This window comes from Semicossyphus pulcher, unplaced genomic scaffold (assembly GCF_022749685.1).
Source record: "Semicossyphus pulcher isolate SPU_LCO1_2020_fin unplaced genomic scaffold, fSemPul1.0.p SCAF_16, whole genome shotgun sequence".
Taxonomy (NCBI): Eukaryota; Metazoa; Chordata; class Actinopteri; order Labriformes; family Labridae; genus Semicossyphus; species Semicossyphus pulcher.
In genome coordinates, this window is record NW_027211670.1 from 24829448 (window position 1) to 24969956 (window position 140509).

General features: G+C 43.2%; 11 protein-coding genes across 18 annotated transcripts; 6 read left to right on the top strand and 5 right to left on the bottom strand.

Annotated features, from left to right (window-relative positions):
- Positions 1-325: 325 nt before the first annotated feature.
- On the bottom strand, positions 326-1478 carry LOC138593726 (DELTA-sagatoxin-Srs1a-like). The gene is made up of 3 exons (XM_069664816.1): positions 1377-1478; positions 1103-1223; positions 326-905 (listed from the first exon to the last, which is right to left on the bottom strand). The coding sequence occupies exons 2-3, from the start codon at positions 1204-1206 to the stop codon at positions 458-460; spliced, it is 552 nt and encodes a 183-aa protein (XP_069520917.1). The 5' UTR covers positions 1207-1223; positions 1377-1478; the 3' UTR covers positions 326-457.
- Positions 1479-1995: 517 nt separating this feature from the next.
- On the bottom strand, positions 1996-3758 carry LOC138593603 (DELTA-thalatoxin-Avl1a-like). The gene is made up of 3 exons (XM_069664675.1): positions 3660-3758; positions 3193-3307; positions 1996-2545 (listed from the first exon to the last, which is right to left on the bottom strand). Exons 2-3 carry the CDS (start codon positions 3294-3296, stop codon positions 2116-2118), a joined length of 534 nt encoding a protein of 177 aa, XP_069520776.1. The 5' UTR covers positions 3297-3307; positions 3660-3758; the 3' UTR covers positions 1996-2115.
- A 4002-nt stretch (positions 3759-7760) lies between these two features.
- On the bottom strand, positions 7761-12804 carry plaub (plasminogen activator, urokinase b). Its single transcript, XM_069664483.1, has 11 exons — positions 12728-12804; positions 12525-12648; positions 12337-12441; positions 12103-12259; positions 11222-11319; positions 11094-11135; positions 10807-11005; positions 10579-10727; positions 10355-10495; positions 9723-9871; positions 7761-9632 (listed from the first exon to the last, which is right to left on the bottom strand). Exons 1-11 carry the CDS (start codon positions 12782-12784, stop codon positions 9438-9440), a joined length of 1416 nt encoding a protein of 471 aa, XP_069520584.1. The 5' UTR covers positions 12785-12804; the 3' UTR covers positions 7761-9437.
- A 3390-nt stretch (positions 12805-16194) lies between these two features.
- hid1b (HID1 domain containing b) lies at positions 16195-32200 on the top strand. The gene is made up of 20 exons (XM_069664196.1): positions 16195-16293; positions 17411-17560; positions 18872-19036; positions 22804-22819; positions 22943-23052; positions 25757-25863; positions 26200-26316; positions 26883-27114; positions 27196-27252; positions 27329-27469; positions 27721-27811; positions 27944-28095; positions 29127-29205; positions 29282-29446; positions 29524-29745; positions 29971-30084; positions 30216-30286; positions 30364-30455; positions 30970-31128; positions 31327-32200. The coding sequence occupies exons 1-20, from the start codon at positions 16228-16230 to the stop codon at positions 31388-31390; spliced, it is 2370 nt and encodes a 789-aa protein (XP_069520297.1). The 5' UTR covers positions 16195-16227; the 3' UTR covers positions 31391-32200.
- On the bottom strand, positions 32133-37635 carry LOC138593266 (proton channel OTOP3-like). Of its 2 annotated transcripts, none has more exons than XM_069664197.1 (8): positions 37602-37635; positions 35692-36148; positions 35468-35604; positions 34664-34722; positions 34343-34482; positions 33068-33750; positions 32680-32844; positions 32133-32592 (listed from the first exon to the last, which is right to left on the bottom strand). In XM_069664197.1, the coding sequence occupies exons 2-8, from the start codon at positions 36041-36043 to the stop codon at positions 32422-32424; spliced, it is 1707 nt and encodes a 568-aa protein (XP_069520298.1). In that variant the 5' UTR covers positions 36044-36148; positions 37602-37635; the 3' UTR covers positions 32133-32421. The 2 variants fall into 2 exon arrangements, with proteins under 2 accessions (XP_069520298.1, XP_069520299.1); XM_069664198.1 differs by having other exon boundaries at positions 35692-36176.
- Positions 37636-38175: 540 nt separating this feature from the next.
- Positions 38176-44050, top strand: LOC138593268 (pre-mRNA splicing regulator USH1G-like). The gene is made up of 3 exons (XM_069664199.1): positions 38176-38375; positions 42291-42738; positions 42949-44050. The coding sequence occupies exons 1-3, from the start codon at positions 38212-38214 to the stop codon at positions 43762-43764; spliced, it is 1428 nt and encodes a 475-aa protein (XP_069520300.1). The 5' UTR covers positions 38176-38211; the 3' UTR covers positions 43765-44050.
- Positions 44051-46396: 2346 nt separating this feature from the next.
- On the top strand, positions 46397-58670 carry fads6 (fatty acid desaturase 6). The gene is made up of 6 exons (XM_069664676.1): positions 46397-47003; positions 51418-51584; positions 53034-53214; positions 53400-53587; positions 56624-56803; positions 56959-58670. Exons 1-6 carry the CDS (start codon positions 46766-46768, stop codon positions 57106-57108), a joined length of 1104 nt encoding a protein of 367 aa, XP_069520777.1. The 5' UTR covers positions 46397-46765; the 3' UTR covers positions 57109-58670.
- Positions 58671-60348: 1678 nt separating this feature from the next.
- On the top strand, positions 60349-68693 carry trim16 (tripartite motif containing 16). The gene is made up of 6 exons (XM_069664506.1): positions 60349-61178; positions 65128-65223; positions 65585-65818; positions 65924-66095; positions 66421-66516; positions 67819-68693. The coding sequence occupies exons 1-6, from the start codon at positions 60456-60458 to the stop codon at positions 68427-68429; spliced, it is 1932 nt and encodes a 643-aa protein (XP_069520607.1). The 5' UTR covers positions 60349-60455; the 3' UTR covers positions 68430-68693.
- Positions 68694-69527: 834 nt separating this feature from the next.
- On the top strand, positions 69528-72660 carry tvp23b (trans-golgi network vesicle protein 23 homolog B (S. cerevisiae)). The gene is made up of 7 exons (XM_069664580.1): positions 69528-69597; positions 70368-70444; positions 70757-70901; positions 70990-71079; positions 71277-71402; positions 71848-71976; positions 72066-72660. Exons 1-7 carry the CDS (start codon positions 69586-69588, stop codon positions 72090-72092), a joined length of 606 nt encoding a protein of 201 aa, XP_069520681.1. The 5' UTR covers positions 69528-69585; the 3' UTR covers positions 72093-72660.
- Positions 72661-73588: 928 nt separating this feature from the next.
- On the top strand, positions 73589-89919 carry exoc7 (exocyst complex component 7). 7 transcript variants are annotated; one of them, XM_069664296.1, is made up of 21 exons: positions 73589-73776; positions 73948-74013; positions 74686-74870; positions 74954-75059; positions 75580-75802; positions 76070-76237; positions 79523-79615; positions 80365-80433; positions 80666-80811; positions 82606-82758; positions 82911-83009; positions 83091-83153; positions 83355-83421; positions 85306-85344; positions 85870-85935; positions 86015-86135; positions 87632-87727; positions 87809-87872; positions 88240-88281; positions 88400-88533; positions 89575-89919. In XM_069664296.1, the coding sequence occupies exons 1-21, from the start codon at positions 73699-73701 to the stop codon at positions 89675-89677; spliced, it is 2181 nt and encodes a 726-aa protein (XP_069520397.1). In that variant the 5' UTR covers positions 73589-73698; the 3' UTR covers positions 89678-89919. The 7 variants fall into 7 exon arrangements, with proteins under 7 accessions (XP_069520397.1, XP_069520391.1, XP_069520393.1 ...); XM_069664290.1 differs by lacking the exon at positions 80365-80433 and having other exon boundaries at positions 89575-89918; XM_069664292.1 differs by lacking the exons at positions 79523-79615; positions 85306-85344 and adding an exon at positions 76613-76624 and having other exon boundaries at positions 89575-89917.
- A 4459-nt stretch (positions 89920-94378) lies between these two features.
- On the bottom strand, positions 94379-97427 carry LOC138593919 (galanin receptor 2a). Its single transcript, XM_069665003.1, has 2 exons — positions 97066-97427; positions 94379-95018 (listed from the first exon to the last, which is right to left on the bottom strand). Exons 1-2 carry the CDS (start codon positions 97425-97427, stop codon positions 94379-94381), a joined length of 1002 nt encoding a protein of 333 aa, XP_069521104.1.
- Between the last annotated feature and the right edge of the window lie 43082 nt (positions 97428-140509).

Here is a 140509-nt window from a genome sequence, read left to right on the forward strand (position 1 = left end):
GCACACCAGGTGGAGACCTAGTGCCATAAATGTAGATGGTGAAGAGCTGTTCAGGTGCGCGCTTCTATCGCCTACACATGCATCTAAAAGGGATTAACAATGACGTATCATCATTAAAAGAATTCAGCAAACCTTGTATTTTGAATTAATATGTTTTTTAGCTTATTATCTAAACAATGTGAATGAGCTTGTATTTGTACAGAAATCACACAATGTTGTGGTTTAAATGAGGAACAACTACAGGTTCATAACTGATGACTCATTAAGACAAACATGAACTTGCTCCACAAGTTGAACTCTTCTTTGTAATCATCATTGAGACAAGTTTTCCTTAATATCAGAGTGGATTTATTTCATGAACAGGTGGTACAGTAGCACAGGTGTACAAAGTGATATACATGTCTTAAACTAAACACTGTGTCAAATTTGATTAATCTGACAGAGATCAATCTCTGGCTTAGTAAGGGTGTTGCCCCCCGGAATTGAACAGCTTGTCCCATATCTCCACCTTCATAATGGCCCTGCCCATAGGGCACATGGTAGCCATGATGTCCACGCACTTGCCCTGAAACGTGATACCAGTGCCCGTGGCCTCTGCCCTCACGAAGCCCACCTGTTCTTTGTTGTAATACATCTCTTTGTACAGTTTCTCGTCGCACGCTTTATCTTTACTGTAAATCGCCAACCCAAACCAGTTCTGGTACAGATTGTTGTCGTAGGGAATAGAGAACATTATAGCTATTTTCTCTGAAGCCCCCCTTTGCCTCTCATACAGGTTGTAGGTCAGGACGCCCACTGCTCCAGAGGTTTTGGCACTGGTCTTGGTGAAGTTGCACAGCTCTGTTTTCATTGGGATCACAGTAGGCTGGGGCGGGGAGTGGCAGCCGCCACTTTCCAGGTAAACCCTGTTTTTGGAAAAAAGGGAAAAAAAGAAAAGTAATAAAGTAAAGCTAAAAACTAGACAGTGAATGAGCACACTGGGCCCAGTTTTAGTCAAGTGGTACTTTTTTCCACATCAATTTATCAGTGAAAAGAAAATTAACAAGCACTCTTCTTCAACACTACTCTGCTTTACTTTTAGTCTTACAGGTCTTGCACTTACTGGGGGTCAATGAGGCAGTAGTTTTTGGTGATGTTGGTGATCTCAATGGTGACATTCCTTCGACTTTTAAGGTTAGCCGCCACAGCTTCTGCTGATTCACCCATGTTGCTGCTGGAAGAAGCTGCAAAACAGCACAAGTGATTTTGATTGAAAATGACATGATGATGAGGTGTTTAGCAATGCATTGAAGCAGTTTCATGTTCACACTGCTGTTAACAGCGCCTTTAATAAAAACTGGTAAATCACAGCACAGCAGAGGAAGAAACTGACTTACCTGTCCGTGTCACAGGTGCGCTGCTCGCTCCGGCAAAACCAGATTTGAAACACTGGGTTCACTGCTTTGGATCGTTCGTCTTTGGGAATGTTTGACAACTAAATCCCACCCACACCTGTCTCCACCCACAGAGCACACCTTCTCCCCATCGCTCACCCTCTTTAACTTTTTGTCCCGTCTTGGTTGGAGGTATGTGGAACAGAGGTGGTTGGACAGGGTGTGACCATCAATAACAACATTACTGTGGGCTTTTGTTTTTCATATTTCATTTGTTTTTGTTTTTTTGCCAAGTTAGAAGCCGGTTTGTTCAGTTTCCATGACTCCATCTTAGAGCACAATGTCTCTTTATGCACCACACCTTATGTCTCTGAGTCTGAGATGTTGTTTTTACTGTCTGCACAGGGAGACGAACACGCAATACATAAATCTGCATATCACTCTGTGCAGCCTGGCACACGTTGTATTGTTATTATTACTTTGTAGTGACGTATGGTTCATTTTATGTCTACTGAAAGGTTGTAAAACTTTTCATTTACTTTTTAATGTGTACCTGCAAATGTCTGTGATCATGTGAGATGATACAATTTAAGGACGATACAAAAAACGTAGGGCACAAAAATGTCCTGATATTGTTTTTATTCACTTAAAGCTTCCATACATTACATGAATGACAAGTTATTCCACAACAATGCATTCATTTGATGCTAAACATTTTATTCTCATGGCATTTCAAACAGACTCATTCGAGCATCTTGTCAAACAACTCCAGTTTAATTATGGCCCTGCCCTCATCGGACATGGTGGCCCTCACATCCAACAAGTTCCCCCTGAACACCACCCCCGAGCCGTCGGCCTCATGGCGCACAAAGTTGGTGAAATCCTTGTCGTTGTACATGAATTTGAACAGCTTTTCATCGCAGGCACGTGATTTCTCGAAGATGCCCACCCCCAGCCAGTTCTTGTAGAAGTTGTAGTCGAACGGCACAGAGAACATGACGGCCATCATCTCAGTGCAAAGGTGGTCACGCATATTGTACATGTCGTAGGTCAGGACGCCCACGGCACCTGATGCCGTGTTGTCATCCTTGGTGAAGGAGCACACCTCGGTCAGGTTGGTACGCAAGGTCGGCGTCGGAGGACTGAAGGCAAATCCACTTTCCATGTGCACCCTGAAAGGTAGAAGAGGGTGCATTCTGTTATAACTGCAGAAAGATCTTCAAGTAAAATACTCCATGACAAGTAAATGTGACACTTCAGTAAATGATTAGCTTAATGTTCCTGAGGTATCAAGTTCTGGTTCTGCAGAGAAAAAAACCCTGTGACAGATTTCTTATCATATATGACATTTTAAGATTCTGATTCATTTATATATGTTGAGTACTTCAGTCAACCTAGAAGTCCCGCCTCCTCCAAAGGGTCGCTGGATGAATTTGAAGGGTCCTTGCATGAAAGACAAAGTTCTGCTGACTATTTATGTTTTTATTTATTCATATAGCTTTTTTCATATCATATGATTTGATGATGATGAGATAATAAAAAAAAATCTTCAAACTTAATCAAAATAAAATGAGTGCAGTTAAAGTATGAATCAGTACTAATGGAAATATTCAAGTAAAGCAAGCCAAAATGTGTATTTACTGGCTTACCGACTTATCTTTGATTACTGTCACAGCTGGTAGTCATGCATCGATAAATTCAAGTACATTTCAGGTCCTTGATCACTGTCTTCATTGGTCCATATACAAAAGGGGAAATTATGAAGCAAAGCAGCTTTGCAGTTATGTGACAGGACACACTGTCAAACAGCAGATCTTACTTTGGGTTGTAGAGGCAGAAGCTGGTGGTGTAATTTTTGATCTCTATGACACAGTTGCGGTTGGTGGTGAGGGCGACCATGTGCGCCTCTGCATTCTCACTCATGTTGGCGGCAGCTGGAGATGTTACAGAGGGAAAAAAACTGATGAGGACGACTGTCGTCAATAAAGAGATTTGTAGTTCACTTAATCAATTAGCATCAGGCACTCTCACTAAAATCAGACACTGACTTTGGTCTGATTTGTTGCTAAGAGGAACACAAACAATCACTCTGAAAACACTCTGACACAAAGTGAATAAGGACGCATCACCGCAGCAAAGGATTTCATCTTGACTGATTTAAACTACTAAAAGCATCTTTACTGACTATTATTACACATTTTTGTCTACTTAACATACCTACAAAATTTGCTTTTGAAGACTAGCTGTTCTGAATGATGTAAGATGAAATCAAAGTAAAGCACTTACTGTCCTTTCTGTCACACACACAGGATGGCAGAGAGTCCTCTGAAAACAGGTCTGACTTTGGTTTGGAGGCGAGAACAAAGTCACACCCTCGCAGGCACAGTCACACCTCACCTAAAGTAGGTGTGTCTGCTGTTTTCAAAATGTATCTGCACCAATTTTATGACAGTTTGAACCTTTTAAGTCCAAGTAAGAAAAAGACACATTGCGTGAACAACACGTTACAGTTTTTTGGCCTTTTATGCCTTTGTTAAGTGAGAGGACAGTAGATAGTGTTGGAAACGGGAAGAGAGTCAAGATGAAATGCGGCACAGGGTCGAGGGTGGGAGTTGAACCTGGGGCTGCTGCATCAAGGACTATAGCCTCTGTACATTGGCCACGTGAAGTTGTGAGCAAAACCAGCACCTGGTGATCACTTTTGCACAAGTTGCACAGGTGTAATGCACATCAGCCGAGTTCTTGACTGTTGCTTGGTGATATACCTGAATATGTGAGAAAAAGAGCAGCAGCAACACCCATCAGTCTGCCAGTACATCGGATGATGATCATGACTCATTTTGCATGAAGCCCTCCTGAACCGGTTCATCTGAAAGAACACATTGTGGCAGTTGGTGATTATAGCCATGAATTAGTCTCCTTCATGCATGTCAGTGTCTTGAGTACAGACTGAAGACAAACATTTCATTAAATTTCATGAGTCAAAAGTTGATAAACAAGTTAAAGTTAATGAAGCAGAACGTCTCTTCGTTCTCAACAGCGTTCTGGGTGTGACCCTGTTTCAGTATGAACTGAATGGTAGTGTTGGGAAACACAAGTCAGTTCATCAAACAGAACAGCAGAGAATCACTGAAAGACATGCAAGACGACCACAAAGAGACACCAAACATCCACAAAGGGATGCAAAAGGTCAACAAAGGGATGCAAAATGTCCACAAAGGGATGCAAAATGTCCACAAAGACACAAATATCCACAAGGGATGCAAAAGTTCAACAAAGGGATGCAAAATGTCCACAAAGACACAAATATCCACAAGGGATGCAAAAAGTCAACAAAGGGATGCAAAATGTCCACACAGACACAATTATCCACAAGGGATGCAAAAACTCAACAAAGGGATGCAAAATGTCCACAAAGGGACTCAAGACATCGTCAAAGAGACACAAAATGTTCACACAAAATGACTACAGAGATGCAAAAGGACAAAAGAGCCATGTTCGTAAGGGGATGCAAATACACCACAAGAGATAAGATTTATTTCACTTCTAAACTTCTCACATTGTTTAATTTGAAGAACTTTTAAACAGCCAGACAGTCGGAATATTTTTGATATTTCACAGAAATTTAAATAACGTTAATGTGAATTGATTATTTTTGCTTTCTCTAACATGACACCTCAGCTATGTAATGACCTCAGGGGCCAGACCCCCATGTTTGAAAGTTGAGAGAGTGAGAGTGGACTAAACAACCTGATTATAAAAAGTACTAACTGGCTCCGACCCGAGAACCTACAACAGTTAATGCTACATACTTATTGGTAACTTCAAAATTAACAACCTTATTATGTCGTGTATAATAATGTAACACTCATACACTGCAGTATGAGTATTTTTCTGTGATTGTTTAAATACATTTGTTAAACCACTTTTTACTGACTACTTTAAAGCTCCAGAGGAGTTTTTTTCTGCTGATTGTGAAACATATTTGAGCTACAAAAGCCAACGTTGCTTCTGCATCACCGTGCCATCCAACATGCATCATTGTATAGAACATAATCTGGGTGGGACTGGGAGAGGTTTCAGATGCGGATGATGCACAACAGTGTATCTGGTTTGAGACCAGGTTGAGGCACGTTAACTGTATTCTGTGCTCTGTGTGATAGAAACATTAATGATCCATATCAGCAGCAAATTGCGTCATCCCTCCCTTCTCTTATAGTCATCCAGCCGGTTAAACAACACTGTGTCATACATTTAAATGTTGCACAAATGTTTGGTTTCTATTATGTCTGCAATGGGAAAAAAACCAGCACTACCTTCTCACGCTTTTTTCCTCTTGGCGAACTGTCAGAACTATTCAGCACTATCAAATCAACCCCAAAGCTCAACCCTGTCTTCTAGAATAGATGTGCAAATACTACAATGGTAACTTGCAACAAAAAACATGTTAATATTCTGTTTGGATTTACAGTCAACAAAATGAAAATGTTTTTAACTAATGAATCTGTTCTCAAAGTTCAGCAGTGGGACCAGGGAGCTGTGATATGGGAGGTATGAGGGGGTTGGATTGTTTATAGCAGGTACATAGGTAACAATCATTTAGAAATACTACTACTATAGTTAAATTATTTTCAATTATCCCGGGTATGGAATTAAAAAGCACATTACTTAAGCAATATCGTAGGCTATGACCAAATCACATCAAGACCTCAAGTGTGATATTGCTTTTATACCACAGTTAAACAAGCGGCAAACAGTAGTAAACAGTAACAATCAACATCAGATGACTTTTTGCTCCACCAACTGAACTAGTTCCACAATTTAACAGAAACTGGAACGTTTCCCAAACATTCTCCTGCAGTCTATGTCTACAGGTGACCACAGATCAGCTGTGATTTTATCATGTACGTTAATCTGTTGATTTTAATTTATCATCAACCAGTGAAATAAGAGTCTGCTGTGTGATTCAGAGGTACCAGCTTGACGGCCTGCTGTAATGTTAACAGAAATCAGGACACTGGGCTGGGGTGGAGTGATACACAGAGTGACGAGTCCCAGTGATGTTGTTCTCTGTATCGCCACTAATGGAATGCTTCTTATCCACTCAGATTACTTTGTCGGAACTAACTGTTGTATAATAAATGTTAAACTCAAGCACAATTAATTCTGTAATTTAAGAATGGACATGCCAAATGCATATAAAAAGTACTCAACAACCACAATCACAACTCAAATCATAGTCACCACACATTAGTATGATATTAAAAGTATGTCAGCTGAGAGCAAACACGACCGTAACGCCGTCTCAGAGTGGAATATTGTGTAAAACAGATTTTACCGGTATGTTACTATGGCAACAGCAACACTGAACCCCTTGTCAACTAGCAGCTACCTGCTATCTGTAGCTAACATAAGCCGGAGGCTCACAGCTCGAGGTAGCTTAATTACAGCTCACAAAGCTAACGTACAGCATTAATGCAGCTCATTCATACATTCCTCTTCTTCACCGTCCGAGTCATCCTCCATGTTTGGCATCACAATGTTCTCAATGAAGTTAGCATCATCATTGCTGGAGTTAGCAGCAACTTCCTCAACTCTCCCTCGTTTTTTGCGAAAAAAAATAAAGCGGTCCATAATCAGCACATAAGCTTTAACACACTAGAACCACAAACTTTACCAAATTAATTAGATACTCGTAGAAACTTCTAGATAAGAGACTGTAGGACTAACTTCCATAAGTTAATGTTCTCCCACAATGCTATCAGACTCGCAATGATAAGAACCAACCAATCAAATCGCAGAACAAGCAGCAATCGCGGTCATTATCAGTCACGTGACCGGAACTTTATTTAAACAAAAAAAATATTATCATTAAGTTTTGTTTTGTATTTCCTTCTAAATAGAACATATAGAAGAAATAGATGTCAATTCGATGTCTATTTATGTTTATATTACACTTCTAATTTCGTAAAACAATACACAAAATTACAGGGGGAGGGGCTTAGTGGGGCTCAACTTTTTTCAGGGGGGCTCAAGACCCTAACTCCGATTACTATCGTTTATTTTATTTATTTTTTTGCATATATTTGTAAACACACATGTATATATGTGTACATAAACGTCACTTCGATGTCTCTATTTGATTATAATACTCTTTACATTTCATAAATATTTTCTGAAATTAAAAGTGTAATATCTGGAGAGAAACAGATTAATGAACTTTAGCTCATGACGTGTCAGAGTGGAGACAGCCACTTTATCGTGTTTTTCTGGGGTTTCTTCTGCCTTTATTCTGTGCAGGAAAATAATGAAAATCAACAAGGATTCATTCATGAATAGATTTATTTTATCAAACAGTAATCAATTAGAAAACATTCAAACCTTTTTCATTTCTGTTGATGGCCGATAAAGACCACCCACATGACATTTTTTAAACTCGTGTTGAAAACAACTTCATGTATTTGTTAAATTTACACAAATGTCCTGTGAAATAATCCAGTGATCATGCCATCATCTGTGTTGTAACTTTTTTAAAAACTTTTTTATGGCACTTTAGCGCCATCGTGTGGTTCATTTAAATACCAGCCGGGGGAAATTACACATAAATTACCAGGAATTTACATAAAAAACAATTAGTCTCCTCCATTGCGTCATATTATTTGCTTTTTAACAGGTTGCAGTTAACAGTTTACTGGGACATCAAAGTTGTTTGGCCAGCGCTGGCACCAGTTGATTGAATTAAAGCACATTTGCTCAAAGACTGTAATTCAGTACAGATTTTGAGGTGCTTGTAATTAACTGAAAGCATTTCACAAAATATTCTGAATTATTAGAAATAAAAGAAAAAAGTGATTAATTGAGAAAGTCAGCAGACAATTGTCCAATAGTCATCACATGCAGTGGGAGAGACGGCTGTAAACTATAATATCAAAAGCAAAATGTAATCTTGATTTATATTTACAATTTCTTTATTAACACATGAACATATTTCAAATGTTGTTTAAACAACATAAATACAAAAGATGGACAAAAGAAAACAATATATATATTTATGTGAATCAAAATATGTGGAAACAGATTCTTAATGATCAAAAAGCTTATTGTTTGTTGAACATTTTTTTGCTCTTAGAAAAAACTCAAATCTAAGAACACGACAGAGATTTAGGAACAGGAAAATAATCTACAAAAATATGCAAAAAAATACAAAAATAAATCTTATAATTAGCTAAACGCAGCTAACCTTTGAGCGCAGTAGTTACTAAATGCCACAGAGGAACTGTACAAGTATAAAATACTCTGAATAAGCAGTTTATAAAACAAAGTTTAAAAAGAGGTCTGTAAAAGTGCAAATTTAAAAGACAATATTCTATATTTTAGTTGTTTTCAAAAAAATCCCATGAGAAGGCCAAAACAAGCAAAGGGTCCTTCCGTCCGTCAAACACTAACCAACTAGTTCTGATTTTTGAATGTTGTTGATGTTTTTTTTAGAAATGGCAGTATAACCCTAAAACAGCTAATACAGCAGTGTTAATCAAACAGGAGTAAAAAGCACATTTGTTGGGGACCCTTTTCAGACGTGGATTAATCTGGTTCCTTGCTGAGGAATTTGGGTTAAGAAAAATATCATGATTTGAATAAAAAGAAGTACAGCAATGTAATGTACATAATGTATGAACACCAAGTCTATTAAGTAAATAACATTACCCTTTTGTTTACAGATGGGACATCAGTATCCAGGGTGAAAGCCTTCTTTGACCCTCCATCCCTACGCAGACTTTCCTGCTCTTTATCCTACATCATCTGAATTCCTCCTTCGCTCTCATCATAACAATTAAGGCCACTAGAGGTCGCCACTCACCACCTAACTATACGTGTCTAAATCCGTTTCAGTAAGCTGCAAACGTAAAGTCTTGTTATTAGTTTTTGTATAACAGTGGAGCTCTCTGGTCCACAGGTAAGGTATTAAGGTATTCTGGTTTTAGAAGTGAATGTAAACTAATTCAGCTTTTCTCTTCAAAGCCACACAGAGATAAGCAGTAACAGTTACAGTCATCATCTTGATTCTCACTTCTGAGGGAACATGGAGCCGTCAGCGATGGACGGCATTCCCGTCTTCTCTTCTATCCATGCGTTGTAGTTGGTCAGTCTGGTGTAAACGCCGGGTCGAAACTCCTTTGCGCAGCCATCGCCCCAGCTGATCACCCCAAACTGGAAGAGCCTGTCGCCGACCTCGCACACCAGAGGCCCTCCAGAGTCTCCCTGTGATAAAGAGACGAGCAGAATTACATAACATCAACAAACTGATGTGAGGAGGTGAAGCCTGATCGAGTTTGGACTTGCTGTGAATACCTTGCAGGCATCTTGGCTCCAGTCGGGTCGACCGGCACAAAACATGTTATCAGTGATCCTGTCTGCATAATAGTCCTCCCGTCGACACACTTTGTCGGCTAACAGGTTCACCTGAGCCTCTTTGAGGAACTGAGACCAGTACCACAGACCTGGGGAGAAGACAAGGTGTTAAAATTAGACAAATGATTATTATGGGTTGTAAAGTAGATATAATTAAAAGCATGAACTCATTACATTTACATTACATTACATTAGGCCTTAGTTTAGTACGCCTTCTTTAGGCTGCTGGTTGTTTTCTACTGTCACATTAATCTGTTGAGTTTAACTCATTCAAGTCAGGCTGTGGTGCAGGCAGTGCATGCACACACTCGCGCCGAGTTACTGTCGTAACATTACATCAAGCCTTTTAGAGAATCCTTGAGCATTCAGTCTTAATTAAAGCGTTGTTTTATTGGTGGAAAATATCGATGCCGGCCGATGCTGATATGTCATTTTCAAGCCATTATATGCAGATACCGATAACGTGCTGATAATCTTATGCGTCCCTTCTACACTCTTTGGTTTTTGCCCCATGACACTTGTGGCTTAGGATCATATTGGTGTAATGATTGGTGGTCAACATACTAACACACCATAATTCTCTTTCCCGTATCCAGCGATCTCACAGGTGATACCGGCCGAGAGTCTCAGAAGAGGTGGCGGCAGGCAGATGGTCTTCACTGAGTCGCTTTCCTCCGCACACCTCCCATGTTTGGCCTTCAGCTTCATCAAGGCTGCAGAACAAGGAACAATACGTTACTGTTATGAATATACAACATGATCAATACTGAATCATCTGAACAAGGCGTGTTCATACCGATGTCATTGTTGTAGTTCTCATCGCTGTTGTCAAAGTCTGCATGGATGATGATTTCCTCCACCCTGAATGTTTGCTCATTCAGGTCAGTCTCATTCAGAGCGTTTTTCCCCAGGCTGACAGTGAAGCGTCGCACATTGGTGTGGGAGCTGAAACACACAGTCAGAGTAATGAACCTGCTGTTTCTCTGCACCTGCTGTGGTTACTGTCACTGACATCACTTCCTACCCGCCAGAAAAGCAGTGAGCAGCTGTGAGGACCCAGCAGGATGAGATCAGACTCCCCCCGCAGCGGAAAAGCTTCTCCTTGGATTTGCTGCGCCAAAATATGGCTGCCACCCACGGGTGGGATTCCACAGTGGAGATTTTCCCACCCACGATCCTCATCTGCTTTCTTCTGGTGCGCTGGCCACATGTCGACCCTGCAGCTGGAGGTGAAACCAAGGTCAGACGAACAGTCGGGGGACGAAACATGGAAATGAGATACGATAAGTTTCCATATTGTAGTGAGCTCACCTGGCTCTGGTTCAGCTGTTGCTAGCGAAGGCAGGACCGGAACTACAAAATCAGAGAGGTGTTAACACGAATGAAGCAGCTATCACATTTTGATTTTCTTTGTGGACTTTGAAGTGAGAAGCACTTACGAGACTCGAAGCCACAACGAGGAATATCACAGTACTCCCACACCAGCTGCTGGTTGTTCCGCACGTAACACCATGGACGCCGCTTGTAGAGAAGATTTCTGAGGAACAAACGAGTCAAATCCATCAAACTACAAAACATGTCACTCTGAGGATATTAACTATATGAATATCTTTTCACTGGCTCTGTCCTAGGCCCTGAAAACAGTATCTCAATCAGTTCTTATGATGAGCATTAGGTTCCTGTGTTAACAAACATCTTTGGGTGAAACAAACATTTTGCGAACTGGAAGGAAAATTCTCATCCTGAGCCAACAACATCGAAGCAACTTCTGGGTTCTGCAAGCTAAATGCTTTCAAAAATTGTGTGTCTGTAACAACTCCAAGCGTTTGGAACCTGCAGATAAAGTAAGCAAATACTGTGGTGGTGTTCTGACCGGACCTAAACTTATATCTTAATACATTTTGGGTTTTTTTCTGTTTTCACTGTTTATATTTTATCTTCACTTTGCGTTTTAATGTCGTTTTATAGTGTTTCTTTGCTTTTGTTGTCTGTGTAAAGCACCTTGAATTGTCTTGTTGCTGAAATGTGCCATAGAAATAAACTTGCCTTGCCTAAATGACTGAGTTTCTTAACAGAGTCATTTAGGCAGTTTCTGTTTTCAGAAAAGCATCTTCCCCTTTAACAAAAAGGTCGATCTGTACAGGGCACAAGTCAATTTCAAGATTCAGCTCCTCCTCAGATGTTTGACTGAATTTTCAACTGCAGATAAACTGATCCTTCTAATTTGCGTATTGCTGGTCCAAAATGACTTACTTTTACAAAAAGGAAGTAAAGAACCCAGACAGGCTCTATTTATGGATTTGTAGGTGTTGCATCCTACCTGCAGTAGTTGTGCCTCCCAGCTTTGACGTCTGAAGTCATGAACCACTCCCTGGTGTCAGAATCCCACTCCTCACATGTTCGTCCACTCTGTGATGTAGACACTTTGCCTTTGTAGTACAGTCCGATTCCCTCGTAGCAGTCGGCAGCAGTCCTTACTGAAGGGACAGAAGGGTATGTTGATTAAAAACATGAAAAAGATGAACGTAGATTGGTTTGCAGATTATCTTCACACCTGTTTCACAGCGTCTCCCCTCGAAGCCATCAGCACACAAACAAAATAGGTGTTCACCAGAAATAAGGGATGGGACTGATGTGCCTCCATTTAGACAGATCCCACCTGGAGAACAAAGACACACCTTTAAGCTAAATGTTACATAATTTACAATGCCAGAGAGCCCAGACAAATGAAGAGCTTCTCACCTGAACCTCCAAGCGAGGATAAAAAGGAAGACGAAGAGGACAAGACGGAGGATGAGGAAGACAGAGAGGACAATGAAGAGGAAAAGAAAGGCGATTCCTGCCGTTTTCTGTCTTTCAAAAGACCCTAAAAGTACAAAAAGTCTTCATAAATTTTGATGAAAATAAATGCAACATTTCAACAAATACATTAAAAACATCCTTACTGCTTCAGATGTCCACAGGGCTGCCAGGGTGCACATTAAAACTCCAAAGCTCTTCATAGTTGTGGCGTCTTCTCCAAAAAGCATGAGCGTGCTTGCAGAACGCTGTATATGAGACCTCCTCAGGGTTTCCTCTGTTTTGTATTCTGCGTGCAGGGAGGAGGGAGAGTCCTGATTGGCTGAAGAAAAAGAAAGCTTGAAGTGCGCAGGAATGAGTAAGAATTGTTAAGACACATCTCTAATTCTCCGGAAGTAAGACATGCAACTGGCATGTCGGAAGCCGAGACGTGAGATTGGACATGCAGCTGTTTACGATATATATTTAACTGAATCAGGATTAAATGAGAGTGGATGAATAATGACGTGTTACCGTAAAACATGATTATGTCAGTATTCCATAAACTCACCGCTTTACTTTTTTGTACTTACACTGACAACATTTTGAAGAAATTTCGGTCCTGAATGCGCTTGTCTTTCTGTAAAGTCACAAGGTCTGTGTAACACTGAAATATTAATATGTCAGTGAATTGTTATTGTGAGGAAAAGAAGACCAAGTGCAGTGAGAAGAGTGTTTTTTCTCTAATTAGAAGAAATTACATTTAATGTACTGATCATACCGGGATAATTTATGTAAACAGTGCCTGGAGTCTTTATATGTTTCCTTTTAATATGAGACAATAACATATTTGCAACGTGGGTGTGCTGCAAAACCAGAGCCAGCTGAGGGAAGAGCATATTTGGGCATTCCTTCTTCCGGAAGCTTAGTTTTCCCATGAATAATATTACTCAACTCACAGCTGGAGCTTGGCATGAAAGTCTCCTGGTTAAATCATCAGTTCAAAGATTAAAACTGCATCAGAAAATATGTATTTCTTTCATAAAGTGTCAAAGGTATAAATATGTATACATAAAAACTTTGTGAGAGCAGTAAACTAGATGTCTTAAATGCTTTAATGCAAGAACAAGCCTTATTATTTCCCAACTATTTATAAAATCTGTCAGTTTTGAAGGACAATTAGGCTGGGTAGTATACAAATCATTTACATGTGCTGTCTGAAATACTGTTTGATGTTTAAAGAACAGAAATTATTAAGTCCCTAAAAAATATTCAGGGAAAAAGCAGCATTTGGGGTGGTAGGGTGCTAAATAGTTAGAATATATAAAGTACTATCTTATCTTATCTTATAAAGTTAGCTGTCCTTAGTTAGCATGTAACTGAGATTTCTCGGTCTATAGGTACCCTCTATATAAATGGTATAGATATAACAAGAATCAAATGCCCCAACAAACATATTAGACAATGTCTCTATAATAACAGGAAAATATCACCACGAGGTAAAGCATTTTGGAATTTATTAACATTACCTGGCAAAAAGCTTGGCTTGTTCCCTTTAAGTATTAGTATTACGAACGAAATTAAAGAACTACATCTAAAATTATTACATAACACTTATCAAACAAAAGTGTATATCTCAAGATTTGTTAATGTTGACAAACTATGTACTTTCTGTAAAGTTGAATCTGAAACTATAGTGCACTTGTTCTTTAGTTGCCCCTATTGTATTACATACTGGAAAGTTTCATGTCAAACAGCAAATGTGATCAAAATTGAGGATAAAAATGTTTTTACTTACTTTACATGTAATGTTGACAAATTGTGCACCATTGTTAACCTTATTATTTTATTCGCTAAATTTAATATCCATAAGGTTAAAATTGTTGATGTACACCCCTCATTTAAAATGTTCTTAATTGAGTTCTTAAACTTGTCACCAACAAGAAAGTTAGCTGTGTCAATTATTTCAATTCACGAATAACTTTTCCCTGAATGAGTCTGTCTCAGAGACCATTGGTGTTGTCACCTTTGGATTTCCTTTTATGTACCTCGCCTCATAAACCGAACTGTATGTCTGACTGTTAGTAAATGTGTATATATAAATAATGTTATTTTAAAAAGTTAGCTTGTCATTAGCTAAGTGAGAAGTTCTATCTTACCTTATTTTAATTTATCTTAATGGGGTTAAACAAAGGTGTATGCTTTTTTTTGAATGTTAAATTAAGAGAAACGAAAGAGGATTGTTTTGGTTGCTCAGGCAGAACGCTAGTTAGCTTAACGGCTGTTAGCATTCTAGTTAGCTTAACGTGGTATTTGGTAGCTCACGCAGTACGCTACTTTGCTTATATAACGTGCTGCTAGCATTGCTAGTTAGCTAAGCATACCGGAATGTTGCTTCGCGGTCGATCAAGGCAGATGGTCCTGTAGCCGGTTCGAGAGGCAGCAGTGCTTGTTTATAGTGGTGTTTTTGGATCTGTGTAAATCATATTATAAAAAGTCCTGTCGAGGAATATACTAGTTAGCTAAACCAAGTGGCATATTAGGCTAAAGAAAACAAAGGAAAACATTATAGTCAATTATGGTCATATTTAATTTACTTCCACAAGTTAAAAGTCACATTTTCTTCAGTATATAGTTCGTTTTAATTTAATTTTGGACATGATAGAACTATTTGTAGGAAGAAAGTTGTTTAAGCTTAGAAGTCTTATATACATTATAATTTAAAAAAAAAAAAAAGCTTAGAAGTCTTATATTCTTAACAATATATATATATATTTTTAAAGTGAAGGTCTGCTGTTGTATCTCTGTTTATTTGATGATTAATATGAATTCACTGGATGTCACTGTTGCTTTACGAACACTACAACACATTTATCCTCATTGCACCTGAAGCGTCATGATAGGTCCATCTGAAAAAATATGAATCAATGACTACATCAGAATGATGACATAAGGTAATAGGATGATATATATATATATATATTTATATATATATATTTATATATATAGGATAAAGTGTTGTTCAGGCTTCTAACCTGTATCTGAGACATTATTTCAGTTAAAAGGGATGTTAATTAAAGCAGCTTTGTTCAATGAATAATGTGAATGAAAGCAAATATGTACATTAGGATCCCGGAAGTCGTCTAGTTTGGATCCTGCTTAGTTTTTTGAGACCTTTAAGGACCATCGGAATTGTTCAACCTTTAAGGAAGACATACCAAATAGGCTATAGCAAAGACTGCCAATAGTCAATAATGTAATTTTATTTCCTTTTTATAATATATTTTATTTTATTTTAATGTATTTATTTTTATTCATATTTTAATCTGTTCTATATATATAGTTTGACTCTTATTATTTCATACTATTTTTGGAAGGCAAATTTATTCATTTCTGTTCTTTAGTTTATCTAACTGTGCTTGATTTAGCGTTAGATTGTTTTAATTCAGTTTTTCCCAACTATCACAAAGTAAGAATAACCTCAGTTCAAAGCTTAAAAAAACCCAGCAGCGGTGACATTCGCATTAATTCTGTAGTTTCCGAGTAGGTCTTGAACGCAGCAGAGCGTAGAGCGGCTGTCAGCGGTGGATGAGGGAGATTATCCTCCTTTAGTGCGACTCAGTGTTAACACGGATCCAAACGGGCAGGAGGTGGTTCGTTACACAAAATGGGAAACGCCGACACCAAACTTCACTTCAGGAAAGCGGTGATACAGCTTACAACCAAAACACAGGTCGGTTTTTCACAATAAAACACTGAAAAATAACAGACACGTTGATGGAGCGCGTCGGTTTGCGGTTTAAATTCAGCCTGTGAGATAAAGTTGGAGTGCCAGATGGTAGCCTGAATTGCAGCCCAGATGACACAAAGTGTGCAGTAAAAACAGAAAAAGCACTGCAATCAGTTTATAAGTGAGGATTTCCAAATAATTACGCATATCTCCTGAAATATGGACATTTTGTTAATATGTTTACAAAGTAAGACGCTTGAGACACTCATTTTTGGCCTTTGGATCATTCCAGTCTTCTCATTTGTTGTTTATTTTTGTGAAATGAGCCTTAAAACCTTGATTATGTAACATGTGACTTGGAAAATGTTGAATGAATGAATTTAATTAGATTTCCAGCAGGCAGCAGACCTGTCTCCATGACAGGTGCATTTAAGGTGGAACCAACAAGATACAGTTGTTGTCTGTTATCCAGCCTGCTCCATTGTTTAAATTTGGGATTCAGCTGCAACAATAGTACATTATTAGATTAATTTATTGACAGGTAATTTGCTGGAAACTATTTTGGCAATCAATTATTCATTTAAGTAATTTAAAAAATAAATTATGTGGTGCTAAACCCTGGTTATGGAAAAAACAAGACAAGTAAAGTTGTCTTTTAACAATAGGACACCGTAACTGTGTTACAGTGTTTTTTCTGACATTTTAAGACAAATTGAACTGCCTGATTAATCGATAAAAAGTGTGTAAGTTGCTGTCTTAATGTGTTTTTTAGTATCTCACATGTACTCCTCATTTTTAAGTAAGAATCATTTAAATGCAGCTAAAAATATAAAGGTGCGAACAAATTTATAAGGTACTAAAAATACAGTAAAAGGTCAGGAGCACAATAATATACACAAGTGCTCTCCTGATTTCCAAAGTAATAGTACTTCCTGTTTTCATCTGACTATATTTAGCTGCTGTGTTATGAATAATATATGCAGTAGTCTGTGCAGAATCACAGCTGGTGCTCATGTGGAGGTCAGAGCTTAGTGATATGGCTGCTGTGGTGTGAGGGGCTGTATTAAAACACACACTCAGACACACAGAGTGACGTGTTTGTGTGTCTGTTCTCCTGCAGCCTGTAGAAGCCACGGATGATGTCTTCTGGGACCAGTTCTGGGCCGACACCTCCACAAACGTCCAGGATGTTTTCGCTCTGGTGCCGGCCGCAGAGATCCGAGCTGTGAGGGAGGAATCTCCGTCAAACCTGGCAACCCTCTGCTACAAGGTAACCTGTGTTTATGAGGAGGAGGAGAGGTTATCCTGCAGGATACTCCGTCTCAGATGTTAGATGTTTTTGGTCAGTGATACAAGAAGTACTCTTTTACTGACAGAAAAGTAGCAGTAGCATAGTGTAGAAATACTTGTGACAAGTAAAAGTCCTGTTCTAAATTGTACTAGTGTAAGCATTCAAATGTACTTAAAGTAACAACAGTAAAATTATAAAAGTATAAATTATAAGTTAAATTATATCTAGCATGAATCATCGAGTCTGCAAAGTAACTAAAGCTGGCAGCTGGCTGTAGTGGAGAAAAAAAGAACTAAATTGGCTTCAAGTATAAATTAACATTAAATGTAAAGACCTGAGTTAATGACAAGTACCTTAATAGTTGCATTTAGATATAGTAATTGAGTGTATGTACATACTGTAGTTACAATCATCCGCTGGTCTATCCTGGAAACGGTCAGAGTCAGAGGAATGCTGCTGTTTGTTGTTCCCACCCTTTAAGTGTTACACACGTCATTGTTTGTAAAGGTCAAAGGTTATTTGAGCGAAGCAGACGAACCTGGTTAAAAAACAGACGAGACAAAGAGACACTGAGATTTATAGCTGAGGTAAAGCAAGAGGATGAAGTCTTAATCATCTTCACTTAATCTTTGGTATGAGAGATGGATGGAAGGAAATTGGTTACACTGTCATGTCTGTAGGTTTATTATGAGGCTACAGCCAGGAGACGGTTAGCTTAGCTTAGCATAAAGACAGAGGGATACCCAGCCAGCTCTCTTCTTCCTAGTCTCTTCTTATCAAGTTGCCACAACATGTTTTACATGTAGGTTAATTTCAAAGTGTTATAAGGTGGGACAAAACAAGTGATGTTAACCTTCTCATTAAAGGCCCTGTTTACACCTGGTTTCAAAATGATTGGACAGAGCTGAGGATGTGTAAACAACATAGATATATTGTGATCTGATCCCTAGTTTGGGACCACATATGGTTTGCCGTGTATACACTAACGTGTCCTGACGCATCAAAGACAAGGATGTAACAAAAATGCACCATTAATGCACACAGCAACGATTGAAAACATGTCCTGGAGCATTGATATGCGGGGTTGGAGTGCAAGTTCTTGATAAAAAGTTCGGGTGGAGTTAAGTTTAAATTTGGAGCTACAGAACACAATCGTTTGAAGAGCTCATAAGTGTTGTATGTACAGGATAGAAAAGATATCTTATCATGCAGAATCGTTCTAAAAAATAAAATAAATCTTAGAAATTTAAATAAATCGATCAATAAAGTCTTCATGTCTTTCTTCCTCAGGCGGTGGAGAGGTTGGTCCAGGGTGCAGACTCCGGCTGCCCGTCAGAGAAGGAGCGTCAGATCGTCCTGAACTGCACCCGCCTCCTCACACGCATCCTGCCCTACATCTTCGAGGACGCAGACTGGAGAGGCTTCTTTTGGTCCACTGTGCCCGGAGCCGGCAGAGCGAGGGTACGACTCTGATACTGAATCTGTTACAGGAAGTATGACGGAGCCAGAGGCCAGGTCGAGCTCTGCAAACACTCTGCTGAGGTCTTTACTCTCTCTGGTGTGTCACTTCCTGTTTGATACTCTGGTCTGGTCAGTGATTTCACTGCCAGGCGACTTCCCGCTGCTAGAAGAAGCTGAAAGTTTCTTCAGGCTGTCAGCCTCAGTAGTGGGTGTTGTGTTTATTAATTACATAAGATTGAAGCTGGTGAAATAATATCTGATGCTGTTATCAACTTCAGTCCTCTGACTCGACCGTAATATGAAAGGAATGCATCGAGGAAGCAATTAGGCCCCGTTTCTACAAGTTAAGTTACGAAAGTGTTGTGTTTACTGTAAGGCCTCAGGCGCTGTTTCTCTTTAATCTCTCTTTAATGATTTACTGACAGTAACTATGTGGTTTGATATGAAAACTCCAATTACATGAACCTGTAGAGACAGGCTTTTGGCCAAAAACAAAAAAAGAGAAAATCCATGGTTTCACATTATAAAAGGCCAGTTTCCTTAGGCGCTGCTGTCTTGCGATGGTGACGTCATTTGGAGCCAGAGATGCGCAGTAGAGATCGGTGGGTGGAGCGACCGTAGCCACTTCCGCTAACCAAAACACACACTTAGCTTAACGAAAAAACAACAAGGATCCCGCACGCCGGCGTGTTTGACAGCAGAACAGCTTCTTCTGAGGTGGGCTTTATGAGCTATACTGCAGCCAGTCAGCAGGGGGCGATAGAGAGGGTTTGGCTCCATCTTTTTATACAGTCTATGTAACACATGCTACAGCTGAGGCTGTTGGGATTGTAAGTCGTTATGAAGTCATTTGGTCATAAACCAAAGTATTGGACATTATTACAAACTATAGCTAATAGTGGCACTAAAGGAAACGTCTGAATCAAAAGTCCATTTACTGGCTTTTTGTGGAATTTTCTGACCACTAGTTGTGCTACTCCTGGTTCTGTTTATGTTTACACAATCGTTCTATATAAAGGTGGACTAAGCCCATTGGTTTGTAGAAGTTTGGAAGACTCACAGTTTGCGTTATTGCTCTCGCTATAGTGGGTTTTTTTCCGGTGCCAGAAGTGACAGTGTTTGGACTAGAGGTCTGATATCCAAGATGTCGAGTTTGATGGCGTGATTAGCTGAGTCAACGCCTAGCAGGAAACCAGCAACACCCACCTGTCACTTAAAGCAGCCACGCTCTTAATTCTGCCTAACTTTAAGCCGTGATGTTACTTAAGTTATGGAGTTAAATAAAAATTAACCCGCCTTATATTTGTCATGAAGAGAGTGAGAGCTATAAAGACCAAACCCTTCTTTGGTACCAGGCTGTAAACATGTTTAATTATGCTGTGAAGTTGTCTTTAATATGGGGCCTGATGGAGATTGACTCACCTTTGGAGCCAGCCTCTAGTGGCCACTGGAATAACTGCAGTTTTATGTAATAATGAGCATTGGAAAAGAAGGTTTCTTTTGCATATTTATTTGTATTTATTGGTTGATTCTTATAAAAAATAAGAATTTATCGTGTTTCCAAAAAAAAGAGAATCCTAGTTTTCCTCCTCTGCTGCCTGAGAACGCCTCCTGCTGTGTTGGAAGCAGTTTGTCGAGTTGAAGCTGTCAGCAGCCTCTCAGCTCTCCAGACTTCAGAGGATTTTTAGCCCTTTGAGATGCACAGTTCTGATAATCTACACCGGTTAGAAATGATGCTGCTGTCTGACTCAGGGTCTGGACTGTAAGACGAGACTGCTGTCGATGCTGTCGAGGTCAGTGTTCGAAATTCCCCCCCTCTCCCCCCTCCTGTGGGCAGCTGGTTCTCTGGTTACCTGGTCGGCTGGGGACCCACGGTGCAAACACTGCCCATATTGTATCTCCCCATTTCTCCTGGCCAGTGGTTGAATTAAGGAGGGATTGAATGTCCCTTAATTAAAGTGTGGGACTGAGGCAGAATGCTGAGCTGCAGCAGTAGGAACAGGCTGATGGGTTGTTTGTATGAATTCAGTTTGTGGCGTAGGGGAAGCACTGACTTTATCTGTAGAAAAGAAACCAATGAAACGGTCTTCAGTGTGAGATAAACGACTCTTCATGGCCAATGGATGCAGGGTGTGGACACTGTAACTTAAAAATCAGCTGTATGGGGTGAAATGCTGGTGTTGATTTCCAAGAGAGGAGTAAATTGGATTAACTCTTGTTTAAAGAAAGAGAATGACAGTTTGAGATATCCATTTATTCATTTTCCTGCAGAGAGTCAGATGAGCAGATTGATCCCACTCTCATGTCTGTGTGTTAAATAAGCAAATGAAACCAAAAGCCAGTTAGCCTAGCTTAGCACAAAGACTGAAAGCTAAGGGAAACAGCTAGCCTGGCTTTGTCCAATGCTTACAGAATTCACCAACCAGTACCTATAAAGCTTGCCAGATAATATATTAAATCTATTTGTTTGTGGTCTAAAAAGATTGTGGGTTAAATGTTGCGTATGTTTAGGACTATTTCTTGGCCAGGTGCAGTGAGTGACTTCCTGGAGTCTCTACTGGTTACTTAACAGGAAGCATCAAGGGTGCTTTCACACCTGACAGCTTTGGTTCAGACTTTACTCTGAAAGTCCGGTTCGTTCGGACAGGTGAGAACACGCATCCAAATTCTGGTGCCGTGGTCCGCCTGAAAAGACGGGACTCGGTCTGTTTCCAAACGAACCACGGTCCGGTTCGATTCAGGCGAGAACGTAATCGGACTTAAAGAAGGACCTAATATAGGAAGCAAACCAAAACACAGTGCATTGTGGGTTGTTAACGGGTGCTGATCGAGCTGTGGAACGGTGTCGGTTAAAAGTAAAAAAAAAAAACATTAAAGTCTGCGATCGTGTTGAGTGTGATTGATCAGAGTGCTCTCTCTCTTTGTTTGCTTCAGGGAGTTTACCCATGTGGGAATTCTGACCAATCAGAGAGCAGTTTCCTCACGCATCTAAACTTTTGGTGCGCTGGTAAAAGCTGCCGTGTGAACAAAAACCAAACTGGATGCAACTTTGAAATAATTTGGTCATTGATTCGAAACACACAGATTTTAGGTGTGAAAGCAGCCGAAGACTCCAGGCTAGTTTTTGTTGTTGTCTAATAACTATAGCTTCATACTTAGCGGACAGATAAGGTAAGATAGACTTTATTGATCCCCCACTGGGGGAAATTCACTTGTTACAACAGCTCAAAGTAAAGGACAGGGTAAAACAAGTGATGGATAAAAAAGACAATAATCTTGATCTTCTCATTTTACTCTCTGCAAGAAGTTGATGAACGTACTTCCCCAAAATGTTGAGCTTTCTTAATCTCAGATGTTTCTTCTTTTACCAGGTGTTATTTCATCCAACAGGTAACTTAGCAACAGAAACGCTGCTAATCAATGGCTCAAAATGACCGTAGAGCTTAAATAATACCTCCCTCACACATTGGAAAATTAGCAGTTTGTTCTTGCTGCATTTTGCAATTATTTTGTTGATGTTTTTCCATCCATGTATTTCCTCTATTACACAAACCTTACAGCTGAACGTAAAGAATACTTTGTCTTTCATCTTCAGCTAATTCTAAAGGATCAAAATGAACATGATCATACATTTAGGAGTTGTTCCAGAGCTTTCAGTCATAGCACATGATCGTCATTAGGAGGAAAATAATGATAAGAAGGACAGTTGATCATCTTCAAATCTTAAAGTGAATCCTCAAACGAGCAGGGAGCCAGTGGAGGGAGGCCAGGACGGGGGTAATGTGTTCTCACTCACGAGACGAGCAGCAGCGTGCGAGGGAGGCCTTCTTAACGGCAACATAAAGAGCATTACAAACCACCTCCTAACTCGTGTCTTTATCCTGCAGCGTTTGGACGAAGACGGTGACGATGACGAAGCTCGGCCTCTCGCCGAGTCTCTGCTGCTGGCCATCGCTGACCTGCTCTTCTGTCCAGATTTCACCGCTCAGAGCCACAAGAAGAGCAGCTCGGTGAGTCCAACGTGAAATTAATTTCTTCTCATCAAACACCAATAAATAAGCCATGAAGTATCCCCCTGCTTGTCCTTTAAGAGTCATTCCACATAAGAAGTCAAAAGATGTTCTTGGTGTTTACTTTGTTTTCGCCCTGAAGCTACAACAGTCTCCACCCTGTGCTGCTCATATTAAAGAGGTTAGTCTGTTATTTAGCCCTGTGGCGCTACCAGTTAGCGCTGTTATCTCCTTCACACAGTCTTCTCAGGCGGTAGCTCGAGTAAATGAGTTACTCCGCACGAGACAGAGAGAGGAGCGGCCATGTTTGTTAACTGGGCTGAGGAGAACAGGGTGGACACTTCTTAGCTGTGTTGAGCAAACATCGTCTGTGCTGCTGCAGAGAGAACGGGGAGGTGAAAATGTCCGTCCGGCAGGTGCTAAGAACTTCAGCTCACACCTCTCAGTCAGCAGCCCGAGGTCTGACTCAGTGACATGTGAAATCATGTGACAGCAGGTGGAAAACGACCGGCGGCAGTCGTTTGTTCCCACCTGCCTCTGTGACCCGTGAAGCATGAATGTACAGTCACTTCCTTGTAGTGTGTTGGAGGTCAAAATGTTTATTAAAGGCTCAGTTCACCCAAAAACAGAGAAACATATTCTCTGGTTTTCAGTATAAGTAGAAGAAAATGATGGTTTTATTTGTGTGCGGAGATGAAAGTTTCTTTCTATACACACGCACCAATGAAAAACATTTCTCAGTCTGATATTTCCATTAAATCAGAGAGGCCAGTGCATTATACAAAATAAAGAGTACATGATTTAAGTAATGACATATTATACCTCCAGTTCTTGGGAAATACTGAAATCAAGCCTCTGTTTGACCTATTTTTTAACTGGAAAATTTAGTATTTTAAAAGATTCAAAAGATTTTTCTTTAGACAAGGTTACATACTAGTTTTGTGTTAAAGCCTCTGAATTTAATTTAAAGAATAAGTATTTCTGTTATTGATTAGCATTATCAAACGTTCGTCCTCCACTCTGCTAACCTGGAACAGACCTGTCAATCATCATTTTGAAAGCATCACATAACTAAATAAATGTAAACTTTTCATAAAAATGAACACTTGGACATAAATCAGCATGATAACAACTAACTATAATGACAGAAACCATGTTTGAGAAAAATGTATTTGACTTGTATTTTGATTTTATAGTTTGACTCATGTCCCATCTGTTAACATGGAGGAGTCGGGCTTTATGAGCTATACTGCAGCCAGTCAGCAGGGGGCGACAGAGAGGGTTTGGCTGCAGTTTTAGGGAGCTGTCATGTCGGCCATCTTTTTATACAGTCATTGGTTTTTACACAGCGTTCTGGTGAAGCAAAATGTGCGTGAGCTGTAAAACAAAAAGCATGAGCTTCTCATACACACACACGGCTGTTCCATTCTGCCAGATCCGCTGTTTACACAGACGCTGGTACTTCCTCCGATGCCGGCTCAGAGGTGGAACTCCTTCGCCCCACCATTCCGCCTCTGTGAGTTCTACACAGAAGATGAAACATAACAAAGGAGTTATATTCCTGCTTTGAACTTGCAGTGTTAAACTGGCTTTTGATCCACGTCTATCAACTCATTTACATTTAACTTAGAATGGTTAAATGACACTGCCTCTTTCTAACGAAGCCCAGCCAACTTTAATCAAGTAAAAAAAATCACATCGCTCATACAGTACAAAGTAAAGGTTTGATAGAGATCAATAGGTTTTCAGGGGATTTTACCACATTTGACAAGTGATGCAGTGTGTGCCTTGTTTTACCTCAGACTACTACTACTTTTAGAAATGTAAACATTTTTCTCTGTGTTTGCCTGGATCCTTTTTTTCCCTTCAAAGTTTCAAACAATTTGAGACCTCTGACAAAGACGATTTCAGGAAGCACAATCCTAAATCGTGAAATCAAAACCTCCTCGGTTCACCAGTGAACTTTATTCCTGCGTGGCCTGGTGCCCTTCACTGTCAGCTTGCTTCCTTGAACAGCGGCAGCACCTTGTCACATCTATTCATAAAGCTGCTGTTATCTGTGCCGAGGTGTCACACACAGACATTGTCAGCAGAGGACTCACTTGTTGAATCACATGGTCGAAGTAGGTGTGAACACAGTCAGACTGCTCGCTACCTTTAACTGTGAGTGTAGGAGGAATATTAATGTGTCTCTGAAAGTTTTAGTACAATAATCAGTGTTTAGATTTTTATTGGCTGATAACATTTTGTGATTTGTCTTCATTGAAATGTAGAACTGCTTTCAGTCCATTTTAACTCCTTTGGCTTCAAACAGAAAGAACCTTAAAGGCCTTTAAATGGCTGTTAGACATGCTAACACTGAGACTCATCAAGTTTTCCATTTAACGTTTTGTCTATAAAATAGCAGAAAATACAGGAAGATTTAAATAAAAGAACTTCCTCTTAAATATTTATTAGCTCATAACTTCAGTTTATCAGACAAACATTTAAAAGGTTTTAACCTGAGAAAGTTTGATTTTTGTGCGTTTTATGCTTTAAAAGTCTGCACCTCCTGGTTGAGTGAGGCGCAGACCTCCACAAGTAACTTGTTTATTATCAGAGTTTCACGTCAATCCAAGTGATGAACAAGAAAGAGTCAGTATGGATTTTGATGCATCTTCCAGCTCAGCCTATAATATTTACTGATTGACCGTCTGTGCTTCAGGACACGGCCGAGGACATCCGGTCCATCGACAGCTGTGAGTACATCTGGGAGGCCGGGGTCGGCTTCGCTCAGTCGCCTCCTCTGAACTACGTCCACGACCTGAACAGGTGAGACTGAAGGATCACTGAAAGCCTTCATGACGTTAACGTGCCCGGCCCTGTTTGTGTGTTAGATGTCTTGTTAATGTGATTTTTCTTCATGGTGTAAAGGTAGTTTAAAGAATAGATGATGTGGTGCCCGTACTTCCCTCTCACACCTGCTATATCACTTCTTCTATCCTCCTAAACCAATGTTCAATAGATTATTTATTTTTTATATATTTAGAAAATGTTTGCAAACGTTGTTATAACCTTTGTTTGACTTAAACTACGAAGACACAAGCTCATTGATTATTCTGCGAAGTTTGATGGAAGTTCCTGCATCCTGTGTACTTGTTCGTTCAGGACGGAGCTGCTGAAGCTGCTGCTCACCTGTTTCTCTGAGGCCATGTACCTCCCTCCGTCCTCTGACAAGAAAAACCTCAACCCATGGGTCTCCTTCTTCTGCTCCACTGAGAACAGGTAACACACACACACACACATTTGCACAGGGCATGGCTTCCTGTGTTTTAAAAGTGTCTATGACGGCAGCTTGTCAACAAAGATAGAGGTGTAGCGACGCTTCTGGCTGCAAAGAAACAAGCTTTAAGAAGGTAGTCCAAAAAACAACGATGGCTATGTCCTTATGATATACATTCTATGAAATATATAAATATTACTGAACCCTGAGTTTTGTCTGCAGATATTTTATTTGGCTGCATAAAGCTCAAAAATCCTTCAGGAGCAGGATCAGGCAGCCTGCATGAAGAAGCCTCAAGAAAGCTCCTTTAATTGAGGTTAATCGAGGCGACATTTTTTATTTTTATTAGAAATCAGCTTAAACACTTTAAAGAGGGGGGGTGGTGTGTCTCTCCCTCTGCTATGCGGTAACCTACACTGTGTGACATAAACCCCCCTCCCTAAGAGCCCTCCACTCGTCCCCCTCTGAACATGGAAACTCTGACAGCCCTCCGTGCGTGACCACAGACACACTGCAGCCTCACAGCAGCCCCACCGCTCTGACTGACCTCCACCTGTCTTTCACACAGACACGCTCTGCCTCTGTTCACCTCCCTGCTCAACGTGGTGTGTGCGTACGACCCGGTGGGCTACGGCATCCCCTACAACCACCTGCTGTTCTCCGACCACCGGGAGCAGCTGGTGGAGCAGGCCGTCCAGATCCTTATCGTCTCGCTGGAGCACGACGCCGGGTCGGCCGCCGGCTCCGCCCTCAAGGCCCTGGAGGCGTCTGATTCCCCTTCAGGTGTGGAGGAACCCGAGGTCAGAGGAAGTTAATATGTTGGTGCTTTTTAAATTAAAATAAATGCTGAAGCAGAATTTAAAATCTTGTCTTTCTTTCAGCCAGCGGGACCTGACAACCTCTTTGTGAATTACCTCTCCAGGATTCACAGAGAAGAGGTACTCCGATACAAAGGTTAAACATCAGAACAGGTGATTTTACAGGATGTTAAAGTGTTTTCTGTTTGTGTTTCAGGACTTGAGCTTTATTCTGAAAGGTCTGGCTCGTCTGCTCAACAACCCTCTGGTCCAGACGTACCTGCCTCGCTCCACCAAGAAGATCCAGTTCCACCAGGAGCTGCTGATCCTCTTCTGGAAGTTCTGTGACTTCAACAAGGTGTGAATCCGACATGTGTCATGACTCCCTCACTCAGATTGGCGTGGTTTTGCAGGACGTAGCAGTGCACACATCGTCATGCTTTGTGGCTGTCGCAGTGAGGATGTTTGTCTTCCAGGAGAAGGCTTTCGGCTTCAATTATAAACCTAAACCGTCACTGTACTGTGCTTAGACTCAGTCAGAGTTCAGACACTTGAGTGGGTAAAATGTTCACAGTTAAAGCGCTGACTTCTTGTGTCTGTGTGTTTTAGAAATTCCTGTTCTTCGTGCTGAAGAGCAGCGATGTGCTGGACATGCTGGTTCCCATCCTGTTCAACCTGAACGATGCCAGAGCGGATCAGTGTGAGTCATTGTCTCTGCCTTGTGTTTGTGCAGAAGATTAAATTAAATAGTCTGTGAAAGATGAGTGTTAACTTGCATGGAGTACTGTGAAAACCATGCCCTAAAAACATATCTCTGTTGTATCGCCTGCAGCTCGTGTGGGCCTCATGCACATCGGCGTGTTCATCCTGCTGCTGCTGAGCGGAGAGAGAAACTTTGGTGTGCGTCTGAACAAACCGTACACTCTCAGAGTCCCGATGGATATTCCTGTTTTCACAGGGACCCACGCAGACCTGCTCATCGTGGTAAGAGGTTAGCTGGGGAAGTTAGAGAGACCATCATTTCACATGTTTGTTAGGGATGGAGAAATATTTGATACTGATGGTGTTCTGCAGTTCACATCATCAACACTGTAACACATCAACTGTTAACTTGTTTGTTGGCATGCTAACAAGCTAAACAATCATTAGCCTAAATGTTACAATGTACCATCGACATTTTAGCATCTTATGGTTGTACCCAGTGGTTGTAGGCATGCCATGACCTGATCATTACTGTGTTAGCATGCTAACAATATTTTCTAGGCTACTGAACATTAGCATGGTAGATTATGGCTTTATGTTGCACTTTAACTTAAGCACAGTTATATGCTAAATGTAAGCTAAACATAAACACACTAACATCCAACATTGTTAACATGCCAATGGTAGATGTTTAAATATGCTAACCTTGAAGGGGACATATTTTAGCAATGCAATTTTCTATTAATCTGTGTTTTTGAATCACGTTGGTAAAGTTTGTTTTGTTTTGTTTTTTCGGAGCCTCTCCTTCCTCCTGAAATGAACAAGCCGTTTGCCATTCAAAGGTCAGACCTTAGCCACGATTGGCTGACAGTATTTGGAGTGACCATGTAGCCCCTCCCCCACATGGGGGAGCGGCCGCACTGCACTGTCACTCCAAAGTTGTAGAAAACATGGCTGCTCTAGGATCGGTTAGTCAGCCTTATATGTACGAACCAGAATCGCCAGGAGCAGTAAGCTGATTTCTCGACAACGACTTGACTACAAGCTCGTGCAAGAAGGCAGCCTGAGGTGAACGACGGTGAAAGACGATTGGTCGATTTCAGCGAAAGCAAGGTTCTACATAGAAACCTTCAGCTGTTCTGAACGGCGACCTTTGTAAACATGTAATCCTGGAAAATGATGCAGTTTTCACTTCTGCGCTGTGAACAATAAACCCTAAAAAACATGAAACCCATGAAAATATGAGAATATCCATTCAAAAGATACGGAAGAAAAAAACACTTTAAATCGCCCCTTTATTTTTTCATGTGCAGATCTTTCACAAAATCATCACTGGAGGACACCAGCGCCTCCAGCCTCTGTTCGACTGCCTGCTCACCATCATAGTGAACAGTGAGTATCACAGGTAAATGCTGCTGCCTGGTGGCTAAACAGAAGAACTGCACTTTAACCTTAATGCCCTCCACAGTCTCACCGTATCTGAAGAGCCTGTCGATGGTGGCAGCAAACAAGCTGCTCCACCTGCTGGAGGCCTTCTCCACGCCCTGGTTCCTCTTCTCCGTCCCTCAGAACCACCACCTGGTCTTCTTCCTGCTGGAGGTCTTCAACAACATCATCCAGTATCAGTTTGATGGTGAGAAAAAAGATGTGAACTCACGAGTCAACAGATTATATTACCAGCCTCCACCAACCTCTACACCTCCCTCACAGGCAACTACAACCTCGTCTACGCCATCATCCGTAAGCGAAACGTCTTCCACCAGCTGGCCAACCTGCCGGCCGACACCGCGTCGATCCAGAAGGCTCTGCAAAGGAAGAAGAAGTCCGGCATTTCCAGGACGAACTCGACAGAGGCAGACTCCATGGAGGGCTCCAGACCTGCCATTCCTGCTGAGCCCGGCACGCTCAAAGCCAGCTTAGAGGCCACGCCAGGTATGAAGGGAAATACTATAAACACAGGAAGTTTCCTGATGAGTGTGTACGAAATCTTACGGTTGTTTATTGATCTGTTTTGTCATCATAAAGTCTATGAATCAGACATTTTGAGTGCTAAATACTCATTCTGAGACCTAAAAGTAGAGCAAAAAGTGAGCTGCAAAAACCCTTGAAAGTGAGATATAATACTTTAAGACTTCTTCCTCTGAATCTTTCCCTCAGGTATTGATAAGATAACAGAGAAGTCCCAGGTGAGTGAGGACGGTACGATGGTCGCTGTCCCACACTCAGACGCTCCACAGACGTCAGCTGATGGCAGAGCTGCAGCCGGAGCCAGCGACACCGAGTCCAACTCGGGCCACGAGGTAACCGACGCTTCACGTCAGGGATGCTCTCACTCTGTTTCAGGTGTTTTGATCTTTCTGCTGTTAAAGTGCTTTTATTTTGTTAACAGGTGTACCACACAGAGTCGGAAGCAGCGCGGAGTCGATTGTCAAGTGTGTCGTCATCTGCAACGTGGAGCGCTAACACAGACTGGGTTAGAAGAAGTCTGTTTCTATTCCTCCATCGATGTGTATTTTCTCTCCTCCATCACTCTCTCTGTGCTTTTCTCAGGTGTTGTCATGGAAGTCAAAGCTTCCTCTTCAGACCATCATGAGGCTGTTACAGGTTCTGGTCCCTCAGGTGGAGAAGATTTGCATCGACAAGTAAGAAACTAAGTTTAAACTCAGAACCAGATGGATTTTATCACTTCTTTCTTTTTTGTTTGAGGATGTATTTTCCAAAGAATAATGTCTTTTTTTTTTCTTCACCTCTGTCCGAAATTAATCATTGTCATTCATGCTGTTCTGTTCGGGGGGTCTTTGCCGCTGCGCTCCCGGCTATAGCCGTTCATGATGGCTCATGAAGGGCAGGAAGGTGTGCTTCGCAAGCGCGTGGAAGAGCAGGAGGTCCCAGAACAGAACCATATCGCCCAAAATAACTTGTAAAAAGTAAATAAAGAATATTTTGACAAAATGGTCTTGACTGAACCGGGGTTTTGGGCCGCTGGTTTAGCTCAGTCACTAGAGTCCTTGACGCAGAGGCCGCAGGCTCGACTCCCGCCCTCGGCCCTTTGCTGCACGTCATCCCCTTCTCTCTCTCTCTCCTCCGTATATTTCTTGTCTCTCTTTGTCCTGTCTAATAACAGAAAAATGATGAAGTGTTGTTTTTTGTCCTCAGGGGTTTGACAGACGAGTCAGAGATCCTGAAGTTCCTTCAGCACGGCACGCTGGTCGGCCTCCTGCCCGTCCCTCATCCCATCCTCATCAGGAAGTACCAGGCCAACGCCGGCACGGCCATGTGGTTCCGCACATACATGTGGGGAGTCATCTACCTGCGGTAAACTCAACACAGGATATATATTTGGATAACAAGATGAAAATTACTACAAAGCTGGTTTTATGTTTCTTTTATGTCTCTCTTCAGCTGTCCTATCTAATGAAGGCAAATGCCAAAAGCAGCAGCAAAGCAGTGAAGTGATGAGTTTACTGTCTGTCACAGTTCTAACAACAAACTGTTTTCCTCTCTGACTCTCAGGAACGTGGATCCTCCGATCTGGTACGACACGGACATCCGGCTCTTTGAGATCCAGAGGATTTAGAGCAGCTGGAGAAGACGTCCGTACGACTCCTGGCTTCTGTTTGTCGTCTTCACAAACACCATCTGACTGTTTACCTTCCTCACAGCCGAACTGAGATCCGACCAGAGGAACATTTAGTATCATTCTTTGTTTAAAGAAAACAAGCGGCGAAAATCTTCCACTTCACTTTTCCTGCCAACTTTCAGAGTTCAGACCAAAAGGAGAAAGTTTCAGTGTGTCAGAACATGAGCTCCACATCACACCTGGCCAGGATTATGAGCGGATGTAGAAGAAGCCAGTGGGCATTAAATCTCACATCTTATGTTTTATGTAATTAATTTAATTTGCCAAAAAATATAGTAAGTGGTTTCAGTGTCAAAGGGAAGTTCTTGCACAAAGATTTCTGCTCGTCTGTTACACATTATGCCTTAAATGAAGAACTGAACTGTAGACCGAAAGATTCTGTTGAACTGAATCCGTTCACTTTGTGCAGAGAGGGAACTAAACTCTGATCAGGGACTGTAAAGGAAATGTGTTTTCTGTCATTTCTGGACAGAAAATGTTTTCTGTTGTTGAAACAGAAAAAGAAACGCGTCGAGATGTGAATATAATTTGTTATATTCTGCCAGAATTAAAAACTGATGATCGGTTTGAGCTCAGACGAGTTATTTCATGTTAAACACATTTTATCTTATAAATTAGTTTGATTAATTTTTGCTTTAAGACAAAACACAGGAGACAAACCCTTTAACTTTTCCTTTTTAATGCAGCTCATCTGTCTGCTTCAGTGGTCATGATGTTGGCTGATCGGTGTAGGTCGGGTTCACCTGTTATGGGATGATTAAAGCATTTTGCATAATTCTAAGGAATGTTGGTTTGCTAGCGATCAGGTTTGAAATCATTTCCATTTCAAGCACAGATTTGACTTTCTCGTTGAAGAGCTGCAGCCATGCCGTCTAAACGTACCGTCTTTGTGCACAGGACAACCAAAACCATTTTTATCTCGTCTTTCCGACCACATTTATAACTCTACAGTCGGTCAGTATTTCTCGTCATGCATCGAGGAGCAGCTCCATCAGAGCTCCCACCGAGTGCATCCTGTAGAAAACGCTGAGCGGCTGACCCAAGTTCACCAGAACGAACCAGGCGGAGAAGCCGAAGAACTGTTTCCCGATGCCGTTCTCAAACTGAGGGTGGACTCCGAACGCGGGGATGATCCACAGCTGCAAGGAGAGGAGCGTGGATGTGTCACTAAAATGCACAAACAACAAAGGAACGTAGATTTCTTTACATAACCAACCATGACATACCATGACATTACAGAGGATGAGGAAGGCACAGATTTCTTGTATCGCTGTTTTAGTCCAGGGTTTTTTCCCATCATGCTCGGGAGCAGCAGTTGGTGCGTTTCCCTCCAGCAGTGAAGAATCCGTCCTCCTCTCCTCTTCTATCGGCACTGTGACGTTTTTCTTTGGCTGTGGGATAGTGAATCATAAAACAGTGTCTATCATCAGGAACTTATGGACGAGGAGATTAGTTCCTTTCACTGAGTCAATTATTCCTGAAAATGGACACCTGGAAGTGCATTATCCCACTTATACCATGGTACCAGGGACGGTGTTCATTACAAGGAAGTAATTGACACTTCACCCATGACAATGGTATAAAACCTTTTAAAGACTCTTGGACTGCAGGTACCTTGAATATGCCGCTCCACTTCTTCTCTTTCTTCTTGGCGAGGCGACTCGGGTGTCTGTGAAGGCCCTTGATGATGAAGATGTTCTGCAGGACGAGCTCCAGCAGGCTGATGAGCGAGTAGGACAGGTCCAGGTCCCCCAGAGGCCCCTGGGTCCCCACAGCGAAGGCCGCCACCAGGGAGAAGTATGAGAGGGCGAGCTGGCCCAGAGCTGCTGCCAGCAGGAGCATCACATCCAGGCTGCGTGTCGGGTTGTGTCCCCCCTCGCTCGCCCTCCTCTCCAGCCTGTGGACCAGAATCCCGGCCAGACAGCACAGAGACATGACGGGCATGACGGCTAAGTGGTAGCCGTAGAATATGAGGAAGGCGGTGCGGCGGAGGTGCAGCCGGCTCACATAGACCTGGTAGAGGATGAAGACGGTGACTCCTGCGACGAGGACCAGGCCGCCGAACACGAGGCCGTATAACATCCCGGCATGGCAGACCACACTTAGGGTCAGCTTATGAGCGACGTGGTGGTCGCCTGGACTCATCCTGCGGCCCACGTTCTTCCACATCACGTAGATCATGCAGCCGGCCATCAGGTAGAACTCCATGTGGAAGGGGTAGAGGATTTCAATGGCTTTCCTGAAGACGGGGCAGGCTGTACTCGCACTGCAGCGGCAGAAGGTTGAATTGAGGACTCCTGGAAGCACAGAGGACGATACTTTAAGGGGGTGCTAGTTTAACATATTTAGGGGTTTAAATTACTAAAAGGAACAATGAATTTGCACCTATAGATTGCTTCATCCTGCAGCCACGAACAGGCCCTGAAGGCTGCAACCTAATCCTTGGAGGAAAATGCACCTGATCAAAGTGCGTCCACTAAAAGTTCTTGTTTTTTCCACTGGCAGGCTCAGGCTGTTACTCTGAGTGTCTGACATTATGAAACAAATCCCTACAAAAGTCAAGCTCAAGGAAAAGCTCTGACACCTGGTGGTGAGAGGTAAGTAGATGCATGAAGACGCTGGTTAAAGGTGAGTCGACGTTTGAGAGAGGAGTAAAAGCAGACTCTAGGTGGATTACGCTGCAGCCATGACAGCCTGTTTCGTGGCTGTAAAGTAGTTTCTGAATCATTTATTATTATTATCAGGTGGACTTTCCTGATAGGCTTCCTGCTCATGTTCATCCCTCAATGACAATGAAAGTGAGACTTATCGTGCAGTCTTTGGCCCAGCTTTAAAAACACCAGAAGGACCCTTTAGGTAAAAATATGCAGCTCAAGCTTCATCATCTACCTGCTGAATGAGACGAGTTTGTGTTGTGTAGATGTCGGCCGCCCACTCTCTCTAACTCGATCTCCTCGTGGATGGTGTCCTCTGTCACTCCTTTCAGCCACAGCAGCAGGTCGGCCGAGAGGATCACCATCAGCCCGGACCTGCGACAAATACAGCATGCAGATATAAACTTACACAAACAAACTATTCAAATGTTAAAGAAATAACTATACAAAATCATCAGCTGACACCTGAAGCTAGAAAAAGCAATCATCCTTTACAAACAGAAGATTTCTCTTTAGATAAAATTGAAAAGAGTAATGTTTAATGAATCTGCTGCACCTGGTGATGATCTTGTGTTTATGAATGCAGTCTTTGGAGTGAGCCCACAGTAAATATGTCTACAAGAGAAAAATAAGCAGTAATTCAGTCAGGAAACGTTTGCCCGAAGAGACAGAACAGATTTAAATTCCTCTTTTGCTGCAGAAAAAAATACTGAAGGTGTGAAGGAGACGTGGAGATAAAGAGCCAAAGGTCATTCAGTGAGAAGAGAAGTGCTGATTTTATTTTGCCTCCCTGTTCTTCTGCAGAAAGATAAAATATGTAGAAATTTCCCCTTTTTTACTCATTATCATTTTAGTACAGTCCCTTACTCTGTCTGGTGACGGTGCCTTACATAGGAAATGTAGATAAATAATGAAACTGGTGTGTAACTGACATTTATAAGAAAGTTATTAGAACCAGTTGCTTGTTGATTGAGTGATTATTTGTGCCTCTGTTAGCTAATCTTAAAGCAATTCGCTTTCTGCTGTTGAGCAAAAGTAAAATAAGCTTGCTTTGGACAAGATTTAACACACATTCGCTTTTTACTTTAATACTGAGATATCCTCCATTTCGACCCTTCTTGACTCTACTTTTAACTCACCTATTTTATGTTTTAACTACTAAATTTTACATGCTTATACAACTTTAAAAATAAGCATGTTAAAGTTGTTACTTTACAAGATTCAAGCACGTTTTTTTTTTTCTGTAAAATGTTGCTGAACATCTTTTTTATAATGTCTGTTTGTGCCTTATGTTCAGCCTCTTTTAGAGAGTGAAGCAGCTGCTGAAATGTTCCCTCTAACATGATGTGGATGTAAATACCTGCAGAACGAGAAACGGAGCCTCGATGAAGGGAGACAGCACTTTAGCAGCAGGTTTACACTCCCTCAGGTGGATGAAATAACCGATCCTGCAGACGTACAGCAGCAGACTGAACGCAGCAAAGAGCATGATGACGACTGCAACCGGACAGGAGAGAAAAAAAGAAGATATTTAGTTTTATAATCAAAAACAAAGGTTATGTTCAGATTATACAAAGAGCTTACAGATGACAGGGATTCCCCCGGCGTGGTGGTCTTTATGTGGGCTGAAGCCGGGCTGTCTCCGGGCCCACAGCAGGTACCACAGCATCCACACCAGACTGACCCCCATCAGCAGCAGCAGGAACACCTGGGGCTCCTGGTTCTTCAGGCCGGCCGGGTTTAAGGCATGACCGACCACCAGAGCCGCCCCCAGCAGCACCACGTTCAGACCCAGCAGACCAGACATCAAACGCCTTCCGGTGGGAACCAAAAGCAGCGCCGGATCTGAGTCATGCTCCTGGATCTGATGCTCTGGTTCATCAGCAGGTGTCCCAAAGGTGGAATCCAGCTCTGTGACTCCAGGATCTGACTCCATGTTTACCTTTTTTTGTCCTTCTTCTCCAGTTCCCTTCACCCCGCGTCTTCTGCTTTATTCTCCATTCAGTCTCCAGGTTTCCTCTCGTGCACCGTCACTGAGATCCTGTAGCTCAACATGTGTAGGCATGTGTCTGAAAGGTGCAACAAATCTACCCTCCAACACTGGTTTAGGTGTGGCCACAGTCCAGTGCATTAATAACGTCACCCTTTCACAGAAAAAACGACAGGCGTCATGTTGACTTTTCACGTTCCGCTTATTTTCACCTCTTGTGCACCTCGAACAAAGTTTGCTTCAGGGCTGCAAACAACCTCAGCAGAGAGTTAATTAACCTGCAGCCTAGTGCGCTCATAAAGACAGTGACGTTTTGTGGGTTTATGACATTGGCTCTGTAGTGTAAATGTTTGCACACAGTCTACACCAGGAACTGACGTATAATTGAAACCTCAGTCTTATCTCTGCACTGACAAGTACTAGCTAATAGTTCAGTTAAACCTGATAACCTGCTGCGACTGATGGTGTTCAGTTTCACTCTCACATTTAGAGAAGCATGCAGCTGGTTTTGCATGTTTCAGCTCATTTAAAACAGATTTAGTTTATTTTACATCCCAGATTTCTGTATTGTAAAATATGTTGCCTTCGTAAAGGTAGTTTTTTTCCACTCTTTAAGGCAACCACTGGTTTCCATTCATGTCTGTGCTGTGTGGAAACAAATAGGCACACCCATAAAACCTGCTTGAGTTGTGTAATCCATCACTATTAACATCAAGTCTGCATTATATTGGGTCAAAGCTGCACTATCTTGACCGTATATGCAGTGCAGACATATCAATTCATTTAAACTGCACTAATGCATAATATAGCACTGACACGAACTGAAGCAACTTTTAATATTTTGCATAAACTTAAAGTTTATGATGTTTAAGGGTAATTGGCTAAATCTTGCTTACACAACCTCGAAGTTGAGCTGTGACATGAAAAGTTTTGTATTTTTTAGCCCATTTATCTCCTGTGTTTAATGTTTTTAAGGCATCTATTCATTGTCACACAGTTTTATGTCCTTATTTTTAAACTTACTTTAATTATAATACATGTTAAGTTTCCTCTCTCAATTTAGGACGTAGAAGACTGACATAAGTTGATCTTGGTAAAGAATTAACTCATTATTGCCGGGAGGCAGCTCACTTTTAATAATAAAAGTATAATAATATATATAATATAATAAGAGGCCAGAATGAAACAAGGATAAAAGTTTCAGTTTGTTTACTTTCTCTTCTTCCGCTCTATTCCCCTCACGTGCATGAATATTTGTCAATGCACTAGTAATTTCTTGATCTTGTTTTGGATCAAAAATAAAGATAGAACAAACATGATTCATGAGCGGAAACATAACAGGTGCATCACGTACAGCTGTGCAGCTGTGCACACAGAGAAAGCTAACAGGAAGTTTCCGGACAACAAACTGATGTTATCTTATAAGTGTCATATCACTAGAAATCAGTCAGCTGGCTGTTCACACATTCACCTGCTATTTGTTCTTTAAGATCGATCAACTCACCTCTGTTCGATAATCAATCAGTTGAAGAATCACGGAGCACCCGGAAGAGGGTGTGTGACGTCAAACTGCTCAAAAGTCAACAGAAGCTGACTGTACATTCTTCTGTTTAATTTCACTGTACTGTAGTATATTTTACTGTTTAAATACTTCTGTCCTCTATCTTATTTCATTATATACTGTTTATTTGTATTTTACTCTACTCTTAATGCCAATTTGATGTTGTACAATACTTTATTCCACTGTATTATTTAATTGTATAGTTTTATTATAATCTACTGTTTGAAATACTGCTGTCCTATTCCCTTTGTCAATATTTAAAATTGTATTTCTTTTTCTTTCTGTTTCATCCTATCCTACTGTATTTGTCTCTGTGTACACGGTTTATTTTATATTTTGAAAGGGGGCGAGGCTATGATGACGAGTCCCTGACACCCAGCACGCCTCGTGTTTGTCTCCTAGCAACCACCCTGTCAGCCCGCTCGTGCCTCTCTCCAGGCCGTCCAACCGTCTGGACACGCACCGTCCCGGGCTGAAAAAGTTGCCTTAAACACGGGGCAAACCCTCCAGGACCTCCATGGAACCGAACTCAGAGTGAGCCGAGGCCGCCGCCATGAACGACCGGTACCACCGGGCGGCCCGGGACGGCTACCTAGACGTGCTGAAGGAGGCCACACGGAAGGAGCTGAACGCCCCGGATGAGGATGGGATGACACCGACCCTCTGGGCCGCTTACCACGGCAACCTGGAGGCGCTGCGGCTCATCGTGGGCAGAGGGTGAGTCCAGAGACCTAGGACCAGGTCTGAAACAGGTTTACGGCAGAATTCATCGATCTGAGCAGCTTGTTAGAAAGTTTTTCATCCAGCAGAACAATTGTTTTCTTTCATCAACCTATTACAGACAAGAGAGGCTAAAATAACAACACATCTTTCCTTTCATGAGTAGGCCTACCTGTCATCGAGTGAATTTTCCTATTTCAATCAGAAACCTCAAGAAGAAGGCTTTGACAATTATATTTTCAACTGACGAATGGACAAAACAAACTGTAATCTTGTTAGAGTTGGCCTTTCTGTTAACAGGAAGTTGTTAAATTCTATTTTATTTGCAGAAAGATGTTCCTACTTAGTTGTTAGTTTGTGATAAAAAATGTATCTTTACAATTGTCCTTCCTTCCAAAAAAATACATCAAGATATATTCACTTTTTTATTATAAATATGTCCATCCATTATGTGTGGGCTGATACTGTATGAATACAAAACCATGGTGCCACCTATTATCCTGCCCCCATCCTTAATGTAATCAGTGCAGCTGGAGATGGAGGGTTTTACATTTTAACAGCCTTATTACAGAGTAAAGGTCAGGATAATCCCCCCCCCTGCTCCATGTGTAACATAAACACCCCCCCCCACACTCTATAGAAAGAGTGTTGACGTATCTGTAGCATGATAAGTTTATATTTCATCTCGCAGACACAGCTCAGGCTAATCCGTTACATAGCCAGGGTTGGGGCAGGTATTAACTGATTCAGTTTACATTATATTTTTATACCAATCAGTTACTGAAAGGGCACAACGTCTGATTGTAAGCCTACAAGCAGGCAGATAAACGAGGCTGAAAGCCTCATGCTCACTCATACGGATGATTTTGAACATGTTTGTGAGTAAGGATATATTCTGCTGAGATAAGTTCATGCATCAGAGAACTTTTAGAGGCAGCCATCATTCAGATTATTGGCAGCAGACTGCAGTACATCATGCAGCCTGTGGCAGGTTTATAAGGCAGCAGTAAAGTGATGTGCAGTTGAGTTTGATGCAGGAGAGAGGCTGCAGGCACAGGAAAGGTCACAGTGATGGAAAGGGCGTCTTCTTCCTGTAACAGTCTCTGGAGGATGCAGAGCAGAGTGGATGTGAAGCAAAGCGCACAGTTTATCGTTGTTAGCTCAGTTTTAGATAACATTTTACATTCGCTTGAAAGACTGTTTTGCGTTAGTAGTCTTGATTTGATTTGTATTTTCTTCCTATTTTAAATTTTTAGGGCTGTAAAAAAACTTCTATTATCAAGCAATAGAAGCTAAACCTCTGAAATATGCAATGTACTAGTTACGGTAGAAACTTAGCCAAAATAAAACTGGAAAGATTATGATTCAATATAGTAAAAAAGTGAGTAAAAAAATGTGTCCTTAAATCACAAGTATTTCTGTATAAATTCAAATTATTTTTTATTGTCATGTATGTTAGAAATATAACAAAAATGTGCTCTATGTGAGTGCATAGGTGTTCTTCATTAAATTACACATTTGTGACTAAATAAGCAGCTAAAATAAAATCCATCTGAAGCTATTTAATCAAACAGTCCACCAACTGACAACAGATTTTACTCATTACTGATGGAGCATTAAAGTATGTTAAATCACCATTTTTAACCAAATCATACCCACTTCAAAACTTGCACAGAGAAAACCTCTAATGTGCAATAATCCAAAGTGTTATAAACTAAGTTTTCAGGGCCTGTAAGATCTAAATTAGTTGTGTTAGTATTTTAAAAGTCTTCCTGCTTGCTAGCAGCTGTGTGAAGCTTTATAAAGCAACAGCTGTGATTTGAGGAAAATGCTATTATGTCAGCAAGCTAACATTAATAGTATAAACATACTGCTTTTTATCATGTTCAACATATACCATGTTTGCCGTCTTAGATTAGCTAGTTAGCATGCTAATATTTGCTGTTTACCCTGTGTACAATAAGTGAATCTGAGGCTGATTAAGGTGTAGTTAGTCTTTGGTCTTACAGCGCATTCTTTGACCCGATGATGGCACTAGAGGGAAAGTCAGAGGATTATCTCAGTCAGCACGCCTCGCCCTGTGGGAGCCACAAATGTCTGTATAAAAATGTCATGATGGCAATTTATCCAGCAGTTGTTGAGATATTTTCAGTCTGGATCAAAGTGGATTGACACCACATAGAGCCTCACAGCTGGTGTGAAAACAGGCTGCTGTTCTAATAATACTGGCTGTCTTCAGGCAGACACAGAGCCTCATGTGCAGACTCTCCAGCTCTCTGTGCTGTAGGGAACTTGGAAGAGGCCTCAGAGATTACTGCAGCCATGACAATTCAGAAAGAAGTGTGAAACTCAGGTGGCTGTGTGAGGTGTGTGTGTCGTCCCTGAGTCAGAGCTGCTGGCAGCGCTGCAGATGCTCGAGTTACCACAGAGATAGTATGATGTGATTCCTCCCTGGTGTTACTACAGTGATACATTTCTGGCCTGTTTGGAATATGATCCGTTAATTGCCCCTCCAGCTGACATGGAAAGATATTAGAGCCAGAAATAAAAATACGCCACATACTCTTCGATCCAATATCTAATATGATATTTGTAAATGTTTCCAGGCTGCAGTCGGACGCTGCAATCAGGGTCATGCTGATGAAGGTGGTGACCCTGCAGTGTGTGCTAACAGGTGTCTGCATAAAAAGGCTCTTGGTGTGGGGGATAAATTATGCAAAGTCACCTCTGTCATGTTTAACCTGCAGAGTTTTAATAATTGATCAGGGCTCGGCCTCGGCCACGTGGGCGGAGAGAAAACAGGAAGAGGAGGGGCTTCAGTTCAGTATAAAAAGTTCATTCTTAATTCTCAAACTGTCCTGTGCACTGCAGGGTGCAGAGTGCAAGAGGTCAACATGCTGCACATGTTTCAGTGACGCTAATCAGTTTGTAACCAAACATCAAAGTCCAGAGTGTGATGGTGTTGTGTTTGTTTGGTTTGTTTATCTGGTATTGCTTGCACAGCATCATGGGTACTGCTTTAAAGACTGCAAACTCAAGCACAGCTGCACCGAATGAATATTTCCAACTAATCTGTCCATTATTTTCTTAAATAATTGATTTGTTGTTTTTTTAGTTAATCTTGATCATGCATTTAAACTGTAAATGGTCCAGAAATTGTGACAAATGTCCAAAGTGATGTCCGATTCCTTGCGTGGTTGGACAAACAGGTAAAAAGATATTCAGTTAAAAGCAGAAAGTTTGTGAAGCAGCATCCCGAGGTGGCACAAAGACGTCGAGCAGAACGTAACATTTGCAGGATTCAAATTCAGAAAGATTGCATGTTTACAAAAAAAAGTTTATCATTAAAGACATTAAATATCCTGCCTCTGTAATAATCCTGTCACCCTTTCATTACATAAGTCAAGAAACAACATGCTATAGGTCATCAAAGCATGTCTGACTGTAAACCTGAGGGTTCTTTTCACTGAACAGGAGATGAACTGAGTTGTATTTGCAGGTCACATGAGTCCTCTTACGCCCTGAGTTCAGTCTGTAAGGGGATCAGCAAAGAGAGGTTGAGTTTCCCTCTGAACCTGGGTTAAGTCTGAATCATGCCAAATCTTACCTCAGCTGTTACTGAGTCATGAAGGAGAAAGAAGGAAGTTTAACTTCTATGAGTCAGACTAAAAGATGCTCCTTTTGTTGTGTGTGAAGTCTGATCTGAGAAGACGGACGTGATGTTAAAGATGTAAACAGACAGTGTGAAAAGTTATTGTTTTGAAGCTCAGTGAAAGTACAGCAGCAAAGATTTTCAATTTAAGATTCAGATCTTAAATTAAAGGGTCTAATTAAGAAGATATGAGTACTTTATGTTGAATCCAATAACAATAAGTTCCTTCATGTCTTCTTGTCTCCTCCCGTGTCTCCCAGAGGTGACCCGGACAAGTGTGACATCTGGGGCAACACGCCGCTCCACCTGGCAGCTGCCAACGGCCACCACAACTGCCTCTCCTTCCTGGTGGCTTTCGGTGCCAACGTGTGGTGTCTGGACAATGACTACCACACCCCGCTGGACATGTCCGCCACCAAGGGACACATGGACTGTGTCCGCTACCTGGACTCCATCGCTGCCAAGCAGATCACCCTCAACCCGAAGCTGGTGGGCAAACTGAAAGACCGGGCGTTCCGTGCCGCAGAGCGCCGGATCAAAGAGTGCGCGAAGCTCCAGAGGAAACACCGGGAGCGAATGGAGAGGAGGTTCATGAAGGAGTCAGCCGCTTTAGATAACCTGGACGCTATTAGCTTCTCGAGCTACACGAGCAGCAGCACGCTGAGCCGCAAGTTCAACACGGTCACCTCCAACATGCCATACTCACAGGTGGTTTCTCTTTGAGTTTGTGTTAATGGTAGATTACATGGTTTTCTTTCCTCACACTGTTGACAAGCTGAAACACGATTAGAAAGAAATATATTGTTGCTTTCATGAGTCGATATGGCGTCGGTGTTAGCAAACAGTTAGCTATTTTCAAATCCATCAGGCACTATTTATTCTTAGCTTTAACTCTTCATGTCCACACTTTCCCTTCAGGCCACCCTGCATTCCACATCCAAGGGAAAGGCAAAGATCCAGAAGAAGCTGGAGAAGAAGAAGCAGGTCGATGGAACGTTCAAGATCTACGAGGACGGGAGGAAAAGTGTGCGCTCGCTGTCCGGCCTGCAGCTTGGCAATGACGTCATGTTCCTCAAACAGGGCACGTACGCCAACCCCAAGGAGCGGTCGCGCCTGAATATCCGCGACATGTTCCCTCGAGACAACGACGACGATGCCGACACCGTCTCCCGTGCCATGAGCGACCCGGGCCTGTACGACGCTGCTTATTCGGAGATCAGCGCCGACTCCGGACGTGATTCACTGTTCACCAGGCCCGGGCTCGGCACCATGGTGTTCAGGAGGAACTATATGACCGGAGGAATGTTTGGAATTGGGGCTGAAGGGAGTGTAGCGGGAAGTGAACCTGTGGGACGGGCACCAAACGTTCGTCTACGAGGACAACTGCCACGACGCTCGCCCAGCTTTGATGAGGACAGTATCGGCAGCGCCTTGAGCCTGCAGGAGAGAAACCTTCAGGAGTTACCCTGGGAGGAGACTGATGTTGGGTTGGATGAGGACTTTGAGCCAGAGAACAGTCCTCTGGAGACCTTCCTGGCCTCTCAGAGCCTCGGTGAGTTCATGCAGATCTTCAGGAGGGAGAAGATCGACCTGCAGGCTCTGCTGCTTTGTTCAGATAAAGACCTCACCAGCATTCACATCCCTCTGGGACCCAGGAAGAAACTTCTGGATGCCTGCAAGAGACGTCTGGACACCCTGGACGAACCAGAGGCCATTGAAGACACTGAGCTCTGAAGGTCAGTGTGGAGGAATCCATGTTTTGCTTTACATCAGAAGCACCACTCTCCAGACCTACCAGAACAATCTGTATTGACGCACATAAGCTACTGCACTTGCATCCATCAGTATACTGTGAACAAAACACCAATGAGCATGTGCATTTGAACACAATGCAAGCAAAAAGTTAACTTTTCATTCACGCTAATGGGCTCCATCTTACGTTTATTATGCTGTTTCCATAAAACATTCAAACTGTAGATACAACTTTGACATGCTGTCACCATCACAAATATCCTGTTGGTCCAAAAATAAGACGACCATGACCGAATAAATGTTTATAAAGAAAACATTTTTTTTTTTACCTTTAAAATAAAATCATGTTTTCAATATCTTTTAGATGAAATTGTCACCTTTAAATGAAATAAAATGCCATCAAAGTGAAGTGAGGTTTATTTAAATAACAGTCTTTAAATCATTTGACGTCAGCTCTGGTAACGGGCCTTCATTCTGTTGTTAAGTAAGACTCAGACACTCTCCTGTCAGTCTCTTTGGAAGCGGCTGCTTTGAGGACCACAGTGCAATTTTCTCTGTTAGCATCTGTTAGCTAAGACTGTTAGCATGTCTTTTTGGGCTCGCCGTCTTCAGACATTACCCTCTGTGACACCGTATTTCTTGGCTGCTTGACAGCTGTTTAATGACTCTGCTGCATTGATAACCATTGTCTTAAAATCAGTTGTCGGACTTTTGATCTGCTTTGTTCGGGACGATCACCGCGTCTCTCCACCTTTCATCCCCCCGGCTCTGTAGCTGTGAGTGATGGCTGGCCTCAGTCATGAGGGGTACACTCGCTTTACAGATAAGTGGCGCTGTCTACTGTTGTGAACGTATATTGGCATTTAAAAGGCTACACACCGAATATAAGACAAGCCCACTTTTTCAGATGTATTTCAAGGAAAAAAAACGTCTCGTATTCGGACCAATACGGTAATTGCGTATTGCACGTCTAGCTAACAGAGAACTGCTATAATACATCTCATGTCTCTGTCAATCTGGTAAGATGCAGCCCAATATAAAATCTCTTTAAGCTTGGTTTTTGGTCTCCACCACCTTCTGAAGTATCTGACTTTTTTAGCTTGTAAATGCACCAGTAGGCGCTAACCTTTTCTGTTGTCAAAAGCAGACTTTATAATGTGATGATTCCATCTATAAGCAGTTTAAATTAGCAGATGTATTTATTTTATTTACTGCATTATTATATATAGTTATAATAACACCTGTGTGGGTGTGCAGCAGAGTTTTTTCACAGGCAGCTCCACAGAGCCAGATCGCTGTTTCCCTGTCTAAATGGCACCATCTAGTGGCCACTTGTGATATAACAAGATGACACATTTGGATCTCTGGAGGCTGTTAAGCCTTTAAAGTAGTGAAACATGTTAACATATCATTATACATTTTATAGGAAAACTTTCATTGATGCTATTTTTCTACTTGTTTACAGGATAAACACATTAAAGATGTTATGCATACATGATGCTTTCTCTATGTGTAGTTATTATTCCACTGAACAGTCAGTGAAGGCAACACAGGCTCAAGTCATGTGACTGTTTCAGAAAGAGGAAGAAAAAAGTTTTGCCACATTTAAACAGACACATGGACGGAGTCTGTGTTGTGTCTGATTCCAGTGAAACCTGCAACCTATATTAATTTATGAATCAATTAATTATTTATGTATTATATAATACCCCTAATCCTTTGAATACATTGTTTATTATGTCTTCATTGTACAGTTTTCTTACAGTAGACATTTTAAGTTAACGTTGACCTATATTTATGGTTGAAAATAAACTGTTGCTCTGCAAACAGCAGCAGTAAAAAACAATGGAGGGGGCTGTGGGTTACGTGAGTGTGTGCTAGATAACACTGTTATCTCAGGTTGCTCGGGTGTATTCGGTTTCTCTGAAGATCTGTTTGTCTGTGCACTCGGAGTATGACTGTGCATGAATGTAAACATGTGTTTTTGTATCTAAAGATGTACCCACAACTTTATTAAAATAAAGTAAAAAATATGATTGTTTTCTGTGTGAATTAATATTGATAAACAACCAGTGTTTCCTATGTGTGTGCTTTTCCTCTGCACCCTTCATGTGTGTTTTTCAGGCCTTTTCCAACACTGATGACGATTAGTGCTTGTGTACATAAACACAAGGATAACAGCAGGTTCCCTTCTCTGCTGTCCTTTTGGAGTGAAAATACACACTGTATCCTTTAAAGAGCGCTCTGCAGTCAGCATGGCCTCCAGCCCAGAGCTCTGGCTTCACTCCAGAATAAAAAAGCAGCTCTGACAGCAGATATGTGCGCGCAGAAATATATCCTCTCACCTTTTGCCAACGTATAAACACACCCCGACTATCAGAGTACATTCCTGCACACCAGCATCTCCTCTTTTCCTTCTGAAACCTTTCCCCCAGAGAAGAAACAACTGAATGGCCTCTGTTAATCCTTCTTTCGCCCTCTCCTTTCCCAGGACGATTGCCAAGGTTACAGAGATGAGGAGGGGAGGGGGGGGAGCTGACACAAAGAAACACAAGGGGGTGAGCGACATGCAGAATGTATGAGACACTGGAGAGGAGAGGAGGGAGAAGTAGACAGAGCTGGCTGCCTGGCTGAGCATTTTTAGGACCTTTCACGTCACAGGGTAGCCTTACATCTTCGGGCGGTGGGACAGAGAATTCCTCCACTGCTGGATTGCATCAGGAGTCAGCTGACAGAGGGGGAAAAAGGGAGGAAACAGTGTAAGAGGAGAGATGAGGAGGAGGCAGGAGAGGAGGGTCCAGGCGGCTCTTGAAGCAGCAGGAAGGGGGCTGGGCCTCTCTGACAATGCTTCTCGCCAAGAAGGACTTTTGCAATGCTAACTTTGACCTGCAGACTTCGTCCTCAGGGTGCAGCGTGTAAGCAGCTTTTAGCTCCTGCCGCATGGTGAGTTTGTTCTGAGCCGGTCATCAGGACAGGAGCTGACATGCAGAATGTACCGGAGGAGTGGAGGGAAGGACGGGACGAGACGGTAGCGAAGAGGAGAGGGGATCGCAGCAGTGAGGAGAAGAATGGAGGAGCGGGTGGAGGAGAGGTGGAGAAGGAGTCCCTGATGATGGAGCTGACGCGGCTGGTGCAGAAGACGGTGAAGGAGAGCAGCTGGTGGGAGAGGAGGGGCATCGACTGCAGTATCCTGGCAGCGGCGTTCCTCTGCCTGCCACCTGGTAAGAGTCTGCACACTGTGGGAACTTCACTATCATAGGGTGGTTGGGTTAGTCCTGCACGTAAGTACAGAAGTAATGATAACTTATATTAGAAACAAAAGGTGGAGGAATCTGTTTTTACATCAACAGCGGCATTGTTCTCCTGGTTTGTAATCTTTTTCTTTAACTGTAAACCCTTCTACTCCCCCCGTGAGCTCGCTTCATTCATTCGCCGACCGGTGTTTACATTCCACCGCATGCACAGCGCGCGCTCGCCGACCTGTGTGTGGAGCGGACAAACCCGGACTTCTTAGTTATTGTCCTCGGGGATTTTAACAAACTCTGCCATGAACGCCCAAAATACAGTTTATTTAATGCCCGACCAGAGAGATGGATGTTTTGGATCACTGTTACACCACCGTGAGCAGCGCTTATCACGCCGTCCCCCGGGCTGCACTGGGTCACTCTGACCACGTCATGATCCACCTGATTCCTGCGTACAGGCAGAAGTTAAAGCTCTGTAAACCTGTAGTGAGGACATCAACAAAGATCTTCAGGCGTGCTTAGACTGTACGGACTGGGACGCTTTCAGGACTGCTACCAACAGACTGGATGACACGGAGGCTGTGACGTCATACATCAGCTTCTGCGAGGACAGCTGTGTAACATCACGCACCACGGTGAGTTACAACAACGACAAGCTCTGGTTCACAGCCAAACTCAGGCGGCTGAGGGAGTTAAAGGAGGAGGCGTTTAGGAGTGGGGACAAAGACGGCTACAAACAGGCTAAATACACCTTCAGCCGGGCGGTGAGAGAAGCTCAGCGTCTGTACTCTGAGAAACTACAGCTGCAGTTTTCAGGGGGAGATGCTGGCTCAGTCTGGAAGGGTCTCAGACAGGTCACCAGCTACAATCCGAAAACCCCCCACTCTGTTAATGACCTGCACCTTGCCAACGAGTTTCACTGTCGCTTTGAAAGACATTGGGACAGTCGTGACACCATCCCCTGTGACTCCACTCAACAACTACAGCTTATCACCTCCACCTCCCCCAGCACCTCAACGGCCCCCTCCCCTCACACCACAGCAACAACCCTCTCTGTCATGGAGAGAGATTTTTAAGAGACAGAACCTCCTGTGCCGATCAGCTGTCTCTGGTGTTCACAGACATCTTCAGCACCTCATTAGAGACCTGCTACGTGCCAGCCTGCTTCAAGGCCTCCACCATCATCCCTGTCCCCAAAAAGTCAAGGACCACAGGACTAAATGACTACAGACCCGTTGCCCTGACCTCTGTGGTAATGAAGTCCTTTGAGCGCCTGGTGCTCTTACACCTAAAGTACGTCATCGAGCAGGACCTCCAGTGGGAGCTGAACATCGGCTCCCTCATCTAAAAGGGACAGCAGACGATGCACTTCCTGCGGCAGCTGAAGAAGTTCAACCTGCCAAAGACAATGATGGTGCACTTCCTGGTGCCATCTCTCCAGGACCTGTACACCTCCAGGATCCTGAGGCGTACAGGTAAGATCGAGGCCGACCCCTCTCACCCCGGACACAGTCTCTTTGAGACCCTCCCCTCTGGCAAGAGGCTGCGCTCCATCAGGACCAAAACCTCCCGACACAGGAACAGTTTCTTCTCCTCTGCTGCCAGCCTCGTTGTCAACAAAACTTTTCAATTTTTGCATAAATTGTTCCCTCGTTTGTTGCCAATTTATCTTGTGCCTATCCACTGATAACTAACAAATTTATGCCCAACATTTTACATGATCTTACCCTTTGAATTAAACTAAACAAATAACCACATTCAGGCCTGACTGTGTCTTTACTTTGTTTACATTATCTAAACAAACTCCATGAAGCATTCCAGAAACACAAACGCAGCTCTTCCTCAGCTCAGTCATCATGACCGGTTCACACACTCAGTATCGCATGATTCCCCTCTATCTGGGTCACTGCTGGTCGGCCTCTGACCTCAATTAGGACGAGTGTCCATTGTGAGTCATGTCACTCGATCATTAGAAGTGACAGCTTCGAGCAGCACCACAGGACACCTGAGGTCCAGGCCTGAAATGTAATCTGGACGTGTCCGCAGTTAGAACACGTCACATTTCATGACACTCCTTTTTATTGAAGTTTTCTCTATATTTTTAGTTAAAGGCTGACTTCATACTCACATGTGAGTAGAATCTGGTTCCACAGTGGGCCTGAGGAGGAATCTGTCACTGATATCGCAGATCTTGTGACTTATCAACTCAAAATAGTCTGCCTTGAAATACGAGGTGCAGTAAATTAGCACCGTTTTATTGGGTTAGGAAGGAAACATGTCCCCCAAACCGTGCTGTTCGAGCCGCAGAAGCCTCTTAACTTGATGCCTGTGTTGCAGGGTTAAATTAGTTACTGTAAGTGCAACCACGGAACAAACACAATGATGCTGCATGACATTAATTATTCAAAGTCTCATCCATTTGTGTTTCCTGACAGGAAGTATAAATGTTTTAATATTCCTAATGTTGGAGTGAATTCTTAGAGACAAATATGGGAAGAAGTGATGAAGATATTAACTGCAGAAAATGTTCACTTCTGCTTTCAGTCGGATCAAAAAGATGGACGTAAATAGAAGCAGCACACGGTGATGTAATCATGCGAGGAACCCCCGGTGATGAAATCCTGTCAGACACAAAGCAGCAGCGTCACTCCAGTTGAGGATAGAGTTTCATGCGTTCACCTGATCCTGCTGTCATGGTTGGAAGTCACACCGCTGCCGCAGTGGGTGCTCACACATAACACATACAACAGAGCACGGCGTGTTGTTAGCCTCACAGTGTTAGCGCTGCTGTGGGAATGGCAGTGTGGGTCAGTGGGTCTGCTGATCCCACACTCTGGCAAAGAGTCAAATACCTCCACAAGCACTGGATGGGTTTACAGTTCAGTCGAGTGAACGAACCATTTATGGTCCCCCGAGAATAATCCCAGTAATTCCGGCGATCCCAGCAGAGTTTCCTTGGAGCAACAGTCAGAATTTCCACTTGTCCAACACTTAAGTTCCAGGCTGCATTCCTGTTAGCCCGAGCTCTACTTTGTGAACATGTAACAGTAGCTGTTAGCATGTCATACACAGGGGTGGAAGAAGTAGTTATAGTCCTGCAGTAACACTTTATTTAAGTAAAACAAAGTGTGTTTAAACTAAATTAACTGCAGCTGTCTGACATATTTCAATATTTGCTTCTGAAAGGCAGATAAGTAGATCATACTATCATGCTAACTTTACACATCCCAGCTGTGTCCTAAATCAGGGGCTGCATCCTTCAAATTACGTATTTGAAGGCTGATTGCATCACAACAGCGCATTGAAGGCTGTCCCGTTTCGAAGGCTCCTTCAGGTGCTTCCTTCTTGTCCTGGGCCATGAAGGATCCATCGGGTGCATCCCAATATATCCTGAGATTCATTGCAGGCCAATTCAAACGAGATGTGGGACTCTTAAGCGGCCGAGGAATACACTTAAAATGTAAACGTTTTTAGTTTCTACTCAATCGAATAGCTGCGATACAAATGTTTAAAAAATGAAACGGGCCTTGAAACTTGGAATTATCTTTAAAATAATAGGTTAAGTTACGCACTGTAGTTATGATAGCTAGTTAGCCTGCTAGCTACCTGTTATTAGACAACAGGAGCCACACTTGGTGACGCAAGGTTTAGGATGGGAACAGCTGGTGACGCAAACAGTCTCATTTCAGTTCGGCCTCCGCATCTACGCAGACTACGAATGACTCCGTAGCCTGTGGCCTTTGAAGGATGCAGCTCCTGAATCGAGACACAGCTATCGACTTTCAAAGTAACATTCGTGTCAATTCTGGCTGTTTTCTGTATGCAAGTCCAATTTTCACTCTCCTTTTAGCGCTACTATGAAAAATAAATGTCTCGTTAGCGGCTTCATGCTCCAATATGTTCACCAAAGTGTTTCTAATTTTGTATGTCTGTTGTTTGTTGCTGAGTGTTGAGCATACAGTGGGTTTTAGAGGTTTAATCTCCAAAAACAGATGCCTGCTGGTGCTGTAAAAAATGCTTATTAGAGCGGTGCGAGTCAACAAAACATTAAATCTGAATGTCATAAATCCAAGACAAAAGGCAGAAAAATAGGCATTAAATAATGAAAGGAAATGGATGTGATTCTTTTCTTTCAGGCGATTTCTACGAGCGACCCGTCACGTTACTTTTCTGGCAGTAGACACGTCCAGAAGCAGATTTACAAAATAAAAAGAAATCAAATAAAGACGTAACTTCCTGGAGAAAGTAAATGTTAACACTATGTCAAGAAAGACTGTATGTGTGTACGATATGAATATGATAATGTATCGTGTGTTCTCTAGCCGAGGTCAAGGCCTCGTTACCTTATGTTACTGAGTTTAAATTAAGGTCTGTGTGCTCTGTCTCGTAGCCTTCCTGCTGCTCGGCTCCTCTCAGCTCCTCTGGTTTGCAGCCGGCATGCTGCTGATGGGCGTCGCTCACGCTGTCATCACCATCAAAGGGACACATCTGGCCAGCCACGGGGCGTTCAGTGAGTCACAGGCCTGGGGGAAGTTCTGGGCCGTCTTCTTCATCGAGGTGAGAAACATTAGTTTTCAGTTGGCTCTGTAGCAGTGTAAAAACAGTGCTTATAAAGTGCTCTTGAGCAAGCAGTAAAGGAATAGTTTGGGAAAAGGGCTCATTAGCTTCTCCAGAGTTTGCTGAGAAGAGATACCACACTTGTGTCACTAGGTTAAATATGAAACCAGCTGGCAATTAGCTTAGCTTAGCATGAAAACTGGAAACAGGGGGAAACAGCTAGCCTGACTCTGTCCAAAGGTAACAAAACCTTTCTAGACATAGCCTGGCTAGCTTTATCCCTGCTAAGCTAACCTGCTGTATTTTGAAGCGCTGCAGGCGGTACTTGAGCTTTCATGATTTCTTATATAAATATACTGTAATAAATTCAATTGTAAGACTTAAGAACCACTGTTTTGGGGTACATACATGAAAGTAGAATCAATCTTCTCATATTAAAACTTGGCCTACAGAACAGCTTTCAGAGCTGGTGTAAATGTGAAGCGGGCATCATGCTCAGCTAACTCCTCCCTGTGTACATAAAGGTAGACAGCCTGCGTATGACCCTGGAAACAAGCTAAGTGATCTTTATTAACCTCAGTGCTGGAGTTATCAATTCAGTGAACTTATGAACCTGTGTATGTTTACTGAACATTCAGTGCTCTCACAAAATGTACCCATAACCTCTTTACCCTCAGACTGTTTGTAGCTTCTTATCAAATCCAACAGAAATAACATTATAAAACATTATAAAACAACAGAAAGTCAGTACTAACATTCACCACGATCACACGGCGGCCATTTTTCTCTGACGTCATTTTGTCATTTAACCACTTCTGGATTGATTGGGAACTTTAAAGACAATGGAAAGTAAAAATCCGGAGGGACATCAGGGCATAAATCAAATTAAAACAACATATTTTAGAGCTTATTAGCTACCAACAGCTATTTTACAACAGCTAACTTTAGCAGCCAATCAATTCCTTGCTAACCATAGTGTTAGCTAGCACTAATATTGGCTAGCTAACGTTACCATGAGCTAGCTTTTTTGTGCTCCTTTCCTATTGTATCTTATTACATTATCAAACTGTGTTTTAAGCTAGCAGGTGGTTGAATGCTAACATTAGCTGTTATCTAAGTAGCTAATTAGTTATCAAAAATGTAGTTTTAAGTCTAAATAAAGATAAATGTCGCTGTGGATTTTTACAATGAATTGTCTTTTTTACTAGCAGATCGATCTGGGAGCTGTGAAATGATAAAAGTTTGTCAGATTTTCAAACTTTGAACACAACAATACAACATTTAAGCTTCCCACCCTGAGCTAGCATCACAGGACAAATGGCTGCTGTTATATTATGGTGAATTTGCCAGCGTTGTCATTTTCATTGATTGCTTTATGTGTAGTTTCAGTGACAGTTTTGTTTTGATGTTCATTAACATGCTTATCTGTCCTTGTGTTTATCCACTCAGATCTGTGGGTCATTCTCAGCGCGCGCCGGCGTTCAAGGCCACATTAAGATGCATCACGCTCACACTAACGTCATTGGACTGGGTGACTCCAGCGTGTGGAAGGTCCCCTCTCTGCCTTGCACTGTCTACCTGTTCATAGCCCCTCTGGCTTTGCCCATCATCACTCCACTTGTTGCACTCGGTAAGAGGCCCAAAGTACACGAGGAAGGCCAGACAAATATTTCAGCATTAATTGTGATTATCAGCATAGTTGAGCTGGATTTCTTCCCTTCTGATCTCTTTTCATGTCCCCGTGTTACCTGGCCTCTCTCACCTAGCTGTGAGTTTAAATTCTCATGTGTGTGATGGTTTCTGATTCTCTTACAGCTCACCTCAGAGGACACTCTCTGGGCCTTGTGGCTCAGACCATCCTGATGGTAACACTGGGCCTGTATTCACAGTACTGGCTGCTGATCCATGTCTCCGGGTTCCTGTCGCCTCTCAGCGCTCTGCTCTGTATGCTCGTCTGCAGAGCGATGTTCTCTGTGCCGTACATCCACGTCAACATCTTCCAGGTGAGAAATACCTGCAAGCCTGCTGGACTCTACATGTTTAGTGTGTGTTCTTGAGACTACAGGCATACTAGCATCTATGGCACGGTGGTGCTTTGAGCTAAAAGCTAACATTACATACTAACATTTTCTTAATAACAATGCTAACATGCTTAACTGATTATAACAGGTATAATTCTTTAAATGCTTCTTACTTAGGTTAGCATTTTAGCATGCAAACATTAGCTTATTAGCTCTAAACACAGTAGAGGCTGATTAGCATCGTTTTAGCTTTACAGATATTTAGTCTTGAACAAAAGAAGTGGACGAAACTTGAGATAACAAGGCGCTAGATAAAAAAAGTTTTCCCCTTCAAATCTTAGCTTCAAAAACTATAAATTAAGTAATTTGTTTCAGAAAGTTTGTCAAATGTATCAACTAGGAAAACTGTAGCCGGGCCTGCGAGTTCACCACCTCTCACAGATTTGATGAACTTTCTAATTATGAGAGCACCTCTTGTTACTGAGAAACTTTGGTTGAATGCGGCTTTGTGCTCTCATAGATCAGACAGACGAGTGAACTAAAGGGATAAAAAGGAACGATTCATGCATGATTTCCCGTGTTGGAGCCTGGCGGTCTGGCAGGTCATTGTGCATTGTTCTGATCAAAGTGTGTGAAGGTGGATTAGAAGTCGAGGGTCTGACAGGGGGAGATGTTTGTTCTCTGTGGGTGGTCACTTTGAAAAACTGTTCTCTCCTGGCTCATGGTGCTGTTGTTGGCTATTTTCTCCCCTGGACTCGGCGCTCTTTGCACCTTTAGCTGAGGATGACCTTTGGTTTGGTCGACTCTTGTGTCTCTTTGAAAACATTGTGTGCTAGAAGTGTCCATGTTTCACATATTTTAGCCCAACATAAAGCATGTTAGTTTGGCTGCAGTTTTCTTGTTATTTTGCCCATTTTTGCCAAACAGATATTGAAAGTTAAGAAATTTAAAATCCAGTTTGGGTGAATTGGTTCCTGATTTACCAGCCCAACAACACAGATGTCCAGGGACATTAAAGCCCCAAGTTCATTCTGTATTTAAATAGAGACAAATCTGCACCACTCAAACATAGTTTTAATTCAAATGTTAAAAACCATAAGGTGCTAGTTATGTCCAAATGTTAAGGCCTTTGCTTCTAAAAACACCATGTTTCAAAATATTGTATTAGACCTTTTTTCTTCTGCAGATTTGGGGCTTATTGTACAAATTTGGTTGTTTTTTCCAGGGCAAGTTTTCACTGTGAGAAGTTTGTTCGACGGTTAAAATGAAGCAGGATGAGATTTTTGGTTTCAAAGAAAAACACAAGCATGTAGAGGACAGAATCAGCAGAGAGATGACGTTTCGTCTTGTCCACTCAGGTCGCAAAAATCCACACAAAATGTAAGTTTCACGGTTATTTAGTGATGTAAGTTGAGAATGTTGTATAAGTCTAAATAAGTCAATGCTGACTTTTGGTTTACACACGGGACACCTGCACCAGGGCTGCATGGTGGCGTAGTGCCTCATCTCACAGTTAGAAGGTTCCTGGTTCAGACGTAGTGGGCCTTTCTGTGTGGAGTGTGCATGTTCTCCCCGTGCATGTGGCATACCCTCCGGGTACTCCGCCTTCCTCCCACAGTCCAAAGACATGCTCATCAGGTTCATTGGTAATCTCTATTTACATAGAAATGTAGAATCTGTAGGCAGTGAAGTGGGTTTCCGGGACGGCAAGCGTTCTGGTTTCCGTTTGTAGTACACTTGTAGTCCGAGTTATATTGACCAATCACGTCTCAGCAGGCTGCGGCGTATGCAGGAGAAACAGTCCGTGTGGAGAGCAAAAGCAGGCAGAAGGACATCCCATGACTCCCATCAGCGGCTATCTGACAACAATTTAGCTTCTTATTAATCTCTGTAAACACACATCTGCATGTAAGTTCAGCTAACAATCTGTTCTAGTTCTAAAATTTAACTTAAATTCCTTGACTCGGTGTCACTAAAGCCGTTCAGCGTTCAGATTTCCAGACTTACTCGAATGCATCACCTCCGTTCAACAAACGAGCGAGTAGTTTTCTTCTCCTCCTGGCTGAGGACAAACCTGACAAAGCCTCATTTTTAAGTTTTACTAATCTGCATCATGATGTTGAAATTTCGGCAACGGTAAGACTCGTTAATTAAAGTCAATCACAAGAAAAAACTGGTTCTTTATCTGTTAACAATGCAGCACGCGGAACAGGAAGTCGTTTATCGCTAAACGCCGGCTACGTGCCAAAGCATGTTCACAGGTGTGCCCAGAGGCTATATCGTCGTCAGACTATAGCCGATATTGGGAGATTGGGTTCATTGGTGACTCTAAATTGCCCGTAGGTGTGAATGTGTCAGCCCTGTGATTGGTGATCAGTCCAGGGTGTACCCCGCCTCTCGCCCGAGCACCCTCTCCCCCGCGACCCTGAACAGAATAAGCGGTATAGGTGATGGATGGATGGATGGATGAACACACTTGCCGGTGAACTTGAAGTCTTCTTTGTATCTAGAAGGGTGGATAGTGATATAACCCACAGCTCCACAGAGGCCCAAACAAGCACACAAGCATTAGTCCTAATTAAGACCGTACTTCCGTATTTCCCTCCTGATCAATCATTTTGTGGATAGTAGATGATAACGACCATCTGGCCACAGTGTCACTTTTGGTCCTGCTTACAGCAGAGAGCTGTACTTTACTGAACCTCAGCATCCATTAGGTTTCAGCAGTGTCACCACAAACAGATGGCATCATCACACTGAAATCCATCCTTCACTTCTCAACACTAAATCATAAAACTATCTCACCACGAGGTGCACTTAGCAGCTTCCCTGGAGCTTTCACTCACATCACACAATTCTCCTGAGAAGAAGGAAGTGTGTCTCCTGCTGCTCTGGAGGATCATGTGATCAGCTGAAAGCTGCAGAAGTGCCGTGAAGTGGACCTTGTGGTGAGATTGTTTTGTCTGTAGACTGTCTGCAGATAATTAACTTTTCTAAAACTGTGTGTGTGATCTGCAGCACATCGGCCTCCCCATGTTCTCCCCGACCAGCCGACCAAAGAGAGTCTACCAGATGACACACGGAGTCCTCAACCTGCCCAGAAACTTCCTGCTGGACTGGATTTTTGGACACTCGCTTATCAACTGCCACGTGGAGCACCATCTCTTCCCCTTCCTGTCTGATAACATGTGCTTAAAGGTGAGAAACAATCGAAGCAAATTCAGTATGTGTTATCTGTAGGTCATGTGCTGCTGGAAGGACTTGATGGACTGAAGATTTATGGGATTGTTTTGACAAAGATCAAAGTTCAGAGTCAGGAATCGACCGTTTGAACTGACCATGTGTCTCTGCAGGTGAAGCCAGTTGTGTCCAAGTATCTGACGGAGAAGAAGCTCCCGTACCAGGAGGACAGCTACCTCTCCCGCCTGCAGCTCTTCTTCAACAAATACCAGGAGCTGATGGTGTTCGCTCCGCCCATCACAGAGCTGGTGGGAGTGCAGTGATGAAGCGAACACAGACTAAAGACTGCTGCCGCTCGAGAGCACAAGCTCCTGTGTTAAAGTGCTTTTTATTCTGACATGTGTCACAGGTAGTCTCAGGGTAGGTTTTTAATCAATAACACATCGACACGTCTAATGTAGCGTGATTTTAGGAGCTAATGATTTCTATTAGGTCATACAGACGGAACAAATCCTGCACTGTTAGAGGTCATTTAATAATTAGCGCAAAGAAAAGCACTCAACCAGGAGCTGACTACATTCAGTTTAACTGGTACTGCAATAAAAGTAACCTTTGACCTTTATATCATGAAGCAATGACATCTTAGTGAGGCTCTGTGGTTTCTTCTATAACTCTGGATTTAACTCTAATATGATTCAGAGCATCATTTGTTAATGTAAAAGATGAAGACATTTTTGGCTCAAACTGGGAAATTAATTCAATGCACAGTGAAAAATACGGATTAATTACAGTTAAAGCAACAGAATGTAAGCACAGCAGAAGAACTGCAGCAGAATATGAATCTCTGTCAGCTTACTACGGAAGCCCTGAGAGGACATGCATACATACGTTTAATTTACCCCGTCATTTCCATTTTCTTTTCTTGAGGTCTCGACTTATTTATCTCGAGATAACCAAGCTGTACCAGCGTAACGTCAGAGTTAAATGGACTGAAGCCTAAGTGCCAATCTCCAATCAGATCTATGCCCATTCGGACCCGATGGCTATGCCGGGGGCAGTTTGGGGTTCAGTGTTTTGCCCAAGGACACTTCGGCATGTGACTGTAGCGGTCGGGGATCGAACCCTAACCTTCCGATTGGGAGACGACCAACTCTACCACTGAGCCACAGCCGCCCCAGAGCTGCAGGAGCGCAAAACAAACAGGCTTAACTTACCTCATTAATGTGGGCGATGGCAGCGCGGCATGTCCTGCTCTGTGACATCACAGTGACCAGCCTGTTGTTCTGTTTCTAGATCGACAGAAAATCACAAGAAAACCAACTTTGTTACCTCAAGATAACGAGATAAATAAGTCACGATCTCAAGAAAACAACCGGAAATCAGTCGTCATCACGGGAAACAGAGTAAATAAAATCTATGGATACAAGTCCGCTTAGGGCCTCCGTAGTTTACGGTACCTAAGAGGCATTATTTGTTTTGTACAATAAATAAAAAGTTTTTGAGTTTTTCAGAGCAGAAATCAAAGCGGTGCTTTGTTATATGCAAAAGAAACTTGTTTAACCTCAGAACAAATAGTTCTTATGATTCTACCTGGTTCTGGTCTTTGTGCTAAGCTAGGCCAATCACCTCCCGCCTCCTCATTTAAATCTCAGTAAATAAACCTTTAACATGATCTCATCTGGTTGTAGAAAGGAGTGCTTTAGACACTCCTGCTTGATGGGACAGGCCCGTGTTTCCGTGACGACAAACGGTGGAGTTCTTGTTGATAATGCAAATGTTTAATGTTCTGTGTACTGAGTTCAAAGGCACATATTGACTGCACTGTAGTTACAATAAGACACAGAGGTGTCTCAGTGTGTTAATAAATGATTTTTCATGATTTAAACATTCAGTTGTTGCTTTTATTGACACGATATCTGATAATCAAGTATCCAAACGCACGTGCAGCCTGTATTACGTTTACGTCTTTGTGTTATTTTTCAGAAGCAGACGCATCAGAATAAAAGCTGCATAAAGCAGATCAGATTCTTTTGCCACTTGGGGGCAGCACAGCTAATCTTCAGCACATCACTGACACATCACCTCATTAAGGTACTCAACTCCTGAGGGAAATATTTGGCTCTTTAGCTGCAAAATGCTTTAATTTATTCGTCACTTTGTCAGGTTTAAAAGCTTTTTTGGCACTGAAAACTACGGTGGCCGACAAGGTCAATCTCGCTGCAACGGCCCGGCACAGTTAGGGTTTAGTTTCCGCTGTGCTGACTGGATCTGCAGCGTTTTTCTGTGTGTTTTCTGGGTTTGTGTGTTTTTGACTTGAATTTTAATGCATTTGATTTTACTTTTTGCAGCATGTTTTTTCCTTTGTAGAGCGTTTCCATCGTTGTTTCTGAATTTGCAGCCTGTTTCTTCTAATGAAAACCATCGGGGCCGTTGCGGTGTGATTGCCCTTGTCGGCCACCGTAGAAAACAGCTGCATGCTGCATCTCTGTAGTCTTTTGACTGTAGTCATCTGGTCATTTGTTAATATACAAATATCGATAAGAGCAGCTTTAACTTCATATTCAGAGTCACCTGCAGCTTTACCTAGTCCTTCGAACCATCTAACATCTCTAACCTTTTAACCAAAATGTATGAAGAATAAGAACTGCGCCTATTTTTGCAGTGCTGCTTTTTGGACACGTGTGACTTTCTTTGCATTACTCTTACACCATTTAAGCAGGCGTTAATATTATTTCGTCTGTCCGCCTGCAGCAGACGTTCCTCCCTCCTCCTTCTCTTCTTTTTGTGTCCATTTTGGCCAATTTTCTTTTATCTGATCTCTATTGAATGATTGGAAGCTGCTTGTTTTTTTAAATAGATTTTTAAAATAAAAGATAACCTCTTTAAAAAAGAAGAACACATAAAAAGGTGTTAAAAAGATTTTTTTAAGACCAAACAATGAGGCAGACAGAGGTCAGATCCATGTCTCTGATTGGTTGAACACACTTGATTAATCACATGACCACGAGAAAGCTGATCTGGATGTTCCTCTTCCTTTTGTAACTCATGCTCAGGGAAACTCTCTGTTACCTGCAGGCTGCGGTCACTTGGTGGCAGCGTCTGCTCTGCTCTCCCATGTGCCTTTGCTGATTCACTCAACATGTTTGCTCTTTTGAACTTCCCACTTTCACTTCAGAGGAAAGCAGATCACACAACAAAAGCCAGCAGCAAAGATTTCCTCAGTTTTGTCTTGAAAGTTGCCTGAAACAAAAGAAGCAGAGCGACAGAGCAGTGAAACAGTGAGGTAAGATCAAACATCTGTGAACAATCAGAGCTTCAGTCCATGTTCAAACGCAGCTCTGCATCGCTCTGTTCCTACAGTCTGAGCTCCACCCTGCGGTTTCTTTTTCCTACACGGAGGGGAGGGCAGTGATAGTGTGTGGGGGTGTTTCACTGTTTTCTGTGAGTGCTGAAGGGGCGGGTCACATCCAGAGTGAAACTATGAGCCTTGACTGACATCCTAAAGGTGTGGCTGTCCTGCCTCCTGAGTAAGATCCAGGAACTACCGGCTCACAGAAGTGGCTCAGCCAGTTATTGTCAGTCAGCAGAGGAGAGTGGAGGAGCAGGCAGAAGAACTGAGAGAGGACTGAGAGAGGACTGAGAGAAGACTGAGTGAAGACTAAGTGAAGACATGGCAGATACAGCAGCTGAGGGAACAGCTGAGGTCTCCAAGCAGCAGCTGTGCAGCGTCTGCTCAGGTGCTCTGAGCGGAGACAAGCCGGCAGCCTGCGCTCACTCCGTCTGTGGCTCCTGCCTCGGGGACAAAACAAAAGGATGTCCCAAGTGTCTGAAGAGACCCGACAAGCCTGAAACTGATGCTCCCAAACAGAACGGGACAGAGGCTGAAGCTCCCGTCATCCAGGGCAAAGAGGAGCCGGACTCCAAGACCTCAGAGGAGACCAAAATCCAGGAGGACCTGAAGGAGTCTGAGGACCCCAAGAAGCCTGAGGAGGAGGAGAAGAAAGAAGCAGAGCCACAGACGCAGGGAGAGGACAAAAGTGATGCAAAAGAGGAGGTGAAAGAAGAGGAGGTGAAGGAGGAACCTTTGGGCCCTGACGATGTGGTGTGTGACTCCTGCATCGAGAGCCCCTGCAGGGCCCTCAAGTCCTGCCTCACCTGTCTGGTGTCGTACTGCGAGGCCCACCTGCGGCCTCACCTGGAGAACCCCAAGTTTCACAACCACCGGCTGGTGGAGCCGCTCAGGGACATCGAGAGGCGGACCTGCGAGAGCCACAAGTGGCCCCTGGAGCTCTTCTGCTGCGCTGACGCCTGCTGCGTGTGTCAGGACTGTGTGACGGAGGAGCACAAGGGCCACAACACCGTCACCGTGGTGGAGGCTCGCAAACAGATAGAGGCGAGTGGCACTTCTCTCATACTCTGTGTTCTTTTCCTTTTGTTAAGACGAAACTGCATTTTTATACATTCAGATATTCCAGGTACACCTTCCCTCCCACCCTTTGAAACAATCTGTTTATTATCAGGTGTTAGGTATGTATTCCATAACGATTTAGGTATATATTTGATCAATTAAGTCAGTTTTTTCTGACCTTTTTGGCCTGTGACACCCTAAAAATAGCACCAATCACAGGTCGTATATCTGCGTGGATATAAACTGTGAGGAACTAATCAAAAGAAAAATGCTTTCATCACACATTCGTCCTCTTTAGAGGATTTTTAGTCGCCTCGAGCAGCACAGGTAAGCCAAGAAGTCGGAAGTTTGTTACTTACATCTTAAACAATCCTGTTTCTTGGCTCTTAGCTTGGAAACCACTCGTCTAAACCATTCATCAAACCAAATGTCAAACATTCATTGGTTCCAAATCGTGAGGGCTTCCTGCTTGTCTCTGTTTTATATCATTAGAAATCAAAACTCTTGGCTTTTCTCTCCGTACGTTGGATAAAAACGGCTCTTTTAGGACTTGATTGTGGCATTTTATGACCTAAATTATTGATTTAATATAAATTATAATAGTCCTTTGTTAGAGTCTAAAACAATCTCCAGTTACACCAAACCTCCTTTGTGGTTCTGACACCGAGCGTTATTCTTTAATCTGTGGTAGAGTTGGAACCAGATGACACGAGTAATAAATCAAACTCAATGTGACAACACTAGCACCATTAATTTGCAATTTGAGCTCCAAAACAATCCTTTAATCCCACACTGCAGCCTTCACAGACAGGATATTTATAGTGATGTCTGCCTTCGGCACCGTGACAGAGAGGATGATCTGTATCTTCCAAAAGCATCACAGTTGTTCTCACAATGCAGCTTTGATCACTTTAAATCCAATCAGGACAGTGATTCAGACTTATTATCCACTCAGAGGTTCATTAAATCACGGGCTCTCTGTCCACATTAACTACATTGTTGAGCTTTCCTGCAGTCTGGAAACTCGGATCCATTTAGCCCCGCTGACGCAGGGAAAGCTCAAGAAGTCATTTGTCTCTCTCTGTCTCTCTGACAGTCGCTGACCCTCAGGTTCAGGCATTCCTGTCCAGATTCCCCAACAGATCTGAAGCTGTTATTTACAGAGTGTTGTTGCAAAACCTCAAAGTGCTTTATTACAGCTGTAAAGCAAACACAGTGTGTCAGTAAGCCATATGAGAATGTGGGTGAAAATGTCACAAGCGTGACACACACACTCCAAACTCATGATCAAGTTTGCTGACCTGCATAACTTCTCTTATTGTGTGCAAACAGAAAACAAGACGGGGATTAAAAACACGAAACGTTAAACATGAAGTTTGTGCTCGTAAACACTTCCTCCTTTCAAACAGACTCACCTCCACAGGTCAGTCTGACAAACAGGGAGGACAATAGGGTGAAATGACTTCCTGTTCAGAGCTTGTGTGCCACATTTGCACACTTGAATCCTCCCTTTAAAGACCTCATTACATAACGCTCACCTCTGTTTAACTTAATGCTGTGTTAATGCTTAATGCTGCTGTGAGTGTGAGCCTCTAGTTACAGAGGTTTACCCGGCAATGTTTCTCAAACTCTGAGGGTCTTTTAGCAGCACTTACCTCAGTATTGAAGGTATTTCTGGAATCCCTAAAGACTCTTCAAAGCATGGATAAAACAACTTCCCTGCAGCTGCACAATCAAAATGTTATTTAACCTGTTTCTCTGTATTTTCCAGGTAGCAGGAAATGACTCAGATCCCTGCTCTTTTCATACAGCTCAAAAAATATTAAGTATGTTGAATTTAAAAACCCAAAAGTATCATTAATATTGACAAACATATTAAGAAATACAGTTTAACATGAAATGTTGCAATGGCACGTCACGTAAAGATAGAAGTTAAAACACTTTTTTTATCGTGCAGCGGAGGGAATATTTTTTATCAGCAAGATGGTCAGAAGAGTCTTTGAGGATTCTTGAAATACCTACACATCAGATGTAAGTTTTTCCCTGTGCATTTATCTTTTAGCACTGACGCTCAAATTTAACGCTAATTAATACGCGAGAGGCCCAAACTGTGGCTAGCATAAACTACTGTCACAAATCCCCTCTGCACGCTGAAGATGAGTAGCTGTGATGTTTTGAGCTGTGACAAATATTTGCCAAATAATTGCTGTGCTGTATTTCAAATTCAAGTCTTTATCGTCATTGTGCAAGACAACGAAACAGTGAAGCACCTCCCTGAGCTGAGCGGTGCAGAATAAGACGACATAAAACTAGAATAAAGATAAAAAACAGAATAAAACAAGATTTTATAGATATAAAAATGCAAAAATAGTCGGCAGGAATATACAAATAGTTAGCTAACTGTGCTGCTTGGGAAAGCACAGAAGCGCTGCGTCCTTCCACGCCGCCATCTTGGAACACAAGGAGCGATGCTGTGTATGTAATGTACGCAAAGATTCACTGTCACTTCTTTCCTTTGCAAAGCTCAGCACAAAGCAGAGATGGCGGCACATAAAGACCAGTCAGAGATATGAATGAGAGATTGTTTTCAGTGGAAATGTGAAGGAAGTCACCGTGGTCGCATGTTGGTTTGAAACAGGAAGGCTGCTCCAGAGGGAGGGGCCCTGCGGCTAACATCAGGGTCTTTAGAGTTTTGATGAAAGAGCTGTTGTCATATTTGTATTTACACCTGGGACTTAGTGCAGGTGCATAAGAGCACAATGGCTCTCAAATATTACTATCTATAAATATTAACAAAGTGAGGATTCTTTTTCAAAATTTGGGCAAATACATCACAAGATCGTCTGCATATTAATGTAGTTGATGTTGATTATCGTCTGTATTAACCTCTGAAACTTGTCTGACATCAAACAGGATTGTCAACTCTTACACTCCTCTTTTTTTCATACTGAGTTTTACACCTTCTGAACTGATCTCTGTCGTAGAGGGGATTTGCTCTAACACCCCTAATGAGACCAATATCTCTGCCTGTATAACTTTAAAACAATACTGATACAGAGCTGTTCCAACATCCTCCTTATGTGGGGTTTTAAAAGTGAATGGAGCGCAGTAAAATCAGGACATTATTTTTGACTTGATAATGCATCACATCCTTGGGTGTTGAGTCTGAGTTTAAGATCAAGATAATTTAGTCAAACATTTAAGGCCACTGGGCTTCTCATTGGAATAAACAGGACCCACGTCCAACAGTGTTTTAAGTCCTTATTGACAGTTGCTTAGTCCCGCCCATCGTGCTAATTAGCCAGAGAAACCACCACCACTGGTTTGTAATCACAATGACGGGCTACACTCATTCACACTGCAGCTTAATTTTTCTTGTCATAAGTGTCGGGTATTTGTGTGCATGACACTAGAAATGACATAACTACCAAAGTAACTAACACTTGAAACTTCTGGATTTTGTCTGAACGTATATTGCTGGTACAAAGCATCGTCCTGAACCGCTCTCCAAATGAAATTCCTCATTGCAGCTGCAGGGTATTTGAGGTTTCTTAGTGATTAAACGTAGATTTTATGCCCTGTGACAAAGTCTCAAGCTGAGGAAACATTCCCCTCAGGGGCTGAACTTCATGGAAAAGAATTCCGCTTGTTGAGTACCAGCTTCTGCTCTGGAGTCGCCCCGACCTGCCCGAGGAATTCAGACTTGAATCTAAAAACAAGCTTCCAAAAACCTCCATTGTTGGAGTGTAGATAGGATGTGTGACCCTCTAACAGACAGCTCTGGAAACATGGAAACAACAGAGCTTTCCAAAATGTTTACATCTGCTGAATACGTTCATTTTCCGTCTGTTAGGGTCTTGCATATTTTCAGCGTGACGTCGTGGTTGTGGTTTTTGTGAGGAGGCTGACTTCTGTTCTCTTTGTGTGTTAACAGAAAGAACTCCGGGAGAAGCAGACTGAGATGGTGAAGACGGTGACAGCAGCAGAGAACGCCATCAACAAACTTCAGCTCAACACAGTCTCTATTGAGGTAAACATGTTGTATGACGAACCACGATGAGCTCACTTCTTTGTGTGTCACATGAGTGTCACAATATTTAATGAAATATCAGCTGGCTGGGACTATCTTTGGCTCGAGATCCCTGTAAAGCCTGAAGGAGGGAGCCACCCAAACCGGACAGGTTACCCTGCGGTGTGGGAGGAAATCCATGGTGCTGAGGCAACAGAGCGCTCCCTCTCTCACCTTGTAGTTATGTAACATAATCATGTGACCAGGTGCATTCCACACCTGTTATCTGTCAGGGGTTTTGGTATGCGTCCTTCACTGTCAGAATGTAAAGAATGCCCCCGCCATACGATGTCATCTGAATCTTTAATGGGTTGTTCCACAGCATTCGGTCACCGAGGTACGAGCGGTGATCGAGAGCCAGTTCGAGGAGCTGCAGGCGGTGGTGGAGAGGGCGAAGCGGGAGGTGACTGAGATCCTGGAGGGCGAGGAGAAGCAGGCGCTGAGGCAGGCCGAGGGCATCAAGGTCCACCTGGAGCAGAGGTGCACGGAGCTGAAGAAGACACAGGCGCAGATGGAGAAGCTCTCCAAGAACAAGAATGATGTGGATTTCTTACAGGTAACAACACCAGGGCGAAAGAAGCTCTCATGGTTAGAGTCATGCCTAAAGTCTGCAACCATCCTCATGTTGCGGTCCCTGAACAGCTCTGTGTTTGTTCTGCAGGAGTACTCAGAGTGGAAGAAAGAAGCCACTGATATTTCTCTGCCTGGGGTCTACATCGGCCTCATGGACCGCCTGAACTCCTTCAGCCGCGTGATCGTCGACTCCACGCAGGAGCTGTGCGCCATGCTCGTGTCCTCTTACATCGACAAAGTTAAAGAGACATGCAAGAACGGTGAGGACAAAATATCACAAGTGATTCCACTGCGAGAAATCACACAGCAGCATTAAATTACAGATGTACAGATAGTTGTCTGTCCGGGCCTGTTCACACATGTGAAGAATTTTCAGCCTGTGTGTCAGAGCGCGAGAGCTCAGGTACAAACCACCTGTGAGCTTTATGACTCACCTCTTTTGTGTGCCGTATGAGGTCACACACACACACAGGCAGAAAGACCACAAGCGCTTGTTTGTCTCTGATGCATTTTTGTGTCAGCTGAAGCCACATTTGAACTGCCACAGACTGAAACATGAAACTGAAACATGTTCTTCTATTGCAGACAAAATGGGGATAAAGACGACAGTTCATGAAATCATCGCAGCGAAACAGAACATGTCCATACCAGATCCAGTGAAGCACGAGGACTTCCTCAAGTGTAAGTGTTTTATGGGCCATTCCTGTCAGTGCTGTAGTCATAGTTTGAGAAATACTTCATGGAACCACATCAGCAGAAAAAACGATGATCACAGCATAAAAATCCTGCTTTCTAACTGAGTTTTCAAGGAAAGATGACGCGTCTGGGCGGTTGTTTAAAGGTTGTTTAAGAGTCTTCAAGTCCTTTTTGGATAAGACTATGTCACTTGACCCCCAATGACCCCGCAGCCCTGACCCTTAAATTCAATTAATTATAATCTGTTTACAGTATAAGAAAAAGCATCAAAAGGAGCAAATTGTCAAGGAGACCACTGGTGGACAGTGCTTACATCCTTTTCTTACTGTCACAACAAGTATAAGTTCAACAATGTAAACTTAAAGGACCAACATGTAACACTGACAGCTAGAGTCTAAAAAGGGTGCTGCAGTCCAAATTCAAAATATTTGAGAGCGTCGTCTCCCGTCGCCCCCTCCTCCCCAGATTTGAATGTTTCCTGCTTCAGTGTTCCGACCGTGATCGGTCTGCTCCAGGGCCGAAGCTGCCGCTAGCTTCGAGCTAACTCCCGTCACTTTACACACACAGCAGCGAGCAGGAAGCGAGACACGGGAGAGCGGCTTCAGGCCTGGAGTACATGGCTTTATTACACACACAGCCTGACTGTACAGTCGTTCTGTTATTTTCAGTCACCGATAACACTCTCCGCTGATCCGCTCCGATTCCTGTTCACTCTCGTAACTCATGCGCACACACTCACTTCCTGTCTCTGTCACTTACTCATCCTACCATCCACACTCACACACTCAGCTATTCTCAAACAGAGCTACGCTTCGAGAACAACACGAAGCTCACGCGGGTTGCCAGGTTTAGGACACTGAAACTACTTGAGCGCTAGACTTGCACTTTGACAAAGACAAGCAATCAGTCCCGTGCGGCAATTTGTTTCAAATCTGGCAACCCGGGGTGAGGAAATGGACAGTGGACGGGATCGCGCAGGCCAAAACACACACAGATGCTGCGGAATGGAAATTCAGGAGGAGAAAAAACATTGTTGTTGGAGAAGCCAGTATTTCTACTTAGCATGTTTCCTCTCTGATGACATATCATGGCCATTTTATAATAAATACAGTAAATATACAACATATTGTTCCTTTAAGTACAAGTAAAAGTCCAACGCATGTACAAAGTTTCATCAGCTAAATGTACCCAAAGTATGATAAGTAGGTCAGCGGTGTTTGCAGTCCTGACATGCTCTAGTTTACTTTGTTGTATCTGTTACATAACGTTGTCACAATCCTCTCCCAGATGGTGCCAATGTGAGTTTTGATGCTGACACTGCTCACAAGTTCCTGCGTCTGACAGAGGAAAACAGGAAGGTGACCAACACCACACCCTGGCAGCATCCTTACCCTGACGTACCTGAGCGCTTTGAGAACTGGCGGCAGGTTCTGGCTACAGAGAGCTTCTACCTGGGGCGTCATTACTTTGAGGTGGACATCAGTGGGGAGGGCACACACATCGGCGTGACGTACAAGAGCATCGACCGCAAGGGCAGTGAGAGCAACAGCTGCATCACAGGAAACAACTTCTCCTGGTGTCTCCAGTGGAACGGACGCACCTTCTCCGCCTGGCACAGCGACGTGGAAACCCCTCTGAATGTGGAGAAGTTCACTCGGATCGGGGTTTATGTGGACTACACACGAGGCCTCCTGGCCTTTTATGGTGTGGATAAAACCATGACGCCCATCCACGAGTACCAGGCAGAGTTTCTAGAGCCAATTTATCCGGCGTTCTGGTTGCCAAAGAAGGAGAATATCGTGGCCTTGGTGGCACCAGGGGAGCCATTACGGCTCAAAAGCCCCTCTCCTCCCACCTCACCTGCAAACGGAGCTGTTACTTCAAAGACAGTAGCGTAGCAATGATCAGCAGGGTCATTTAAGTGACAATTCAACAATGTAAGACTACTGTTTGATGGACTGATGATGTCAACTGTAAGGGACAGATATGCCACATTAAACCCGTTTACCTGTTTAGTAGAACTATTATAATAAATTGTGAATGTTCATCTCATGGATATTTGGGCTCAGTTTGTATTTATACTCATGTAAGTTTGGGACTACTGTTACTCTTCCTCACACTGTGAATTCAAAGGTGTTCTATATTTTCTATATGCAAATAAAAATTTGGATCCTCATTTGCGTCTGTTTTTATTCACAGTTCAAGAATCAAATAAGAAGGCTCACATGATGGGATCATTTGGAGTTGCAACACGGACCTCAAAAATAGTTGATAGATAACAGAAGTAATTTGACTGCTGTATGAAACAGAGAGCATCAGGAAGTCAAAGAGTCATGGCTGAAATAACCAGATAAATTTGATTATCATTTGACTGATATGTCATTAAAATATAAAGTTGTTAATTATAACACGTACGCAAATGCACAAAGACAGTAAAATACATTATAATAAACAATGTAACATGATAAACTGATGGTAAGATTCTAGTTTTATCTATATAAGTGCATTGGGTGATGATTAGGTGCAGTATCACTGCTATATTGTGCTGTGCAAGGCTAGCAAATGAGGATTCAGATGTTTAAGCAGTTTTATTTTGAACCCTACCACTCAAGAAATCTCCATGCTGTTTTCTAACGCAATCCATGCTTTAAAAGTGAGAAATCTTGATGTAATTAGGCTCAACACGTTTTCAAGGTTTAAAAAAACATTTAAATGTTTTGAATGGATTATTTCGCAAGTAGGCTTCACATGATTTTATTTCATTTTAAAATAATATATAATAATATATAATTATGAAATATGATACTACAATGTTCATGAATCCGTCCTGAGAAGTATTATGTAACAAGTGTGCAATGTTGACGCTCATTTTTTTTTTAAACTCTGTAATGAAACCGTAGAAAATCATTGAATCAAACCAGACTAACTACTCAAACTACTAACGACGATAGACGTAACAACATACGTGGCACGTTTTGGTCACATGACCACCGTGGACTGTGACGTGTATTCCAACTGAGCATGTAACCAGGAAGAGCCTGCTCAAATTTCAAGATGTTAGCAGAAGTAAGTAAACATTTTAACTTTTCTTATAATTTATATCTAGGGTTTATCAAGCAGCCAATGTAGCGTATCGTTATGGAGCTAAAATGGTAATAGAAAAAGTCCAGCAGCACAAGATATCCCCCAGCTGGGGAGAACATCTGTCGTGCTAATGTTGCTAAGAAGTAAGCTAGCACGCTAGGTTAAGTAACTATTTACATTTCCGTGAGCTGAAATGAACTTTGGTTCGTCTGAACTTCACAATGACGGCACAGATGTCTTCTTATAACAGCCACAACAGTGTTTTTACTTCACCAATAAAAGCCAGCTAGCCAGTTAGCTAGCAACTGTTGTGATAATAATAACCAGCTAACATTAGCTTAAGTTAAATACGTTACCGCGATTAAACAAATATTTTGACTCGCAAATTAAAAGAACGACAACGCCCTTTTTGAAAAAAACTGATGTTGTTACTTGTTTATTAGCCATTTTTAAGTTAAGCAAGAAAAAGCCTTTGAGTTATTTAGCACTTAGCTTAAATCCATGTTAGCTGATCACAGGATGATTAAACGTAATCAAAGTCGAACCGTTAATAATATACGCTTGTGAACTCGTTCTAAACACTAACGATCGTTTATTTTACTGAATACAAAATATGTTAAATATTGTCTGAACATGGTGTTATCACTCGGGCTCATAAGACCCGTGACTAGTCTATACGATGAGGCTGCAGCTGACATTGCCATGAGTACTGTGTCTCTAAGGGTTAATCCTCTTCCTTATTGATCCCTCAGGATAACAATGATGAAGACGTGTCTCTGTTTGATGCAGAGGAGGATGCAGGGAAAAGGTCAAAGAAGACAAATATTAAGTAAGTTAACAGATGACCAATGTTTTTCACTGTCTGTCAGCACTTGTTGAGTGGACCGATACTTCTGCTTGTAAGGATCAGATAATTTTCTTTGACATGTATGATACTACGGGAATACTGTTGTGTTTTGGACCGTTGGATGGAACTTTTCTGTCTAGTTTCTGTGTGACATTTTTTATTAAATAACCATAGATTGTACCATTGTCGGGGTAAAAGAACACCTTGTTGGGCATTATCCCCTACCTAATCAATTTAACATTTAGGTAAACCATGTTGCATGTGGCATTAAATGTCTTGAAAATCTCTTTCCAGGCATCCGGTGGCCTCCTTCTTCCACCTCTTCTTCAGAACTACTGCCATCCTCGTGTACCTGCTCTGTGAGTTCTTCAGTCCAGGTTTCATCGGCTGCATGGTGACGATAATCCTTCTGCTGTCATGTGACTTCTGGGCAGTAAAGGTTTGTCTTACTTTATTTACAGGATAAGTCAAGAAAAGGAATATTGGTACAATGCGGATGTTAATTGTAATATAATGTGTATTTACAGAACATCACAGGGAGACTGATGGTTGGTCTCAGGTGGTGGAACCAGGTGGATGATGATGGACGCAGCCACTGGGTGTTTGAGTCTAGAAAGGTGAGATTCTCCCTAGTTTGTTCCATGTCTGTGCTTTTGAGTTATAGTAATCCTTCTGTCCCACACTGGGGTCTTTGACCTCATATGATACTGACCTCTTGTACTGTATGGGGAGGACTGATTATGCTTGTTTACAGTCATTGGACCTCATAGTATTTGCAGATGTCATAACTGTGAGAATTTCCTGTTTTCTTCAGGGTACTGGGAAACAACAGGCATCAGATTCTGAGTCAAGAATCTTCTGGCTCGGACTGATTATTTGTCCGGTTATTTGGGTCATCTTTGCATTCAGCACCCTCTTTTCCTTTGAGATTAAATGGGTGGTAAGTCCTCAACTTCTTATTGTTAGCAAAACCAATGAGAAGACCAAATCAATCAATGTGTTAGTCTCTGTAAATCAGATCAGAAAGGTCATGAATGTATCGTTTATCAAATGTAACATAAGAGGAAATCTAGCTTTTATTTTGGACTGTTTTCAGACCCTAAATATCCACATTTGGTACTTTAAAGAAGTATGTAAGGCAGTAGGACCCAGTGCTGTAGTGACAATGGGAGTGTAGTGAGCTAACCAAAAACAGGCCTGAACACAATTTCTATCCTCTCTGGGAGGACGTGAAAACGTTAGTTTCGAGTATGGGTTTTTGTTTTTTCCTTGGATTAATTGAGAATAAGAGGAATATAGAATATCATCAGCTTTATCCTTTAATAATATTGCATTGTGATCAAATTATAAATGTCAAACTCTAACGACTTTAATCTTCCACGCAGCCTGTAGTGATCATGGGAGTGGTGTTACAAGGGGCCAACCTCTATGGCTATGTGCGCTGTAAAGTGGGAGGTAAGACCAGCTTGAAGAATATGGCTACGAACTATTTTGGACGACAGTTCCTCAAACAGGTGAGTTGAATGTAGAGTAAAACGAAATGAATGGTCAGATAACTTGTTGCTTTACAATTTCTCATGTGTGTCGTGTTTTTCATCCACAGGCGATGTCTAAAGAAGAGGAATCGTAGAGTGGAACTCTGCGATTTTCACGTTTGCATTATTCTAAATGCTATTATATATACTATTTTAGCAAGTGAATACATAGACAGAATTCTTTTTACATCATGAACTTTAAATAACAGTGTTTGTTTTTCTTCTTTTATGTAATGTCTCAATTAATAGAGAGTTATTTTTGATTTCCACAGGGGGTTCTGAGGTCTAATAGCTGTTTTCAAAAACTGAAGCCCAGCAATATTTTTTACCTGACACTGAAATTTAATGCATGAGGGAAAAGGGTTTTAGGGCTTGTAATGTAAACCAGACTAGAGTTTGATGGTTCATGTAGTCTCACAGCTCCCTCAAGTATCTCATTTAGGTCGGTATCCTTAGTTTGTGTTTCCATTGCCGTTTAGCTTTAATCTTTATACAGTTAAACAATGTAGTTTGGAAGAGGAATTATACATGCTTTTGTTTGTATAATAGACAGGATTGTAAAGTAAAAGTGTAAAGTATTCCAGGAGATTTGTAAATATGTATGTAAAGAAACTATGTGGAACGTCTTCTTTTGTGCTAATACATTTGTAACATTTTTCTGAACGGTGTGTTAGATTTTATTTATGCAATTGTTTGTTATACACTGTGCAGGTTCCAAAAAAGTGGTACAAGGTAAATCAGATTGTTTTTGTTGTGGGTCTGCAACAAGTTAAGGAGTTTTACTTTGGAGACCAATTTTTCAGAATTTGAAATAGATAAATATATAAAAAATTCAACATAGTCTATGATGTCAACATCAAGTGAGATTTTGTTGCCAGCCATTTTTATTCCATCCAATCAATCCTTCTTCCAAAGGGCATTTTTGACAAAATAAAACCTGATGGTTGGAAATTTACATTTCCTGCAAAACAAAAACAAAAACGTATTACAGTAATAGTTATTAGGTTATTTCACCCTTTATATTTACTAGTGTTTGCTTAGTGATTTCGATATCGTAATATTGAAATTTTGGGTAAATTAACATATTTTTATATTTTTTGTTCACGGGTCTTCACCAGATTATAGCGACTCCCAACGGTTGAAAGGTAACGTGATTTAACACAATGAGGTATCAGCGTCGCCATAATTATGATGATGCATCTATAAAACATGGATATAAAAACAGGACTGTTTTACTTTCCACAACAAACATGGCGTCAATTTTGTTCCAAACGGTCCCAGGACAAGACGGACCCGGAAGAGCAGCCTCGCCTAGTCGCGTTAACGGTTTACCGGAACTTGGGTGGTGTAACTTTCGAAATAAATGCGAATTATTTTACACACTAAAAAAATGTGTATATAATGCGTTATATTTAAAGATACATTTGGAGGTAAACATAACATAGCAAAGCGCATATGACTTACATTTATACTACACATCAACATTTTGTGCTTATGTGTATGTAAATCCGTGTTTGGTGTACATGGATCATTTTATTTTGAAACTCAGACCGGAAATATGTCTTGTAAGGGCTAACCAGCCTAGCTTGATATTGTTGCTGCTAGCTACCTACAACAGTAGCTTTGGGTCATCTTTGTCATCATTTTTATGATCTAAATCGGTGTGTTAGTCTGTTTTAATTTATTGATGACCGTCCTTTGATGGGAATTACCTCCAGGATGATTCCTACCGAGGATGCGTCCGCCAGGAAGCGGGAGATAGAGGAGAAACTGAAGCAGGTCAGACATGGCTGGAGAGGAAGGAAGCATCACAAACGCCTTTTTTTTGAGGAATACTCATTAAACTGGCTTAACTAGCCGTTTAAACCTTTATTTATAGACAAATACAATATCTCTGCACACTGACAGCATGAAAGAAGTGAGTCATTGCCTTTCTGTGTGGTGTTACAGGAGCAAGAGACGCTGTCATTCATCAGGGAAAACCTGGAGAAGAGTGATCAGCTGACCAAGGGCATGGTATGATGGAAACTCAAACAAAATCACACATATACAAAAAACACATCCATTAGTCTTAGATAATAAACAGTTGACTCATGTCTAATCTTAAGAACAGTGGCTAGTGATCTAGACCTGGTGTTGGATGTAAATAAAATGTATCGCCCTAATTCGGTTTTTCAAAATAAAATATAGGTTTTACCAAGTATAATTTGGACTCTTAAGCAGTCTCTGAAGACTACTTGCACAGTCCTGTTCAGATTTGATCATTCTTTAGCTAGCCCTGGTGTTATGTGGCTGGGATGGAGAAAATCTCATTTCTGTTTCCACTTGGGTTATACAATCTTTAGAGTCACTAAGTCCGAATGTGATAAGTCTAAATCTAGTGTTTATTAAGCTAGACTGTGGGATTTGGTCAGGTTAGAAATTAAAGCTTAAATCAACCTTTTTTCCTGTTTTGAAAAATAGGAAAACGGCTGCACAAGCAGAAATTGTCTCTGGGGTCTCCAAGTTAATGTAATCTAAATTTGACAAGTTAAGATACTATATTTGTTATACATTTAGTAGTACATTTCATGAAGTACATTCCAACATGTAATATGTGTAGAGAAACATGGGTAAGATACAAGGGTTCATCTTTAGTCTGTTCTCTTGTGTTTTTGGTCAGTGCTGATTTTGTTCCCGTCCTGTCAGGTCTCCATCCTGTCTTCCTTTGAGAGTCGCCTGATGCAGCTGGAGAACTCCATCATCCCGGTCCACAAACAGACAGAGAATCTGCAGCGTCTGCAGGAGAACGTAGACAAGACCCTGTCCTGCATGGATCATGTCATCAGTTACTACCACGTGGCCAAAGACACAGACCGGATCATCAGAGAGGGGTGAGACTTTGGCCTTTCATTGGAGTTGATGGATTTTGCCCAAAACATGAAATGTGTCATAATGTTGGATTTTTCTGTTTCAGGCCGACAGGAAGGCTGGACGAGTATCTCGCTTGTATCGCAAAGATTCAGAAAGCTGTGGAATACTTTCAAGATAACAACCCTGACAGCCCCGAACTCAACACAGTGGTAAATTATTAACCTTCATCTTTATATTAATGTCCTCTATCAGAGGAGAAGCTCTACTATCCGGGTGTTAGACTGACATCACTCTTATCCTACAGTATGCTACAATTAGTTTCAGGTAGCAGTCCAGGCAATCAAAATGACTGTCCAGGAAGTAGTCTGGCACAAAACCTCTGTACAACCACAGTTTGTTGTTTTCACACTTCAGTATATAACATGTTACGTAAAGAGCCTCAGAAGAGTTGTTGGATGGTTTCCTGTAGACAAGCTGTTTCCCCTGGCACCCAGTCCTTATGCTATGCTAACTGGCTGCTGCCCTCATCTTCATATTCAGTGGACAGATATGAGAGTTGTATTAGTACACTTGTTTAACTCTCAGCAAGAAAGAGAATAAGCGTACTCATAAGCTCCAGCTTATATTAAGATTTAAAGTCATTAAATATAAGCTACATATCAGGGTCAACAGATTTATATCCTATCATTTATAAGGTGTAAAAGGCAAATGATTTTTGCTTTTCTGCAGAAAGCACGCTTTGAGAAGGGTAAAGAGCTGCTGGAGGCGGAGTTTCGCAGCCTCCTGACCCGCTACAGTAAACCTGTTCCTCCGATCCTCATCCTGGACGCCATCAGTGTGGACGAGGAGCTGGAGGTCCAGGAGGACGTGGTGCTGGAACACCTGCCTGAAGCCGTGCTCCAAGACATCATCTGCATCGCCGGCTGGCTGGTGGAATACGGACGCAACCAGGGTACGGCTGTGTGTGTTAGCACGTTGCAGCCTGTGTGGTGCTGCGATTTCTCACATCCTGTTAGCTGCTGCTGAACATTCTTTCTGAGCCTTTTTAAAGATGAAACGAACTCTTTGTTTGTTGCTTTTAAAGACTATTAATTTCAGTTATTACTAGTGAAGCACAGACACACTGGGGATTGTGGATTTTGGTCTTTTGTGATAAAACTCACCTTTGACCCACACTAATGCTGCTTCTTTCCTTTTCATCACCTCCCCCCTCCTGCAGATTTCATGAACGTCTACTTCCAGATCAGGTCCAACCAGCTGGATCGCTCCATCAAAGGCCTGAAGGATCACTTCCGCAAGAACAGCGCCTCCTCTGGGATCCTCTACTCGCCCGCCGTCCAAACCAAACGCAAGGACACGCCCACCAAAAAGGCTCCCAAGAGACCAGGTCAGCAACAGACGCTTCTCAGACAGAGTCCATTATGTCTCCACTTCAATCTATAATCACACTCCAGTGTGCGAGCTCTCTCTTATAGATTAGTCTAACAAACACGCATGATTCTGCATAATGTTGATGATTAAACTAAAGCAGCACCTTTCATCACATGGAAATCCACGTCCTCACCTCTGAGTCTGTTTGATTCGATTACAATCCAGCCACATTATTCTGTCTCGAGTATCCTCCACGACCTCTCTGTAATTACCCCCCTCACCCAACTGTAAAGCATCACCCCCCCCCACACTCTTCCTCTGTGATTTTACTGTCTGCTCCAACTAATCCTTCATCCTTTCCTCTTTCATAATCCCAATGTTGTGATGACAGTCTACATCCCAGGTAAACACAAAGCTCAGTGTGTGCCTCGTGCTTGCTTCTGTCTGTCAGATGCAACATTTAAGGAGACAGAATGAGTTTGTTTGTTAGTGAAAAGTAGGACCAGGAAGGTTCAGGCAGCAGAAGTTTTCTGTGTTCTCTGGAGAGATGTTCTCGTAGTGTAAACGTAGGCCTCTAGTCTCACTGTGGTGTGATCTGCTGAAAACTGCAGCAATCATTTCAGTAAGAGGCTGAAATGGAAGAAAAAGTAACTAAACAAAAAGATCGGATTTATATGTCAGAAGTTTGAGGGGAAAGAGGGGGCACACAAAGCAACTAAAAGTTAAAGCACGGACTACACAAGCAAGTACTTTGTGTACACCGTGGTTCTCAACTGGTGGGTCGGGACCCAAAAGTAAGTCGTAAAGCTGTTTTCAGTGGGTCGCAGACGAAATAGTTGCAAAAAGTCCATGCTGCGCTTTTATTTTGAAGGACATGGGTTTCCTATGATGTGCGTGCAGTAGTAGTGTAGTTAAAATACACGCTCACACGAGGCTAGATACAAATACATTAATAGAAATAGATACATAGAATACAAATACAATCAACGTCTTACAAGGTGTCAAAGGCCAAGGAGTAGAGGTGGGTTTTAAGAAGACATTTAAAAACAGTGAAGAGGCCTGTCTCATGTGCGGAGGCAGATCATTCCACAGTTTTGGAGCCGCATCAGCAAAGGCACGGCCCCCTCTGAGCTTACTCTTTAGTTTCTGGCACACTCAGAAGCATCTGGTCGGCTGACCTGAGAGCACGGGTGGGTCTATAAGGGTGTAGCAGCTCAGAGAGGTAGGGTGTGGCAAGACCACTGATGGATTTTAAAGCAAATAAAATAATTTTGAAAATGTTCGGGCAACCGGTGGAGTGAGGCTAGAATGGCGGCAATGTGCTCATGTTTACGTGTGCCAGTTAAAAGACGCACAGAAGGGGGCGATGGAGGACCCACTAACCCCCACATACAGTGCGTTATAGTAATCCAGCCGAGTGGTGACAAAGGTTAGGGTTACCGTCTCAAAGTGCTGCCTCTGAAGAATTGGCTTTATTTTGGCCGGCTGCCTCAGATGGAAAACGCTTGATTTCATGACAGGCCTGATCTGACAGTCGAGCAGGATGCTTTATTATGTGTAAATGTGACTGTATTTCAGTGGCATTATCTGCGACTATCTGAGACCTGCTGGTTCATTTTGTTTGTTGGAACAAAAACCTGCCGCTGCTGCATCCCCACAGTTTGCCACAGTGAAACTAGAGGCTCCAGGGTTCTTAGTGTTTGTGTAAGTTAGCTGTGCGTGTTGTGACAGATGTGTAGCAGAACTGTGTGTCGTGTTGATCGGAGGCGTGTGTAGCTGATTGTCTGCTTCCTCAGGCACAAATCTGTTAGCACTGTTTTAATCTTGGAACAGGGTTTTATTGTGTTTGATTTATTCTCTTGTTGACGGCGCTGCCTGAATTAAAATGAACTCAACACACACTCAGAGCTCCGTGCTGCTGCTGCTTCAGCTGAAGTGTCATAACAACAATTTACAAGAGGAACAAAGAAACGACACGAGGATCGGAAAGACTTTATTGTGGTGAAGAGAGAGCAAACATGTTGCTTCACTAAAACTCTAAAAGATGACCCAATCTAATCTGTGTTAAAGCTCCACTAATCACTTTATGTTGTGTTACAAATGGATTAACTTACTTTATGTGTCTATGATCCCAACAATAACAGAGCTTTTAAGCCTCCTTTAGCACCTACTTCGTTTTAACATCAGTGTCATGAGCAGACAGACACAGTTAGAGACCAGCTGGTGCAAAATGTGGAGAATTTAGCAGCTACAGAGACGGATATTTCCCTCAGGAGTCGGTGGAGATGTAGCCTCCCTTTGTGACCTCAGCTCATTGTCTGGATGTCACACAGATTAACCTGTTATCCAGCAGCAGGTTGTATCTGCACCGTTTCTTTGTCTTCCCCAGCGTCTCTGAATGCCTTGTTTTGTCCACAAGCCAAAGATATTCAGTGTCCTGTCATGGAGGAGAGAGAATCCAGAAAAAGTCACATTTAAGAGGCTGGAATCAGAGAATTTTGATATTAGAAACTATGATTTTATCATGAAAATAGTTGGAGATTCATTTAACAGTTGTTAGCTTATTGACAAATGAACCGGTCCTAGCAGAAAGTAGAAAGTAAGTTCACTCAGGTAATATATCAAGTGACAAAAAGGCTAATTTTCCCAGAGACTTCTATGCAATTGGACTTCTTTTGCAACCAGTTGAGCCCCCTGCTGGACATAACAACGCATGCAGGTTTAGGGCACTTCTGCATTCAGACCTGGCTGCGACTACATGTGTGACTAGTTAGCGTTACAAAGCCTCTGCTCTCAGCGCGTTGATGTGCTCTTCTGCCCCCTTGTGGCTAAAAACGGAACATAAGAAATGAATGCAGCTTTACGTGTGCTGACTAACTCACTAACCAAGCTAAGACATTGTTTTTAATATGAATGTTGAATGTTTAATCCATGTAACAGACTGTTATTATAATATTAGTCATGTTAATTGTGTTAATTTGTCGGCTGTTGTGTTTAAACCTGACCTAACCTGTTTATCTGCTCTTACATGACCCTGGGCACTGAGCACATGTGCCCTGGTGTGTTTTCATGACGTAGCTGTAGTCGCTCTGTCTCTCACTGGTCATCCTGTTGTGTAGCTGTGGTGTTAGGCTGTGCCCCCGCCCTCCACATACAAACCCCTGCTGCCTGTGTGGGTGGTGGTGTCTGTGTTTCATCACCTAGCTCTTCCTTCTTCTTCTTCTACCTTCTTCTGTTTCTTGGCTGTCTGGACCTGCTGCCCCTCCTCCTCTGGACTCTGTCTCTGTGTTTATGGGACCAGGGACCATTCGCAAGGCTCAGAACCTTCTGAAACAGTACTCACAGCATGGGCTGGATGGGAAAAAGGGGGGCTCTAACCTCACTCCTTTGGAAGGTAACGCACCTCGGTCTTCTCTTCGGTGTCTTCTCTTCCTTCTCGCTCACAGTGTACCGGTGTTCTGTCGTGCTTCCATGTTGTTTCTCATTTAGAGAAACAAGCACACATGAATCTCCTCAGTCACAACAGCTTTATGATCATGCATATGTTGCATAGAGCACACATTTAGCTAATAAGTCCTTACATAATGCAGTTAAACACAGCTGGAATTAAGTGACGAAAGATAGTCATCCTAAACCACTTATCACTCTGAATAAAAATGTTTACTCTCTGTCATTTCTGGATCTACTACTGCTCGGCAACAGTAGACAAAATTGTCTTCATTACTTTAAATGAGGCATGTTTAGAATATCCTTTAAAGTTTGGTGAAAGGCATTCTGGGAAGTGTAGGAGAGTCACTACACCACAAAATATAATACATCTGCGTCACGTCAAAGTGTGACGGGATGAAATCAGCCTTTAAAAGCTGCATTAACTCAAAAGCTGTTGTGACGTTTTCTGTTTTGCTTTCATGTAGTGGAAACACACACTGACTAACTTAGACATGAGTCACACACACGAAACACACCCCCACCTGACCTTAGCGGGTGTCCCCTGCTTCCTCCCCCCTGCTGGGTGCTTGGTGGTGGTCGGTTCAGATGTTCCAGGTTCAGGTTTGCCCCCGTCCCCTCCACCTGGTCTAGTCACGACCCCAGTGGTTTGACTAGACTTGTATCCCTGATGCCCGAACCCCCCCCACCCACCAGGTTACGATCACGACCTGCGGGTCAAACACCTGTCTGACGCCCTGACCGAGAAGCACGGGGCCGCCGCAGGTGAGTGACGGGAACATGGGGAAAGAGAAGGAACAAAGCAGGGTTATAAGACTTGTGTATTTTCTGCAGCTTTAACACATCAAGTTTTATTTTAGCAGCAGCTTTAACATTTACACCCTCATGTTAATACACACACACACTCTGTAACTGCTTCTTAACAACCAGCCACAGACACAGAAGGGAAATGTTCTGACGTGCAGTTTGACTGGATCTCTCCCGGTGCTCCTCTCAGGGAAGGACGACGTTCTGGACATCGAGATCGACTCCTACATCCACTGCATCAGTGCCTTCGTCAAGCTGGCCCAGAGCGAGTACGCCCTGCTGGCAGAGATCATCCCCGAGCACCACCAGAAGAAGACCTTCGACTCCCTCATTCAGGTCAGAGGCGTTCAGTTACTCATGTTACTGATTAGAGCAAGCTGATTAGGTTTAATGAAATCCTCAGAATGTAACTATTATTTCAAGTTCAGTAGGTTTGTTTGTTTGATTTGATGAAGTGTAATACCTGATTTTGACCTCAGTGTTGTGTTGAACTTTAAACAAATAGAAGAAAAACAAACAGAAATTGCAGTTTCATTCAGTTTATTCCAAAGCTTACAACAATCAGGAAATCCTGCATATTTAAAGAATAGAATCTGCAAAAATGTAACGCATACAAACTTCTTCTTCTTTAATTAGGAAAAACAAACAAACTGGACCCTTGACATAAAGTATTTTAAGTCCGAAGACTTTATGCCAGTAATTGTGTTCAATATTTATGATGCTGATTTAGGATTATGAACGTTTTTGGATCTGCCCAGAAAAAATGTTAAATGTAATTAATCCAAGGCTCCAGAGAAAATTAAATTAACTGTTTATACCACAATGTGTGCAATAACGTTTCATCACTGACTGTATATAGTCGTTCATATCTGCAAGGTAGGAGATCTGATCTGCTTTATTTACATTTAAACAGGTTTTTTTTTCTGTTTTCTGCCCTTTTTTATTCATTTAAATCTTTTTTTCAGTGCCCGTGTGTCATACAGGGAGTGAGGAGGGAGGGAGGGGGGAGTTGAAGAATGGAGGGGCTAAAACTTGTATTTATGTCGGCTGTGTACAGGCTCGTGATTTGCTGTGATATTTAATCTAACCTCCACTTTTGAAAACATAACATTTGAACAAAACAAAATGCATTTTATTAGAATTTTTTATCAGAATTAGAAAGTGTCAGATATTTTTTAAATGTATCAGAAATCCATCAATGCTTTGAAATCAGAGGTTTATGGTGAAACTTCAGCATCTCTGGGCTCATAAACAATAAATAACAGACAAAAAAACTTAATTTAAAGTAACTTTTATTCGCATGTTCTCAAAATCAGAACATGTTACTGATCATAAGGTTCAACACAGAAAGTTGAACCAAGCAGGAAACAGCCGAACGTTGTTGTGCACATGTTGCCTGCATAACAACACGTAAGGAGATGTTTGAACCCAGTATGGAGCTCATTTTGCTTTGAAGGCCGTTTTGTATCTTGATTGACGGCGAGGTAGACCAAACAGATTGGTGAGCTTTCTTTCAAACAACGGGCAGAAGAGCTGCGTGTTGTTGGGACTGAGAGTTCAATGGAAGAGACATAAATGTGTGTGTTGGGTGTGTTCTAGGAAGCCCTGCGGTTCAATGGTTTCTGTGTTGAGTCAAAGACATGCAGGTCAAGTTCATGTGAGACTCTGGATCTCCCCTCAGTGTGAAATAGTTGTCTGTCTGTGTGTGGCAGCCCTGTGAAGTGACATGATTGTGTTTGCTTCATTTGATGGTGAGCATCAGTCTGCAGTTCATGCAGCTCAATTAAATCTGCTTAACGTGTATGATTAAAAGTTTTCATAGTAATTATTCTGCCATGGCTTCTTTGATGAGCAAAAGGATGTTGTTAAAGTGAGCTCCTTAGCTTCCTACGCTCAGTCGTGTTCTTTGTCTGAGAATGTCAGGCCTTCACCTTTAGTGCGGACTGGAAGACTTTTCAGGTTCGTTGGTTTAGTCTGCGAGCGCTGAAGGCTGTCCTAATCTGCAATTAATCCAATCAACAAGGGGTCGTCATCTGTCGTCCCTAGACTTGAAGACAGAGAACACGTCAGACTATGTACGACTCAAGTCCAGACATCTCATCCTCTTCCTGTTCCCTCGTCTGTCCACAGGAGGCGCTGGACAACCTGATGCTGGAGGGAGACAACATCGTGTCCGCAGCTCGCCGAGCCATCATGCGGCACGACTACTCTGCCGTCCTCACCATCTTCCCCATCCTCAGACACCTGAAGATGAACAAGGCCGACTTTGACGCCACACTGCAGGTCTCAGGCACTTCACTCTCTATATTTATTCTCTATTCTCTCTATATTGTATTTGCACAGTGTTTGAGAGTTGTGCACAAGTTGTGAGAGAGCACACAAAGATTCTTCTTTATTTGAGTCTGTGAGCTAAATATATTTGACCTGGTCTGCAGGGAACAGCAGCGAGCACCAAGAACAAGCTGCCGACTCTCATCACCTCCATGGAAACCATCGGAGCCAAAGCTCTGGAGGAGTTTGCAGACAGCATCAAGGCAAGACGCTCACATTTTCTTACTTATCACCAATCACTCAAACAATCCTCAGTGGCTCATTCCTCTCCTGTTTAACTGCAGAATGATCCTGATAAAGAGTACAACATGCCCAAAGATGGAACAGTCCACGAGCTGACCAGCAACGTAAGCTAGCACTCGCTCACCTCTCTGTTACGTAACTCTGCTGGCTGTATTTGCTCTCTCTGCTCCTCAAACTAACACCTCTCTATGAAGACATCTCTGTTTGTCCGGTCTCCATGTAAACGGCTAACAGCACATAAAGGAGCGTGTCTGTTTAATGAATAAGCCCAGGAGATGCTAACCTTGACCTCTCCCCCCCTGCAGGCCATCCTGTTCCTGCAGCAGCTGCTGGACTTCCACGAGACGGCCGGAGCCATGCTGGCCTCTCAAGGTACAGCCTCACCCACACGCCCTGTGAGCTGCCGTTATGTCAGACCTCCTGCTGCCCCGCTCGGCTGCACACACGCTGTGTCATTTAGCGCTAATATCAGCCGTGATCCTCTTCAGATGTGTGTGATCTGAACTAATTAACATTTTACATTCAAAGCTGGAACATGAGTGTAGATTTCCTGGTTACTCCGCACATAATGACAGTTTATTATTCTGTTAGAAAGTGTTTGGACAGTCATGTGTGTCTTTTCTCTGCTCTGTTCTTCAACATGTTGGGTTGGATATGAAACTATATAACATCAGGTACATAAGAGGTCTCATGCAGCCTTTAACTATGAACACAAGCAGCCAAGGAGCTTTTTCAGCGGCTTCTCCTAACAGGATAGTGCTGTGACGTTTGCGAACGATCCGATTATTTGGTGTGAACGACGTTCTCTAATACTTTATACTACCCGCCCTAGATCCACCTCCCTTTATGCCGAGTTACCACAGGCAGCTTTTTTCTGCTGCAACTCTGCTCTGCTCGGTCATGTGCAGCGGACTCGTGTCACCACAACATAGTGCCGACGGTTTGTTGTTTTTTTGTTGACGTCTCTGTCGTCCTACAGAGTTGTATCATAAATTATTAGCAAATCAATGACGTTAACTGTTCCAACATTACTCTGCTGTTTCCTTTTACATTTTAAAAGTGAGGAGTTTTAAATCTGCGCGTGTTGACACGGGAGAATATCGTGCAGGCACATTCGCGAGTCTGACCGCTCTCTACCTCTTAGTGTTGGGACGTCTGCGAACGGCTCCCATAAGATCCGGCTCCCTTCAAAGAGCTGAATTCACAACACTATAACCGGGCCGTGCTGACTGTTATCTACTCCTGTACGTAGTACACGCACTAATGATCGGTACCTCAGTCAACCCCACTTCATAAAACCTGAACTATCCCTTTAACATTTCTTAACGTGGAGAGCACACATCCATATTTTTGAGGACATCCAATAATTTGAAACCTCTAAATTCCCGTTTTTATGGTGAAATATTGTGATTAAGTTCAGTCATTACCTCTGTGATCGGTGAACCAGGTCTTTTTACCTCGTTTGTCTGAAGTGTGATTCACAAATCTGATTTAAAACGTCTTTTACCGAACGTTAAACATGTCATGTAGAGTGCAGCAGCTGCATGTTACACAATAATAAGCCTGCGTCTTGGAAAACTTGACTTGTTGTAACGAGTAATAAATATTCCATTAACACACATTTCGACCTCATTAGGGAACAAAGCTTTGAGCTCACTTTCATGTTTGCATTTGTCATCCCTGAAGCACAGAGCTGAAACAAGGCGACAGTCCAAACACTTAGACTGTGTTATACATCACTGATGCTGATGGTGAACACAGATAGACTAATTAGATGGACCCTCACTCAGTTTCGACCTTTTCCTGTGTCGCTTTTACCAACCCAACACCTTCCCAGGTGTCCTTTTTCCTCCCCTCACTCATTCTGTGTCTGTGAGTCCCTCTGATGTGTTTCATCCTCACGTCCTCGACCTTTTCCTTCTTCTGGCCGTGTGCAGCTTCAAACTGCTCTTCTCTCCTTTCAGAGGGAGCCTGTGTGTAACCCACCGTCTGTCAAGCACGTGTTTTAGCTCCCAGTAATATTTAACAAACTATTTAATTGTAATTAATTGTAATCTCTGCTCATGTGGAGGTTATAAATCAGTATCTGAAGGTCTCCGGCTCCCTCCTGTCTTTGCTTCCTTTCCTCCTTTCAAACGCTCGCCCCCTCGCTGCCTGGCTGATGACTGTTTGCTTACTCTGCACTAACAAATCTTTTCTAACCTTTTTGCACTTCTTTCTCTTCTCTTCTCTTCTGCCTTGCCTCGGCCCTTTTAGTACTGGGGGACACTTACAATATACCTTTAGACCCCCGAGGTAAGCAAACAGACGTGTTCAAGAAGCAGGTCCCGATGTGCTATCAGTAAAGTGTATTACCGATCTTTACGACTTTTTAACACTGCTGGGTTAATTTAATTTATAACAATGCATATATTATAAACAGTTCATATGTTTGTCCAAGAAGTGAAAGCTTTAAGATGCATGTAAAAAACAACACTTGGCTGTGAGTGGACGGGAGAAGTCCAAGGTTATTTTTACTTTAGTAAAGGTACTTTTTTTTGTTGGGTTTTTCTGGATCTTTTCTGCGCTGTGAAGTTTATTTTAATGCTGAACGGTTAACTATGTTACATTATGAGACACTCAGCTGTCACATGCAGGCTGTTTTAAGCACTTTCAGATGCTGTAATGGAAACCTGAGAGCTTCCTCTGTAATTAATACTTATCATCATCATTAGTGCAGAAGTGGATTTCCTCCCACTCTGTCTTAAAGAGATAATTAAAGACACGTTATCAGATTAGGACTCATCATTGTGGGTTAATTGTTGCTAAAAACTCTTCCAGAGACGAGTTCCTCGGCGAGCAGCTACACCTCCGAGTTCAACAAGAGGCTCCTCAGCACTTATATATGTAAGTATGAAGAAAGCAGCCGCCTCTGTGTTTAACTATGACATTCTTTCGGTACATGATGGATGATGTTTCCTCTCAGGTAAAGTTTTGGGGAACCTGCAGCTCAACCTGCTCAGCAAATCCAAAGTGTACGAGGATTCGGCTCTGAGCTCCATTTTTCTGCACAACAACTACAACTACATCCTGAAGTCTCTGGAGAAGTGAGTTCTTCCTCGTTTACATCCATGACGTTAATATTTGATGTTTTTAACGACAACTGCAGTAAAGTGATTCTAAGAATTAATTCATATTTAAAGCTGTTTATAAAAAGGAGGAAGTCAGATCATTTTCTGTTTCCAGCTTCTCTAAGTTAAAACATTTTCTGTTTTTTTATATCAGTGAAAACCACAAAACATTTTGAGGTTGTCGGTTCAGTGAACTTTAACGGGTCAAACTTTCACTTCTGATACTTTGATGCTAATTCTTCTCTTCTTTAAGCAAATGACCTAAAAACGTCTTCCATCACTGCGAGATGATTTCAACAGTTTCATATTTTATTAATATGCAAATATTCCAGCTTACTGCCACGGCGTATTAGGGCCATTGTAGAAAAAAAAACTGAGCCGGAGGAGACGAGTAATAATCCCAGAAAAAAACTTGAAAATTCCCAAATTAAAGTCGTAAATTTGCCAGAAAAAATGGCAAAACGACGGACACCACTGATGTAAAGTAGTTTAGTATGTTTTTGTCAGTAATGCAGGTTTGTGTTCTTCTAGTCTCCGTCATGAGGTCGTAGGGTAACTCATGTGTGATGTAACCTCTGGGGCAAACGGGGAGCATAGAAACGTGTGTCTGCAGCAGAGGCTCGCTCAGTCTTTCTCCTCTATGCAGTCTGCTTCTCGTGTGCCATGCACGCCTGTGTGAGCAGCAAGTTTATGACATTATAATCTTATAAATTTACCATTTTTTTCAGGCAAATTTATGACTTTAATCTCAGAATTTCAAGGTCATTTTTGGAATATTGCTCTTCTCCTCTGGCTCTGTTTTTGGCTGACCTGCCTCTGGGGACACCGCTGAACGTGCCGGGCGGGAAGCGATAAACGACTTCCTGTCTTTCTTTTCCGCATGCTGCATTGTTACAGAGAGAGAAACCGCTTTCTTGTGATTTACTTACGATACTTTCAGAGCCGTTGCAACATCTCTGTTCACTCCGATGGACCACTTATTTATAGCAATGGCGTATCATGGAGCATACTGGACCTCCACTGACGCAAGTCTATACGGCTCTGGGTACTTTGTTCGGGGAGTAGGCGGGGCTGCTCCTCTGCTGCTCGTCCGCTGTCCTCACCTGCGTCCGCATCGCGCACCTGCTTTCAAACACGTTGCCGTCTGCCTCATACGGAAAGTACCTCCACTTCACTCATCTCCTTTTAAAGGTTTTTCACGCCGTGAACAGATATCCAACTTTTTGTGGATAATACTGGAACAAAACCACACCAACTACTAATATCAGAACATTCACATCATAGACACTACCACTAACTGTCCTTGTAACACGCTGCCCATAAAAGCGCACACTGACCTGATGCAGTCAGCCACATTCTGGGTTTTGACCGAGTCTTGCTTTTTATATGTTTGTCTTTACAAAGGCCGTGATACCCCGTCGTAGCGTACAGTCTCTTTAACGTGTTTCTCCGTCTCCTGTGAACGTGCTCAGGTCTGAGCTGATCCAGCTGGTGACGGTGACCCAGAAGAAAGCAGAGGGCCAATACAGAGAGCTGATCGAGCAGCAGATCTACATGTACAAGAGCAGGTACAGGCGTTAGAAACAACCTCTCACATGCTAACATGTCTGTCACTTTGTGCTAACCTCTTATATTTTACTGTGTCGCAGCTGGGTGAGAGTCACAGAGCACCTGACGGACAGGAACATGCCCGTCTTCCAGCCTGGCACCAAGGTAACAACTTCACTTTATTATCTTTGACTCAAACTTTGTTACAGGCGTGTCAACTTCAACACGTGTGTATGATTTCTGGCACTGAGGAGAAGTTGGTAGTGTGCCAGTTTAAGCAGAGGCCCAGTGAGGCGCGACTGTCTCCTACAGGTCAAAGTCATAACAGCACTTGTTCATACTGACGTGGATCGTTTGGATTTCACTGAAAATATTAGAGAATTTTTACATATTCTTTGGAAACAGAGCTGGCTCCTCTGACGCTCAGGTTCATGTTTTAAAGTTAACGTGCGTAAAAGAAATAAATGTTTCAGATTCATGTAACAGCCTGGATAGTTCCTGTCGTTGTAACTCAAGTCTTTTCTTCCTGCAGCTGAAGGATAAAGAGCGACAAGTGATAAAAGACAAATTCAAGGTGAGTTCAAACATCTTTCAAACACATTCGATCCTTTCATAAACATGAAAGAACAACCTGACCTCGCCTCCTCCTCCTCCTCCTCCTCCTCCGCCTCCTCCTCCTCGCTGCCTGTCAGGGTTTTAACGACGGTTTGGAGGAGTTGTGTAAGATCCAGAAGGGCTGGGCCATCCCGGACAAAGAGCAGCGAGACTTCATCCGTCAGTCCCAGAAGAAAGTCGTGTCTGACGCTTACAGGAGCTTCCTGCAGAGGTGACACAAACACACACATTCACAGGGTTAAACTTACAGCTGAGGATACTCACTCACCGGCCACTTCATCAGCTACACCTTGCTAGAAGTAGTTGCCTTCAGAGCTGCCTTCGTGGCATAGATTCAACAAGGTGCTGATGGTCTTGTGGTACGTCTACAGGGTCTACTTTATTTCATAACAGAGAATTTCAAAATAAATGCCCAGAAAGATCCAATCACGTCTTTGTAAACTGAAAAGGAAATTCACGTCAGGGTCAGGAGGCCCACAAACCTGACTGAAGTCAGTCAGGAGAAATGGGCCGAATGTTTGGCACAGCATCTCAAGACTCTTTCAGAAGGCTACCCTGCACGTCTTTAAATTAAAAGGTGATTTAAGGAGTGTTTTTAAACTTCTGACCCACGTAAAATCTGCACCATTTCACTCTCTTTACACTTTTACTTGTGTAAAACTGGATTCCTTACCTTGGATAAAGTAGCCTCGACTGTCCCACCGATTCCTCCACCTTTGTAGCCACAGGGCGTCTCTCCGTCTCCCGTTACTACAGTGCATTAGTGGGACATCCTCACCTGTACGGATGGGTCGGATTCAGGGGGACCTGCACACGCCCCTCAACCAATTCACCCAGTTACAGGAATGCATTGCTTGTTTTTGGCAGATTGGACGCACAGTGGGGGAAAATATCAAGGACTTTAAATGTCCGAAAGCTTCATCTATTTTTTAGCTCGTCAACGTCTCGTCTTCATGGTGGAAGAAAGGTTGTTGACAAACATTGATCGACATAATTTTCAGTAATGAAAGTAACACCGTATCGACATCCAATGAAGGCTTTACTGTGCAAGAAGTTTGTCGACACCATCATCGTTCTCTTTCACTAAGTAGTCGTCAGAAAGTCCAAATATTTCAGACTAAGAAATTGGTTTTAGTGTCAATTGCATTTTTAATACTTCTCACTAAAAATTCGTCAGATATCTGTAAAGCAAAGCTACACCTGCCACCGTGTGACTCCCTTAACGCCTACATTTCCTTTGTGTTTCCTCCAGATGCGCGAACATCTCCTTCACCAAGAACCCTGAGAAGTACCACAAGTATCGACCGGAGGAAGTGGAGGAGATGATTGAAAAGCTGTTCGACACGTCCGCCTGATTAACCCCGGCCCCTCTTCCTCACGCTCTCCAAACACTCGTCTCCCTGAACACCACACGAGCTCCTCTGACAGCCGAGACGCTCGTCCTCCCCTCGCTCCGCTGCCCCCCCTTGTTGTGTCTCTTATGAATGTTTTGTACAAAGAAACCAACATGATGTATTTATGTAATTTAGCTGCTCCAGCTTCACACTAATAAAGGGAACCCTGGTAATCTGCCCGGGTCATGGTTTGTTTTGTTGATGACGCCTACACGAGAGCACGACAGCACAGAGCGGATTATTAGAGCTGAGAGATAACAGACGGAACAATGAGCGTCCTGTGTCTCTTGTTATCTGATTGTGGATCTCTGTGAATGAGATGATTGGTTAGAAAACATACCAGAAATAGCTGCTCTTTCCGGAACCTCGACAGAGTCAACAACAGGTGAAGAAAACACATCATTAAAACCAGGAGCATCCGGATCGTGCGCGTCCCAACGAGCATTTCAGGGATTTTCTGTGAGAGAAACATCTCGTCGGTAAGACGTCTTCATCAGACGTGACCTTTGTGTTTGTTAGAAAACACCGCTCATCAAACATCGGCAGACAGGAAGTGTTTGATGATCAGTGTTTCAGGTTGTTGCGGAGTGCGAGGCTCCTGATGGTGTTTCGTGCTCATTAAAATGACGACTGATGTTGCAGGAAGAGACTTGGAGCATGCTCAGTTGGTGTCTGAGAATCTCCCACAAAGAATGATCACCATCTAATCGCGATGTTTTAGTTTAACAGTCCACAAATTCTTGTTTCCCGTCCTTCGCTCTCGTTAGTGTCGTTTCCAGCAGCAGCAAATAAAACAACTAAAAGACTCAACATCTGCTCAAACAGCTCGTCGTTACCTGCTGGATGCTAATGGAGCATTTAGCAGCATTAAGTCGCATTTAGATTAAAAAAAAAAGAAAGATGCATGTGCAAGGATGAGAAGATGAGCTATAAAAAGAACAGAATAAGAAAAGCCAAGCAGCAAACAACAGCTAGAAGAGTCGTCCGATTAGAGGTGGGAGAAAATATCAATACAGCAATATATCGCCATCCTGACTCGTGCTAAACTATTATCGATATTCTGGCACCAAATATCGATATTTTTATTTACAAATATACGGCGCTGTAAACAGATTTCTCTGTGATTTTCACTCACAGCAACACTACTTCAGGACTCCTCACGATGGCACTCATGACATGAGTGAGGATAACGTGAAAGGAAATTATCTGACCGAAGAAGAAGTGAACGGCAGGATGAAAGAAGACGACAGCGGGGTGATGTCAGACAGCGGTGGAAAGTTGAGAGATGCGTCAATCACTTTCAAATCCAAAGTCCTGATTTGTTTTCACAGTTGTTCTGTAGTTCAACATTCAGTGTTTCATCTCAGTTTGTGTCAAAGTGCAGTAAATAAATACATTAATCCTGCATTTCACCTTTTTACGGGCTTTTTGTTTACTTCAGTTAATCAGATATCGTGATTTATCGTTATATGATGTCTTTCAACACATTAATTATCACAGAATCGCTGTATCGTGATATTATCAGTATCGTGGGCCGCGTATTGCAAATTACACGTTGATTCCCACCGCTGATTCCGATACTGAAACCTGAAACTGTTTAAGAAATGGCTCAGGTACAAACTAAAGTACGATATCCTGTATCCCAGAGTATGCCGTCATTTCACCAAACGAAACTATTTATTACCCCCCCACCCCCAGCCGAAACAATGGTTATGTTTCTCCAAAACAGTGATATGTATTAAGGCTGCAACGAGCATAACTAGCAGTTGTTGCTTTTATGTGTTTAACCCTCAATATGTCTACATCAATATAATCCAAACCTGCAAAGAGGGATGAACGTGTGCAGTAAACCCATGTCCATCTATCCATCCATCCATTATCTATGCCAGTGGTTCCCAAGGAAAAAAGGTTGGGAACCACTGTTCAGGGTCGCAGGGGGCTGGAGCCTATCCCAGCTGTCTTTAGGTGAGAGGCAGGGTTACACCTGGACTGATCACCTGTCAATCACAGGGCTGACATACAGAAACAGACAACCTTTCACGCTCACACTCACCTTTGAGCAATTTAGAGCCACCGATGAACCTAACGAGCATGTCTCTGGACTGTGGGAGGAAGCTGGAGGACCCGGAGGGAACCCACTGCACACAGAAAGGCCCACTACGTCTGAACCGGGACTCGAACCAGGAACCTTCTAGCTGTGAGTCTGGGGTTTATCTTGCATGGCGTTAGATTTTTAAACTTTTAACCAAAAAACATCTGAAAATACAAAATCATGTGTGAAGTCAGGACTCTGTGTTGTATGCCAAACCTGTAACACAAAGGCGTGTCATTAACTCGAGGCTCGACGGGTCATTATGCCGCATCACGTCACAGGCGGCCTCTTCACAGGATCTTTGTGACTTCTTCTTGTTAACAACAGAGGCTGTCACATGTTGCTAAGCAGGCAGAGAGCAGTTATGTAACAATGTGATGGTTTTATTTAAAACTGACGATGTTCTGAGCAGCACAAAGACACTGCAGGCACAATGACAACACAATGAAACATCATCTTACATCGCACATTACAGCAGCAACACTGAGGTTTCCAATGACAGTCAGTTATCATGCAGCTCCAAACCACTACACATCACAGCGAGGTGCCTGAACAAGCTGCTACATCACTAACGCATCTGAAGCTGAAGTGATGCTTACATAACATCCTGACACATTTCTTTCAGTCCAAAACCCACACAGCTCCTCAGACAAGTTCTGTTTCACCAAACCTCCTGACTCATCTGAGCTCTTTGATCCTCGACTAAAGCCACTCATTCATTCTGAAAACTCTTATTTTGAAAAGCCTTTTCGGTGACACTGGTGACCTGCATCGTTTTTTATCGTTCTTTTGTTTGGTAGCTTTTGAGTTTTGTTCATATTTTATTGACTTTTTCTTGCTTCTTTTAATTACTCAGTTTGGAGCCTGTTTTTTTTAAAGCAGAACTTAAAGGTGGGGTAGACGATCTGTTTAAGGACCTTTTTTGTAATATTCTCTTTCCAAGAATCCAGACAGAAGTAAAAAAAACATAAATGCTAACAAAACGAAGAGAAAGATCTGGTTTCTGTGGCCGTCACACGCCTGCTTTAAATCTATACTCGTGTGTTATGTGTTTGCAGGGAGGTGCGTTGGCATTACACAGCTGAACACTTCATATATACATAAATGAGTACATTGCACCAGTGTGCATATAATACATCTATACATTCACAAAGGTTGTTTGGTACGGAAGCCCAAAGCAGACATGCATCCATATTACACAGATAACAACGCTGCAGCACCGTAACGTCACATGATCATAAGTCCCCTAAAACAAACACAGAAACAGGTGTAACTGACCTCATTAGTGTGGCGACGGCAGCATAATATCACAGTGAGCAGCCTGTTGTTCTGTTTTCTACATCGACAGGAAATTATCCCGTTATCACGAGAAAACCAGCTTTGTTGTCTAACGAGACAAATAAGTCGAGATCTTAAACAACAAAAATAAAATGTCTGGGTGCATGTCCGCGTAGGGCTTCTGTAGTGTGGATAAAATAAGTGCTACTAATACTGACGTTTGTTAAATTGTGTATATAAGTGTCGTGAACAAAGTGACCGTACGAATATAAGTGACATTGCACACGTGATTAAAAAAGAAGTCGATGTTGACTTTTGGTTTCACACATGATTCACATTCACGTTTCATGTGTGACGTCTCGAGTTTGTTGGAAACATCTACCGCCCTCGACCACCAACCTCTAGATCAGGGGTGGCCAACCCCGCTCCTGCAGGGCCACCTTCCTGCCTGTTTTAGGTTTCTCTGCACTCTAACACACCTGATTTGAATGATCTGCTCGTTATCAACCAGCTGAAGCGTCTCAGGGGAGTGGTAACGAGCGAGACATTCGAATCAGGTCTGGTCTACGGAGCATTTCCTGTTTGGGTCACCAGCCGTTCCCGCCCTTAACCTTACATCGCAAAGCGTTGCTCCTGTTGCCTAGCAACAGGTAGCTAGCTGTAAGTTAATCTATTATGTCAAAGATAATTTAAAGTTTGTTTTTTAAACATTTGTATCGCAGCTTTTCGATTGAGTTGAAACCAAAAACGTTTACATTTTAAAGTGTATTCCTCGGCTGTTTAAGAGTCCGACATCTTCTTCAAACTGGCACGCAATGAATATTGGGATATGTTAGGCCGTGAAGGATGCATCTGATGGATCCTTCGTGGCCCAGGAAAAGGAGGACGCATCTGAAGGAGCCTTCAAAATGGGACAACCTTCTACGCGCCGCGGTGACGCAATCGGCCTTCGACGGATGCAGCCCCGGGATTGGGACACAGCTAGAGTCGAATTTCTGCTGTTGGCAGTCTATCAGTAAAGTCAATGGAAGTGATACTTTGGGGACCATCCGATCATTTCTGAGACATTTCACCCCAAAACATTAACTTCATGGTGAGACGAAAGGAAAGTCTGGGGATGTCCAAAGTCAGTAGTTTTTTTCCTCTGGGGATCATGAATGGAGAAACAGGATGACGTTCAGTCTTGTGAGATAATACTTTTGGGATTCATCTAAAGACTGTTCCTGGGTATGCTCGTAGTTCTTGATGTTCGGTTGGCTCGTCCTCTCCGTCTTTTGGTCCTGTTCGAGGCTTCAGTTTGACGTCTCCTCACTGCTGACCGTGTTCACCACCGGGACGACGTGCACCTTATTGACCTCCCTCCTCCTGACCGAGCAGCTGAACACCTTCCTGAAGCCTTTGCGGAAGTGCTTGGAGATGAGCGCGTAGACGATGGGGTTGAGGCAGGAGTTGGTGTAAGCGACCAGGTGGGAGAGGATCCGGAGGACGTAGGTGGTGTGGTTGAGGGGGAAGCGTCCGAACCACATGCAGAGGATGACGACGTGATGAGGGAGCCAGCAGAGGCAGAAGAGAGCGGCGACGATGATGATCATTTTGGTGACTTTCCGCTTGGACCGCCGTGACTCGGACATGTCCTTCATGGGGTCCACGCTGGTCCACAGGTAACGGATGGTTCGAGCGTAGGTGAGGCTGAGCACCAGGACAGGGACCAGGTAGCCGACAATGAAGGTGCACACGTCCATTACGATGCGGGGTTTGGCCTCCCAGGCAGGGATGCACACCACAGAGCCGGCCAGGTCCATCTGAGAGTAGTAGCTGAGGTACGGACCGGAGAAAACCAAAGCCAGGACCCAAACCAGGCAGATGGAGGCGAGGGCGTTCTTTGGTGTCCTCTTCTCTCTGGAGCGGAGCGGGTAGCAGATGGCCAAGTACCTGTAAGAGCAAAGGGAAGACATGTGACCCGATGTTTGTGACTGAAAGGTGTGAATCATCTAGCTGTGTCCAGTCCAGAAGGGAAGTACTTTTTTAAGTTGCAATGCTAGTTTGACTGCAGGATCATTTGCATTGTGGACCTTGAAAATATCTGGACTTCTAGATACGTTGGAAACTGAAACTTAGTTTCATGAAATCATCTGGAGCACACATCTCATCCGAATAAAAGCTTCCACCACTTCTGGCTACACAAGGTAAACCAGCAAACAGATTGACGATTTGAAAGATTTGGTACCAGACTTTCTAGAATGGTAACCAACTATCTGTTCGAGAGCGTCCGTCCGTCTCTGTCCAATGATTGGCAGTTTCACAGATCTAGCAAGTCACACATCTGTAAGCTTGTTTATTACAGCAGCATGAACCCCAAACAACATATTTTAGATGGGATTTAATTGTAGTTAACGGGTGAAACAATGCAAAATACATTGATGCAAATTTGTAAAAAGTCTGAATTCATGTTTAGTCCAGAGACGAGACAACGTCTTTCGACTGCTTGTTTAAGGAATTCCACATTTCTTGTGAGAAGTCGGGACATCAGAAGAATGAACGCACACGAGTTGAAAAACATCTGTTAATCCACTGATGCAAATGTAAATGATGTCTAGAGCAGTTTACAGGTGCGGGTGTCGGTGTTTCGTACGGAAGCCCGAAGCGGACACTCATCCACACATTTTATTTACTCCGCTTTTCCTGTAATGAGTTAAATTCATGTTGTTTTCTCGACTTATTTATCTCGTTATCTCGAGATAACGAAGCTGATTTTCTCATGACAACGGGCTGCTCGCTGTGATGTTACAGAGCAGGTCACGCTGCCAATGGCCACACGTTGCGTTACATAGACGTTACGTGCTGCAGCGTTGTTATCTCGAGATAAATAAGTCGAGATCTCGACAAAACAACTGGAAATGACTCGTTATCAGGGGAAAACAGAGTAAATGAAATGTTTGGATGCATGTCCCTTTGAGATATTGGAAAGCTGTAGATAATCAAGGCTTTCTTCTGGAACCATTTCTGCTGTGAATAAATGTGTATCAAATTAATTTTCCAGAATATAAAGTTATATATTTATAACATCAATATATAAATATATAATATATATTTTATAATATATAACATTGATAGGTTGGGTAGACGGAAGCTGTAGCGACTTGGCTTGGGAACCGGAGAGTGGCCGGTTGAAGTCCTGGTACGGACCAAGCATGGATTGATAGAGCTAAAGAGGTGCCAGTTCCTTCCCTTGGACTGTCGAGGTTTCTTTGAGCAAGGCACCGAATCCCCGACTGCTCGGGGTGCATGTCCACGTGCAGCCCCCTCACTCTGACATCTCTCCATTAATGCTGGTTCCTGTGTGTGCATGTGTGTGCATGTGTGTAATTTGAGCCTTTGTGTGTGCAGCATGTTTGGGATTAATAAATGATCTCTTCTCAAACTGCCGTGGTGATGAGACTGTTCACTGCAGGGAGCTGCAGCTGAAATGGAGCTTTAAATGAACATTTCCCAGAACGACGTAGCTGGAAAAAAATCATTAAAAACAGGATGCAGGAAATGAACGAGTCTGTTTAATCTGACTTTGGGTGTGTTGATGTGAATACCAGGACACTAATTGAGCTGTTTGTTGGTATGTTTGCGTGCATACGTGTTTGGAGAGGTTCCTCCATCAGCCGAGAAGATATTAAAGAAGTAAATCACAGCGAAGACCGAAGAACTGTTTCTGTACAATGAAACCTTTAAAAAGATGTGTGAGGACAAAGACAGGAAATATTTGACACACTGCCCTTTAAATGTTACTTTTATTGTTAGTTTTTCTTTCATTTATAATCATTGCATTTTGTCTATCTATCTATCTATCTATCTATCTATCTAATTTAACAAACTTCATTTTGAAGTATTTCACATACACAGAGTTTAAAGTATTTTGCTCGTGAGTGTGCAGCAGGTGAGTGTGGAGCGTTTCTCTCTGTGACTGCATGAAGTGTGGAGGACGCACCTGTCCACGGACACAGCCGTCAGGGTGAAGATGCTCGCGTACATGGTGAGAAAAATGATGAAGTGCACGACTTTACACACCACAGCGCCGAACACCCACTCATCCAGAGTGTAGATGGTGGCCTGGAAGGGCACGCAGAAGACAATGAAGCACAGATCCGCTATCGCGAGGTTGAGGATGAACAGGTTGGTGGTTTTGTGGTTCATCTGTCCGTTACGAAACAGAACCGCGAGCACCAGACAGTTGCCCACCGTGCCGACCAGGAAAATGAGCGAGAAGCCCAGAGAAATGACCACAGACTCCGCTTTCCACGAGGAGGAGTTCGCCGAGGAGAAATTCATCTTTATGTTGTATTCGTTCATAATTCACGCGCTCAGATATCGGTCCAACAGCAGGAACGCACGGCTCGTGGACACACGCGCCTCCTTTGCGCGCTGCGTTTTCATCCAGACGCAGCGCAACAGGTTACAGACGCGGCTCACTTACTGTATGTCCTCTGAGATTCATGCACAGCAACCAAACGGACTTCAATAATTAAATAAATAAAAAGTGTCCCTCTCACTCTTTCAGCCTCCGTCTCTATAATAAAACAGGGTTTTCGTTCAAGCTATAAAATACCAACAAAGATTTGAAGATAAACATTTAAATCATAAAATGTTGAACTGTAAGAAAATATGTGAAGAACTACAAAAACATATCAGGCAAAAAAAAAAATTAAGATTCGGAATAAAAAAGGCAAAATAAGAAGATTTAAATCACTTAAAAAAGAATAAAATGTTATATTAACATGATCACATTATTGTTGATTTAAGAATCTAACTTCAGTCTCGTGGAGTAAAGCTTTAACCGTCCCCAGCAGGTTGTTTTAGTCACCTGTTGATGCTCTTTGTTTCACCTCAGTGTGTTGAGCATGAGAGCAGTCTGCCCCCCTGTGGTCAGACTCGAGTACTGCAGGGTTAGTGTGAATCACTGACTGATGTACTCTTTATTTTACACACAGGAAGTCAGGTTGTTCTGACAAACCTGTCCAATAATCCAGTAATCTGATCAAGGATCACGGTCCAGTACAAACTATGTTGGTGAGGTTCTTTGTTTTTTTTACTTCTTAATTTAAATGTTTCCTTTTCTTTGTCTGTTTTTCTTTCTTAACGGCAGGACAAGTTTATTTATAGAGCACCATTTATTTGCAGAGCAATTCAAAGTGTTTTAAGAACATTAAGAGCAATTCAAAGAAACAACAACATATATTAAGCTTTAAGATCAGGGCGGGTCAGAACAATGCAACAGAATATGTTTAACTTGTTTGGAACTTTTACTTAATTTTTAGGAAACAGCATGCAAGTATTTAGCTGCACGGTGGTACAGTGGTTGTAGTGGTTGTAGTGGAGCTGATGCCTCACAGTTAGAAGGTTCCTGGTTTGAATCCCGGTTCAGACGTAGCGGACCTTTCTGAGTGGAGTTTGCATGTTCTCCCTGTGCATGCATGGGTTCCCCCCAGGTACTCGTTAGATTCATTGGTGACTCTAAATTGGCCGTAGGTGTGAGCGTGAGCGTGAAAGGTCGTCTGACTCTATAGCTGTGTCCCAATCCAGCGGCTGCAGCCTTCGAAGGCCGTATTTGAAGGCCGATTGTGTCACGAAAGCGCAATCAAACAGCTAGCGTTACACATGTTTATAAAAACAAAAGGGCTTGAAACAAATTATCTTTAAAATATTAGGTTAACTTACTCGACATTAGTTATGCTAGCTAGTTAGCCCGCTAGCTACCTGTTGCTAGGAGACAGGAGCGGCGTTTGGTGACACAAGGGTGACGGCAGGAACAGCTGGTGATGCATGTCCGTCTCATTTCAGCTCGGCTTTAACGTCTACGCAGGCTACGGACGGCTGTGAACGGAGCATCCTCTGTGGACCGCCTCCTTCGAAGGCTGCAGCCCCGGATTAGGACACTTGGTACTGTGATTGACTGGCGATCAGTCCAGGTGTAACCCGACCTCCCGCCCAATGACAACTGGGATAGGCTCCAGCCCCCCCGCGACCCTGAACAGGACAATATGGCCAAGTGCAGTTGGGACACTCTCATCCGACCATGTAGAAACAACAGCAAAGACGAGGCTGATGGACGGAAAGAAGCTGAAACAACTAAAGTGCCTCCCAAGAAATAAAAACAACATCCTCTCCTCCAGCTGTAACACAGCTCGTGTTTCTGGAACATGTGTTTGAACTCTAGCAATGACTGTAGGTGACTTGACTGATCGCGTGAAGAGGTTCGAGGCTTCGTCCTCTGGGGATCCACATCGATCTGGACCACAGGAGCCGACAGACTGTTAGCATGACTCTCAAACCTGAGCAACAAAAACAGCTGACATGAGAGGAAGAGCGTCGTATTAAAGTGAATTAAGAACTAATATAATTCTGCACAGTTCAAAGTTTTAGCATCATTAGCAGGACGTCATTAACTGAACAGAAACCTGTGATTAGCCTGTCTGCTGCAGCACTTCCTGTCTGAAACCCGACCGCTGTGACCCACTTCCCCTCCTTGTTTGGCCTGTCCACCGTCTGACTCTCTTCATCCTCGTTTTCTGACACATCACACACCTCAGCACACACACTCACAGAGCAGCATGTGCGCACGCACACACACACACACACACACACACACACACACACACACACACACACACACACACACACCTACAGACCGGGACACGTTAACCTCCTCCAGCAGCTGCACAAACACAAACACACTCGCTGCTCTAAATTTAACAGGTTGCTTTTTTTATCCTGGAGGAAGCGTCTGCTCGTGTTTCCTCCTCTGAGAGTCTGAATCACTTCAGCATCAAACATCCTGGAAGTCTGAGGACGCTCAGAGCGTCTGGGGTGAACACGGGATCTTCTTACTGTTTACATGTTCTTACACTCATCCGCACGGTGAAGCTTCAAGTCTGAACGACTCTGTGATGATGAATTATTTTATCTAATGTTCTAATATCGTCTGTCTTTGATTGAACTTTTGTTTTTTACTGTTTGATATGTTCTAAGCCTGATCTGAGCCTGATTTTCTTCTACAAATCATGAAATCAATACATTACAGCAAACGATTGTGGAACCACACTGCTCTGTTCCTGACGTCCGCTGGCCCCCAGTCAGTCCTTCAATAAGAAAATGTACGATAAGAAACCATCGGCCTAAACCTCGACTACAATAACCGTACATGAATGACGACTCAGTCTACAACTAGATTTACAAATATACGAGATATTAATAAAAAACAGCAGATTCCTCAAACAGCAGAGAAACAAAATCTACATGAAATAGAAACAAGAAGAATCTTAAAATGTGCAGCTGATCAAACACAGTTAGCAGGAAGTGTAGATGTGTTCTCGTCAGGGCCCGATCAGACAGAGCGCGTTTCAGCAGCTGGGGGCTTTTTTGTCGTTGTTTTCAATGAGATGCTTTTTGCGCGCTGTTAATGACAGCTAATGATTCGGTGGTTGCCTTAACAACAGTAGAAAAAAAAGGCGCAGCGAGCAGCTCTTTTTTTAACCGCAGGCTTCAACTAGAAAGGCAGTGCGGTGCGCCTCACGTTTCACAGCCTGCGAAACGTGCTGTCTGATCGGGCACTTAAGAAGCTTAAGCTTTTTTTTCTACTGTTGTTAAGGCAACCACCGAATCATTAGCTGTCATTAACCTAACCGTTACATTGTAAACTGACAGAAGGCCCGCCTCTCCTTTCATCTGATTGGACAACACGCCCATGACGGCGGGCACTTTTCTGCTTTGAGTTGAAGTTTTTCAACACGAGGCGCTCGGAGCGGGAAAACGCGAGAAAAGCGTCCCAGCTGCTGAAACGCGTTCCGTCTGATCGGGCCCTAAACTGGTCTTTCATATATATTCAGAAGTTGGTTGAATTTTATAGAAACAAAGGAAGTGACTGTCAGGACATGATGTACTGATGAAGACTGGAGTCGCGTCGACTAATCCATGATTTAATAAGGATTTTTATTTAATATCAGAGAGTCGTCGGATGTCTGTTCACTGTCATCCACACTCAGGATTTTTTACCTCTCAGTGAGCTGGACGGTCATTTCCTTTGTTTCTATTCATTACCTGCCCGATCCCTGACGAGCACCTGGTGTTTTATTTACGGATCATTTACAACACTTTTTTTGACCCAGTCCCACTGATTGACCGCTGATCAGTCCAAGTGTAACCCCGCCTCCCACCCAATAACAGCTGAGATAGGCTCCAGCCCCCCGCGACCCTGATCAGGATAAGCGGTATGGATAATGGATGGAAGGATTGTCATTGATAATGCGAGTGTTTGATTGGCTATAAGAAGGCAACTGGAAACAAACCTCAGACACACTGATGAAGACAAAAAGGCTTAAAACTAAATGACCAGTTTTTCCTCCCGTTCACCAGCAGATGGCAGCAGAAGCACAATGAACGACACTACATTATATCCAGTGTACAGAGGAGTCGTCAGGAGATGCTGCCTCTGTAGAGCTGCAGATGTTTACTCTTCCATCAGCATCCTCCATTCTCACACACACACACACACACACACACACACACACACACACACACACACGCACACAGAGCGGGGCACTTAAAGCTGCTGTGATGCATTAAGTCGTTGAGTTTTCCACGTGTCAGTCCGGCCGGCTCGTGATAACAACTGACAAACTCATCTTTGCACGACTCTCCTCCGGGAGCGACTTGTCGAAGCTGATGAAGCGTAAGAAATGACACAAGATTAAAGCTGCAGCTGCCGAAGCATCACGTGCATCAACCGGTGATTCATCGGTGTGTATTTTTATGCTCTGGGAAACACGGAGAGTCGATCTGAGACGTTTAAACACTGTCTGGTTTGTCATTGCTGCATGAGGTAACACTCAGAGGTATCAGATCAAGACTAACCTGAGTCATGTTTGAGATACCGTCTGCTGCACTGTAAAGGTAGGAGCAGGAGCCCCCCAGGCAGGAAATGACATCATCTGAGTGTGTGTGTGTGTGTGTGTGTGTGTGTGTGTGTGTGTGTGTGTGTGTGTGTGTGCCGGGCAGGGCAGGAATGTTGACTGCAGCCTGCTGGGTAAGAGTGGTAACCAGACGCTGCAGACGGGCGGTGACCACACATGGTAATATTTGCAGTTTAATCTGAAGAAATCATTAGAGTCAGGTGGAGGCAATGGGCTCTGACCGGGAGTGAACAACACGGATGCACTGAAAGCATCATTACCTGAAAGGACAGCTGCAGAGGAGGACTGAATATGCACTGTTAAAATGTCCTGCGAGATTGAAGACAAAACTTTTTAGATAGAAGTATCTTTGCACTTTAAACAGGTAGATGTGTCTGTCCGAGGGTCGCTTTGCCACGCAGGCGTTTCTGAGGCTGGGGCAGTCGCAGCCTTTCGGGCCCCTGCCTTCGTCCCCCAGTGCAGTTAGTAATTTCTTCTTGATGAGACGTCTTAAAATTATAAATAATAACAAGTCTTTACAGCGCTTAATATGTAGAAATAAGACCAAAAAGAATAAAAGAAATCAAGGTCTAGCTCAGTGTCTGCAGCCCCCTCATGGGCCTTGATGGTACTGCAGGAGGGTCATGCGAATTTCCATCCATCCATTATCTCTACCGCTTAACCCGTTCAGGGTCGATCCCAGCTGGGGTACACCCTGGACTGATCACCAGACACATACACCCCTTTCCCATTGAAATTAGCGCGTTGACACAAGTTACCCACGTAAAGATGTTGATAGTCTCTGTTCCCATTGCCAGTGACGTACACTCCTGTCGGTCTGTTTTTTGCTGCGTCACCGTCTCACGTCACAAACGCACCAGGCACCTGGTAAGTAAACAGTGGAGAGGTCACGGTGGCCGACATGATGATGTTCGACCGCTGCTCGGACGGAGACGGCCGGAATTTGTAGCTGAGACGAAGAGGAGTCGCCATCGATGCCGATCGGAGCAGAGCCAATAATTACCCGGGTCTACTTCAGAGTCATTTTACTCGAGTCTGAATGCCGGTTGTAACCTTCCCCACTAAGCAAAAAATATACCATATTCACACCTTCAATTTTAGAGTCACCAATGAGCCTAACGAGCATGTCTTTGGACTGTGGGAGGAAGCTGGAGCACCCAGCGGGAACCCACGCATGCACAGGGAGAACATGCAGACTCAACACAGAAAGGCCCGCTACGTCTGAAACGGGGTTCGAACCAGGAACCTTCTAGCTGTGAGGCGCTAACCACTGCACCACCGTGCAGCCCAGGTCTAGCTCAGTGATTCTCAAAGTGTCCGCAGCCCCCTGGTGGGCCTCACAGGTACTGCAGGTGGGCCGTGAGACGTCATTTACAATTCATAAATCAACATTTATTTCTGAGTTTTCCTGTTTATTATTTCACTTATTTTATTGCGTAACAAATGTGTAAGTGCATGTGCGAGTTTATTCTTTACTCCATACAAGGAGAGTTGTTTTTCTTCATCAAATGACTTAAATTAAGTTTAACACATTTGATGTCGTTGGTGCGACAGAAGCAGATTGTTCCTAAAACAGGTTCTTTTTTTTGTATCAAATGACAGAAATGAAACGCCTGTTTTTACTCTGAAATAAGGAAAAATTATTTCAGTGAAAACACGACATTCTCTTCTCTTCTTTAACAGATACAGCATCGCATAGTCGTGTCTCGTTCCTGTGGCTGACGAAGCTCCGGTCTACTTCAAGTGAATCTTCTCCATCCAGCCGCTGCTCTCTCGTAGGAGCATGAATGCTGTCGTTACCACCTCAGTCTGGATGAAGGAAGTCGGACATATTTGGGTCAGATGAGGAGTAGACACTTCCTAAAATTTCTCATGGAAGTGGAAATGCCATCTTAGTGCACAACCCTAAAAAACAAAGGTGTGATGCGGAACAAAAGGTGCTGTTGTAGCTAATAATCTGTGTTTGAGGATGTGAACAGCCTCGGTCCTCATTCTGTGCTTCCTATGAGCTGAAACCCACACATCATGATTCCCTCATTAAGTATGACTCCAACCCACAAGTGTCAACACTCGCAGGGAGGCGGGCCGAGCAGCAGTGACCTCAAAACATCTGCTCTTTACAACAACACAGACTCGGCTCATCCGCTCAAACGGCCAAAAGCCCTCATGACAAACCTCCTCGGTGTAACCCAGGCAGATAAACGCTCATTTTGCACTCTGTCTCACACACACACACACACACACACACACACGCAGAGCCTTCCACATCCTCTCAGCTCCCCGCCGCCTTGCCTCGCTGATAGTCCCACACTTTATAAATAGCGTGCGCTTTTAATATGCGCTTGTGTCCAGTGGATAACGTCAGCGCTTTGGGAGAAAGGCTCAAGGAGTGTTTCATTATAAACCTGTACCATTAAAACTCGCTGGCTGGGTCTGGATTTTGGCTCTCACGTCCCCTCTCAGACTTTTATGAGGCCGGTTATGATCCTAAATCGATGCAGGAAACTGAAGTGGAGGAGTTGGGTAAGGTAAGCGGTGCCATGACCCCGTGAATAATAGGTAGTGGCAGCGACTGTGTGGGTCTTTGCACCTTCACATATTGGATTGTTCAACGTACATTGCTGCATGGCTCAAAAACTTTTGATTTTAAAGCGTTGGAAGTATTCATTCCATTTACTTCATTAAAGGTAGCCGTGTCAGATTATAAAAAATGTCCTGCAAAGAAACCGACCCTCACCTGTGGTCACGAGCTCTGGGTAGTGACCGAATGAATGAAGTCGTGGATACAAGCCGCTAAAATGAGTTTCCTCCGCAGGGTGGCTGGGCTGAGAAATGAGGAGGGTGTGGAGCTCGGAGTAGAGCCACTACTCCTTTGCATCGAAAGGAACCAGTTGAGGTGGTTTGGGCATCTGATTAGGATGCCTCCTATAGGCGCCTCCGTGTGGAGGTTATCTGTGCACATCCAACTAGAAGTAGACCCAGAGCTCGCTGGAGGGATTATATACTTCATCTGGCCTCCAGGGATCCCCCAGGAGGAGCTGGAAAATGTTGCTAGGGAGAGCGACGCCTGCTGCCACCCGGATAAGTGGAAGAACATGGATGAAGGGATGGATGTGTAAATTCAAAGTCTGTAAAAGCATCATATAAGCATCGTACAAACGTAGTACGAAAAAGTATTTACCTCTGAATGGTGGCAGAGTAGAAGTCGGCTAAAAAGCATAATCTCAGTTTCGTTCTCTTTGGCGGAACCTTATGGTGATAAGCGGTAATTGCGTGAGCACCCTTCCCAGATATCCAGACAGTGCTGCATGTGTGACGTCCACGGTCGGCTCCGGTTGTAACTCTTGATTTTCCTGGCTGACGGTCGCTTTCCTTTTCAGACTGTTTGCTTCATCTGAGCGTTGAGTTTGTTTCTTCTTCTTTGGATTTTCACTTCTTGTTGAAGTTGTATCTGTAGTCATCCATCTTTTCTTTGTTTGTTCAGCCATAGTAGATTACTGTTTACTCGCGACACTTGCAGAGACCGGAAAAGCAGCCGCTTAGTTCCGCCTACCCTCTCTGGCAGACCAACCACTGCTGGCTGATGGAAAACGCGTCACTAACTGGGCGCCGCTTGGGATTTTTTCTATGAAAGTCGCACAAGACAACAAGTTTGTAATAATACTATGTACTGCAAATGCAAAGGCTTTCATCAGTGGGCCATAGACTCAGTCACCGTTGTGTTACCTCATTCACCGATAGATAGAGACATTTATTTACATGAAAATCTTCCAGATTATATCTTAAAGTCAAGTGCTTCAGTCCTTTTCCCCACCAGTATAAAGTTACTCTAAAGTTTGACACCGACGATTAGCTTGTTGCAGCGCAGCTCTTTCTATTCGCAATATTCAGGGGCTGAAAATATTTTGTTTGTAATCTTATTTGTGAATATTGGGATGTCCAGCAGTGCTTAGACATCTTCCCACTGTCAGGTGAAGCTAGCAGGCTAACATGCTAGAAAGTATGCATGTATGGAGCAAGCTAATTAGGTGGAAGAATGAAGAGAAAAACCACTAAAGCACGAGCTAGCTGCTAGCAAGAGAGCTACATGGCTTGCAAATAAGCTAGCAAGCAGTTTTTATCTACTAGCATGCTAATAGCTACTATTTTAATAATCGCTTGATCTCCAGTTTTTTAAACATAGAGGATATGCTGCCTTTTGGGGATTTAAGTCTTGGACTTCTTGTTGGACAAAAGACCGGATTTAAAGATGTGACTGGGGTTTGGGTGAGTGTGATGAGCATTTCTCAGTCAGTAAACGTGGAAACAAACACCCTGAAAGCTGAAAGACGTGAATCCAAAGTCATTTATCTCAAATCTAATAAAAAGAAAAAGTATTTCACAGTCCACAGACCTCAATGTAATGGTGCGATGATGTAACGTAAGAACTTGCAGTTCTAACCGAGTTCAAAGGTCACAAAGGTCAAGCAGCGAGGCATGCAGGTGCTTCAGAGAGCAGCAGGAGGAAGTGAAGGGGGAGCAGGAGAGACAGTGCAGTCTGTGAGAGAACCAGAATCACGCAAACTGTGTGTGGTTTCCTGCCTCTTGCCAAGACCTCTCACTCTCTGCGTCCCAGACTTTCTCCCTCAGTTATCCAATCCTCCTGTCATCTGCACCGGCTGCCCTCCCCACTCCCACCGCCGACCGCACACAAATGGTTTGAATAAAAGGTCTGCATGACTGGGCTGTGGCTGCAGATGAAATCCTGAAGAGTGATAGTTTACTTAGCCTAAATACCCCCGATTAGACAAATTGAAACATTGTTGTTATGCGGTGGAAACTCAAGGACCTATTGGCCGAGTCCGTTCACCCCGTTCCGGAAAAGGCCGTGCTCGCGGACTGTCGTCATGCGAAAACCACAAGAGCTGGCACAAGTGGGAAAAAAACAAAGCAAAACAAAAAAAGCTGCAACAAAATCAAATAAAAATCCTCGACCAAAACAAAAACTGTAAAACGGAAAATAAAAATTGTCACATAGAGATGATTCACAAAGGAGGCAGGCACACGCGACTCAGGCTTCTGTAACTACTGAAAAACATGTCCAACCACAAACGCTCCGTGTTGACTTATGGTATGCTTCATGATGTCACATTTTCCTCTCATTTCATCGTCTCCAGGATCACAAACAGGCCCGCGCCGATGTGCTGCTCTCGATGAATCACAACCTACTCGTGTAGAAAATAAAGAAATCAATCAAACTTAATGAAGAAATAATTTAAACACAATAAATCAGCTTCCGATTCCCGGGGTGTTTAAAGTCAGCCAACTGTCAAACCTCCTTCATCCCATTAAAAGCTGAGAGTTGTAAGGCCACAGAGACCCTTTACTTTTAGCTACTTAAACATTACAACACACACATGTACTGCACATGAACACAGTTAGTATTATTACACCAAAATGATTGTACCAGACTCCAGTGGAGACTCATAAAAAGGAGCGGTAGCTGCTTCCTCCGCCAGCGCACTCAGCCTGGCCGGGCAGTCTGGTGTCAGAGGACTCTGGTTTATAAGACGGGCAGAGTTAGCTACCAAATCCTATCTGAACATTTTACTTGTACTTACTGAATAAAATGGGAAAAAGACTTTGACATATATTTGGCACAAACCAGCTGAAACTGAACAGTTTGCGTCTGGACACAGGATTAGAACTTGGAACATGTGTTTCTGACGTGTTCGTTACTTCAAATTAAAACACTATGATTGTACTATTATTATTGTTTAATTCCTAAGTGGGTAGTCACAGTTCTGGCCTCGCAGTTTTACAGACGCAGCGTGCTGATGGGTAATGTACATTTTTATATAGAAGTTCAACAAGATGTGTTGCTAGCCTGGAAAACAGAAATCTGTCACAGGGGGCTGCAGCCTATCCCAGCAGTCATTGGGCGAGAGGCGGGGTTACACCTGGACTGATCACCTGTCAATCACAGGGCCGACACACAGAGACAACTTTTCACGCTCACACTCACACCTGCGGACAATTTAGAGTCACCAGTGAACCTAACGAGCATGTCTTTGGACTGAGGGAGGAAGCCGGAGAACCCGGAGGGGAACATATGCACGGGGAGAACATGCAAACCACCAAACCAAACGCACCACCGTGCAGCCCCCTAACAACCATTTTTCATATTTAAGGTGGATATTTTTAGGCACTTTTGAAAACAACAAAGATGGCCGCCACTGATGTGGAAAGTTCTGAATTTGTCTTGAATTCAGTATTAACCATCTCGACCGTAGTTCACATCAGATACAGATGGTAAGTGTTGGCTACTAAATCATGTCGTACCAGGCATTGTGCATCATTGTGTATCATTGTGTATCTTCAGTTAATGACTGAGCCACCTCTAAATGTCAGTGTCTGCTCGGCACCAGTTTCGCCTGCAGAGTTAGAAAAGAGAAGCACATCCGCACACATTACATCACTCCTTTCTGAACCCCCTGCAAGTTCCACTGACCTCTGGGTGACAATTGCAGCCTGGAATTACGTTGCCCTGATTAGGTCATCAGGGCCATTATGCCGAGTCCCCTCGGAGGCTCATGTGAGTCTGTGTTGTACGTGTGGCAAAGTGGCTCCTTCAGGAAGAAAAAGGGTTGGAGGTTGGGACTGGTAATGAGCGAGAAGTGCCCTGTCGTGCGAGTGAGCCTTTCCAGCTCCTGATGACATAAGCACAGGTGTGCTCTGACGTCATCGCTGTTATAGAGATGAGATGAGATGCTGTGTGGCCTCATCAGGTGGTGATGCGTTAGGAAGGAAAAAGGGATGCTTAGCAGCCGAGCTGATGCAAGAAACGTGATCAGACTGAAGCCCTCGGGCTGTGGCAACTCCAGTTCAAAGGACAGATTTTGGAAAATTGAGGCCTAATGACCTTAACTGGGGAGAAAATGGCCTCTTGTCCACAGTGTGTGCAGCTGTGGAGGATGGGGACCTTTTAGGACAACTTTTAGACACAGCTGCAATCATGTGTGCTTTGAGATCACATAAGCCTGCAAATGTTGGTGCAAGAAGACAAAGGCGCCTCGATCCCACAGGATCCGTGTCCGGTGTGGCCGCGGTTCTGGTCCGTCAAACGGCGCGAGCCCTCGCCCACAGGAAGCATGTCGGATCCTCAGCGGAGCGGAGCGTTGGCGCGAGAATTGCCAAATCACGCGATAACATCAACGTTAAACAGAGCAACACACAAACAGTTCAGTTTGCACCTCAGAGGTTGATTATCTGCTCATCTGGAGATCATTCCGTGTGTTTGTGCTTCTACCATGGCTGAGTACACTACTTAATTAAAAGTGTTCTTTTTTCAAGATTTCAGCGTGTTGTTGTTATGGAAACGGAAAAAAACGTGAGTCTGTACATGGTGTTTTATTTTGAAATGACCGGATGCTGTATGCTGTTTCCTTGTGTGACTTCCTGCTTGGAACAATCTGCTCTGTTCAGCTTGATGTGTGCTTGAAGCGGCCTCCGTCAAAAATAGTCCCCCCGCGTATCTTAAGCCGGAGACGGACCGCGGCGCGTGCTGTGGAAACACGAGCATTGACTTGAATGGGCGTGATCGACTCCGGAGCTTGTAGCGCGTAGGAACGCTGCCAGAGACGGACCCTGTGGAATTTAAGGGTAAGCTAGCCAGTTAATGCTCATAGGTAAACTCAGTCCATGCTAACTGAAGCTAAACCAGGAAGACGGCTAAGCTAACCACATAAAACCTCAGAATATAAGGTAGAGGCTGACCGATGGACGGTGCCAAACACACGACCACACACAAACTAAACGTGGATAGATTTTCCAAACTGACCCTTCACCTGAATATAATCTGGATCCTCTTAGGTGTACCTACTCCCTCTAATGTTGGGTGATTTGTAATGCATTGTTCAGGTTTTTTCCTTGTTTTTTTACCGTTCATCCGTGTAGTAAAACTCCACTTTGGGCTTTTCATCCATCCGTGCAGCAGAACAGTTTGTAGTATCTGCTTTCAGCTCTTCCCCTGGGTGCGTGATCAGGTTTGAGAAAGTTCAGCACAGCTACACGGAGGACAGCCAGAACCGGAGGAGCAGGAGCAGACTCTCTCAGAGGGGAGTTCGTGTGGACTCTGCACCGTCCCTTTCAAGTATGGAAACCGCAGGACCTGGACAGAACGGGCTGTGTTCTCTTGACGTCAGAGCAGCGTGCACTGAACCTCATATCACCGATCAGTCTCTCCTCATGTCATTATTACCGTCTCAGGTCCAAAGGTTTATGATGCTCTTGAGCTTGATGATGTGCGATCCAGTGTTTGCTTGTGTGCATTTATTATTGTGTCCATATGGTTTCAGATCGGCGTTTCAGGGAAAATTCTGACCCGAGTCAAACATTTCCGTTACTCGCACCATAAAAATATTTCCAGCCCATGAATACCTTTTGGTTTCAGAGTGACAGAGCACATTATGTTTTTAACAGAGCTCACACACGCTGAAATTATTAGGACCTCCTCTGAACCTCTGATTTTACTGCACATTTTATGTTCTTTTCTATTAAAGGAGAGCAACAAAAGACTGTATTGAGAATTTGCCAGTGCAGGATTCATTTCATCGTTCATACAAAATATCCCGACCTGTGTTGTTGCTCTGCAGCAGTCATGATGTGTGAGGATGTAGGGCAACATGCTTTATCTGCATTGAGTGTAAACTTCAAAGGAAACATGAGAGAAATGCAAAGAAACTACAGTGCAAAGGTTCTCATTCCTCATACCCTCAGGTTTTACCCACATGCCACTCCTGTTACCCCAGCTGCTGCTCTGTTCAGACCTTTGCACAAAACGAACTCTCACCAAGCCTGAAACTCACGTGCGGCAGAGGCGCCCCTTTCCTCTTTCTTGCCCTCACAGTGTTAATTAACTGCAGTAGGTTTAATCCTGGTTTAAGAGGGGATATGTAATTTATGACATTATTGTCTTAACATCTTTTACTCATTTCAAAGCCAATGCTGGCTTCTTCTGGTCTGAGCGAACCTCAGTGCTTTTTGCTTTTACAGAAACTTCTGAAGCACTTTTGGTTTCAGTCGTGGTCGTGTAACTTTTACAAACTTGAATGTTTCAAGCAAATAAGTCTTCAAGTTTAAACAATAAAATATGTTTTTGTTACCAGCTTTTTCTACAAAGACAAACTTTTCGGATCTGATGCCTTTATTGAACAGATGACGTCTCCCCAGAAGCAAACAAGTAGTTTAGTTCAGGGAAAGACCGAAGTCTCTTTAGCAGTTAGAATAATCTCTATGAAATGATATCTGCGCATTAATGTTCATCAGGGACGAGACTTTTGATGTGGAAGTTCTGGTTTCATTTAAAGTCCATGCACTTTTTTCCAGTCATGTCTGCACAGGTTTTGGTTGCACGCAGGAAAACTTCCAGAAATCCAGTCGCATAATCCTTCAGCTATCACCGGATGACAATCTGACTTATTATTACTCCTTATGAACAGATACCTGCAAGAGTCCTTTAGGTTCAGTGTTTTGCCGACCCTTCCATCCACCTTTACATTATTCCTACGGATAATTACAGCACCTTTACTACCATTACGAAAGCTGCTGGAGGGCGTTGTCTCTTTACTGTCTGTGTTCCTTTAAAGGACAGCGACATTCCAGGGCACCACTACTTCCAGAGGACTGATTTTACAACTCTGTCAATCTCGGATCCCATCGGCTATAGAGACGATACAGCCTCTGGGGACGCCGGTGAACGTGCCGGGCGGTAAGCGTTAAACGACTTCTCGCCAAGACTTCCCTTTCCGCGTGCTGCATCGTTACAGAAATCGTTACAGATAGAATTATTAACGGGTCTTACCTTTGCCCAAATTTCAACATCATGATGCAGAATTGTTAGAAGTAAAAAGTCAAGCTTTGTCAGGTGTGTCCTCCAGAGGAGAAGAAAACTTTTAAAATGAGAAGTTTGTTGAACGGAGGTCGGATCAATCTGATGCATTCGAGGAAGTCGGGAAATCTGAACGTCTTTCTTGACACAGCGTCAGAGGAATTCATCTCAAGGTGAATTTTAGATCTAGAACAGATTGTTAGCTGTTAGCTGTTAGCGTGCAGACCTCTGCTTATGTAGTTTAATAAAAACGAAATCATCGTCTGATCACGCTGATGTCAGTACGGCGGATTATGTTCTGCCTGCTTTTGCTCTCCTCACTGTTTCCTGACTGTTTTTCCTGCATACACCGCAGCCTGCTGATACGTGATTGGTCAATATTACTCGGACCACAAGCGTACTACAAACAGAAACCAGAACACTTGCCTTCCCATAAATCCACATCCCTGCCTACAGCTCTGTAAATACACATGAACTCCTTGAACTCAGAAGAAAAGGCCTGACCGTTTAACACCATGACTTGACCACAGGAAGTTTGCAAACCCCACACACAGCAGGTGAATTAACATGGCTGTATTTTCTTTGTTACTCCACTACCTCTAACAGTACCTATAAGGGCTCCATTATCCTCCCCACATGTCCGCCCCAGCAGCACCGCCACCCAGTGTGTCCCCTCTCAGAGGCTCTCTGCCACGCGAGGCCGGCAGATTTTCCACTGGTTTAATGAGAATCACAGACAGAAGAGAGGAAATGTGCAGGGTATTTACAGAAAAACGAGAGGAATGCAAGCCCCCTAATTGTGCTTAGTCTATCTCTCTCTCTCTCTCTCCTGCAGGACCTGCTCACCACCGCTCCCCCTCACCTTCTGCATGGAGCATGTGGAGGGTAAAGAAAGGAAACATGGGACAGTAAAGGAAAGACAAAGTGTTTTTAATTTTGCATGTGAATCTTATTCCTTGTGTTATTCCTTTATCATATTGTTTATAAAAAGAAACTCAGCTGTGCTTTTTCAGTGACTTTTGGGATGCCAATGTTGGCGAATCCGAACATTTAGGAGTGAATTCATTCTGATTTCTGAATGAGCAATAATTGAGATCAAGGCCTTGTATCAGGTCAATCTACTATGGCTGAACAAACAAAGAAAAGATGGATGACTACAGATACAACTTCAACAAGAAGTGAAAATCCAAAGAAGAAGAAACAAACTCGACGCTCAGATGAAGCAAACAGTCTGAAAAGGAAAGCGACCGTCAGCCAGGAAAATCAAGAGTTACAACCGGAGCCAACCGTGGACGTCTGGTTAAATCGGGACGTGTGCTCCGGTAATTACAAATTATCGCCAGTGGGTGTCGCTTAAGAGCACGAAACTGAAATATTAGCGATTGGAACTTTAAGACGTTGAGACGTTGACGAGCTAAAAATAGGTAATTGTTAATAAAAACTCTGACGACAGACTTGTTTTGTTTTGGTTAACAAGACGAGACTTAAATGTTCGTGGTGACTGTCGGACATTTATAATCCATATTTTCCCCCGCTGAGCGTCTAAGCTGTCAAAATACAAGCAATGCATTCCTGTAACTGGCGTGTGCAGATCGTCCTGAATGTGACACAGACATACAGGTGAGAATGTCCCGATGTGGCAGCTTAACAACAACATGACGCCATCAACGCAAAACAACAGATGGACACTTAGTGTGAAAGGTTACAGTCAGCATTCAGACCCGGGTCACATGACGCTGCTGTAGACCCGGGTAATTATCGGCATTGATGGGAACACAAAACCCGTGTCAACACACTAATCTCCGCCCCCTTTCCAGCGCGATGCTCCCTGGGTAACTTCTGTGACTCCTCGTCATCTCAGCTACAAACTCCGCCTGTCTCCATCCGAGCAGCGCTCGGACATCGTTCCACATTTGTCAGCCCCAAGTTTGATAAACAGAATGAATGAGTCATAGATACTATAAAGACCGAACCACAGTAACATCTGCACTGTTTACTAACCCTGTCTCCTGTTTGTGATGTCAGACGGTGACGCAGCAGAAAAGAGACCGACAGGAGGATACTTCACTGGCAATGGGAAAAGAGACAATCGGCATCTATAAGCGGGTCTTCCCATGTCTGAAAAACCTGCGTCAACGCGTTAAACATAGATGGGAAAGGGGTATAAAACTATATAAGGGTAAAACTGACTAACGTGACTAAAACTAATAAACATTTTTGTCCACAGACTAAATCTTAAATGGCAAAAATTAACACTGCTCAGGTAGAAGCATAAATACACCTGGCTTAAAGGTTCTGTTGACTTATTTGGACAAAAAAACAAAAGAATGATGCACTTCCTGTCCCCTCACTACCCGCCCATGCAGCTCATCTATGAAGCTGACCTCATCGTTGGTGTTCTGATATTTTCTCATGAATTTAAAGTAATCAAACTTATTCAAGTGGATTTCTTCTGCTGAACTCATAAATGTCAACCCACAAGCTGAAATTATAGCAGCTTAAATTAGAAAGAAGACAACAATGTTCCCTTTGCATCAACCGTGACCGGCAGAAATATTCTTTAAGTTAAACCCAAACATGTGAGTTTAGTGGATTCATGAAAACATGCATTACAACAGTTTTCCATGTTTTCTTATTTTCCTCTGTGCAGGTAATCATTTCTACACAGAGGTCAGGTAATAACTACTTTCCAATCCCCCCCCCGCCTCCCGGGCTGACTGGGAAAATCTTCGGGCATTGTGTCGAACATGTTTGCACAAAGCTCATCCTCATTTTCCCCGGAGCCCGTGACGGCTAACCTCCCAGCACACTCCCGACGGAGATGAATCCCGCTTCCTAACCCAAATCCACACCCAGCCCCATTCCATCTCTGACATTAGGAAAATCTAAGAAGCGCGATGAGGGAATAGCCTTAATGAAACGCACACTCACTGAATCATGTGCAGCGTGACTGCATGTTTATGTCATGGTTGTCCTCTGTTGTCACTAAAACACGGTCCCCTCCTCCTCCTCCTCCGCTGCTGCTCTGCAAGGTGCACTTTCCATGTCATGTAGATTCCTCGCACAAGCTTCCACACAAGAGACGCAAAGTGGAGTCAGACTTATCTTAAGTCAGTGATTAAATACATTAAACAAGGCTTTATAATCAGTTGAATTAGTTGGATAGAACATCACAGGGATGAGCAGCATGGAAAACAGGCGTAATCTACTTCAGTGAAAAACACGAGCGTAATGTAAGAGCATGTGCTGTCAACGTTATGTCATTTTGCATGCGACCAGCAGCTCAAAGCATACACATGTGGGAGCCCAAGACTGGTGGTGTAAAAACAGCCAAACGTCGGGTACTTGTCTGTTTGCATTTCTCCATAATGAGGTATGATGAGAGACGGGGCTGTTGTTCGTGTTGACCAACAGGAGCTCTAATCTGGGTTGTTTTTACAGTAGTCCTGCTCCTCGGGCAGACGTGTTTTGTCATTTCTTTATTTATTCTGCAGGGCCACATGGTGGTATTTACCCTCAAACAGACAGCGGAACGGGAAGGCTGAGAGATTGGATCACACTATTTAGTAAACAGGGCAGTAATACACCTGTTTTTGCCCTTAATCTCCGCCTGACCCCGAGCTGGCCTTTTGTTTTCCTGTTGTGTCAAATGCCATTCCCGTTTTCCTTTTTTTAGAGTAAGGTGGTCAGTTTCCCGTCCTTAAAGATGTAATCATTAAGTGAGCAGAGAGATATTTGAACGCACATGAAAGTGGAGCTATTATATTCCAGCTGTAAGCATGTAGCCTGTCGATGAATGATGCCTCTCAGGGCATTGTGTTTCTGCTGCCTGACCTAAAAGCATTATGTCCGGTGGTGTTGTGTCTACTGTTGGCTCGCTATGAAAGCCGACAAAGAGACAACAAAAGAGTCGCAAACACGTCTTTAGTTTCCCTTAAAAGATTAGTTTCAACACAGCCCTGCTCTGATTGTTTTATTGTCATTTTGAGCCGATAATCAAAGACAGAACTTTATTTTTCATCTTTTCTTCACAAGAAAGTTTTTCCCTTCGTCTCCTCCTTCCAAGAGGTGAGGCAACAACACAGGTTCAAAAAAAATACAACCATATCTGAACGCTTAGGTCAGTCTGAGTCTACGCCCTTATTCTGTGTTTGGTATAGACTCAAGAAAAAATCCACTTCAAAGCTTATTTATTCAAAGTTGTGATCGCAGACAAACAAGTCCTGTTATGAAATTGTTTTAATCTCTAAGGTTTCCTTTTGCGATGAACAGGGAGCCTCCTATTCCGATTATAAACAGTGTAAAAGCCCTTCAGACTGAAAATGCTCCATTCAATGACCTGAATAAGAACAAACAGGCCAGAAGTGCATTTAAAGTGCAGTATCACTGTTACAGTAAGGTCCCAACACACTTAAAGTTAAAAGGAAAACACATGACAAACATACAGACAGGAAATAAAATGGAAAGTGTAATATGGTGTATCCCTGGGATGGGTTCTTGGTCCTGTACTTTTCCCATATATATGCTTCCTCTGATCTGATTTCCATGTACACTGTTAATTATTGTTTCTATGCTGATGATACACATCTATATGTACTCATACAGACCTTTGGGCCTTATATTTGCCTGCTGTTGTTTGTTTGCAGTATGTTTGTCGTAATTATAGATGATTCACTCAAACTATAACTTGTCCGTGTGTTATTTTATAATTGTTTTAGGGTATTTTAATTATGTTTCATTGCAATTTTGTGGTTTCATTTCAAAATTTTCACAATTAGTGAAGCACGTTGTGACTGTTCTCTGTGTGTGGGGTTAAACCTAAACTACTAAAGGGTCTTTGAAAACCGTGACCTCCAGCCCTGCTGAGAAGTCCTCTATTCCCAGCTGCTCACATGGAAACCTGCCCCAGGAGGCCAAAAGAAGAGGTATCAAGATGAACATGAAAAAGTGCCACATAGACCTCAACACCTGGGAAACCACAGCAACCAATAGGGCGTCTGGGAATAAACTTGTCAGCAAATTGACAACAACGATCTCCACCGCACTGCCGAAGCAAAACACAGACTGAGGAGAGATCCTCCACCAGAAAGGCTACACCAGATACCACCACCGCTCACCCCCGCCCACACTGCCTGGCCTCGTCACCCACCTGTAGACCCACAAAAACTACTTTCTTACCTACATTCATCTTCCAAAGGAAAATTAGCAAGTAGGCGTGGGAATCGCAGGATACGCGATACGTGGCTGACAATAACGATAAAATCAACGATACTGGATAATTGTTACAAGACAATCATATAATGATACATCATGATACAAAAGGGCAGGATTAGAGATGAAACAATGGATGTGTTTTGAGGCAGTGAATTAAATGAACTATAGAACAACTGTTAAAACAAAGTAGGACAAGGGAAAGGTTGGCGCATCTCCTGACATCTTTTCACCGCTGTCTGACATTAACCCACCGTCATCTTTTTCTTTTATCCTGCTGTCAACTTCTTTGGCCAATTAGTTTCCATTTCCGTTACCCTCATTCATGTCACAAGCGCCACCGCGAGGAGTCATGAAGTAGTGATGTGGTGAGTCAAAATCACAGGGAAGTCTGTTCAGAGCGCCGTATATTTGCAAATTAAAGTATCGATATTTGGCGCCAGCCTAGCGTTACGAGTCAGGATATATTGCCGTATCGATATTTTGTCCCACTCCTATTAGCAAGTATCTTATTCTATATTTTACATTAAATAAATGTAATAATCTTGACTAAACTACATCCCATGTAAATATCTGACCCTAAATCCTCAACAGGAATCGTTTCAATCAGAAAAGAGTTTCCGTGTAACCAAAGCTGCTAACAGCATCAGACAGACTCCAGTGCAGAGCAGAGATATTAATGTTACTGTTCTGCTGTGAGATCTACTTTTCTCCCTTTGATGCCTCTCAGATCTGTGTTTTATTCTCTCAATGATCCGCTGGGCTGGATCAGTTCAGGTCAACCATAATAAACTCTAATGAGAGTTTATTTGCCCAAAGGTTACCTCAGCAGAGCTCACACGAGTCTTCGGGGCATCAAACAGTCCACACAACAAAGAGAATAAGCCGCACAGAGCTAGGCATCAACTAGTATTAAAAATGTTGCTGCTGTGGTGTGCTCACACTTTGCACCAAGCTCAAGAAGCAGGCCCCGGTTTCCTGTCCTTAAACTGCTCACAACCTGCCCCATCGTGCTAAAAAGTTTTTCTGTGCAACGCGATCAAAACGGGCCTGAACGGACGATTCTAGCAACAGGTGGTTTGCTGTTCGTGATCCAGAACATCATTAAAAACTAACGAGGGTAATTGTTTGATTAAGTGTGTTTGCGTTTGTAAACGTCCCGTCATTGATGTGGAAGTTAAATCCTCCAAGTCTTTATTCGATTAAAACCTTTGTCGGGTCGGTATAATGAGAAAATGCTGTTTGCATGACTTTCTTATTCAGGGTGTTGTCTTAATCAAGTTAATACAGGAAATATTACATTGCATGTAAATGTTACGTGTGTGTACAGCTGCAGGAAAAGGCCCGACTCTGGCCAGGTGTTTGTCATGTCCGAGACAGGCTATGGGAAGTCTTAAAACAAGCTCAGAAAAGGTTCTATTATATGTTGAAGCTTTGAGAGGAGTCTAACTCTGACCACGTACAATAAAAAATAAAAGAAGGAAAGTGTTCTGGATCTTAGTCAGGGAGAGAAAGTCTGGCCTGCCATGTAACGTTATTCAACACATTTCCTCCTGATCTCACAGCTGTGCAGGTCATTAGCAAACAGTTGCACGGGAACCGAGGGCCCTGCCAAAACCTCGGCTGCAACTCCTGCTGTACATCCTGGGGTCACGGCAGGCCTCCAGGCCCGGATCCATCGGAGGTCTGAGACTTCAGCGATACGCTCGCACACATAAGAGCTGCCGGCGATGACAGATCCTCGAGGCTGGACAGGATCATGGCTGCTGATTCGTGACCTGAGGTCTGAACAGTAGGAAGTCAATAGCACGCAGTGGCACTCTCAACCCAAGATCAGCCAAGTGCGGCCTGGAGAGCTGAAGGGCGTGAGGTGGAGCTCTGGACTTCAGACTTTGACTCAGCTGACAAAAATTAAGGCTTGAGACTCGACTCGGGCTTTCAGCGATTTGAATCATCGGTCGACAACACCCAGAGTCGATTGTCTTTTGTCAGTCCAAACCCTGAGCTTTTGTTCTTTTTAGCTGAGTCAATTTGCACAGAGCAACAGCTAGCTCGTTCCTAAGTGCTTTACTTTCTTATCAAACTCAAAGGTTTTACCAAGAGCTGGCTTATCAGCACAGGTCTCCTCCTCTGGTCTGGAGATAACAACCAATAAAAAGCAGTTTAAAATTATAAATCGCTCTTTAATTGGTTTTCCAGGGCTGGAAGGAAAGGACCCTCTACAAGTGACACCTGAGGACTGTCAGAGCCATCTGACCCTCTCAAAACCAAAGCAGAACGAGGCTTTACTGAGCGCACGTGCAGAGCAGATCTGGCAGATTTCAGAATAAAATAAACTCAGGTTGGGACAGCAGACTGATAAGATGTAAAACACCACACAGCCTCTGCAAGCATCATATGAGGGTTACCAAAATACATTGTCAGGGGAAGGTGACCAACGCTGCATGATGATCTGTGTGTTGCCACAACACATGAAGTGCCTGTCATGTCAGTGTGACTGTGTTTACCAGCAAAGGCCAACATGCCATTTCTATTGTCCCCATACTGCCCATGGTGACAGACGCTCTTTGAACATACAGAGCGGCGTACAATGGAAACACCGGCTCAGGCTGCTGTTGTGTAAACTACATATAATGAAGTGGATTCTAACAGAAGCTCACAGAGTGTGTTTTTTTGGCCTTTAGAGACAGGACAGTGCATAGTGTCAGAAACAGGGGAAGAGAGAGCGAGCATGACACACAGCGAGGGGCCGAGGGTGGGAATCTGTCTATTGGAAGCACCATTTAACCACTGAGCTAAACTGGCTAAATGCTAAGCTAGGCTAATCCCCTCCAGGCTCTATATCTATAATCTTTACCGCAGCGCAATCTCTGCATTCAAGTTTCCTGTTTTTAATTTTCTTTTTATTGGTGTATACTAGGGAAGCACGATATTATTGACACGTTATCGGTGTCTGCAGATTATGGCTTGAAAACGACAAATCGGCATCGACAGATATGTCATTTTTCTGCCGATATTTTCCGCCGATAAAACAACACTTGAATTCTGCCTAAATGCTCGATGATCCCCAAAAAGGCTTGATGTAATGCTACAACGTTAAATCGGCGCGAGTGTGCGTGCGCACTGCACCACACCTGTTCCATCAAGTGTGAAGAATGGCACAGCAGCAGTTTTTCAAAGTTTCCGAAACAGCAGGGTTGATTTCATTTGATGTATTTGTTCTGTGCATTGGGTAAAATCTGCCCTAGTTGTGGCTGTTGTCTGGATCGTCTCAGGGAGAGCATCATCCAAGCCTGTCGAAGCTGTAAGAATATTAGTTTTATTTGAAAGAAAATGTTACATACAAATAATGATGGCGTTTTGTACATAACCTAAGTTTAAGTAGTTTTCTTATCTTGTCCAGTGAATGTTTTAAAAAAAGCACTGTATTATGTTATTTCTGCAGCTGCCAGTGGGCCACTACAATGAGAGTAGGCATGATATCAATTCCACTACAGGGGAGACTTGATGTTCTCTGCAATGAGGTGGAAAAAAGACATGTGCCTCATATATCGGTATCGAAATCGACTAAAAGGGTTGGAAAATATCGGCATGTCGGATATCAGCACACAGCACAGATGTTTTGTTCCATTTAATTTGTTGTTTTTTCTGTTTACTTTCTTCTTAAAGCTGTTTTATTTTTATCGTTTCATTTCCTCCATCTTTTCTCTAATAGTCGAGCTGTTTGAAAACAATGTACCCCTCATAATATTTTGAGGAATCAAAGTGATTCCAGTACTGTTATATTTCTTGTTAATTATCTTTGAGTGTATTCGCACTGGTGCCAAAATACACTGAGTCTGCACGTGTGCCGTTCACTGCTGCCTCCTTTTGAAGCATTCCTTCCAGCCCCAAAAAGCTGCCCCCCCAAGGGCGATAGTTATTCAGCGTCTGCTGTTTTTCCCAGTGTTTGCTCGATGTGCACAGTCGGCTTTGGTGACCGTTCTGAGGGGTCTGGGTGAACGAGACCACACGAAGCCCCAGATCGTGTTGATACAGTTGCCTACCCCGAGGCTCGACAACAGCCCCTGAAGAGAGGGGCCAGAGAAACGGATTGGGCCCCTGGCAATGACCTTCTTCCCTGTTCGCCTCCCCCCAGACGGAAGAGGTCAGGGCCCTCGCAGCTGAGCTCAGAGTCCAGCCGCAGTCCTGCTGGCCATATCCTACTGGCCTGTATTCTCCAAACGGACGTTGATTATTTACCTGCTGCTCGGGCGCCTGTTTGATCTGATGTCGCCTTCCTGGAACGGGCCCAGTCATGTGACAACACCAGATCACGGCAGGCATGAGGAGAATCACCTGAGATGTGATCAACATCGACATCTTTTATTGCTCCAGCTGAGCAGACTTTACATCATGATCATTATGTCGAAACAGAGGAATAAGTCCAAACATATCTGGGCGGACGCCATGGAACCTTCTCACCAATCAAACGGATTTGAACAACACACAAGACCACCCTTCTGCAGAGGAAGTACTGTAGATCTCTCACACTAAAGGAAAATCTGAGTCATTGCTCATTTCCAATAAATCCTTTTAAATCTGACCCGAGTCCAAGCACATGCCCGCTGAGGAATTTAACACAATTTCATAAGTGAGGATATGTTCTCAAAGTGACCTGCTCTGCTCTCACATGGAAACAAGACCCCAAACTGAACGATGACTCAGCAGGCTGAAAAAAGACGCCGATGATGCTCAGAGCTCGCCAACTTATAATTGGCAATCATCTGAACCACATCGACAGCCGCTTTGAGATAAACACAAATGAAAAACAACTTTCAGTCCTCAAATCCCCCGATGACAAACATTTAAACTAAGGCAGTAAAAACATTCAGTGCATCTGGCTCCACATGGACTGTAGCTCAGACTGAAGCTGAAGGTGCTCGTGCAAACATGTGGATGAGAGTTAAAGTCTGCTTACAGTCCGATCTGGAGGATCTTCTGTCTGCTTGTAAAAGGGTTGAACATCTCTGTAGTTTTAATAACAAAGTAGACTTTTTAAGGGAAGAGGTTCGCTGGTTTTTCATGTAACTACAAAGGGGGGGATAACAACTGCCACTTCACCTGCCTTGCATGTATAAGTAGTCTATTGACTTCTGATAAAAAACGGGCTGCAGTCAGCAGGTACACTTTTTTCCCTATATGCCAGCGGCGGCCTGACAGCTCGCTCAGTGCCCATGAGCCAATTGCCAGAATTGCAAGTCCAAGCCTTCTCTTTGCTTGCTCTTTGATCTTTCATGTCCCCTTTAAAATGTTTTGTCCAACTGTTCTTAACAAATTAGAAAATATTGGCATGCTCACATGCTAAACTAAAAAACATTATATATGTGCAGCCCACAGACTGTATAAAAAGATGGCCGACATGACAGCTCCCTAAAAGTGAAGCCAAACCCTCTCTGTCGCCCCCTGCTGACTGGCTGCAGTATAGCTCATAAAGCCCGCCTCCTCCATGTTAACAGATGGGACATGAGTCAAACTATAAAATCAAAATACACAGCAAATACATTTTTCTCAAACTTGGTTTCTGTCATTATAGTTAGTTGTTATCATGCTGATTTACATCCAAATGTTCATTTTTCTTTGATGATTGACAGCTCTGTTGACAAATACAGCTCCTGCAGCCGATCAGTTCTGGATTAGCAGAGTGGAGGATGAACGGCGAGAAGAGACGTACCTAAAACAATCACTACAGTAACTGAACTTTCCTGTGAATGTTAACCTCAGACCAACACAGAGAAGCTGTTCTGCTGGTAAACACGCCGGCGTGCGTGATCCTTGCTGTTTTTACGGTAGGTTAAGTGTTTGTTTTGGTTAGTGGAAGTGGCTACGGCGGCGCCACCCGCTGATCTCAACTGCTCAGACTCTGGCTCCAAATGACGTCACCATCGCAAGATGGCACCGCCTATCATGGGGGGCGATTTTAGCATCACTTCTGTACAATGAGAGCAGATGGAGACGCATCGTCCATCTTTATATAGAGTCACTGGTGCATTGGAGCATTCTCACATCAGTCGTGCCTAACAGCATCAAACAGGCCCAGCTGTAAGGCCTTGCTTTAGTAGGCTGTTGAATTTTATGTCAACTCATGTTGTTGTTTTTATTGTTCAATACAAACAAAGAGGTTGACATGAAAATGTATCCACTGGACAAGAGAGAGTTGTGTTATTTTCAGGTGCTTGTGTCCTGAGTTTACCTTTTGAGCTATTGACCCCAATAATTCATTTATTTACTCTGTTTTCCCGTGATAACGAGTTATTTCTGGTTGTTTTCTTGAGATGTCGATTTACTTTTCTAGTTCTCTCGAGATAACAACGCTGCAACACGATAACGTCACATGATCATAACTCGTATCTCCAGAGCTGCTTAAGCACAAACAAATAGAAACAGGTAATATCACAGTGACCAGCCTGTTGTTCTGTTTTCTACATCGACAGAAAATCTCGAGAAAACCAGCTTTGTTATCTAAATGTATGGATGCATGTCCCCGTAGGGCTTCCGTACATTTTATCTCAGATTTAAATTCCGCTGCTTTAAGATTCAACAAGACAACTTAAAACTAACTTTTAAGGCTGAAGTTCAGATTTTATCTAAATAAACAGATGATTAATTCTGCTTACAAATATTTCACACCCTGTCGCCTTTACAAGGACATCTCTTCCCCTTACACACTTGACTCTTCCCACTTATTATCTTAATTACTAAATATTATAATGACAAATGTGTTCTGGTATTTCAAATAAAAACAGTTTCCAATCACAGCGTCATTAATCCGCAGTGTTACGAGTGGGAGCAGGAAAGCTGCCATGAGTTCTAACGGCCTGCTCTCTGTGACATGACATCACATGTCACTGTTACTACAGTTGTTGCTTTGTTTATTAGTGTTGTTCGTCTCCGCCTCATCTTTATTTTCTTCCCTCCGCTGTCAAAGGTCGGAAGTTGATTTCCTTCTTCTATCTGGAAAACGAGGGCAGTTTTTTTCCACTCGTCCAGTGCTGTGTGCTGTTCAGTGTGCGTTTGAACAACATGAATCATGTCTTTGATACGGACGAGCCGCTTCAGTGAAGTCAACTCTTTTCCATCTCGACTTATTGAAAACAGCACCTCGGGCTAGGAGAGGGGGGGCAGATGCATTTATCAATGTGTCGCATGCTGCAGCTCACACAGCTTCATTTGTTGACTCATTCATCAATAACCACGACTTTGTATTCGACAATGACAGAAATTAATGACGTGACTTAATTGCCACTGAAAGACGGTAACATTAGATCTGCAGAGCGACGAGGAGACTGTTTCTCACAGTGTCACATGTTGTTACAAAACACGGTGGAAGCGATGCGTTCAGGGCCCAAGAAAAAATAATAATCTGCAAATTACCAGCTTGTTGTCCAGATCACTGTGCTTTGTCCTTGTTGGGTGAGCTACGTAACATCAGACGGTCACAGGAGACGGAAAAGAGTAAAAATGTTTTAACTTGGACAGCGACACTTTTCGCCATAACTATTGTTGGTATTCTCTGCAGCTAGTTCTGCTCTCTTTGTCTAAAATGTTGTCTGGGTTGCCCTTTACCGTCTGCCTGAATCCATGAGAATGCAGCATTAGCATTATAAAGTATGAAAACAGAAACTTTCAGGTGTTCCAATGCAGCTCGGCATCCTCAGTCAAAATCAAGAAGGGGCGGGACTTCTGATATCAACTCTGCCAATAGCTGTGTCCCAATCCAAGGACGATTGCGTCACAGCAGCGCGTCGAAGGCTGTCCCAGAAGTCCCCTTCAGATGCGGCTGACAAATGCGTCCTCCGTTACCCCGGCTGCGAAGGATCTATCGGGTGCATCCTTCGCGGCCCATCGTATCCCGAGATGCATTGCGAAAACAAAATGGCGGACTTTTAAACAGCCAAGGAATACACTTTAAAATGTAAGTTTTTGGTTTCAACTCAATCAAATAGCAAGTGTGACACATGTTTAAGAAAACGAAAGGGCCATGAAACAAATTATCTTTAAAATAAGCTTATGCTAGCTAGTTAGCTTGCTAGCTACGTGTTGCTAGGTGACAGGAGTGGCGTTTGGTGACGCAAGGGTAGACCAGACAGTTCAGCTCAGTTCGGCTTTAACGTCTACGCAGGCTATGAATGGAGCATACTCAATGGACGGCCTCCTTCGAAGGCTGCAGCCCGTGGATTGGCACACAGCTAACAACAATGGTGGAGATAAAGCTAATGCTTTTGTTTTTTCGAGGGCACAATTTCCAGGTGTAGAGCTGCTGCCAGGACGAGATTCATTCATTGTTTTGATGTTTCCTTGAATAAAAGCAAATATTACGCATACAGAGCAATCGAAAACAAACCTAACGGTCACTACCGAGGGCAGCGGAAGTGCCGTGAGACAACTTGCGTAATCTAGCAACAATAGGCAGGGCGAACCAGCGCAGTGTGTGTGTATTTGAAGCATGCGCTGTTGTTGTGGTCCAGTGTAGAATGACAAAGGTGGCATGAGGACGGAGCTCGTTACGGCGCTGAGGCGAAGCCGCAGTGTAAAACAGGCTTCTGCTAATGTTAAACTGGCTTTAGAAACAGGGCAGCATGTTAAGTCTAAAAGGTGCCCACACGTGACCTCAGCAACACATGATGCTTGTCCTCCTGGAGCCCCTGACCCCAGGTCAATGACCCAGTCCCGGAGGCCATAGGCAATAATGTTCTATAGTGGACGCGCACCACACCTCTCTTTCCACTGAGCCTCTGAGGCTACACGTCGGCCTGCTGGACTCTTCATTGATGCCCATTAAAAGCTGGCAGCATTATCATCTGCATTCTCCTGCTACAGTCGTCATCTGTCAGTCTTTACATTGTGTACAGGCAGCGATGGGAAGCTGACTCAGCCAAACAGAACATTAAGTCATGTGCTGTTATTTCTGATCATCCCACCCATTATCGACTTAGGTGTGTTTTCAACACCCCGCCTTTCTGCTCAGGACCTCTCCCTGGGGAGGGAATGAGGTCATGGTGTTCAGGAACCAACTCATCTATCAGGACAATGGAGCACTCGCAATTTCCCAGGGTGCTGTGCTGAGTTGTGCCAATCAGAGTTTTACTGTATTTCCTATGAAGTCAGAAGGGTATAACTTACATCTGATAGCGTGAAGCGGCTTCCTTTCTTGGCGAGTGCTGATGGAAACCCAACAAAGCAAAGTGAACACCCAGAAGTGACCAGTCCCTGCCTGGTGTAACAATAACGCCTGCAGCTAAATATGCACTTATGGTGTGTAGCGCTGATGATGTAAACTCGCTTTAAATAAAGGATTCACGAGGAAAGACACAGATGTTCTGACTGGATGCTATTTCAAGTTGCGTTTGAGAAAACTATAAAACACAATTTAACCCTCACAGGCAGTCAGGGCTGCACCGTTCATGATTAGGATACACCCTTCAACTTCCACCCTGAACAAATCTTAACAGGAGCCTTCTTTCACCTACGTAACTTTGCAGAAATCAGACACACCCTGCCTCAAATCGACGCAGAAAAAGTAGTCCAGTAGTCACTTCTTGGTTGGATTATCGCAATTCCATATTATCAGGCTCCTCTAATCTCTCAAGACTCTTCAGCCCTAAAGTCTCTAGGAGTAGTACAGGAGGTAGATCCTTCAATTATCAGGCTCCTCTCCTTTGGAATAACCTACCAGTCAGGGTCTGGGAGGCAGTGTCTGGGACACCCTCTCTACTTTGTCTCTACTCCAAACTGTCATGAATAACTGTAGAATTTGTTAAATAAAGTGATAAAGATCCATATATTTTTGATGCTAGTATTTCTGTCGAGGCCTCCTGAGGTGAAGACTCGGTTACTAAAATAAAGTGTTGTTAAGGGAACAGACCAAAGTCTTTTGTCAGATCTGGACGCTCATCAGAGGAAGTTTTTCTCCCTCTGAACCTCCGTTAGTGTGACTGAGGAGATTGATAACGCCTGCGTTGGATTAGGAGGAATGACACATATACTCAGGTGTTCACGGAGCTTCTTTAAATAGACGTGTTGACAGCGTCACCTCTGAACGACCTGACACACTTTGCTCTCTGAGTGGACTGAGGATGGCTGTATGAGTTTTAGGTTTTAAGGTACGATGGTTTGTGGACTGTTTGATGAATTAAAGAAGCTATACGGGTCTTATAATGGTTTGTAAGGGAAAAGAGGAAGAAGAAGAGAAATATTCTGAGATTAAAGTCGTAAATCAGTGAGAATATTCCGGCCCTAGTTTTTGCATCTTTTCATTATTCCGTTTGTAAATCTGTCCTGTCGTCTCCTTCAGAATGAGCTGTGCTGTCGGATCACAAATAAAATGTAGAACTGTCATTAAAGATGAACTGATTTAAAGTAGTTTTGTATATGCAGGTTTGTTAACTTGTAGTCGGCATCATGAGGTCGTAGGGTAACTCCCCTGTGTGATGGTAACCCCTGGGGCAAACGGGGAGCATAGAAACGTGTGTTTTTGCAGCAGAGGGTCGCTCAGTCTTTCTCTATGAGAAACAGGCTAAATACGCTCAGAGCTCCGCGCCATGCACGCCTGTGTGAGCAGCACAGCCAACAGGGCAGAGCGGCGGAGAGAGACAGGTGAATCGTGAGGGAGGGGGCCATGAACCCCAACCTTCTTTCTGGGGGGGTCGCGGCTCAAAAAGGTTCCTTTAAATATTGTTTTATCCAATTTTCTTTCCTCGCAAATTTATGACTTTATAATCTCCTGCTCGTTATTCTCCCACAAATTAGCAATTTTTTTGTTCAGAATATATAACTTTAATTTAAAAATTTCACGTTTTTTCTCGGAATATTCCTCGTCTCCTCCGGCGCTATTTTTCTTTTCCCAACGGCCCTAATACGCCGTATCACAAACCTGCCCTGAAGCTAAAGAGCAACATCTTCTCAGGAGTTGGTAGAGACCAAAACAGAGCTAAAAAGAAAGTCAATATTAGACTCGATTGATCATGCGGACTATAATTAAATCACATTTTAGTCCGCTTTAGTGCTCTGGATCTGCTGGGTTTGACAAAGTCATCTTTGCAATCAAACAATCTGTCACCCCCCTTTCCCACCAAAATGTACACATTGATGCAGGTTTTTCAGACCCGGGAAGACCCGCTTATAAATGCTGATTGTCTCTTTTCCCATTGCCAGTGAAGTATCCTCCTGTCGGTCTCTTTTCTGCTGCGTCACCGTCTGACGTCACAAACACGCCTGAGACAGCGTTAGTAACCAGTGAAGATGTTACGGTGGTTAGGTCTTTATTGTATCTATCACTCATTCAGTCTGTTTATCAATTACTCAGATGGAGACGGGCGGAATTTGTAGCTGAGATAACAAGGAGTCGCAGAAGTTACCTACGAAGCATAGCATCGCGCCGGAAAGGGAGCAGAGATTACCCGGTTCTACTGCAGAGTCATGTGACCCGGGTCTGAATGCTGATTGTAACATTTCCCACTAAGCAAAAAAGCTGGGTGTTAGCGGGTTGGGAAAGCGGCTTCAGGTTATTTTTGCACTCTTCTGCCCCCTTGTGGCCAAAACTGATTAAAATGTTTGAGTGTTTAAGATGATGGCTAAAACTAGACAAACAAACAAGAGTGAAAGTTTAATGTATCGCAGACTAACAGGGCCCGGTTTCACACAAGTTCCAGACACCATACACCCCCACCTCCCTGACCACACTGCCTGAACAGCAGCAGCTGACTGTGGAATAACCACTGACATTCCAGCTGGCTGTAATATCGCCCCCCCCTCCCACTTTCTCTAAATTTTATTATTATTTTTAATCATAACTGTTTCCTCTTGTGGTTTTGTTAATATCTGGAACAACACTCCCACAGCCTCAGATCAGTCACAAGTGTTTGCGTGGTTTGTGATTAAGGGCGCCTGGCGGGCCTGAGGTCCGGCCTTCGCGTGGGCAGGCAGAGACAGCAGCAGTGGCAGGACTTTCCAGGAATATCTCAAATAAATCAGGTGTGATAGCTTAATGGAAAAAACTGCCCTTTTTCCATGTCCACTTTCCAAATATTCCTTCTACCAGGAAGCCAAAGTTTAACACCTTTTGTCAGAGAACACTTTGAACTAAAGACAAAAAGATTTTGTCTGCGAGTGTAAACATCTCTTTCCACGGGTTTGTTTGTTGTATTTTCCCAGGCAACAACAGCATCATCCGTTCACGCACCTCCGTCATGCTATCAGCCGCTTCCCCCTCCTCTTGCTCTCATTCACCCAAAGCTTTTCCAACACATTCAGCAACACTCTTTGAATAATTGTAGTGGTTAACGCAGCAGATCCAAACAGGAAACAGGAAAAAGTGCCCAAATTATTCCGATCAAGTGAGAGAAGATGATGGAAACAAGGAAGAGACATAAAAGGAGGGTCAGAAAGTGCACCCCCGAGGTCAGCGTCACACCGCTGCTTGTTTTGATTGCATGATTAAAAGTGGACAGCTTAAGACAACCCAAAGTCACACATCTTGATTTTATCACAACAGAAATGTAATCCTCTGGAATTATTTTTAGCTCGGTGCACCGGTGTTATCACGGGTCTCCTGGTGACTGAATTCAGCTGTGTGGGATTAAGTTGAGGTGAGAGACCGAGGTCTTTGCATGCAGACAGGCCCACAGAGCGGTCATGCAGAGGTCTTCCCATCCACACTGGGGCTGCTGCCATCAGAGGCTGGTCATGTTGTTGGCCTGCCGTACAGTGTTGATGTTTGGACGGAGAAAATGAAAATGGAGTGTAATTTTTGGATGACAAATCTCTCCTGTTTCTCTCCCCTTTCAGCAAACCTCTGCCAGAGGTATCTATTCTGCAAATTAGTAAATATTGTCCTGTGAAGTATTAGTGAGGGAATTGGATTAGATCATTTTCCTTTCATAGCATTCCCTAACGTCTCAGCGCACTTGACCGTTTATTGCTTTGGTGAGAGGCAAATGAGTTGTATAATTTTTGGAGGTTCTGTTGTGGGGTTGCCATAGGAAATAATATTAGGAGCATGATGGAGGTGAAACAGAGTACCTCAACCCTGAGCCTGTTAGCTGTCTCAGCTTGGTAGCACTTTATGAAGCTAATGCTATCTGATACTAGCCAATTCCTGACATCGTATTCATCTTAGCTGTTTTCTTGTTGAATGAGTGTCTGAGTGACTGATATATCTGTCCAACAATGTCACTTTTATGGAGGCTACAGGGGCTAATGCTAAGAGCTAGCTTGTGTTTCCCTCTAATCACAGAAATATGCTGATAAAGTATACACTGTACACATATATGTAGGCCTACTGCTATGTTAAAATGTTCTGTTTTCTGTTTTGTCACAATTTTCTGTTACTAATCTACAACATAGCTCGCTACCTAGCTAGCAAGTTAGCAATAGGAATATGCTGGACTATGCTGATCTGACGTCCTGGTTTGATCAGGATTGTCCTCGTACAAGCTGTCTGTCCAGAGTCCCAATAAATATCTGCCAAACCCTAAAATGTCGGGGTTTGCAACATTCACAACATTATTATTCCAACTTTTATCAAATTAATCTAATCATTATAATATTGTACTTGTTTTCAGTGCTTGGTTAGACGTTATCATGTTCCCTCCCAAACATAGACAGACTGCACCAAGCGTCTGAATTCAGTTAGTCCATGCCAACAGGTAGATGTCCTGCCTTGTAGAAAGCCAGTCTTCTCTAAAGAGGCTCACTGTTTGTCCTCAAAGTACTCTGTGATCCTGCAGAGGTGCCCTCTGTGGTTAAGGTTTGGGTGTGGATGAGGTTAGAGTTTGATGTAACAAGTTTGGTAAGCTTGAAGTCGAGCTGAAACGGCATTTCGAGAGTATCTAGCTTCCGTATCGTGACGTATTTCTGAGTGAAGCAGGACGTGCAGGCGGGACATATCATTAGAGGGATTTGATTTGATCGTTGAGAAGTGGGCGGAGACAGACGTTCTCCACAGCGCAGTAGCTAGCTAACTGACTGAGCATTCTTGGTGCTCTGCGGCTAAATGTAGCAGATTGATTGGTTGAACTTTTTGCGTGAAATTTAGTTTTACCGGAAGAAAAAAGTATCGGATTTTGATATAAGAATATGAAGAAATGGATTTTCTGTATTTTTTTGGGCCTATATTGTCAAATAGATGCACAATATCACCGAGGATGTGATCTAAAAGGATTAAAATGACATTTTTCATTTCACCTCGACTTTAACCTTTCAACATGACACCAGCAACGAATGCTGTTTTGAGTCCATCCATGGGGTTGAAAAGGAGTAGGCAGAAGCAGTAACATGGCTACAACATGGAATACCCTTTTTTTCCCATAATGACATCAAAGAGGACATTTACAAATACGGTAACCCAGTAATGGACCTGCTCTCAGTCCTCCATACAGCCAGCTGGAGTAGCCGTCAATGCAAACATCCAGAGACCTGAAACTGGAAATGTGGGATGCAAGTCATAGGTTTGATTTGGTACCACTTCCTAAAAAGACTTATTTACAAAGAGTTTATGAGTCGTCACTAATGGCTTTGTTAATTAACGATTTATAGATCAGTAAGAAGCCATTGATAAACATTGATAGAAACACGTACATGTATATAAGACTTTCTGGAGTGCGGGGTTAATAATTCCAAATCTGAACTATGCACATCAAACAAGCCGGTGTGGTTGGTCCAAGTTTGGCTGGAAATCGGTTCAAAACAAACTTTACTTCATACAAACTTAAAATCCACTTGTTCCTGACTTCTGTCCTGAAAGTTTTGCATCATTTGACCTCAGCTGCCCTCAGACGCCTCATAAAAGACTGAATTAGCAGACACAGTCCGGTAGCTTGGACGTGCCAATCCAAGAACCACTGTGAAAGAACTGTTGCTTTTCTGCAGCGTCAGCACATGTCACCCTGGGCAGTGAGACAGTGGCTATGTTGACGCAACAACGGACGTCAACCTGTGATGGTGTGCGAGTTCATATACAAACAAGAACCACAATTGTTTTGAGGCACGTCTCATGTTGGCAACGCAACTGCTGTTTAAATGTCAAAACAACATTAAAATAGAAATTCCCATTCCTAATCCTAATGTTGATCCTAGTGACAACCAGTATTTGTTTGCAGTCTAAATGAGTTCAACAAAACAGTTTAGCAGTCTTCAGGCCTGTGGTTGACCAGTCAGCAATGTTCAGCACTGTAAACTCCACTCAGATGTTTCCTGGTGGGAGCGCAGTCTCTGGAACTCTTTTTGGGACGCACAACACAAACTCACATGTAGATTCATGCTCTTCAATCGCAAGTTTAAAATACCTCTGATGGGAAAATGAAATGTAGTTTTGCAGAATCACTGACTGCCTTATTTAACACTGAATTCAAAGGAAATAATTTGGGGTAAAACAAAAGGCCCAAACGCTCCTGACTCATGCAGCACTGCGGACCAAATCAGACGGACCTAATTGAGGCCACATTCCTGCGAGTGAGGCTTGAATTCCAGAGTTATTCTTGCATACGGTACACACTGAATACCACACACCCACTCACACATGTGCAAAAACACACCCACAAATAAAGGTGATCGCATACTTTCGATCTAATAAAATAATAGAGTAATAATACACATGAAACAGAGTCAATATCGGGAAACAACATGGAGCTCCTTATCTCTTCCCAGAGTGACATCAAAGAGGGCATTTCCAAATTCTATTTTGCGCCTGACAGATTTCTACAGCTGAACGTGTGGTTGTGATTCACCGTGTTTACACAGAGACTTTCCCCACAGAGTGGCTTTGGCCACCCAGCCATAACAGTCCATGAAACTGCAGGGTCAAGACATCAAAGCCTTTATCGAGATCATTCCAGTCAGGAGCATGAAATAACACTGTGACAAATACAACTCGCATGGCAGGATACAATGTCCCTCATCCGTTCACATTCTGTTCTCAATCAGATTGCTTATAAATGTCCAAAATAAAACCAGGCCGCTCCCTGGAATGTGGCTTCATGGTTGCACTGGAGCTTAACACAAACAGGTCAACACTTCGCACCATTAACAGACTTTCTCTCTTCAGCAGGTCAGGTGCTTTTGGTAACTCATTCATTAAATCATTTAGCCTGCTCGGGAAGTGAAGGATATGGACTGTGATTGCACAAGTGTTTGGGATGGAAGCTGAATATAAATCACAGCTAGGATCTGAGTGAAGTATGTCACAGCTGCTGTGAGGGCTCGGGATGCTTTGAATAGAGTGGACCGCCTCCAGAACACCAGCTCCACACACCTTTCCACCCGAGATGTCAGCAAGTAACCACTTCTGTAGAATCTCTCGTTTTTAAGGCTCACACTTCAAGAGCAATTGTGACCAGAACTCCACCCACTGCACAGTTTTGAAAAATGCTTTAAGTGGACAAGGGGCTGAGAGTGGGTGGGTGTGTCCTGCAGCTCAGTGACATCCCCTCCCCCACTTTCTGGCTAGATTTAGCGCCTCTTCAGACTCTCGTGCCAACTTTATTTCTAAAAAGCGGCTAGCGACAAATTTTGTGACTTTTTCAGACCAGTGAAATACATCATATTGTAATTCATTCACATGTATGCTGCTCAAATCACGGCTCCCCTGCCAACAGCTCTGAGTTGCTCTCTCTCCTCGCAGCAGTCAGGGGTGGGCGGGGCTGGCCTGTGGGCAGCAGCAATGAAGAGGACAGCGGCCAATCGGGCGGCCCGCTCGACGCAGCAGTTGGACTTTGAGATTGACAGGTGATAACATTCTTTTTTTTATATAAATGTCATTACGTAGCTTTGTCCCAAACGGTCGACTCTACGTCACCATCGGCTGGCACGGTTCAGAGCTGATTTAAAACTGTAGATGGCGTGTTTGAGTCGTTTCCAACCCAAGAAATGCCCAAGTTTGGTAAGAATTGTCGACCACACACAAACAGTTTCAATTTCCAGGGTAATGTAGGTCAAAAGTTCTTGAGCGTTTGTGGAAGGAGTTAAGCTTTGTAGCATTAGCTAATGCTGCACCCTTCATTTAGCGTCTCTGATCGACGTTTGTATTCTGCTGTTCCCTCCGTCATCCCTGGAGTTCCGCTCTCTGCTGTGTATACTGGGAAACTTAAGCAGGAAGTTTAGAGTGTATGTGAGAGTGTGCGTGTGTGTAACGTCTGCGTGTGGGGTTGCAAGTGCACGCAGCCCGGGACAGCTGTGAAAACAGTCTCTGCACTGACCGCTGCACAGCGACGCCTCAGATGCTGCACATGTAGTCCAACCTGGCGAAGATGAGCGCAGGTGAGCCAAAAGCTCAGAGATGACAGTCTTTGTTTGTTTGGTACTTATGAGCACTGATATAAAACTGATGCAGGATGAACAGCATGTCTCTGAGCATTTTTTTTACCTTCCACACAATCCCTAGTTTCACTTGCGCTTTTCAAATTGTCCCACAAATTCAATTCATTTCGGAAACCCGAGCGAGTTCCTTTTCTGTCATGAGAGACTCTCTGAACTAAAATAAGCCTGCTCAAAATAAAAGGGAAAACAATCTTCCTGCCAATCACAATGGAGCTCCAGTTGCCGGAATAGATCGCAGTCATCGGCGGCAACATCTGTCTTCACATTTCTAAAACATCAGATGGTGAACAAGACACAAGCCGCTGAGCCGACTCCGGCTGCACTACAGTATGGTCCCTTTTTTAGAGCCTTGAACTCTGTGTGTGTGTGCGTGTTTAACAAGACTACGAGAGTTGTGAGGGCTTTAACATGATGTCTGCCATGTAATTAGTGTCTATGGCTAACTAGCTCCCAGCAGGCAGTGTTAAACACTTTCCACGGCTGCACAGCTCACAGGCCAAGACGCACTAGCAGGAAGGAAAACGTTGGTTAAGCAATGTTTGCAATGCTGTGGTGATGTACATGTACGAAGCAGTGTCAATGTACTGCACTGCACATCACAGGCAGACAAAATAAAGCTGCTAAAATATCTCGTGCTCACTAAATCTGATGCAAGCAACTGAAATACCAAAAAGTCTGATAAAATATTTGATAACATGGTTTCAAAGCCGGAGTTTTTAGAAAGAGATCTTAATATGGGAAAAAAGGAAACATTTTTACAGATGTGTGTGGGAGCATGTACGCGCAAGTGTACGTGAGAGAGAAAGAGACAGCATGAGATAGAGGTTCTATTTGCATGCAAAGGCATCTGGATTTGATCACAGCTTCCCACTGAGCCGCCTGGTTGTGTGGTCATACAGTGTGTGGTAGTGCACGGCAGAGGAGCCTAATGTGTTTGTAAGGTTCATGGAAGTGCTGTGACATAAGGACATCTGTAAGCCGTCTATCTGTATGGCTCTCTGGGGAGTTTCAGTTATATAAGGGAGCACATAGATCAAAGCTACGCTCGTATAAAGAGACGGTGTGCTGGAAAAACACGAGGTGAGAAGATGACGAAGAACAACACAACATGTTCGGAAGCGATGACTCTGATGTTTGTTCAAGACTCAAGACGTGAGAGGAGAGAAAACAACTTTTAAATTGAAAACTGTCCTCCAAAACAAGACGGTCGGGGGAGACAGAAAAATATTTGTGGGTAAAGTAGCTGTCTTTTTCCCATGTGTTGAACTGGAGAATAAAATTCGATTACGGAGTTGTCAGTAGGAGCACATGTAAACAGACACACGAGCGCCAGCTGGGGCCAGGTTAGCTGGGTTAAACATTCCTGTGAGTCAGACAGTTGCGTGGCCTCCCAGCCGCTGATATCTTCACTCATTAATGTGTGGCATGAAGGGAGAACACATGGCAGCAACGCGTCTTGGCTCACTCGCACAAGTTTATGAAAGTAGAAGAAACCAGACACGCAAACGGATGCCGGCCGGCTCGCTGGCCCCTCGACGATGGACGTCTGCGTGTCTGGACGTGCGTGTGTTTTTCTCTAAGTGGCTGCTGTATTTCATTTTTCAACATTTATCTGCCCGGGCTGCGGCCTTTGAGGTCCGGCTCTTGTCCACCGGAGCTACAGATGTATGCTAACTAGTAGCAGAGCTCTCTCTCTCTCCCCTCTAAAAAGGGTTTGGCCGAAGCCGCCCACCAAACACAACCGCCCATACCAGACGAGTGCATCACCCCTGTTCGGAAAGAATGAACACATTGCTTCCTAATGTGTTCCCAATGGGTGCAGGTATTTGTCAGTGAGCTGTAGTATAATTGCTTCTTAAACTAGGCCATGACGCTCTGCAGACAGATCCTCCCTCTGCTGTGACATCTGCACGTTATACAGCAGAGACAAAACAGCAGTTTGTAAACAGTGAGCTCTGTGATCACAGGTCCAAACTAATAAAAAAAAAAAAGTGAATGAAAACAAAGAAACTCACTTTCCCATCATCTAGAAACAATATCTGATGAAGTTTTCCGGCTCAAAACATCTTAGAATTTGATGCCTCTTCCCTGGAAGGGTCTCATCCAAACTGGTGGCCTCTATTGCAACAGGGTCGGCACTGTTTGTTCCTTTAACAGTCAGTGACCTGACTCGGTGGTCCCTCTGATTAGAGCCCAGCTGAGATCAGACAGCAGGCTCCGGCAAGAAGACATCAGGACCACTCTGGAGCCCCTTAAAAACATGCCCTTTAATTATTTTTGTAAGTGTAAGTGAACAAGTGAGTGGAAACTATGCAGAGTCCAGCCTACCTCTGCAGGGGAGCGGAGCTGTTAGTGGTGCAGTGATGGAGTCGGATACATTTACACAACAGAGGTTTAGGTTAGTGTAAACAGCCTGATTAGACAGTCCTAGCTCGGACTGTCCAGGTGCTGTCCAATCTAGGTCATCTTTACATTTCTTATTCATTCATGTTGTCTAAAGTCCCCTGAAGGGACAATTATGACCTTAATCAAACTCTATTGGTCGACTTCCCAGCACAGCAAACAGCCCCTGACCCTCACATTCCCTAATATAAACAGCACAGTCACATTTTCAAAATAGAAGCAGGAGACCCAGTAAGAGACATCCTTAAAAGTTGAGTATTCTTTACATAACCTAGTTTGTGCCGTATCGTCCAAACGTCTAAAGAGTTTATACTGTACCTGCTGCTGAGCAGAGGGGTGAAAATCTAGCTTCACGTCCAAATGTTGTGAAAATATTCACCAAATAAGTAGAAAAATATCAAAGAAGAACGTGATTTAATGTGCTCTTCCATCCGACCATGTTATGCGAATGCGTACCAGTTCTGCATTACCAGTCGATGTACTTTCCGACCTTCGACTTTGTGATCTTTGACCGAAAGAATGCGATAAGCCTTAGAGAAGGGATCGGTGGCTAAGACATCCACAGGGAGATCGGAATAGAGCCGCTACTCCTGTGACTTCCGTCCATCGAAAAGACCCAGCTGAGTTGGTTCAGGCATCTGATCTGGATGCCACCTGGGCGCCTTCTTTTAGAGGTTTTACGAGCACGTCCAGCCAACAGGAGATCCCATGGTAGGCCTAGAGCAGTGGTTCCCAACCTGGGGTCCGGGCTCCCCTTAGTCGGGCGCCAAAGATCGCTGGGGGTGCGCGAGGCTCTGTCTGCTTTTACTTGATTTGATTGATTGATTGATTTACCTGATTCAAATATAGTAGCTACTTTGTAGGCCACACCTCTGCAAACTATCGGCTGATTGGTGTTAACTTTTGCCAGTGAAGATTTGGAATGAATCACTTTGTTTTGGTGTACGTGTGTGCGGGCTGGGGGGGGGGTCTCAGCCTTTCTTTGATACAAGCAGAGGGGGGGCTCCGAAGGGAAAAAGGTTGGGAACCACTAACTTAGAGCATGCTGGAGGGAGGTCATATCTCAACTCGGCTGGGAACGCAATGGGATCCCCAAGGATGGGCTTGTTAGGGAGCAGGATATCTGGAATACCAGGCTGCCACAGTGACCCTACTCCAGCAGAAGCGAATGGATGGATGGTTGGATAGATGGATATCAAAATAAAGGTAGTGAATCTAATTCTCCAGCTTGGAGCCTTTCACCAACGCAGAAGAAGAGGAGGCACTGGAATTACGTAATGCAAAGAGTGCCCGTCTACACTAACACAAAGGGAAACCATGTGGAAAAAATGTGATGGAATTATGTTTGTTTAAAGTATCCATGTGAAGCATATCACAGTCTGCTGATCGCTGCACACAGATCTGATGCTTCCAAGTCCAATGCCTCATGTACGTCATGTTTTATTTGCTGAGTCGGTTTCCATTGCTCTTAATTGCATTTTGTTTTATCAATAGAACCAACTTTCCATCTCAAGTTAGAGTTTTGTAATGAGCTAATTGAAAATATGCATATGGAAACACACTTAGAGAGATACACACATTTTGGACGGCGTCTCCCTGAAGGAATTCACGGGGTTGTCTTTGGTTCCAGTGTGAGAGACGAGTCATTTATCATTTAAGGTGAAGAGCAGCGGAGTAATTAGAATCAATCCACAATCCTTCCAACAGCCATGGACACATTTTGTAAATTGCCACAGACACAATGACAAGTTTAGTCGTGCCTGCTTCTGATTCTTTTAACATCTTCCCTCCTTACATCATGGTGAGTGTGTGGCCCGTCCATCACCCTGTGTCCTTTTCAATCTGCCACTCCCTTCTCAACAATCTTTGCTGCTTTCTTGCTTCCCTCGCTCCACCCTTCCTCACCTCAGCATCTTCACCGCACACTCTGTCCCGGTCAACCTCTCATTATTTTTACCCACCAGAATGTGGACCAGCTCCACTTCATGCGAATAGAAAACCACAAGTTTTGTTCTGCCTGGACAGCACCCAGGCTCAAGAGCTGCTTCAAGTCTGTTCAACAGCATCTCTACTTTTTGGATACACTGATGTATTAAGGGAAGAATAGAGAGTGGACATAAGATACAACAACCTTTTTTGATCAAGAAATCAAATCAATCACTTACATCAACAATATATCCCAATAACTGGGTGAGACAGAAGGACACTGAGAGGTTGAGTAGGCGAGTAAGAAGAAAAGAAAACATTAACTTAATGCTCTATTTTTCTCCATGTCAGCTCTCTCAGGATGCTGGCACATTTCCATCACATTATGAGCTTCCCGGCATCACTTGCCAAGAAGCCCGGATCAAGCACAGTAGTGACCAGAGCTGTGAGAGTGAGCCTGAGATGAACTGTCACTACGTCGAACCATGATGGTTTAATGAGGTCCATGTTACGAGTATCCATCAAAGCAACACCAGGACTGGAATCACCACCTCTTGTGGCGATTAACACTTTGATTCGGTTGTATTAAAGATGTGGTCTGAAAAACTGGGTCAGATTTGACAGGAAACTGGCCTGTTATTCGGGCAAAAGACTACAACCATTGTTCCTTTATTCAGCTGTGCATGCATTTCTGCAAGTCAAGATTTATATATCTGTAACATTATTACAATTATTCACACAGAAGTCGTTTTCTCCCAGGTTCTCTATTGGTTTATTGGTTTATGATATTAATGTCACAAGCTGGCTGGTATCACCACTCACATGCCCTGTTAGCTAAAGGATCATTGGTAACTCAAGCCCACTCTTGTTATGTAAGCTAACGTTAGCTTTGTTAGCCCTGTTGTCTCATGTTGGATGACCGATAAGTTAGCTCCAAGTATGTTATGCTTGGCGGTCTTCACTCAGTAGCCAAGCCTTTCTAATTTAAGCTAGGTATGGTAGTGTCTGTAAAGGTTCTCAGTCTTCCAAGTCATGGTTCAAAGTACCAACGTCTTAAAGAACTTCAACCAAGTCCAGTTTGGTCCCTGTTAGCTAATATTGGATTGCTTTTGTTTTCATACCTTTACCTAGTCCTGCTCGACTTTTGCAAGTTTATATTGGTCTACTTCCTGTAAACCTTTGCTACTAAATCAGCAAAAGATTGAGTGGATATAGAATGATGTTGTCACACAACCAACGCCAACCAACTCAAGAGCCATCTCGAGTTGTCCAATGACATGAAGCCAGAAACACACAGAAGCATCCAAAAGAAAGGATACAAACACTGAAACCTATGGCCCAGGCGATTATTGAAAAGGGGGAGAATTTTTCCCCAAATTGATCAAATTTGCGTTCCCCCCCACCACAGCCAAATCTGCTTATCATACAACACTAAGTCAACAGCATAATGATTCAATGACACTTTCAGTTGTCCAACACCTACAAGTTGTAACCACAGAAATCTGTAGGCTACCATCCCTCCCACAAGACATGAAGAAAACCTTTAGCTCTGGTCATGCTAGCTTGGTGTCCGGTAAGCGTTCCACAGAGAGGTTCAATTAGCTAACTACCTTGTTGATTCAGGTATAAGACCTGATTGGACTAGGACACATTCAGGTTAAGGAACACTTCTTGTATTGGCTTTATTTGAAGCCACAGGAAGTTGG

What these genes read in the sequence shown, in the direction of transcription:
- LOC138593726 (XM_069664816.1), bottom strand. Translation starts at nt 1,206, where the DNA reads ATGGGTGAATCAGCAGAAGCTGTGGCGGCTAACCTTAAAAGTCGAAGG. An exon ending in TACTGCCTCATTGACCCCCA is followed by an intron (nt 906 to 1,102) that starts GTAAGTGCAAGA and finishes TTCCAAAAACAG; the next exon opens with GGTTTACCTGGAAAGTGGCG.
- LOC138593603 (XM_069664675.1), bottom strand. Translation starts at nt 3,296, where the DNA reads ATGAGTGAGAATGCAGAGGCGCACATGGTCGCCCTCACCACCAACCGC. An exon ending in TTCTGCCTCTACAACCCAAA is followed by an intron (nt 2,546 to 3,192) that starts GTAAGATCTGCT and finishes TCTACCTTTCAG; the next exon opens with GGTGCACATGGAAAGTGGAT.
- plaub (XM_069664483.1), bottom strand. Translation starts at nt 12,784, where the DNA reads ATGAAGAGCTTTGGAGTTTTAATGTGCACCCTGGCAGCCCTGTGGACA. An exon ending in ATACGGGAAAGAGAATTATG is followed by an intron (nt 9,872 to 10,354) that starts GTGTGTTAGTAT and finishes TCTTCTCCCCAG; the next exon opens with GTCTGTGGTACTGGTCTCAG. An exon ending in GGAGCCAAGATGCCTGCAAG is followed by an intron (nt 9,633 to 9,722) that starts GTATTCACAGCA and finishes TCTTTATCACAG; the next exon opens with GGAGACTCTGGAGGGCCTCT.
- hid1b (XM_069664196.1), top strand. Translation starts at nt 16,228, where the DNA reads ATGGGAAACGCCGACACCAAACTTCACTTCAGGAAAGCGGTGATACAG. An exon ending in GCTCACCATCATAGTGAACA is followed by an intron (nt 29,206 to 29,281) that starts GTGAGTATCACA and finishes TGCCCTCCACAG; the next exon opens with TCTCACCGTATCTGAAGAGC. An exon ending in CAGAGCTGCAGCCGGAGCCA is followed by an intron (nt 30,085 to 30,215) that starts GCGACACCGAGT and finishes TGTACCACACAG; the next exon opens with AGTCGGAAGCAGCGCGGAGT.
- LOC138593266 (XM_069664197.1), bottom strand. Translation starts at nt 36,043, where the DNA reads ATGGAGTCAGATCCTGGAGTCACAGAGCTGGATTCCACCTTTGGGACA. An exon ending in AAACACAAGATCATCACCAG is followed by an intron (nt 34,483 to 34,663) that starts GTGCAGCAGATT and finishes TATTTGTCGCAG; the next exon opens with GTCCGGGCTGATGGTGATCC. An exon ending in TCATCCTCTGTAATGTCATG is followed by an intron (nt 32,593 to 32,679) that starts GTATGTCATGGT and finishes CTCTCCTTGCAG; the next exon opens with CTGTGGATCATCCCCGCGTT.
- LOC138593268 (XM_069664199.1), top strand. Translation starts at nt 38,212, where the DNA reads ATGAACGACCGGTACCACCGGGCGGCCCGGGACGGCTACCTAGACGTG. An exon ending in CGGCTCATCGTGGGCAGAGG is followed by an intron (nt 38,376 to 42,290) that starts GTGAGTCCAGAG and finishes CGTGTCTCCCAG; the next exon opens with AGGTGACCCGGACAAGTGTG. An exon ending in CCAACATGCCATACTCACAG is followed by an intron (nt 42,739 to 42,948) that starts GTGGTTTCTCTT and finishes CTTTCCCTTCAG; the next exon opens with GCCACCCTGCATTCCACATC.
- fads6 (XM_069664676.1), top strand. Translation starts at nt 46,766, where the DNA reads ATGCAGAATGTACCGGAGGAGTGGAGGGAAGGACGGGACGAGACGGTA. An exon ending in CACTCCACTTGTTGCACTCG is followed by an intron (nt 53,215 to 53,399) that starts GTAAGAGGCCCA and finishes ATTCTCTTACAG; the next exon opens with CTCACCTCAGAGGACACTCT. An exon ending in CTGATAACATGTGCTTAAAG is followed by an intron (nt 56,804 to 56,958) that starts GTGAGAAACAAT and finishes GTGTCTCTGCAG; the next exon opens with GTGAAGCCAGTTGTGTCCAA.
- trim16 (XM_069664506.1), top strand. Translation starts at nt 60,456, where the DNA reads ATGGCAGATACAGCAGCTGAGGGAACAGCTGAGGTCTCCAAGCAGCAG. An exon ending in TCAACACAGTCTCTATTGAG is followed by an intron (nt 65,224 to 65,584) that starts GTAAACATGTTG and finishes GTTGTTCCACAG; the next exon opens with CATTCGGTCACCGAGGTACG. An exon ending in GCACGAGGACTTCCTCAAGT is followed by an intron (nt 66,517 to 67,818) that starts GTAAGTGTTTTA and finishes ATCCTCTCCCAG; the next exon opens with ATGGTGCCAATGTGAGTTTT.
- tvp23b (XM_069664580.1), top strand. An exon ending in TCAAAGAAGACAAATATTAA is followed by an intron (nt 70,445 to 70,756) that starts GTAAGTTAACAG and finishes ATCTCTTTCCAG; the next exon opens with GCATCCGGTGGCCTCCTTCT. An exon ending in GACGACAGTTCCTCAAACAG is followed by an intron (nt 71,977 to 72,065) that starts GTGAGTTGAATG and finishes TTTCATCCACAG; the next exon opens with GCGATGTCTAAAGAAGAGGA.
- exoc7 (XM_069664296.1), top strand. Translation starts at nt 73,699, where the DNA reads ATGGGAATTACCTCCAGGATGATTCCTACCGAGGATGCGTCCGCCAGG. An exon ending in CCTTCGACTCCCTCATTCAG is followed by an intron (nt 80,812 to 82,605) that starts GTCAGAGGCGTT and finishes GTCTGTCCACAG; the next exon opens with GAGGCGCTGGACAACCTGAT. An exon ending in TCTTCCAGCCTGGCACCAAG is followed by an intron (nt 87,873 to 88,239) that starts GTAACAACTTCA and finishes TTCTTCCTGCAG; the next exon opens with CTGAAGGATAAAGAGCGACA.
- LOC138593919 (XM_069665003.1), bottom strand. Translation starts at nt 97,427, where the DNA reads ATGAACGAATACAACATAAAGATGAATTTCTCCTCGGCGAACTCCTCC. An exon ending in ACGGCTGTGTCCGTGGACAG is followed by an intron (nt 95,019 to 97,065) that starts GTGCGTCCTCCA and finishes TTGCTCTTACAG; the next exon opens with GTACTTGGCCATCTGCTACC.